We start from the raw sequence: 144,179 nt of genomic DNA, 5'->3' as shown, positions 1-144,179 counted from the left end.
CTTCCAGCCCTTGATCTAATCTGCAGTGTCAGGCACATAAGGAAAGCATCAGCTATGGTGGAGTAAACAAAGAGAATGAATTAAAAATCCCATTTCTGAACTTATTAGTTAGAATTATATTTTTTTTATTTACATATGTTGAAAAAATTGCCTTTATAAGGCAAACTCATACAATGCAAACAAAATCTGTGCAATAAATTCATAATTTTTAGTATTTTGAAATGGCTACTAAACCACTGAATCTTTCTGCTTTGACTTTTCTCTTTGGTTGTGAGGGTGGGAATTTTCAGGCTCTGCCACAGCATCAGTCAAGATAGAGAAACTCTGTTTTGGAGAAAGGCAGGGAAACAAGAGCAAGAGTAGCTGTACATAAAACTGTTTTCCTTATTCTTAATAGTTTCTAAACTAATGTCATACTGCAGTCATGAAATACTTAGTGGTAAATAGCTTGTGGGGAAAAAAAGTGCATTGTGATGTTTCCTTTAGGTATTTATGAATAAATGTGGCTCGTTTTACATTAAGACCTACCTAATTTTTTTCCATTGCTCTTGACTGTAATGTTAAGAGTGCCATTAGACTTGCTGAGATATGTAAAGAATATTTGCACTATATTTGAACTCTGACTTGGGAGTTTAGAGGCTAAATTAAGCTTTGTTCTTCTCACTTCTTACAGAGCTTAAACTACAGTATGTGATATTTTAAACATGGTCCCTGAGCCAAGTTGTTTCCTCCCCAGAACATGCGTTAGGCATCAGCTCTCGCCCATCATTTGCTGGGATTGATAATGTGCCAAGTCTTGAAGTCTTGACTCGGTTCTTATTCTGACAAGACTCCCATGGAAATCAATGGAAGTTTTGCCTGATTAAATGCTTCTGGATTCCTCTCCAAAACATTTGGCTTATTTATATAAGGCACATTTGGAAAAATCCAACGTTTCAGTCCTATAAAGTAGGATTATCAAAATCTTAACTGATGGAGGACATTCTGAGGGCAAAATACCCAGGGGCCTGCTGCTGGCAGTGGAACACTGCCTGTGTTTGGAAAGCAAACCAAAACAAACCCAAAGGCTGCAGGACAATGCATCATCTAAAAAGTGGCTTGTAAAACAGCAGTTAAACTTAGCTGGCAACATCCACGTATGGACAGCGTGACATGAAGTGCTTTGTTATGCTGTGAGGTGATCGACTGATGACTTGTGTTGTTCAGAGTCACTTCGCAATTAAACAAAAGGCTGTGAGAGATTATATTAAAAACTGTTTCTTTTACCCTATTTGTGGAAATTAGGAAAACTAAATGTGCAATTTGTTCACGCAGTAAGATGTAATGCAGCTTAGCAAGCATTTTATTGCAATCAATTTCAGCGAATGCCACAAAAACACTTCAGGATGAACATAATCACCAGAAATAAATAGAAATTAACTTTAATGATCAGCTTTTAATTACACATCATCCAGCTCTTAATTCGTAAGCACATTTAGGTTTTGGTGAAGCTTGGCATGCTATGTGTCATGTAATCCATGTTGTTTTGAAAACAATATATGCTTCGCACATTGAAAAATAAGCTATTTGGAAAAGGTAATGTTTATACATTCCCCATGGTTCTGCTATAGAGTAGATCAAGAGCAGCTCCTTAGGATGTTGCATGTCTAAGTTGCTTCTGCATTTGCACAGGGTATATACTGGTAGGTATGTGTGCTGGATGTATGTATGTAATATGTAGTATGTATTGGCATTCTCTGTGCACGCAGTGTATTTACTACAGCTCTAACTATGTGAACCAAGATCAGATCGTGATTTTTTTCATTGCATAGAAGGATGTGTCAAAGGAGTAGGGCCTTGGCTTTTGGAAAGAAAGCATATCGTATTTCTCTCCAAAGTCCTTCTCCAGCTGTCCAGGAACTGCACAGTGAAATTCTGGGATTATGTCTATACTGTGACATGAAGAGTTGTTAAAGTCTACTGAACCCAATGACTCATGCTTGCTTTCCCAAAGACTATTAGACCAGCTGCAATTCTGATTTAGAGCACTCACATATTCAGGAAGAGTTGGCTTGTGTTATCTCTTGACAGACTAATTCACATCATGTATGATTTGCTGGTGTCTGGTCCATCCAGGCTTGATAGCTTGAGCCTATGCTAAAATACCAGGCATGCTTTGGTAGCTATAAGCACTGCTTCCTGCTTCAGTGCCTGCTTTTTACTTTCTTTTGTGATCAAACAAAGCTTATGATCTTAGAACTGATTTATTATGTCTGTGTAACCTGCATGGACATTAATTTCTCCTGTCTCTCCCAAAAGTACAGAGTTTTGGCTGAGAGACTATTTATACGGTCATGAGGTTACAACATGAACTGGAGGGTGAAAATGCATTTTGCTGACTTTGTGGCCATATGCTGTGACAGAGTATACAAAGGCTAAGGGTAATAAAGCTACTGGGGGGTGAAGGGAGAATTCTTTAGGATAGGAACTGCTGAGTTCAAGACCCAACAGGGCTAGGCAGGAGCCCAGCCTGCCATCTGCCAAATGTTGTTCCCCTTCCCAATAAGAGCAGGCTGGAAGCTGGGAGAGGAACTGCCTCACAGCTGTTTGGAACCAGACTGCAGTGCAAGTTTTGAGTGCTTCTTGCTTTCATTCTTGTATCATGAATTAGCAAGGGAAAGATATGTGTCAGAAGGACATGTCAATAATGACAACTAAATCTAGGGAGTCATTATCTGCTCAACTCTTCCCCAGGCAGTATTTTTACTGTACAAAGAAAGTAGTCCTAAGGTCTCTAAAAACATGGCTATAATTGCATCATGAAATAGGAACAAAATTAAGTTATTTGACTCAGAATAACATTTTAATGTTTTAATTTTGTTTTTTATCTTATTTTTATTTTATGCCAGTTAATTCATCTTTGTGCTTTCCTATTTAATATCTCTGGAAATCCTCTTGCTTCCACAAGACCAGTGAATGCTCCTCACAGGCTAGCATTGCTCATTGCTAATACAAAAAACTTTAGAAGGGTTTTTGCTGCCTCCATTCGCTGCATCTCTTGGAGTGTCTGTTTCATCTTCTCTGCCTTTTAGTTTCTGTGCTCTTTTGGCAGAAACTGTTGGCCTGATTCTGATCTTATTTGAAGTGTGTAAATCAGAATGAAGCTCTGTGCCTTTGAGTGAGATCTGGGAGCAAACACCCTAGCATGGTGTATGGCATCTTGTACTGCCAGGAATTCCATTCGGATTTGCAGTAAAAGGGAATTCTTAACCAGGTTCAGTTTCTACAAAGGGCAGTTTGCTGCAACAAAGGGAGTCAAACAAATAGAATGACTCAACACTGAAACAAAAGTAGAGGTAGAGTTCACAGAAATGAGTTTTAAAGGCATTTATTAGGAAGTCTATAAAATATAAGAAATTAAAAAGCAGGGTAAGAGTTCAGCACAGACACGAACAGTCAGTGTAGACTGATTTTTCTGGAGCATAGAATTAGACTTTACTAATTTGGTAATACATGGTACCTTGATAGAAATCTGATGGTTATTTTTACATTGGCTATAATGACTATGCTTAAACTGTCAGAAAGGGATGGGGGAATGGGGGCATCAGACAGAATGGAGAGCAGCCATGGTAGTTAAAATCAGTGCTAGTATAAGCATAGTTTGAAAAAGGGGAGACTGCTTTTTAAGATTTGATGTTCTAATAGGCAAGAATATAGAAGAGAACATCCAGCATTTTAAAGTGACTAGTAGTAACAGCAGAGTATTTTATTTTTAGTTTTAGACAAACTGATGTCTCTATTGATAACAACTTTGCAATTTGCCTTTGATCTGTATAGTGGGCAAGGAGCTGTCCTTTGGGGAAAAAAAAAAAGCCCTGTATTTCCAAATTTCATTCTTTGCATTTTTGAAGTCATTGCTCATGTGCATATATAGATTTAGCATCTATGGTATATTTTGATAGCTAAGTTGCTGGGTGAGCAGGCCTGTCTTGCAATGCCATCACACAGGAGGTTATACCACTGGATGCCTAGTGGAGGAATTTCATAGGGATAGTTCTCGTGGTTTTACTAGAAATTCTCCAATGAGAATTTTTTGCTATCTCAAAAGTTTCCCTGCATTGGAAAGCGTAGAAACATCCTGAAGATCTGCTGCCACAGAAGTCTCATAAATCATGCATCTTAGTCTCACTTGCTTCTATTACTTTTTTTAAGCAGTTTTGCTGAACATGAGAAATCTTGGTGTGTTTTAGTTCAAGTGAATGAGGCACTTTTTCATAATTTATGATTCAACTACAACACTTACTACGATAGTGTTCTGTGGAAACCAAAGTAGATTCAAGAAGAGATTAAACATATGGCTAATTATATGCTCTACTGCTGGATTGCACTCTCTAAGTTCCTAAACGTCTGCTTTTTGAAAGCAGATGTGGTGAAGATAGATCCTTGTACTTCTCCTATCAACTTACATTACTTAGAAATTTGCTGCTGAATAACTGGCACTAACACTTGATAAAGTGTTGCAGATCCTACACTCTTAATCCTCATCAGGCTCTTGCCGTAGGTGCACAGTGAAAGGTTGAGAAGCAACAGTTGTAGGTTCCATCAAGGGAAATTCTAAACACATATTACAGTAAAGGTGGTTAAGCACTGGAACATGCTTCCAGACGTGCTGTGAAATCTCGGTCCTTGGTGATGTTCAGAACTTAACTGGACAAGGCCCCCAGCAACCTGATCTCACTTTGAAGTCAGCCTTTCTTTGAGAAGAGGTTTGAACTGAATGACCTTGAGTCCCTTCCAACCTAGAATATTAAATAATTCAGTGATCAGGTTGGAAGGAGGTTGGCAGAAAGTCCAAATTGCTGCTATTGCGGGAAATTCCTCCTTTTCTGTCTCTTCAGTCTCTTTCACAAGTTTACTGAATTTCCTCTCCAAAATTGTTGCTAAGCTCAGTAGAAAAAAACAATACCTAGAGAGCTTTCTAGCTTTAGCTTCTGTGTATTGTACCTTCCTTCTTCTGGTTTATATTCTACCTTTGTAATTTAAATAGCAGTTACATCACTGTGTTCCTCTTCATATACAGCGAGGGACCAGATGCCATCAGTCTGCGGTGTTGACCCAGACAGCTGGAGATTCCCTGACTGAGGAGATTTCTCTGTTCCCTCCTGTAACTTAAGAGCAATAACAGTTTATGACAGTGTGTCAACGGAGAGATTTCTGACTGGATATGTTTGCCAAAATTAGACTTTAGTAAGCCCATCCAAAAGAGATGAGGACCTTTCCCCTTGTTTTCTTGCCCTGTCTCTTCATAAATATTGAAATTAAATTTCCATTCATTACTCCTTCTGCTCCCAACTACCAAGATGAGGATTCTGTCCTGCCTGTTAAGCCCCTGTCACAGCACTCATTCTTACCTCATCAGGCAGCTGCTTGAACTCTGCTCTGCTTCAGTGGTAGACGCCCTACTCCAGTCAGAGCTCTACAAAAGCGTAAACACTAAAACATGTATTTCTCTATGGGGAAAAGGAAAAAAAATCAGGAAAACAGGAATTTGTTTCAGTCGTATTCTCAGTCTATACTACTTAGATTGTTATACAAGAGTCATTCATATTTCATGTACCTTCAATATTTTCCAATATGTTTTAGAAAATAATTTATACTCATTACATTCATAAGTGTTGCTCACCCCTGAAATACTGTAGTTTTAGAAAAAATTGTCATTATCCCAGGATGTGCAATGCAGGCCTATCTCATTTAAATACAACCTTAATGCTGAGCTACAGAAATTTATTTGTAGCACCATAAAGCTTTTAATTCTTAAAGCTTTTATTGTGAATTACTGTAGATCTTGTGATGTGCTTCCTAAAGTCATAAGAACCAGTCTTAACTACCTACATCTGCCTGATGTTCCTCTTGCTGATTTTCTTTCAGGAGAGCATATGGTGTTTTTTCCTAGTCTCTCGATTCCCAAATGAAGTTAAGTGACCCTATTAACTTCCACTCTCCTTGCATCCCAGCCTTGACAGAACTCCATTGCTGTTGCATGCAGCACCTCTCTGTTACAGCAATTTGCCTTCACAAGACTGTTTCATAACCAGGTTTGGCTGCAAGAGAATAGACCATAGGGCTCTCTGTGGGTATGGAGCCACTATTTTTGTTTTGATTTGTTGGTTGTTGTTTTTCCTTTTTTTTTTTTTTTTTTGGTCAATGTTGACATATTTGGCCATGTCAAATATGTTTACTCAAGTAGGGAATGAGAAGCTGGTCAGCAAATGACACAGAGTTGAACAGTTGCTGAAGAGCTATTTGTATTGTTCTTTAACTGGGTTATCAGTTCAGAGTTGAAACCTGATATTCTTGTATTAGAGGCACGAGAGCTTTTGATTTGAAATGTATGCTTTGCATATCTAATCATTTCTTTGTAACACTCATCTTGAGGTTTCAAGAGGGAGATTAAATTGTAGACTTATTTTATGCCTTGCTTTATACTTGCTCTCCTCACTTGCTGTGTGATGGGCCTTTCCTGTGCCTCTGCAGTTCTAAGCTCTTCCACAACCCAAGGCACAGACTCTTGTTTTTGCTGCTCTGAACTCACTGGCACAGCGCACCAGCATTTCTACCTTTGCCTCCTTCATGTGTAAAAATAGGAAACCCAGGGGTGGCTGCCAGAGAAACTTGGGAACATCAGAATGAGCAAATACTGCTCTAAAAATATCATCTTAAGGTTGTGTTCCCTGTGTTAAAGATCATGTAAGTAACTGTCTGTATATATAGATCAGGAAATAATGCTTTTTGTGCAGGGTGAAATAGCGGGGGAACCTTTCGGTTTGCTGAGTGGCTTTGTTTTGATCATAGCTGCTTCTTTGCATGTTTAATATTATCTTTCCAGTTCTAAGAACAGATAAGCTGCTCTGACCCTCAACAGAATCTTCAAATAGATCTTCTTAAGAGTCTATTATGCTGATTACTTTTTAGTAGAAAATGCACTCACAGTTCTGAAGTAATACTGTAATTATTTTCAACATACAAACAGCCTCCAAACAGTAGAGCCTTCAGGATGAATAGAGCTATTTTCCCATTTTGTTATCTTTATATCATCAGATAAAAGCTGGCAATGAGTTTATCCACTCTGACCATCCTCTCAACATGAATTATTACCCTCCCATGGTGACAGGCCATTGGCTGGATACACTGAAGAATCAGTCATTTAAAGTTCTTATGCTTTGTGGTATCAAAGTTTACTGGATTGCTTTCAAGCTTGAGTCCAGCAATAATAACTCTATGCTTTACGGTTTTATGAAATCTTCGATATGGTTAATACTTCACTAAGCATGACTAACGTACTACCAAGCACTTGTTTAGTGACCTACTTGATGAATCAAGCCACTTGTTAACTACAGATCTAGCTCTGTTTGAGAAGTATCTGCTATCTGATCACTAGCTAATATTTTCTATTTACATGTAATCCTAGTAAATACTTGGATTTCAATCAGTGTTACTGTTGTGATGCTGCTAGATGTTTATTATCATACATGTTATATCTAAACTTACTGGAGTATCCTTACCCTAATGCACTGTAGGCTCTGACCTGGCTTAGTTGACCTCAACAATCTCATCCACTGGCATTTGTATAGATCTTCTTTCTGAATATGACTGTAATGCAGTCAGTTATTACCTCCTAATGCTGTTCTTCAGTATAGTCACTTGTTTCTTACCATGTACCTCCACAGCTGGCTTTCCTTTTCTGTCCATCATGGTCTAAACCAGACCTTTGGGAAATCTTTTAAAAGTAAGAAGGAAATGGGGATGATTTGTCTGGAAGCAAGATGTTAGGGAGGAGTTTGCACATGGGTGCCTTGGTAAAGACCCTAGTTTTTGAGGTCTGGACTGTATAAATGCATGTCTCAAAGACAGACGAGTATTCAGGTGTCCTATGAGGTGTCCTAGAAGTGTTCATTCTAGAACTGGGGCTAGCACATCAAGGACGTTTCTACTCCACTGTTTTGAAAGCTAGAAATTCTGAATTGAAACCTGCTTTTCCCTCTCTTTTGTGGTGGAGAACATCATTTATATTTGCTGCAAATCTATCTTCATTTAGCAACCACATTATGGTTGCAGCAAACATCTTCCAGCTTTAATACATGTTTCTGCCTTTAGATATATCTGTGCCATTTGGTAGGTACAGGAAATTTTGATAGTGTGAATCTTTTTCATGATAGTATTTCTGGCTCATTTCTCTTGTTCTTTCCATGGAGTTTATACTGTCCTTAACACCAGGGGCTTGAGCAGTCTATTGTAAGCTTCCTATTCAGGTCCCAGTTTCAAAGGTACAAATTTGGAATCTTGAAGGGATAGGCAGGGTTCTACTTTCTCACTCCAGCTTTTTAAACAATTCTTAGAACAATTATAAAAACACTATCCACAAGACCATTCAGGACACCTAATATAATTAAGTCGTAATCTTTCAGAACATACTCAGGAAGATCAACTTTATTCTTACAACAAATACAACGTTGAGCACAGTTGTGTCAAACTATAGACTTCGATTCTTACTATCCCTTTTGTTTGTGGAAGTGCTGTTTGTTTCTTTTGACACTTTAGCTCCTTTTTTATTTTTCTTTCTCATTTTTAGTGTTTAAGCTTTGGGGATGTGTTGTGTGTGTTGGTTTCTATTTTTATGCTTTTACATTTTATTTTCTCTTCCCTGGTCTTTGGTTTTATTTCTTCATAGGCTTTGGTCTTTCTGTGGTTTTACCTCTTTCAGTGAGAGAGTCTGTGAAATGATTACAGCCGTAGTATATTCAAGGATGCTCCCTCTGAAAGAATCATGATTATCATTACTAGTTTATTTATGTCACATACAAACACAGAGTAAAAATAACTTCAGTAGTGTATAATCTGAATTTATTTACTATATATTTTAGTCTTCAAATTGTTGTTGTGACTTCAGGCTTAATGTTAGCCATCCTCATAGGGTGAACCCTGTGTAGAGAGAAGGGTTGCCTTCCATTCTTGTGTAATTTGGTGTGTACTGCCTCCTACAAACTTTTTTATTGCATTTTGAATATGCTTGTTAGGAATTTTCACTTTTGTCCTGCCTTGTATATCATATTTTCATCACTTTCTCTAACTTTAAATCAGGATCTCTTAAGAATCTTTTTGTTGGTTTAATGATTTTACCTTCATCAAAATCTGGTCTCAAATTACGAATTCTGAACACTCACCAGAATAACTCTGACACCTCACGGTACTAAAAAAAATTTGCAAATATTACTTTAATTTCTCCAACAAAACACTCTCTTTGTCAGAAGTTCTATAGGTCAGTTTTTTTCTCCTTGTTTTCTCACATGACCATGCACTGTTACTTCTAATGTCTCTGACCCGTAACACTCTCTTCCCTCATTCACCCTCAACTTCAAATATGAAATACTCATGGATCCTTTAGAAAAACTCCTGATCACTGTGGTAGCAATACATCACCTAACCTAATATGCAAAGCAGATGTTTGCCAAATTTCTAGCTTCAGCTTACTCAGCATGAAAGCACCAGCTTTAACCAGAATGTTTCAATCTCTTCAAAGGCCCAGCAGTAACTAGTAGTAATATAGTCCCATGTGAACACTCTAAGCACCTACTGTGGTACGCTTGCCCTCCATCACTGATATCTAAGTTCAGCCAGTAGAAATTCTGAACATGGATAGAACAGAAAAGGAGCACTGTGTGTGCACATGTTCATTTGCATGTATCCATGTATGGAAGTGATGGGTGAATTCTAAAACTGCCACATTGCTGGCCACTTCTCTTTTTCACCATGCCTGTGAAGAAAACTCCTGGCAAACTCACAAACTCACTTTTTTTATCCTGTCTGAATTGATTGCTTTTGCTAATTGCACAAAAAAACTCAAATACCTCAGGACTTCCCCTTTCCTAAAATACAGATCAAGCTATGCTGCCTCAGCTCATAGCAATCAACTGGCATCACTTTCCTCTCCAGCTGCCTTCTTATTTGGTGGGCTCTTGAAAGAGGAAGAGAAGGATTCAAGTTCTACAGCCAAATCCACAGCCTTTTGGAAGGACTTTTGCTTGTCTTTTTCTCCTGATCTTGATCTGCAAGTCCAGATGCATTGGAGTGTGTATAAACTGGTTCACTGCCTGTTTATCCTGGAAGACCTTACAAATATTTGAATATGCCAAAAACACAAATTTCCTCAAGCACTTTTCCAGTTCAAGTGGGGTCTCTTCCTTCCCTCTTGACTCCTACATCTTAGCTGTGCTGTGGCCAGCTATGCCCTGTGCGGATTCATCCAAGCATATCAAGGGCTGGTTCTGGATTAGAATGATTCAGATACTGGAGGGGAAAAAAATAAGTTGCCACAATCACTGATGCTAGAATGAACTAGTTGACTGCATAAAAAAAAGCTTCTGTCCTTTCTGACCATCTTCTGTACCATTCATTCAAGTCTGGCACTGAACTGAACAACTGCCAGAGCCTGTACTTCAGAATTGCAGGAATAGCAACTTGAAATTTCTGTGCTTACGCTTCAGATATCATTGCTAACACCACTAATCCCTTTTTGACCTAAGGGGCTCACCAATTTTAGCTTGTTTCTGTTGGGAGGAGAACTTGACTATGGACTGAATCTCTGGGACAAATCTATTTTGTTAAAAGAATATGCACAGGAGCCTGTTTGCCTGAGCACAGCTGGGATTAGCAACATGTCTGAGACCATGGCCCTCTTCCCAGCCAGCCCTCCACTCTAAAACTCTTCACTCTTCTCAGATCATGTCACAAACATTTCTCTGCTCACTTTGGATTTCTGCTTGCTGCCATAATTTGTTCTTTCACTGCTTCTTTCACAGATTCAAGCAAACAACACAAAAAATCAAGATAAAGCCCTCTGTCACTGCATTTTTTATATTAACTTGAGTTCAGTTTCTGCCTGCAAGGATCTTTCTGTTCCCAAGCTTTTACAGATATTCCTTGTTTTCACCTAAACCAAAGGAAAACTACTCAAATTAGCTCACAGCCGGTAAAATGAATTGTTTGATGGAAGCCAGTGTGTTTTAAAATTCTTCATTGACACTAACTAGAGAAAACAGCTAACAAAAGGAGTTACATTTCTCAGGATGTATCCTGAAAGTTGATGTGCGTCCGTAGAAATTTACCAATGTAGGAATTAACTGGAATTTTGGTCTTATTGTGATGGACATTATGAGTGGAAGTAGAATGAATGCATTACTCCAGTTTGTCTACCCAAGAAAAGGCTTCCTTTTGAAATGCACAATTATGAACTGGAGTTGGGAGTGACTTGTTCTTGACTATATCTGTTCTTTAAGTGTTTGGGAAAGAAGGTGGAAGTGGGTATTCTTAACAGAGGATGTTGTATCAAAGATTAAATCTTGCTGTACAAATACAAAGTGAAAGAGCGCATTTGGTTTTCAGCTGTAATGTGCACCCTTTAAAAAAGAATGGAGAAGAAAATGTTGCGTCTATATTCAGCCTACAAATTCCTAACAAACTTACCAGGTATTCATATCTGTCTTTAATAATAGCCTTGGTTTAATCTTGTACAAAATAGTGGAATACACAGAAATAGCATATATAAATATATACATACGCATCAACAGCATATGGGGTTATATTTGGAGGTATTTTTAACAGGTTATGCTGGGAAGGAAAGAATCTGTGGAGATACAATCAGGCCAGTTTCTGTGGCACAATACAACTGATATTTTAATTATTATGATCATATTTCATTTGAATTCTTGATGAACAGTGCCTGTCTCTCCCTCAGCATAGGGCACTTGCTTATTTCTATGGTCTAATTCTGGTGCTGGTAGCTGTCAGGTAATAACCTTGGGACTGACAGAACAGACACTCAAATATTATGTTCTTCAGCCATTATAACTATGTTCATTCTGAATACTTTTCTTGAGAGCTGATAGGAATGCCAGTGTCCCACTCATGACAATTGAGAAATATCAAGACCATTAGAATTAATTAATTTGGGGGGGTGGGGGGTGGGGGGGGGGGGAGGGAAGCATGTGTTTAGTGAGCAAAAGAATCAATTAAGAGCTTAATTGTAGAGACAATTGGGAAAGTATTTTGGTTCCTCAAGCAAATAGATGAAAACTGAAAGGAGAAGGAACTTTAAGACAGTATTCCATCTTTTCCAGTTTTGCGCAGAGAGTATTTTCTAAGTTATTTTTTTACCAAAAATTAATTATAAACAACAAAAGAAGTCATAGAATCACTTGGAAGTTTCTACCCATAGAAGAATTTTCCCTAAAAAAGGCTGAGTAGCAGATTTCAGCAAACTTTGCTGAATATTTTGCGTATGTAGCCCTGAGCTTGGGTGGTCACATGTTGAGGATAAATGGCTCTTCTGATGCAACCCTAGAGTTTTCAAGAATGTGAAGTTACTCATAGAAAGGGAAAAATTCATATTTTTGTTCCCAGGTATTTTGTTGCTACTGAAAAATCAAACAGAGAAGCATCACACATTACTGGGTAAGGAGGGAGTCAGTCAGTTTAGGATTTTGAACAGGTTTAACATGACATATGAAAGAGGTGCTATCTGAGAAGTGTTGTGAGCAAAGGAATAATTCTGATGGTACCTGTGATTATTTCTTTTTCCCCAGGACTCTTAGTACCTTTTGTCACTCAGCAGTATTTCCCCAGGACACTGTGTGTGTAAATGTAAAGCCAGTTCTATGTTGGACAGCAGCATGCTTCTTGCAGTCATTCTATACTAAAGAATGCCCTCAAGGTGGTTGGAGAAAGCCCTTATTTACGATTAAAACTTGTGAGGCTTCTTAAAGCTTCTTCTGTCCAGATAAGACCAAGACACAGAACTTAAACTGAATGCTGCTTTGGAAGGACTTTGAGTGACATTCCAAATCATACAGGGGCTCATTGTTTTCCACCTTGTCAGTAAAGTGATTTGAATCTACATGGGTAAATATAAAACCACAAGGCAAGTTTGCTCAAGAACACAATCCTGCCATCTGGAATTCATGTGCATCCAAACACCAGAAGTACCTGTCCCCCTGCTCCTCCTGAGAGATAATTCAGACTTTATGACTGTATACCTTTCTAAAAACAACCATAAACACATGCATTAGGGTGACGATCATAAATATGTGACATGTATTGCATACTTTGAAGTCTCTGTAGAGTTCAGTGCCTAGGGGAAAAAAACCACACCAAAACAACATATAAAGTTTATAGAAATGTAGGAGCAAGAGAAGGAATTTGTGCTGAAAGAGAAATTCCCAACTCTATCGGTGTCTGACCATATAAATCCAGGAGAATCACTGTAAGTGCTTCAGACTCCCTAACACATCCATTCTCATATCAGATGATCTCTGTAGCCCTTTGTACCCATTGTGGCGACTTGCCAGAAAAATGGGCACACTTTCGCTGCTCCTCATTAAGAAAAAAATCTGAGGAAAATTTCTGGGAACTGGACTTTCAGCTGTATTTCTTCTGTGTTTTCATGTTTTTAGAAAGAAATTTTTATTGCCACCAAAGAATCTTCAGCACAAATATCTCCAGGCTTAAAAGCAAGAACATAAAGCATTGTTTACAGATAATTTGTAAAGTTTTGTGTGAATTTTAGAGCATGTTTTTTTCTGTATAAAGAATGTGCACATCTGCCAACGGAATAAGGGCTCGTGTCTGAACTGCCAACTGCAATAGACTGCGCATGTATCAGGAAGGGTTTGTCAACTGCTCCCTTCTTTTAATTTGCACGGTTAGTGCTGTGAGGTTTATGCAAGGCAGCTCTCAGGGGAGGGGACTGAAAGTTCTTTGAAGTCCTTTGTGGTGGCTGTCTAATCTGGAGAAGAGGATTACTTTCTTTCTGCCAGAAGCACATGACAGTTTGGTAATTAATGAGCATCATAAAGTTCTCTTTTTCTATTAGATACCCATTAGTAAACCTGGGATGGTTGTCATTTTGGACAAAACCATGCATATCCTCATTTTATCCCAACATCAAAGGGGATCCCCTACTGTCTGATGCTGAATGCTCTAATTGTGTTTGCATTCGGTGGAGTTGGTGCAGAATGCATCTGAAACAAGTCTTGGCATAAACTGTAGGTCCTGTGATTGGACACACAGCCTGAGCCTTCCCAGAGCTAACAGCTTAAATGAGTGGTGGGTTTCTCTATTATTTTAAACATACTGCTCTCTTCCTCTCCTGTCTGTCTGTTTATGCTATTTGTTTTCCTTTGAGAATACAAGAATTAACATACTTTCCACATCCATATCGTGTTGAAAAAAGGAAAGCACTGTGTTGGGCTATTTCCCTTTCCCCTTTTGATATAGTATTACAAAAAGTCTTTCTTTAGGATTTAAGAGCATTTCAGGTATTAAAGCTCTCTTGGGTTGTCTTTTTCACATTATTCTGAAAGTACAGAATGGTTTCCTGCTCTTTATATTTGGCTCCTTTATACTGAAACAGTTGAAAAGTCCTAGTCTGTGGACTTTTTCTTTTTGAGAAAATGTCACCCTTTCTTCCAAAGGGTCCAGCTTCTGAATGCAGTGTAGTTTCTTCAACTGCATTTAATCTCCTTTAGAAATAAGAAGAATGGCTAAGCAGCCTGTTTTATATATTCTGAATTTAAGATTTTTTTTTTTTTGGAAGGTCATATGCTCATCCTAGACTTGAAATCTATGCCAAATACAGGGAAAGAACTCAAGGCTGTGCAGGCTGCTTTTCTATAACCGTAGTCAGACCAGAAAGCTCCGCTGTAATGAAATGTGATGGCTTCAGAGGGACTGTACAATTGTAAAGCCAAAAGAGGAATAGACATACTTAAGATTCCTTTTTTTTTTCTTTTTTTTTTTTCTCCTCTTATATTTTATATTTTTATAGGATTATGCCTGTATTATTTATAGTATTGGATGGGGACAGAATTCTTTTCTGAGGTTAGTCTGGATGCTGTATATTGTGACTGTCAGCTCAGTATTAGCAAACAAAGTGCTGTTCACTTTTGCTTCTCATGTGGGGAAGAAGTACTGATATTCTAACAAAGTAACTGTATACATATTTGGTATAAAAATACATAAAATAAAGCCAACTGCTTTTAGCTAGCCAAAATGTTTAGAAAAATCAGAGGCACCCTGGAGTATTCAACAACATGCAGAGAAAACTGGCAAAAATAAGACACTTTATAGTAAAACTGGAATAGATTGAACTGCATCTGAAATGGAGGCGTACTTTCCTCACTGAAAGCACCAAGATGATGAATTTAGTGAGGTAAATAGACAAATGAATCAGAGGGAATATTTTTATTCAGACGAAATCTTAAACCTTTAAAGTGTGATACAATACGAATATACTATTTGTTGTATCTAAGGCCTGGATTTTCAATCATCATTTTCTGAGTCATCTTTGCCCTTAGGAGATGAAAGGGATGAGTAATGTCACTGAAGACACAAAACCCACTTGTAAATATAATCCCTGTATTGTCTCACGTTTCAAACTGGAAGTGGCCAGAAAATTTATGGTGGAACAGCTTTTCATTGCCAAATGGCAATCCCTATAAATGTTTTGCTTTTGACAATTTTCTGTATATTAAAAATATTGGAGCAAAATATTTGACTAGACTTGAAACAGAACTTCTTTCTAGTTTTGAAATCAAACATTTCTACATGAAGTATCTTTTTTTTATTCCATTATATAAGAATTAAAAAGATAAATGTGCTTTGTAGTAGGAAAAGCCTAAAAATCAGAACAATTGGTTTCAAATGAAAAGCAGCATTGAAAAATATATATATATGGAAATTTCAAGGTGGTTTTTTTTTGTTTTTTTGTTTTTTTGTTTTTTTTCCCTCAGAATAATTAAAATTATTTGAGGAATTTCCTACAAAGCAGAAAATCTGCTTTCTGTACACTCTGATCCCCAACTATAAGCTTGACAGAGGCTTAGAGCACTGTAGTAGTTTGGAATTCTTACAGCTACCTGTAATAATGACTTAAAATGAAAGCAAGGAATCCTATCTGGATACTTTTAATTGTTGAAATGAAGGTTGGGATAAGTGGGCTATTTTGTGGTCCTTTTAAATCAGTTTCTCCCACCAGTTTGAACACAAAAGACCATTCCATAATTTATAAACAGCATTTACATAATCTATCTCATTGGTTTGTGGTACAGAAAAAAGTTTCACGGAGTACTGAATGATCACCTGGCGGTGAGGAAGAGCTGAAGCACATTCTTTTTCTACAGAGATTTAAGCTGATTTGTAAAATTTTAAATCCAGTTTTATTAATGCTTTCCCACTCTCAGAAGGAGATGCTCAAGATGTGAGGAAACTACAAAACAAGGTTTTCTTTAAGTATTATGTATGTTGTTGTACAACAATTCAGATGGAAAGAGAATGAGTTGTACTTCATGGGGGTTTCTTGAAACTGGTATGCAGTCTCCAGATCAGTTCAGCAACTTGGCTGAACTTGGTGCAGGAATTCTCCTCTTCCACTGTGACAACACAAAATGAACTTCTTCACTTGGTGTCACTGAAATTTTCCAAATTCTTGCTCCCTGAAGAAACGGAAAATACACCTTAAATCATTCTTCAACAGCCGTAAGTGCGCACCCGGGATTGGCTTAACACTACGTAACTTAAATTTTAACTGATTTCTGTATGATGACAAAGGCATCTTGATCGGTGTGGTATCAATTTTTTCACTCAGATCTCATATATGCTCTGCAGTGCACAGCACATAGGAGCAGTATTTTTGTGTAAATAAAGTTCTGTTGCCCCAAGATCAGAGAGGAAAGAAGCTTTGAGTCCTGTACCACATACAGGGAGTGGAAATCATCTCACCTCACCCAGATTTGGCTGCCTACAACATCTTCATTCCATCTCATCACCCATTATCCCTGTATAACCAAGGGAGGAGAATAGCCATTTCATCTGACCTATTTTAAGTGCCTGTATCAAGATAGCCAGTTCGTGTCCTAACAGGTACTTTTAGAAAATGATTAACAGCTACTTTAATTATAGACATATGAAACGGGCCATATGAAACATGTATTTCTCTCAGTTGACTGTAGAGGGAGATGAATTCTACCTCGTGTTTTTTACTACCTAGGAAGTTATTTGGATTGTTTTAAAATCTAAAATAAATCAGCCCTTCAGCTATTACATGAAGACAGCATTAGTCTCATTGACACAGTCCATAGTCCTTTGAATGCCTTGGAACACACGAGGAACCCTATAGAGAAAGATTCCCTTATGACATTGCAAGGAACTCCCACAAAGCAACGGCAGTAGGTAGCACCGTGAGGAACTGCTGGCTGTGAGCTGAATGTGCCAGAGGTGCTCTGTATACCTGACCTTCTGCTGACAGAACAGAGACCAAAGCGAAGCCCTCTATACTGCACTCTGCCTTTGCAGGATGCTGGCAAAAAAAAAAAAAAAAAAAAAAAGCTGCCTTGTTTAGACATGGTCTGGCAGTAGTTCAAAACCACCATGGCAAAGTTACTGAATGCCAGGAGAAGAATTGGGGGCTTGTTAGTTTGATGCAAATCCCAGAATTCCTGTAGCTTCTGTCATGTATTTCAAAATACACAATGCAAAAGGACACGGAGTGTGGAGCAGATCGGCAAAATGGATCTCCATGGGTTATCTTCACTTCATTCAGCCTAACACAGCCTTTCTGAATGCAATAATTATGTCATTAATTCCATAAGAAAATGTTACAGAGGTACAGAGAAGAGGCCGAGCATGTTGCACACAGATTAGATCAATGTGCAGCCTGCTGGATAGATGCAAGGTCTTGTAACATTGGCAGCCAATGATAAGTGACAAATCAGAGAGGTATGAAGTAAATAATTGAAGATCTTACTTGGTCTTCTCCTGTCTATCCATCTGCCAGGACTTCAGAAGTCTCTTTTAGGAGGGGGGGAGATTTTTGTTTTGAGATGGTTTAAGATAGTGTCTTATCTATATGAGCCTTGGGATGCATTTTTCTAAGAAAAGATTAAGTGAATTTTGAAAACAAAGCAGTTTATGCAGCAAAGTCCAGAGAGTATAGGCAGATAGCAAGGGCTCCTTAGATCAAGCTGCTTTGTGTGTGCTGTTTGCACCGGTGTGGTTGCCGTGCATCAGGGATTTGTTTTCTTTGTGAGGGATTCAACACACCCAGGGGGAGACACAGGGCTCACTCAGTCTGTGTGTCTTATCATCTGCAACATGCCTGCATGTGGTGCTGGGCAGCCCTCTGCCACCACACCTGAGCATCAGGCATGAGGCTACAGCCAATTGCACAGCTGTAGCAGGCTGCACCCATGCTGAGCACTGAGCTGAAGCTGCACTTTCTATGCCGCTTATATGAAGTTACAGAAAACCTGCAGTTAAAAATGCAGATCTTTTCTGTTTAAATCACATGTACTTCATCACCAAGAATGTCTGTAGGCTGCGGCAGCCAAAGTCTAGGCCACATCCAGTGTGGCAGAAGTGCTTGCACCTGAGCAGAGTAGGGCTGCTGTCCTCACCTCTGGCAGTTGCTGGATATGTGCTGCCTCACATGGAAAATCAGTAATAACCAAAGATGCAGTGCATAAGCAACTTAAAAATAGACCTGAAGGTTTGGTTTGCTATATTTTAATGTTCAGAAACAGGCTTTCTTTTGTATTTTAGGTTGACAAAATACTTGCAGCAAGTTACCACTACCAGGTTTGTGCAGAGACATGGTGCTCCAGGTGTGTTCTTCACAGTAAAGTTTTCTTTATCAGTTCAATATGAGCGAGTTTGCCAAACGCTTTGGAATTGTGATTCACACACAGCCTGGAAGACAGTAATATTGTTATCTTTTTCAGATATTTATTACCTTTAATACTTTATTACTCTGGTCTATTTATAAGTACTGCTTCATATAGCGAAAAACTTATGCTTATTTAAAAACAAAAAACAAAAACAAAAAAGCAAAATGAGGTGCTATACTGAACCAATGCCCACTGGATCCAAGCTCTTCATGTTACATGAAAGTTTTCCAAAAGCTCTGATGCTGAAAATCAAGCTTTGTTATCTGGCAAAATCTGTAGTTTCAAATCTGCTGGTTCCAAAGGTGGAACCTAAATACAAAATATAGCTACAGATACTGGTGATAAAGTTTATAAGACTTTACCAGGCCATGACTGGAAACAATAGGTCTCTGATCAAGCAACTCTCCTCTGCTGTGGCTCTGGTGCTTTCTCTGTCTGTCTGTAAGGTCTGACTGGTCCTATTTTGTTCTTCTGTGGGCTATTTTTTGAGACCCTTTTCTTAGAAAGTCAGCAGCAAATAACAAAAGAAAGCAAAAATCCATCTTCTTCTAGTTTAAAAAATCCCTGAGAACATCCAGCAAGCAGCACTGGGGTGGAGGAGCTCAGCTGGCTTGCCTGACAGTAGTCATTTGCTCTAATACAAGACACATTTCTTTTGTCCATGAGCAAAGTATCCTCTAGAATGGATATGGAAAGTAATAGGGAACTGTATGATTTAATGGTGACCCTCCGTGCCATGCTTTGAACAGATCTATGCTGTCTGTGTTGTCAGCTGTCAGGAGAGGGGCTCTCTTCAGTCATCAAAGCATTTAGCAGAGTTTACAGTCTGCTGTTTACATTACTGGCCAGTACTTTCCTGTCCTGAATACAGTTTAACTGTTCCACCACCCCTGCGATGAGTGTTCTTTTCATTTGGCAGCAGCCGCAGCCCTCACGAGAAAAGCCTTGGAACATTGTTTTTGGACACAAACATACACAAGTTATTAGAACACAAGATCAAAGGAGGTGTCCCACTGTCTTCCTTTCAATGCTCCCATTGTGCTTGTATGCTGAAGCCTGCTAGAGTTAGAACCAGGGAAGGGGGAGGAGGGGGAAAACCTTTGTACAAAGGTACTTGTCACTGAGAGAAGCCCATAAAAGATGATGTGAGAAAAGACACCAGGTGGAGTATAAACCACCCTTATTGTTAAGAAATGCAAATAAAAATCCTCTCCTATATTAAAACTTTCTCACTTGTCATTTCTTAGATGCTAAAGGAGAGGTTCTGATTATTGAAGTCATGGCACTACTTTTCACATTGATTCTTTCTTTTTATGTGTAACATACTGTACATGATGTCGGCTAAAGTTATTTTTCCACTTTCTCTGTGTACTGTTATAGTTGTTTGCAAATTTTATTTCATAGCAAAATACCCACTGGAAAAATCCTGCAGAAAAATCACACTTCCAAATAGCTCAAGGATTGCCATTTTTTTATTTTATTTTATTTTTTTTTATGAAGGACACCCACAGGGTTTCAGATTTGTAAATAAACTGCAAGTCTTCTTCATTTGGGATAGAACTGTGTTTTCCTTGGGGAAACTTGACAGAAAATATCCTGGTAATTCTATTCAATCCTTGAATTCTATCCGGTGACTCTTCTAGTCAGATTCCAGATAAAAGGCATTTTCTTGATCTAACAAGCATTAAAATCTACTGAAAGATCTTTCAAATTGCTAGGAAAGCATTAGAAAAAAATCTCAGCATTAGAGTCTCACTTGCTATTAGATCTTATTCAGTGTTGAGGTTTTACTTCCATCTTCCAATTTCCTGATGAGCTGAAGTCTGGTTTATAGGATTGGATGGGCAAAGTCACTTGAAAGAAAATTTGCAGGAGACAGTTAACAGTTCACAACAACACAGCACTTCTAGCAGAAAGGTCATCTAGCTCCATCAATGCTCAGGTCTTCAGTGAAAGCAGTGAGATGGTACAAAGGATATCTAACTGTCTCCTGGTCATCATCTTAGGAAGCATCTTATTTGTTAAACACAACAGCTCTTTCCACATGGTGGTTTTTCTCAGCTTTGAAGAGAGGTGAAAGGGAAAAAAACTTTGATGGTGGAAACTATATCCACAGTAGTATGGACATAGCTTTTTAACAATGATATTTGCCAGAGATTTCTCTATCCCATCATTGCAGGCTCTCAGAAGAAGTACAAGTATTATCTTAAAGAATGCCTGGAAAGACTTCTCATGGTACCTAGGCATGTAGAATGATATCTGGCACCCTTGCACAGAATCCCTCCCTCCTCAGCAAGTGATGTAGTGAACTTGCTCATTTGTGATAGACATCTTTCTCCTGCATAGACACTGTTTGAACTTGCTGATCAGTCTTTCTTTCTTCCTCCTTAGGGTCAGGGCAGTTTCTGACATCCTGAAAAAAAAAAAAACCAAAAAAAAACAACACAAAGAAAACCTGTGAAGCAAGTAGGTTTGGAGTTGAAAAGATGCCACAGTGCACACTCATGCCAAAGCTTTGAAGCAATAAGCCAAGGCTGCAAAGTTGCTAAAGCTAGTAGGTGCTGACATGCCAGACAGCAAAAATGCCTGAGGCAGAAGTGCTGAAAAAACTGCCAAGACCTTAGGTACCAAAGGCAAAGACCCAAAAACTGGAAGTGTCTTTTGACAGGCATACCATCTTGGGAATGAGCAATCAGAGCATTCATATGGTCACCCCCAAAATTTGAACGCTATTAAACAGATCCGTTGTACCTGCAGGCCCAGGATTGTGACCCTAAGTGCGTTAGTAGCAGGAGAACATCTGATGCAATCATTCAAGAAGTGCCATTGCTGTGAGCAATTATTTGTATATGAAGTAACAAAAGAAACTAACAAGAAGGTGGCTGGATGGTGGTTGAGTGGAGTTTGTGCCTCTCATGATTTTGAGAGCGGTGAAGATCAAAATTCTGTATCAAGTGGATCCCCAAAATCTTCCAAACTTCTGTTTCAACTCATCACAGGCAATGGTGCTGAAAGCACAACATTCACTTCATTTTCTCCTTCACAACTAAGCGACATTTCTGGAGATTTCTGGAGAATTACAAGCCCTTTTTTTGCACTGAGAAGCACAGGTAGTCTAGCAAGGCCTGCATGGCACATCCAAGTGGAAGAGGACAACACACATCTGAGACTTAGGAAATCCAATGTCAGATTTCTCACAGCTTCAACTGGATGGGAGCCTGGCTGGAGAAGGAAAAAAGCAGAAGGAGAAGAAGCTGAAGAACTGGAAAGCTCTATCCTACTCCACTACTGTTACTCAGACATCAGCTGCTTGTATTTGCCCAGCTGGCAGAGTGGTTCATAACTGCTACCCCATCTCAGCACCAAACAGAGCCAGCTGAACACTGCCAGCAGTGCCGATGGCACATGGTTCATGTGCTGGGCAGGACTCAGACTTCTTGCTGGGCACAAGGATTTTCCAAGCTTACCAGTTAGGTCTTCCTAATGAGGAGGTGAGTCCCATCAGCTATTTAGGGCTATTGTCCTGTGATAGGCTAGTGTGAGAGTCCTATGCGTTCTCTGACTAAATGTACCAGTCCAAGGACAGGTACATGATCTGCATGTTGTGTAATATTTCTGTCACTGCTTTAGGACACTTGTTTTCAGGACACTTGTTTTTAGGTAGCCTTATACCATGCTTAATTGTCTCTGGGTACATGTTTAATTTGGTTCTTTTACATGATAGCTTACTTTACTCAGCATATACTAATACACTAGGTCACCATTTGTTATTGCTTTCTCTTCTGTAACTAATACACAAAGAAAGAATCAAACTAGACATTTTTTTTTTTGGTCTAATATCACGGTGCAGATGGGAGCTCTAGATGAGTCCCCATTCTTTGTTGGGACATCAAAGCAACCTTCAATAGTAGAGAGTTCCTCTTAATCTAGCAAATGATAAAAGTCTTGCTATTGCAAGTTTTGTCATTAATTTCACTATGCCATTGAATATTGAAAATTAATTCCCAGAGCAGTCTTATGCACTTGTTTCTTGGTAGGATACATTTGTTTCCTATCAACCAGATTGTTTTATAACAAGATTCAAAAAGGTTTTCCATCCTCTGAAAAATTAGAGCGTAGTCAGCACTAATGAAAGGGCAATGAATAATACTCTACGTCATGGCTTTCAAACTTTAAAAATTCCACTGGGGTCACTGGGTTGAATTAGAGACCCTTTAATCATCCGTGCAGTTTTATGAATGGTGTACTTTACTCTGATATTTTACTAGACGTCACTACTTAACACACTTCTGGCTCCATGGAAGGAAAAACAAAAGGCTTTGTGTGCCTCCAAGTCCCTGTAGTTTTCAGAATCGTTATGATTCTACTGAGCCAAATCCTGAGTTCCCTTTCTAGTAGTCGCACCATTCTAACGCCTCCTGAAATCAACCAGAATTTGTCTGATCCAAAACATACCCAGAATCTCAAAATTTGGCCCTTTAAGTGTAGCTAAAACTTTCCCATGTAGAAGAAAACTTCCCACATCCACAGAATGTAAGCAGTCCGCATCTCATTGTTCCTAAGCCCAAGCATCATGACCACAAACACAATGAATGCCCAGACTGTGTGAAGTTTGGGATTTTGGGGTCAGGTTTGCTCTTGTTTTTCAAGGTATGTTATTGATCGTAACTGAGAAGGACTTACTTTAAAATCTAGTCAATGCTGCATGTATAAAAGCAATAAGGACAACAGTGACTGTGGTACAAACACACGTCCCTTGGTCTATGCAGTGGTGACACAAGTGGCCCTCTGTACTCTCTGTGAAGGTGGGGGCTCTCTCCCCAACATGCTAAGCTCGAACTTGTAACATTTCCGAGGCCCAGTTGCATTTCCATGAGCTGGATAATGGAAGCGCCATTTCATAAAAGGAATTAATAAGGCCATATTATCTGGGGGGCACATCCAAAGCAGTATCCTCTGTTTCTTGTAAATAGCGAAGATAAACGATAACCCAAATGAAATGTTCACTGATGAAGTAAACAAAAGGGTATTCAAGAGTACAGGCTGAGCTGAAGAGGAAATAAAATGAGTATTACAATTTCAAACGTCTTAATATCCATCAGAGAGTTTTGTACAAGTTTTCACTGTCTAGGTGAGGCTGATGCCCCAAGGAGTCTGCTTCATCTAAATCTCTTTCTTTCCCTCCTTCTCCTCCCCAAAATCTTCAAAGGAACAAATATGTCACTTTAAATACGCAACATAAAAAATGGGCCAAATAAATTATTAAAATACATAAAAAAGAGAGAGATTCAAAAGATGCATGCTATTAGTTATTTGACAGGCAATTGATGCTGTTGCAATGGCTGCATTTCACAACACTTGTGTTTGCTTTGCTAGACTGATAAATAGCTGAAATAATGTGAGAAATGACTTTGCAGTCATCCCAAGAGCAATTTGGCGTCGCATCGCTCATGTAATGGCTTTCCAATGGCCGCGTTGCACAGTTGCTTCATACCAGACCTTCACCACATCCATGTGCTTTGGAATTTCTTCTGAAAATGTGCTCTGAGCCTGACCCTCCTCTCCCCATCCCAATCCCATGCAGAAGCATTACTCCATATGCTTTGAATCTCTAGTTCAGATGAGCTCCCAAGTCTAACTCCTTCCTGCCTGTGTTTGAAACGTATGGATTTGAAAGCACAGATGTGGCCTTGAAGTTTTGGACCAGGTCCATCTGGGTCAATCCCTACATAGCTTCGCTGGTAGTTTCTTGAGTGAAATTCTCAGAAGCCTTCATTTTTTTTCTTGTTTTGAGTCTACTCCACACTCTCCTTGCTCCCTTTTATCTTTCCTAGTTCAACTAGAAGGATCTCAAGGGAGACGTGATTTTCATAAAGAGAAAAATAATGACCAGCCAGAGGAAGGAAACAAATTTTTAATGACTGTGAGAATTCTCTTTGTAAAACACCAAGTAGCCTTTTGGTTTACTCTGCGTGTAAAAAAATACGCCATTCATAAACTGGAACAGAAGGGGAAATGCTTTTTAAGTCTCGTTTACTCGATTAAAAATAAGAAGAAAGCAAAGCCATACAGTCTTTGTCTTCCTGCTGCTAACATTTTGAATCGCTCAGAAGCGGCTGCTGATCCGACCCCCATAACTACCTTCTGGCACGACCAGAGACTTCGGCCGGATCACTTCCGCGAGCAAAGATGCGTGTGGAAAACAGTTTGCAGGACCAAGTCAATAGAATAACTGCTTTTCCAGACACGCTGGCTTTCTCCGTAACCGAGCTCCCGCCAAGCAGGGACAGGAATCCCGCACCCGCGTCCCGGGGGTGCTGCCAGGCGCTGCGATCCCAGCACGAGCGGAGCGGACAACCCCCAACCCCGCTGCCGTGCCCGGGCGCTGCTGCCGGAGGGGTCGGGGCTGCCCGCACTCGGCGGGGGGCGGCGCTGCCGGCCGTGCCGGGCCAGCTGGCGGCGGGGCTCGGGGCGCAGCGCTGCGTGCCCGGGGGGCTGCAAGGGGAGCGGGGCGGGCCGGCCCTGCCGCCTGTGTGCCGGGCTGGAAGTGAAACGCGCCCGGCTGGTCCCTTTCTTTTTTTTTTTTTTCCCTTTTTTTTTTTTCTTTTTTTTTTCTTTTTTGGAGCCTCCAAAAGGCTCGCTCGTCCCTTTCATGTGCCGCCGCGGCCCAATGGGAAGGCGGAGGCTGCCTGCAAGTGGTCTAATCTCAATGAGGTGTCAATCATGTTCCCCGGTGGGTGAAGTAAGGTCTTTTGTAACCGCCTCTGTCTTTGGGAAAGAGAGGAGAGAGGAGGAAGGCTGGAGCTGAGAGGGGGACGCCGGACCGTGCTGCAGGAGGGAGCTGAGATTTGCTCTTGCTTGTGCTTTAGCAGGGAGAAGCGGAGCACATGGATTTCTAAACACGCTGGGATTTTATACAGCTACAAAAATAGGAACGACAACAGAACCTGACCCTACCGAAAGCAGTCAAATGAATCGTAATTGCAGATCAATGCAGAGAAATGGGGAAACTTCACTCGAAGCATGGTTAGTTCCTTTCACTTGCTACTTCCTCAGCCCTTTCCCCTTATTCGGATTTTACTTGGTTTGTTGCTGTGATTTTATACGGGTGTCTAACGATCTTCCTTTATTATTTCCCTCACACACTTTCCCGTGGATCTGCCTAGCCGCCGTTTGTAAACCCAGAGAAAGTCCGGAAGGTAGGGATGGCTGCTTGCTCTTAGTAACTTTGACCGCTTTTCGATGCCCGTCCCCGCTGCCCTCTCCCCAACTTTCCGCCCGCTCCGCTCCTGCTGCGGGCTGCCCGGGGCCGTTCGGGCTGTGCGGGCGGCTCAGCGGCGGCATTGTCTCCTCTTTTCTAGGTGATAGTTTTGCGGTGAACGCCTCTCTGGCTCGCAAAGGGCTGGAGGACTGGATGGTGAAGCAGAAATACTCCGGGGTCAGCGGCAGTAGCAGCGGAGGCAGCAGCTCGGGACTCCAAGGCTGCCAGCACCGGGCTGCTTGCGGGCTCTCCAGCGGCAGGGTATGTCAGCTTCCTAGCTGCGCCCCCTCCTTTCTTCTTTCTGAAACGGGGGAAACCAAAAGCTCTTTCTCCATCTCTTTCTCTCCTTCCCGAGGGCCGGTTGTGCAAACGCAGGGGTTGCTTTGCCAAAGTGCTGCTCCAGGGATTGCCTCGTGGGTGGTTTCCATCTGTCCTTTGATGAAGTTGGGAGCTGCGTAGCAAACTTGGTGCTGGTACAAAAGCCAGGGGAGTAGAGGGGAGACCTGTCTGCCAGTGTCTGGGCGATGGCTCGGAACAAAACCCATCACAAATGGGAATGAACAGAGAGTTGCTGGAGAGAACCCAGCACCCAGTGTGTGCAAGCTGGTGTGCCCCGATTGGTGCGCAAGTTTGTCACACTTTGGCAGAGCAGTTCAGGAAAGGAGAAGTTCCCTATGAGTTTATCGTTATTTACTTGCTCTGTGCTGTTAGTGTGGGGCACGCATCACTTGTCCTGGCTGTTACCACACAGTGGTCATTTTCCACCCTTTCTCTTTCTTCCAGTTCTCTCATGTAAAGCTGTGCTGGAGGAAATGTTTAAGCTATTTGTTGATATTTTTGTTCGTTGCTTCCCCCTCCCCATCCTCAAATGTTGTCCCTATAAACAAAAAGGCATGATGGAAGATGAACAGATGAACAAAGGCAGTTGTGTTCAGATATGGTCCTCATAGTGTTTCAAGATATGGTCCAGAGGTTTTTGATGTTAACTGAAAGACTCCCATTGAATTCCATGAGATCTGGATCAAACACTGAAAGACACATCAATGGAAGAGTAACCTGAGAGATGGGGAGATTGGAATCTGTGCTTCTCAGCAAGGAATGTGGCTTTGAGAGCACAAGCAGAGCAGGGCCACCAGACCTCCAGCAGACTCACCACATTGTTAGCCACGAGTTTTATTGGCAGAAGTCTGCATTTCTTCTTTCTTGGGGGAGGAATGGGTGGGGGAAATAACTTGTGAACTGGAGATGAGGCATACTTCATGTTAGGTGTGGTCTTGAATTGCGTGGATGATGTGTAGAGTGGAAAAAGCTAACGACTCTTTAGATTCCCTCAGTATTGTATGTAGGGGAGGTTAAATTGTGTGGGAATCACTGGAAGTGAGATGAGGAGGGTAGGATACTGATATAAGTGCTTGTGAATGATAAGCTTGATTGCTTTGCTTGGTGTTCACCTTGTAGGCATCTTTGGTTTTAGTGGCTTCCATTGTATGTTACTTGGAGACAGTATGTCTACAGTAGTAATGGTACATACATGTGTGATATCAGCTGCAAAGAGTTAAAATGTGCTTTTAACTTACCTTTCATTATCCTCGCTTTTTCAAAGTCAGGTTTTTCAGGTGTGTGTTCTTCCACTCACACATTTTCTAGGAAAGAAAGTTCAACTCACCAAACTAAACAGGGTTTTAAAATATAAATGTCAAAACTGCTGACTTCAGCTTTGTGAAAGAACACATTTCATGAGGGTAGTTTGCTTTCTGGAGAAAAAATATCCTTCATAATAGATAGACTTTGTTATTTAGAAGACTTTAGTTCTGTGAAGTCTGCTCAGCTGGAACTGACAGTAGAACAAAGTATTGTGAGGTGTCCTCAGGATAGCTCAGCAATTAGCAGGCCATTAACTAAAAATTAGCCTGTGCTTTTTACTACATTATAAAACTGTAAATAGGTTTAAAAATGTTTAAAAGCTCTGTTCCCATGAGGCTTTTTACTGCCATCCTGATAAAGCTGTTTCAGGATGTTTGAAAATATTGGCAATTTATTGCCTAATATATTTGATGGTATCTGTATGCGTGTATGGCCTGCTAATTGATTTGGTTCATCTGTCATCCTATCACAGCCACACCATGACAGCTTCACTGAAGTTTCTTTAAAATATGAACTTTGGGTAGTATGGAAGGATGCATTTTTAATCCTGCATTGGAAACAGATGTGCCATATGTACAGTCTTTGACAAGGATTATGGAGCTATTGACTCCTTAGAAGAGAAACAGTTGTGCAGTCTCATTTATGATCTCTTTGATCTCTTATATAATTATACCAAGATTCAAAGTGGATTGTTGCTTAACTTCTTGGTTCTTCATAGGAAGGCTATTAGTCACTACTACTAATGGGATTGTGTGTTCCCCCAGTAACGTGTAGTTGAGCTTGAATCGGCCAAGGGCTCTTCTGCTTACTGCTTCAAAACTCCTCTTAAGATGTTCAGTTGGCTTGTAAGACTCTATGGAATGGGACAGCTCTGTTGTCATGACTGGAAAACTTGGTTTCTCATTAAAACTTCTTTCCCCTGAAACAAGTCTTAATTGCTACTTCTGTGACTGATGGCCAAAAGAGTTAGATCAAACACCAGTGAAAATATCTGCATCCAGAGAAGCGTTAACTTCAGTTTTAACAACAAACAAACAAAAACCACCCCAACAAGGATACCAACAGTAGCCCTTGAAATAATTTTCCTTTTAGGAGTCCTTAACCAGACTTCTGTTGATAAAGGTTTTGTGTTTCACCTATTTGGTGAAATCCAGTGTATAACCAAAGAGCTGCTGATGGAAAACACAGTGCTGAGATGCTGCCATGTCTGAAACTGATGATTTGGATCATTCTGATTAGAGCTTGAATATGATAGTGAAATTTGATTTGTGTTACCCCATATGGGCCAGAAATTCTGTGTTGGTTGGAGGTGAAAGACTGGTTTCCTCGAGAATATAAACACTGAATTGTTTCACTTAGATTTGTCATCCAGAGGAGATGATGCTGAAGCACAGGAAGATTCATATAGACTTTTACAAGAGGAATGAGTGACTAACATAGGAAAGCAGTACAATTTAATTTCTGTTCCTGTCTTGACTGATTTAATTTGCATGGATGACTCTCAAGAAATATTTGTGGAGGGCAAGTCTGTATCAGTTTGGTCACAGAATGTTTTGACACAAGTAGGGGCTCCAGCATGCAGTACCTGTTACCTTCCTGATCTGAAGCTTTGAGTTTTCTTTGGAGAAGACTTCCCTCATCTGATATATTTCTCCCCAGCATACATTCACTGGGATATGAGTAATCAGTGTCCAGCTTTTGCAAACTGCTGCTGTCATCTGAGATTGATCTCATAGTGGTAAATTGTTGGGTGAAGGCACGAATCAAGGGAGGGGGAGTGTATTTAACACGCACACTTCTGGTGTGTAAACAACTTTCTGTTCTGGACTAAGAGCTCTGATCTCATTAAGCCATTGCCACCCGCCCAGCAGGGGCTGCTCTGCTCTAAGTGTTTTAATTACTGAGGAGGCTGAGTGCTGGGCCACACCCTTCTCCTTCTCCATCATGGAGAACTAAAGAGGAATTTTGTTGCATCCGTGAAGAGAGTCATATTCTATTTTCAAAGTTAATTGAAACCACCGGGGTTGTAAATCTGTTAGAGCAAGTGAATACACTTCTTCTGCTGCTTTATGAATGAGTTAACTTGTGCCTAGAGATTGAGAGGCTTCCTGGCACTGTGGATTATCCTGTATAATTCTTAAGTTTAAATTTATTCAGCGTGTTTATTTTTGCAAACCGTTTCTGGAGATCAACATTGTTTGCAAATATACATGTATTTATTTATTTAACTGAGAAGTAGTTCTGTGCTAGAGGGGAAAATGTTAAATATGACATTGCTTAGTTCAATTTATTTTTATCTTCAAAGCCATATGAAAATTTTCAGTTTCTTGGTTGTGCATCTCATTGAGATCAGTATTTGGGACTGGAAAAAAAAAATAAAAAATCTCATTTTTAATTAACTTTCAAACTAGCTCACGGTGAGCCAAGTAGGAAGTCACAATTTCAGGTGAAATAGGAAAGCTTTTGGCTTACCTCTTGTGCTATAAAGGACTGTTTGGTGCTAGTGATCTTCATGTTCTAGCTTAAATGATGTTAATTAGACTTGAGTAGCTAGTCTGGGGTTGATGCATTGGGAAATGGTGAGGTGCATCACTGTTTCTCTGCTGGTGCTTGCTCTCCATTTGTTCCATGCCTCTAACTGCCACTGGCATTAATGGGCATTCCTTGCATGTCTAACAGGACTAGGGGCCAGTCTCAGCTTCACTGTTCTTCTTGCATGGTCCTTCATGAAATAAAAAAGTGCTTCCTAATTCCCCACTGTTAAATAGTATGTGTTTGTGTATGTAAAAATGCATAGCCTTATGAGAGGCACAGCTGGATAGGGTATGTATCCAAAATGAAAATAATAAGTAGAAATGAGACTTTTTAGTGGCCTCTACAAACTATGCCTTAAAGGCCACTGAAGTGGAAGATTTAATTGTAGCACTGCTTTGGGAGTCATTTTATGGTAGAATGACATTTGAAGGACTCTCTTCTTGCTAACACGGTAATAAGATCAATTACAAACTTCCTAAGGTGCTGTCTTGTGTGACTGTTTGGGGTGATCCTTCAAACTGAAATGGTTTCAGTGGCAATGTTGTATAAATTGTATGGACTGAGAGGTTTAGAAGAAACTACAGATGCAGCCAAGCTATTTATTTGTATGAGTGAAAGATATTCTGATACGTAAAATGTGATGTGTATGGTGTTTAAAGTAAAACTGCCAAACTTGGTATTGGAAGTGAGAGAGGCAAAATCTTATTTAGTGTTATAATTTGGTGCCAACAAACCCAGATAATTTAATTAGTGGTGCACATAGTCTATCTTGACAGCTCTGAAAGTATTAGTGCCATGGTGATGAGATTAGTGAATTGGCCAATATTATAGCAGAAAGCTGGATTCCAAGGGAATTATCCTTGAATGATACCAGTTGGTGCAATTAAAAGCCACAATTCAGTTGCCATATGGAAAGTGTTAGACATCCTTACGTGGTTTCAAAGTTATGTGCCGGAGGTTAAATTGACTTATGAAGAAAAGCATAAATTAAATATTTTGTGTTATGAAATTAAAAGTTGACTTTGCTTGAGCCATATGGAGGGAGCGCATGGAAGACAGTGTATTTCATGAAGGCTCATTTTATAGATATTTTAGGTTTAACATGGTGCATTTTTAATTTGAGATGTTGATTGGAAAGCTGAGTAACTCCTGAAGCTTCTGAATGTGATCCCATTAAAGCAGCTTTATCTAGTAGCTGGGTAATGTCCTCACCTAAGTGATACAAGATGGCTGTCTCTTGGGCAGCTGATAGTCCCTCCTGGTTTGATGAAACTTGAATCCCTCTGAATGGGAAGGCCTTTGTAATGGAGTAAATTCTCTGTAAATGAGGATAAAAAATAACAATGATATATTATTGAGTGACTTAAATGTAAATAATTTAATCCAGACTTTATACTAAAATTTTACTTGTAACAAGAATGGGAATTTTGTAGCGCGATTGTTGACATATGGGAATGTTCTTCACAGCAGCATTCATTAACATAAGGTTTTTCAATAAGTTTTGTGAGATCTGTAATAAAACCCAGGAGGAGCTCTGTGAGTGGATATTTGTAGGCAACCTTCAGAAGAACATCTTGGTTGACTTTTACGGTTCCTCTTGTGCTGGGTTAGGAACAGACAAAAGAGAAGTCTCTTGAGTATTGGAACTTTGTAAAAGTTAGTTTTTTTTCCAGAGTTGGGAAGATAATTGTCCAGTGATTGTGCTCAAATCAAAATGGAACATTCTTTCCCCGGCTGCAGATGTTGGCCTTTATGGAAATCCTCCTGGATGAGTTTTGCTTTGTGAATGTCAGTATCATAACATAATTGCAAAGTAAATGCTGGATGTCTAAATGTATAAAATACTTGGAGCGCTTCTTGGTAACTAAGCCCTTTTCTAGTTTGTTAATATACTGGTCTGAGGAGTCAGATGGGAGTTTTCAGACTATGTGATATCTATAAATATCTTCTATGGAAAATGAGGTATAGGCTTAGCTCAAAAATTAATGGGAAGAAATGGTCAAGCAGACTTTTTCCCCATGAATTTATTTAGTCATATCTGCCAACATTGGCAGCAGAACTAAGCTTGTATTTATTCCTGCAGAGTAACTACTGCTATGGGAGATTGAGCCGGACTGTACTCCATTCAAGAATTATTAACCAGGTTCCAAATGCAAAATCTTCATTGTGTCTGATCTCTGAGCAAAGCATGTTTGTATTGGAATATCTCATGACAGTTATTGTGCAGTGGTGGAACGCCAGGGGCGTTAGCTGTGGTGAAAAGGCTGTGCTGGACTGAATATCATCACTACTGCGTAACCTGAGTTGGGAGAGGACTTGTATGCATTCAGCTGCTGCTGTCCTCCATTCTCTTCCAGGTGTAGGGCTATACACTGTATCTGCTGCTTGCTAACTTCTGATTTTATTTCAGTCACAGCAGTGTGGCCAATCTCTTATTCCATAATTTGCTGAACAGAACTAACGCTTCTGAATGTGTGAGACTGGAAAGTCCTGTGCAGCTCTTTAAGCAGGAAAATCCCATCTTACAAATAGACTACAGTCACATAAGCTGATATCTATTGTTTAAAAAGAATTGGTCCATTGGCTTTGCATGGGACTTGACATTCAAAGAGGCCTATATCTGCAGCTAAGTGTCCAGGCACATTCCCTAATAGCTGCCTGTGTGCTGCTTATGTGACCTGTTGGGACTGGTGTATGTGAGAAATAATTCTGTCTTAGTCATATAGAATCAAAATGTTTGGGGAAGGGAATGATTTAGAAGAATGAATTCAATTTTAGAATGAAGGTTTTAGGCTACTAAAACTTCTGGTGAAGTAAATCCTTTTGCTCCTGTGAAGACCACGCCAGGGAGGCTGACATGCTATATCTGTGCCCAAGAGCTCCTTAGTGGTCAGTAAGAGGCTAGTAGAAATGAATCTAAGGGATCCTATGAGACTATTGAGCAGGGATAAGGAAGCACCTCCTCTCCCTGATTCAAGGTTTTTGCTTTTTGTAAGAGTTTGGCAAGGTTTTTGTCAGAAGTACAAGAAAAAGAATTGCTGCTTAAATCTGAAGCTGTTGATTAATACAGCTCCTCAAGGAAGTAGCTTTTCTGCTTTTTCTTTGAGCTCTGAAAGCCTGATGTTCTTTGATACCCCTTCTTGGTCTGAAAATTCAGTGGGACTCTGAAATCCATCTGTCTGGTGGTGAAAGGATATCCTGCTTATACCTTCAAAGTATCACCTACCAGTCTTGTGTTTGGTTGTAATGGAATTTGGAGTTAAATGCAGGCTCGTGTCTGAGAATGTGAGACTTCCCCCTAAAATGTGGGAAGAGATAAGTAATGTTTTGAGCAAAAATTGTAGTAGAGAGATTTTAACGTGCCTTGATTTTTCAGCCATGTATCCTTGGGCTTCAGACTAACAAATGCTGGCAGTGTATGTAACTTTAGCTCAGAGATGGATTGGCATGTAGTCAGAACATTCTCTGCACTGTCCACCCAGAGAAATACTTTGTGTTTTGTGAGTAGGGTGGAATTTAATGCATTTGGGGGCATTACTGTGGCAGCTTTAAAAGGATTAAGTACATTGAGGCTCCTATTAAAGTATAACATTGCGATTCAAGATCTGTGAAAGAAAATCATGCATGGGTGTTTGATCTTGGGGTGCAGCCACACATGCTGTGAGGCATAAAATAAGGGGATAGACTCAGTAGGGAAGTGACAGAACAAAGTACTGTCTTGCAGGAGAAATGGGATTTGGGAGCAGCCTTGGATCTTTTGATACGTGCTCTGTTGCAAATGATGAATGGTGCAGAGGTGACAGGTTTGTCTTGGGGGAGGAAGGAGAATGGTGGGTAATGTGTCGCGCTGCCCTCAGAGAGTTTTCTGGCTGATTCCCCAAAGATTTGATGCTGATAAGGGCTAAGCTGCTTCCTGTTGTCCTGTCTTACAAATCTTTTACAATTCTGAGAAGGTTAGTTTCAGGAGTAGCTTTACAGCTATTACCTTCTTTACACTATATCGCATGTGTTAAGTAGATGTAAAGAACAAATGCCTGTTTTGGGGAGCAGGAATTTTCTCAGAGCACAGAGTGCCCCAGTCTCGAGCTGCGGAGTAACAAGCAGTCTCTGTGGCACATCAGATGCTGTGGTTAAGCCTGTATCAGAGTTCCAGTAATAAACCACTCCTTTTTGAAACAATAAATAATAATTTTGCTTGTGAACTTTCCAAGTCTCTCTGTGTTCACATAGTGTACGTGTGTATAAACTACAGATTCTCATTCGCCTATAAAGTGAGAACATCATAGTCTAGCAAACAGAATATCTGTCATTCCAGCTGAGCAAGGTCTAAGGCAATAACCCAAAATATCCTGGAAGAAATTCTAAAAAGCATTGAAGAAATCAATCGTCTGATCCTGGAGGAAGGTCTTTGATGTAATCCGGGTAAGTTTATACTGGGAGCCTGCCTATTTCGCTATGGTCAGCCCTAGACTTTCTATATGAAAAGTGGATCAAATAATTTTATATGCTTCTGCTTTAAAAAAAAAGAAGAAAAAGAAAAAAGGTTGATAGTTTTCTAAAGCATACACACTGTTTAAATGTAGATCGTGGCTTTTAGCCGAAGCCCAGGTGGGGAGGAAAGGCTTTTCAAAACAAGTACTTACAGAAAAATAAATAATACTTTGATATTTTCCCATGGAAAAAACTGTGCCTCATTTAGCCATCCTGAATATTTAATTTTATTTTGAGGATAAACTTCACAGGTTATCTCAGCTAAAGCTATTTTTACTTAAGCAAAGCTTATGTGCGAGGTCTTGTTCCTGATGTGCTGATGTGGATACATATGTAAAAGACGTTTTTCAGAATACTATAAATACATTTCTTCCAAAGGAATGTTTGTAACTCGGTGCACTTGGGTAGGTCTGTTTAGATCATCTTGAAAACTTCTGCAGTATTTCTCGGAGCGCTTTGGTTTTGATGTGAAAGCCCTGCTTTAATAGACGGGAAACTTCTCATTGCTTTCAGTGGGTTTGAAATGCATTCGTTGCCACATCTGTGGAAGAGCAGAGAAGACTCAAGTGGTGAGACTGATTGTCTCTCTGCTGAAGTTACATTGCTAGTGGAATGGTAATGTATTTTTCTCTGCAGATGCAGTTTAGGTGATCGTTTCATGATAGGCTTGCTTAAGTTTTTTTGCCATCATATTGCCACTTAAATTCCTACTTGTAATTAGCAATGAAATTTTGAAGATAGGTTTAAAAACTGTATTTTGGGATACTGTTTCCAGAACGCTGCTTAGTGCCCATTAAAACAGTACATCTTTATTGTGTGAGGGCATTCTTTATCTAATCAGGTTGGTTTGTTACAGTGCACAGGTGGTTTGTAACTACACCATGGTTTCGTTCTAAGTTTTTCAGCTCTAAGTCTGTTTTTAATAGTTTGTATGGCTTTATTAGTGTTTATAGTCCAGTTGAAAGCCTTTGTGTGAACTAATACACAGTGATGAGTTGGGTTGCTGCCTTAGCTTCTGTACAGGGCTTCTCTTTGAAAGGCAGCCATTATTGGATTAAGACACGGTGTCGTGGCTTTTTTCACCTTCTGCCTGTTACCCCAGTATATGGGGAGGGAATAGTACAACTGTTGATACTACATAGATTTCAGTTTGGTAACTGGCCTTAATGCAGCACTTCTTTCCAGATGTGCTGCTTTAACTGGTGGTTGTTGGTTGGTTGTCTTGTTGGTTTTTATTTGATGAAATTATTATTTTAAAAAAAATATGAATGAAATTTTTTTTCAAAAGCAGTGTGATGAAAGTTTGAAGTAAGGCAGGCCAGAGTTGCTCTGTGTCCTTTAACATTTGCAGTTACCCATAAGGGACTGGCTAGTTTGTGCCATGCAAGTGTTGTTGGCATGTGAGCATATTTTGGTGTTTAAACGCAAAACAAACTTATCCTGTAGCAAATTAATGTGTGGCCTCCACTGATTTTTCTGCATTCTGAAGACAGGATCTGAAGATGCAGCAGCAAGAAGTCCCCTAGGTTTGCCAATGAATGAGTAATGGCTAATAATGGTGATGTCCTGTGCAGACAGGCTGCAAGGTCCTCTACTGTCTCTACAGCAGTTATCTGAGCCCCTCAGTTGTGTTTCTGACAGCAGCACCAACCTTTGTAAGTCCCTTGCAAAGAAATACAACACAAAAATAGGAATGCTCATAAAACACAGAACAGTTAGACAAGAAAAATATGAATGTCACGCCTTTAGGGATATGTTTTAAGTGAGGAGAGAGTCTTGCCCTACTGTACAGTCAGAGTGTCTCCTATTATCAGCAGGAGCCCTACCCAAGGACAGGGTGAGGCTTCCTCCTTCCCCAGCCCAGCAGACATGCCTTTGGTCCCTCTGAATTGCTGTTAGCCTGTATCAGTTTCAGTATCAAGTGGTGTCAAGAATGGGTAAGCGCTTCTGCCTTCAGCTGGAACGTGGGCAGGGCTGTGCTGTGAGCCCTGCTGGGCTGGGGCTGTGGGGCAGGAGCCGGTGCTGGGTCTGACAGCACAGACTGTGGGGAGGCTGTTCAGGTCCCGCAGCTCTGCAGGCTTTGCCATGCGGTCACTGGGCCGCCTGCTTGCAGTTGGCAGGACTGAGCTGGAGGGAGGGCTCGCTGCGGGATGCAAAGGGTTACGCTGCTGAAGTTACACAGGCGCCAATCCCCTGGCACACCGCAGGTGATCTCAAGCGAATGTTGTTTAAAGCGCCTGTCCCACGGCTTCACAAATGTGCTCTGACCAGAGGATGTTTTTCTAACTTCAAAGGGCTCCTCGGGCTGGCTCAGTGCCTCGCAGGCTGAGTCCACAATCCCTCTCTGCTCGTGATGTGTTCTAACCATGTGTGATTTTTTTGGTATGCGATGTTTTCTTAAAGCGGCATTGACCTGCGTTCAAATGAAACTTGCTCTTAAGCTTGTAAACACAAACTTGTCGTGTGGGCAGTTTTCATCTGAACCTGACAAGTGGGTTGGTTGTTTTTGTGTGTCTGTGTGTTTTTGTTTCTTCTTGAAAGCAAGAATAGACATCAAACGGGGGAGTAATTTATAGGGAAAGAAGCAGCAAGGAATAAACTTGCAGCAGCCTTCTGAGGGCTGCCATCCTGGGGCCTTTCCCTGAAGGTTGGGGGTGTGGGCAGTGAGAGAAGAGCAGCTGCCCCTCAGTGCTGGATCTGGAGCTGGGTGCTGGGCTCAGTGTGCCCCTGCAGGGGGTGGTGGGGAAGGCAAGGCATCAAGGAGCAGTGGAGGAAAGGACCTGGGATGTGTCTCAGTGGCCTCTCTTGTGTGGCTTGGTTTTCTCTTGGGCACGTCTGAATGTTTTTAAATATTTAGGGTTTCTTTTTCTTTAGTACTTTGTAGTGTAGTTCTCTGAAGGAGATTGTTTTCAGGTTCGTACAAAAACATGCTTTCTACTTAATGTTGAGTTAGATGTTACTGAGTCTTTATGGGCCAAACCCTTCTGCTATTGAAGCCCATGAACTCTGGGAGCAAGATTAGACCCTGAAACATCCCCTGAGGTGCACTGTGGATGCATTTGGCTGTGGATCTCAGAAGACATTGTGTTCCTCCACTGATGAGTTCTGTTTTCTCCAATGTTTTTGCATTCATTAAGGCTGGAAAAGTGGTCTAGCGTGAGGTTTTCATGTCATCAGTTTTTAGTTACTGTTATTACCACTATGGGATGCTCCTGAGTTCACAAAACAAGTGAAAAACAAAACAAAAATTCAACCCCTTTCTCAAAAGAAAAGGGATACCTTACAAGTCAGACCATAATACGTTCTGTGTGATGAATGACAGAAAAGGATCATCTGTTATGGAAATAAAGACATATTACTGTGAGTGGCACACTGTGATCAATATATTTCAGCTATGCAATGAGGTTATACTCCAGATATAGCACGTAGCATGTACCATGATATAGCACATAATAACTAACCCACATTTCAGATGCAGCTTTGTCCCAAAGTTGTCATCTGGACAAGATCCTGGGGAAGCCATAGTTCTCTAGGACCTGAATCTCTAAGAGCAAACAATCTGTGCTACCCCTCCATCCCATGTCTATCGACAGGAACCATCCAACCACGTTTATTTTGGCTAGTTTTGAAGCAGTTGACGAGGATGAATTCTTAATTTCAAAGTCACAGCTGCTGCTTTGAAATTGTGTAAGAAGGGCTTTGGTTTCTTAACACAAAGTAACCAAGCTGCTGTTTGGTATTAGAGAGAGCATCATTATTCTGGGAAATGCTCTCTTCATTTTAATCTTCTGTATGAAAGTTTATACCTCATAATTATAAGGGTAAAGAGCTGAAAAGGTTCCTTGTTTGACTGATAATTGTAAATGCTTAGAGTTCCTCTATGATTTGAGTCAATGGAATCTGGTAGTATTAAAAATTAATAGCAGTATTAGAGACAGAATTAATCCAAGAATCTCTTGTTGGTATTAAGTAATTCCTGGGGAGGGTTTTTTAGGGATGACTGTAATATATGGTTTTCCCTTTTAATTTGGTTGCCTTTGCTGATGATGAGCCTCAAAACTTGTCTTTTTCATTAAATTAAGGAAAAAGACTGTGTAGACTTTGTGCCACTTTCCATTCTGAAGTGAGCCATCTTGGGTGTCCTTCTCAGTAGTGTCAGCAGAATGTTTTCTGGGCCTTCAATCTCATATGATCCCTTGTCAAAATAAATCTTATAGGAATGAGCAAAGAGCAATTCCTTCAGACGTAAAGAGAAGGTGAGGAAAGGCTAGTTTGAGGAGATGCAAAAACGATGTACCTGAACCAAGCCAGTAGCAGAGAATAGAGCACTTCTTCAGCTTGTGTACACAGGCATGTTAAGGAACAAAATTAGGGGTCATTTGGTAACAGGACCTGGTAAGCGAAGGAATCCAGGCTTTACATGAATCTTTGATGTAGTTAAGGGGAGAGGGTATAGGCATACGGGTTATTTGGGCAGCCTCACCGAGTTAGCTTTCAGCAGTCCAGTCATAGATGCACTACACTCTTTGCATCTCAGGTAGCTGCATGCTTTTGTTAACCAGCCTGATATGTGTAACCATTTGGATGTCTGCTTAGTGGTTGGGGGTTTTTGTGGATAGAATGGCAGTTCTGTTGTGCTTTAAGAGATTGGATAGCGAGTTAAACTCAGCTTTCGTAAGCACTGTGAATTGCAGTGGAGATAGGCTATGAAGTCATCTGAGATTATGAGGCTCCTCACATCCTTTGATTCAAAGTCCTGGACCTGGATTTGAAGCTGGCAGGTGTCAGTGGTGTGGTGGTCCAAGGCAAATAGCCATTGTTGGGACGCAGTGGTTTCTCTTAATGTTGAATTTGTGGGATACAGGAGCTGTGTATTCTGGTCTATACCCTGGCATTTGCTGTATATCTTTTCTCAAGTTGCTGAAGCATGAATCTTCTCAGTGACCCAAGATACTGCACACTTAGTCGTTTATCTTTTCTTTGAAACTACCAATTTTACCCACTCTTTCCTGTATCCTCAGCAGGGAATTGAGGGTAGCCTTTATCCTTTTACCTCGCTAAGTTGTTGAGGTAGGCAAATAAACATTTGAGTTCATAAAGAGCTTTGATATCAACTGCACATATACCATTTTATGCTATTTGTTGATACACTGCTATGAATAAGTCAGGTATTTGCTACATATATGTCAGGTATTTGCTATATATATATTTTACTCAGGAGAATAAGTATACAGGAGAAAAAAAAAAAAAGGATGACAAAGAATATGTGAATTTTCCTTGGGATTTATGCGTTTCCACATTGTTCAAGAAACCACAACAAACAGTGAAGTGAACTAATAGTTTCTTCTTTTGCTCTACAGTAACACAGTTCAGTAGCCCAAGATATCTTACTCTAAAAAAAGCTGTATAAACTAAAGCTGTTATAAAATATAGAGAGGAGAAAAAAAAAAAAACACAACCTTTTTCTTACCACCCATTTGAACAAGAGGTTGCATAAGGTTAGAAGGTGGCAGAAGGGATGTGCTGTTAATGCATGAGAGTAATCTTCACTGCTTCTGGAGGCCCCTGTCCAAGGATGTGTGTGTTTAAGTGATAATGACAGCAGGCAGTGGGTGTCCAGATTCTTAGGTTGCTTGTGCCACAGTGAGTGAAGAGGAATTGTCTTGGGCTGCATATATGCAGGTCACTCCAAAAGTGCTGCCTCCCATTTATTTCTGTGGAAACAACAAGAAGAAATACAATTAGCACAGTAATACGGTTTGATTGAGCAAATACTTGGCTACAAAATGTCATTTTTCAATGTTGTCACTGAAAATAGTGGAGTCATATAAATATGCTGAAAAGAGAAATTTTCTTTGCTATCTTGAAACTTGTTCTCAAATTCCTTTACCTCAATGGAAAGAATGGCTGTGTGTTTTTGCTGCTCATATGACTGTGTTTAGCCAGCATACCATAAGGCATAAAATTATTTGCCATCACTTGAGTAAGCATTGTACTGTTCCCTCTCCTTGTCCTGGTTTCAGCCCAGATGGGGTTAATCGATGCTTGGTGCTGAGCAATGAGTGTGTGATGGCACAGGGCAGGGGGTGGCTGCGTTGTGAGCTGTGATGGGCCGCAGGTTGGACATGGCTGTGTAGGCTGTCGGCTTGTAGCTCTGCATCACTGTGCATGTAAACCCAGTGCATGATTAGCTGGAAGATAGGGCTGGAGTGTATGGCTAGTATGCATATCAAACAAATAAATAACATAAAAACTGAGACTTTTACTAGTTTTACTAGGTGAAATGGACTACACAGACATAACTGAAGAGAGATTTGGCTGAAGATGAGTTCTGATCGGCTCTCATCTTCAGTCCAGCTAGACTTGAGGAAGATGGTGGTTTGGTTTTGGTTTTTAACCCTGGTGTTCACTTGAATAATGAAATTACCCTCTCATTAAGGTTATTTTTCAGAGCAGCGGAGTTTGTACATGAGTGAAATGCATGTCAAAATGTTTACAGTGAGCTGAAGTGGAGTGCTGAGTCAAAGCAGCAGCCTTTTGTATGCACTGGCTTTGTAATGGAGAGCCTTATAATGAGGGTGAATTATGCCTCCCATTCTGCCGGGCCTTTGTGCTTTGTGGAGCAGGTTTCTAGGTTAATTAACACCTCTCCCCTCCTTACGGTGCTGGAGGTAAGGTATCATCCATGCTCAAGTTTAGAAATTGTAGCCAGTGTTTTGTAGGGGATGCTGCCGAGCGTTTTGGTTGCTGCCACTGAAGTCTCTGCTGGTTATGCCATTTGTCTTTCTATGCATTGGGCAGCAGAGTGGCACAGCCAGGTAGTGGGGAGCCTCTGGGTGCCCCGGTGGCCCAGCTGGCTGCTGGCAGCCTGAAGCATCCCACTGCAGCTTCCCTGGTCATTATTTATGTGATGAGATTAAGATGAATTCTGCCTGTCTAAAGAGGACTTAATGGTATGCTGCAACACATTGTTTTGTATTTAAGGTTGACTTCTCTCCATATTGAATTCTAAGAATGTTTTTAATCTAGTGGTTCAGGTGTTGGGAGAGTGAGGTCGGTCTGGCTGGGATCGCAGTTCATTTGTTTGTGCATTAGATTGGGATGTATTTCTGTTAGTTTTCTTTGCCACCTCTTGCCAGCAGATCACACTTTATCAGCAGTTGTTCTGTGCTTCTTTCTTTTCCTTTTCAGTTCCTGAGATTTCAGCTCCTTATGTGTCACTTGCATTTTAACAGCTACTGCCTTTGCTTTAATTAGATTTAAGTGCTACATTGTTTATGAACTTAAGCCATTGGGGTTAGGGAGGGGGAAGAAGGCCATGTAGTGGCCTGACTAGTAGGGTGCACATCTGGGTGAGACACGAGCAATCCTTTCGCTGCCTTGCACACCGCGCCATAACATTGGAAGCAAGTATGCAGCATGTATGGAGCCTGAACATACTGTACATGTATGCCTTGACAATACACAAGATTGCACTTCGTCTGTGTATCTTTTGAAGCTTAAAGAATTTCTTCCCAGTTCTATGACTTCATTCCATGACTGTTTGTGACTAAAGATCATGTGGAGCATGGCCCAGCTCCTCATAAAGGAGCAAAAGCGTTCTGGGAAGAGGACAGTGCAGTAGCACTATTTACTGCCTTCATTCAGGTGAATGGGAAATGGGGAAGAAAGCTGTGATTCAAGGAGTTGTGATCATCTCCCAGCCAGCTCCAGGACAATGCACATCCTACTTCCTGCCTTGCTTGCAGTAGAAAATGGGGCCATAATACTGTCATGTTTGCCCGGGCAGAGAAGTAAATTCATCTTCAGGAATGTTCTCTAGAAATGAAGAATTCGTCTGTAAGAATGTATTTTTGTTTTTATTTTTTTTTAATCTAGCTTCCTCATTCCAGTGCTTCAGCAGCATATTTATCTCCATAACTTTCATGCTGTGAATAGAGGAAGGCCAAGAAACATGTATAAAGGACTTCCTTTACAGCCAATTATATGTGCAGTATTTATCCTGCAAAGTTAACAGGGATTTAGGGGAATGACCATCTGAACAAGGGGGCACCCCTCCAGGAAATGTGTCTGTTTCTGTATAACAACTAAAGCAATACTATCTACAGCCTTTGAATCAAAGGCTTGGATGGCTAAACAAAGTGCATCCCCAAAGATGTACTATTAAACTCGTTTCCTGTCTATGGAGCAAATATTATAGAAGTTTTGGAAAGCATTTTCCAACTATTGTTAAGAGTTGGGGTGTGAGCTATAAAATTCTGATCTGGATTCAGGCTTTCTCCATGTTTGTGGTTTTGTTTTGAGCTGTCTGTAGTTAGCAGGGACATCAATATGAAAATTCTCTCATGTGGCTTTAGAACTGTGCTGTGTTCACAGTAAGTCTTCCTTTTTCAGCGTGTGTGTAGTTTGGAAAATACTTCTTTCTGATGGGTTGAATCCTTTATTTTGGTGAACAAACCTGGCAGGGAAGGGCAGTGTGACAGTTTGACCAGCCCTAGTACAGCTGTTAAGTGTGAGCTGTCTATGAAAAACAATGTTTCTGTCATAATTCTCTCAAAACAAAAACAAGCCATTATTCTCCTAACAGATAAGAAAGGAAATACATAATGTTATCTTTTTAGGGATCTATTTTTTAGCTGCTGTTTCACCTTTGACTTGTTAAGATTTTGTCTCTCAGAGTGGAAGGTAATTGATAGGTGGGAAAGGTTGAAGCTGAGCAATGGGCAGCCTTGGTTTTTGAAAAACTGAACTTAAGGTGAGAATGATGAATGCCAAGAATTGGGTCCTGGAGTGGGCTGGGCTTTTGTTTATTTACATATTTACTTTGAGCATCAAAGCAATTGGAATAACAGGTCGCATTTTTGCTAAGAGCTGTCTGTCCAGATCTGTTTGGCCAGGGCTGACTGGGCAGTATATGTATGGAGCAGGAGGTGAGGGCACTAAATCTGAACACTTGTCTGGAGACATGATAACTTGCAAATGGCTGTGAGGAATGATTGCCTAAACGTGAGCAGAACAAATAAGCTAATCACTGAGCAGGCTTTCTCCTGCAGCCTGGTGTGTAGCACTGCATGTAGTTCAGGCTGGCTTCGTTCTTAGTAAAGTCTGTTCATACATGGATGTGTAATTGTCCTGAGATGATGGTGAGTGACCCATCATGCTGTGTGATATCTGTGTTCAGAGGGGATTTTAGTTCCACCTTCTTTAAACTTTGGCAGTCATAATTGTTAGGCAAAGAATATTACAGAAATAGGCATATGATCATTCTCTCATGCTTCTCACTTTGTCATAAATTGAATCTATTTACAAAATTCCTATACCGCTGTTCAAACAAATCAGTGAGCAGAGGCCTAAAACCATTTTCTCAGGCAAAGTTCCAGTTGTTACCAATGAGGTCTGAATTGAAAATAATCACTTGTTCAGAAGCATTTGAATGTGACCTTTAGACAAATGCTCCTTCCTTTTGCTGACTTGTTGAACCACTCATTAGGGTGTTGTTGAAAGTCAATAGAAAACTTCAGTGAGTTCAGACAACTCCAGCAGAGTTGTCAATTGCTGTTCCTTTTGCAGCATTGAAGGAGGCAAAAGCTATTACATACCTACAGTATTGTTCATCTTACTTGTTTCTCATTCCTTAATGACTTTGCAGTTACTTCTTTGTTAGACCTCTTAAATCTGTAGGTAAGAACTGCTGGTGAACATGAATGTGGTTCAGTGTAGGTGCTAAGGTCAGTCCAGGTTCGGCATTCATACAGAGATTTCATCACACAAGCAGAATGCAATGAGAGTTGTTCTCTATTACTGTTATGAATGTGCTTTTGTTTCCTGAGAAAGATGCTGAGAAGATACTGGGCAAGCTTGAAGAAGTAACTGAGGAACTAAGGGTTATTGAACTAAGAAGACTGAAAGAGCAAAATATTTGTTTCTTGCCTACACTGAGAAACTGATAAGAAGAGTTCTCGCTATTGAATCAAAGAGTAAAGTAATTTATCAGAATTTATGTGCTTATTTATACAAACTTCTTTCTATTGTGATACGGAGTGTTTGCACAGCAGCAATTCTGGAACACTTACTGCAGTCTGTTTCCATATGAAAACATGCCAGCAAATGCTAATGAAACAATGACCAAATGAGAATTTATATCATTTGAGGCTTAAAAAAGGTTATTTGGAAGTGTAAAGGAGAATGATTAAGAACAAAGTGTTTAATAATTTTGGGTGTAAAGGCACTGTAATGAAGATCTGTTCCAGTGTGAAATGTTTATGTGGACCTGTTAGAACACATCCAGGGGAAGGTAACACAAATAATCCAAGAGATGGAACACCTCTCCTGTGAGGACACACTGAGCTGGGGCTGTTCAGCCTGGAGAAGGCTCTGGGGAGACCTGATAGCTGCCTCTCAGTATCTAAAGGGGGATTGTAAGGAGGAAAGGAGCAGACTCTTTGGGGCCTGCTGTGATAGAACAAGAGGAAATGATTTCAGACTAAAAGCGGGGAGATTTAAATGGAATATAAGTACTTTTGTTTTTTACCTTAAGGGTGGTTTGATGCACTGGCACAGGTTGCCTGGAGAGTTGATGGAAGCCCTGCCCCTTGAGGCATTCAAGGTCAGGCAGGATGGAGCTCTGAGCAATCTTATCTTGCTGTAGATGTCCCTGTTCATTGCAGGAGAGTTGGACCAGATGACCTTTAAGAGTATCTTAATGTATCAGAATGTTTGATGATTCTGTGATTGTTCTTGGAAAATGGTACAGGTTTTATTTTCTCCGAGAGCTGTTGAAACTCTGATTTTTCTCAAGTGTGTGATAGGAAAATGTCTTCGAAGTTGAGTCAGTTGATGTATCATTCTTCTGATGAAAACATGGAACAGTCACATGCATCTATATCAGAAAAATTAATGTTTATAAGGATTTTTTAATCCTCTTTTGTGAATGTCTTTTACATGGTATAGCAGCCAGCAAAGAAACACTCTTACTTTAAGCATTACTTTAGCAGATTACGCTGACAGCAGTTAGTTGTAACTCAAAGCTCTGTTCTTTGTAAAGACTAATGATCCTTGAAATTACAGATATATTGGAAATGCAAAGCCTAGGAGTAATTTTCAAATCATAAATAGAATTGTTTCTCTAACAGCAGACATCTGCTGCTGCTATTCCACATAATAGAACCGAAGCAACATAAAATACTCGAGCACGTGCTATTGAAGAGAAAAGATCATTTCATGAGGAATATATGTGTTGGGAAGGGCAGGAAGAGGGTGATGACAAGCCATTTTGCAATATCACATTTGGGTATGGCTTATAGGGAGTGTTGCAGAGAGCTTGTAGCTGTTAACACATCTGAGCATTATTGGCTTTTACGCTGGTTGCCATCATTCAGTAGGCAGAAAGCAGCTGAGCAGACACAGGAGCCAAAAGCTGGTCTTTTGTGGGTGGGCATTGTTTTGGGGCAGAACCAGTAACTTTCTTTTAAGTTGGTTACAGTATAAGCCTAGCACTAAATTAATCATGACATTAAGAGGCAATGTATGTACAGACATTACTTCACAGAGTTGTCATAAATCCTGTTCTTGCCATATTTTAATTTCCAAGACTTTTGAATCTCAGACAAGGTGCTATAGATGTAGTTATTAAATTCTACAGAAATATTTTTATTGGGTAGGACGTTGCTTGATGATGTAGCTGTGAAAGCCAAATTCAGAGACTAGCAAAAGGTTCTTTATCCGTGCGTTTGGGAGGAAAAATATTATTTTGTAACACTGGCTTGCTATTGAAATACTTGTTTTAAATTTACCTTCTCTTTCCCGAATGAATGAATTTACATATGTTTATAGGAATGAGATTCATAGGCTTGCTAGTTTATTAAACTATCTGACAGCTTTCTTGTAGTGTATTGTTGAGTTCTCTATAACTCCACAGGACTGGTCTTATGAGAGAGAGAGGAATAGTAGCTTCCCTCAAAAGAGAGGGTGGTGACAATGCATGGTTTGTTACTGGGACTCCTGTAAGTTGTTGTCAATAACACACAGATGGAAATGTGGCTTTGGAAATAGCAGAGTCTGATTCTCACTCCTGCAGCTCAGCAGACAAGTGCTGTTGTAGGGTGACCTGATGAGAAATGCTGCCTTGTCTCAGCTTTGAGTACTCTTGAGAGAAGATACTGGATATGGTAAGAACAAAAAGCACTTAATGAGCCTGCAAAATGCTCTTCTTTCAGTGCAGAAGTAGGACCTAAGTTAGATTAAATATTGCTGAAATGTTTGGTTCCCTGCTATTCCAAGATATTTCCTTTACGTGCACTGGGGAGGCCCTGTTCCCTGTACCTTTCTATACTAAAACGTGTGTTGCTAATTATTCTGTTTCATCTGGGGTCTGTTTTATTTGTCAGGGAGCTGAGGAGGGTTTCCCTTTAAGTATATAGGACAGTCAGATACCAGAGGAGCCTTAAAATAGATTGTACTGAGGGTGTGTGGGCAACCAGGCAAAGCATGTGATGGCGAAGTACTGGGAGAGTTGAACCCAGCCTTGTCTCCACTCGGCTCCATCAGCTTGAAGTAGCTTATGCCTCTTTTTACCCCAAGAAAAGGTTGTGATGAGCTATTGCCGTGGAGTGCCTATGATGTAGCCATACTCTCAGATCTCATAATATTCAGAAAGTGGTTCAAACTCACTTTGGTCAGATTATTCAGTAAAATTTCCCAGGTCTTAAGTCATTTTCTCCTTAAGCCACTTGCATGATAACAGCTGAATCGGGTGGAGGAGTCCTACAGCTCTTCACATGTAGCTTGGAACAAAGCATAAGAGGTTTTTTTTAATAAAGTTTAATTTGATCTAGTAATAATTCATTTAGTGTAAATATGTCAGGTATATATTCTGTTACTGGAATTAAGAAAAAGTCATGTATCTAGACTTCTGCTCTCCGTCTTTATTTCAAAAGCACACTTATGGTTCATGTATAACAGCACCAACAAATGAAGATTGTTGCCACAGAGCAGGTGCTTGGCTCCAGCCTGCGGTGCCATTGCCTCAGTCACTGCTCTGAGAGCCAGAGCCTGACCTGTCTGGCGAGGCTGCCAGTTGTTGCAAACACCTACTTAAAAGAAACTGGAAGTGAAATCTATTTTGTTTAACATTGGCCACCTATTGGATAAGAACTTTCAGTCACTGTAAGACTGGGCTGGATTTAAACAGCAGCCAGTTGTACTGGAAAGCTCCATTTCCCTCCCTGATCTGCTGAGCCAGCTACTTCTCCAGAAGCATTTGAAAAAATGTGAGCGGAGGGTAAGACATTTTCCTGTCTTTTTAAATGTGTTTTTCTGTGTCTCGTTCTCACACACACTGTTTAAGCCAAGACATTTCGGCCTTTACCACTTTGATGCCATTTGGCTTCAATTTCCATGTAAAATTCTTGGAAACCAGAGATGACTCAGAAGGGGTTGAAACCCTTGTCCTGCAAGACTCTTCCCAAAGCAGGCAGTTTTCTTTGTGTGGAAGCAAGTGTGTGCCCTGAGCCCTGACATCCAGCCTGGTTTCTCTCCTCTCTTGACACACAAGTTCGGACATTTTTGCCAAGGGTTGTACTTGCAATTAAATTAGTAGAAATGTCCCTGATAAGTCGTCATTACTGAAGTTTTGTGGCTTTGACTGTGAAAGCTTGCAAGTTCTGGTTGTTTTTATTTTTGTGTGTGTGTGTGAAGACTGTTGATCCATTTATGGTGGTTGTTGTATAAAAATGTGAGTGAGCGTTTATCTTCTCCTTTGAGATGTATGGTGCTGGCTCTGGAATCGCTTCCAAGTTTACAAAACGAGTCTGTGGCTTAGACCTCTCCGATAAACATTTTTGTTGCTGTTGCGAAGTTGGATCAGATTTTTGTTGTCATAATGGTTGGTGCACTTGGCAGCTTGCATTTTAAGTAATTAGGAGATAAAATTGGACTGTGTTTGAAATCCAGTATGTCTGGTATTTTCTTGCTCTGCTTGGTTATGTTTTTAATCCCTTTAACTTTGAAGGCTAATGGAAGGCAGTTAAAAAGCTGAGGCTGAGAACTTCTCTTTTTTTTGGTCATTTTTGAAGCCTAAGTCCAAGCCAGCTTCTCTTCTGCAATTTTTCAGCCCTGCCTGTCCAGGACACTGAGATGAATCAACTTCTTTCTCATAGGAGGTAGTCCTTTTGTGATGGTAACCCCGTAGTGCTGAATATTCATTCTAATCTTCAGAGCTAAAACAATCACATTGTGCCTGATAAACTTTACTTGGGATTGTGGAGCTTTAAAAATATGCTGCTTTCTTAATTTCATTCTAGAATAGCCAAAAAGTGGGTTTACAGCTCAGGTGCTCTGAGGAAAAGCCTTTGGGGCCATTCATGTGAAACAGTGGGGTGAACTGAAAGGCCAGCATCGCTGTGTTTTTGGTTTGTTGTTTTTTTTAGTGTTTTCTTTTTCTTGCACTTGTATGTATTTGCTCTGCGTATCTTTTTTTTTTTCCTTTCCCTTCTTTTTTTGGTTGCAGTGCCATGGGAATGTTGAGACAGTGCAGTAAAAGAGCAGGATAAACTGAAGAACATTTATCCCATTTGGGGAGCTCTTGTTATGTGAAGTGTGTATGTTTAAAAATGTTATTCATATAGTTTTGAATGGAGCCACACTGAGGCAGTGAAGAAAACAATCCTGATTCGTGGCGTTATTGTGCACCTCTGATGAGCTGTTGGTTCCAGTCCTGCCCTAAGTGGATGGGTTTTAACACTAGTAGTAGTAATTTCTCTATCATTAGAATCAAATTCTAGGGAAAGAAAAAGCAAACTTGGCCTTGTTAATCATAATTTGGCAATATACTTTGAATTCACAAAGGAGTAACAAGACATACCTTGTGGCAGTGCAGATTGGGGTGCATCTTCTCTATCCATGTATGGCAGTGTAAAATGCAAGCAACAAAATCTTAACGGTAAGTTTGATTGATTGATTTTTATTTTAAATGCCCTGATTTTACTGAGCAACTTCTTGATGTCAGAATAAATCAAGTGAGGAAAGAGCATTACTGGAATTCTGTGGTTCGTATCCACAAGTGTCATTTCCAGGAAAATGTTCCTATACCAAATATTCCAAAGTGTAGTTGTGGCATTTGCTCTCACTTGTTCTCCTGGGTATCTTCAGACAGAAAGCAGAGGAACTGAGGCACTTTGTGGTCACCTGGTTTCTTTTGTACAGAAGGTTTGTCTCTCAAATATAGACTTGAGTGTGGCAGCATGGAAGAATGTACCCTTGCTCTCAGCTATCTCTCTGTTTGAATATAAACTGCCTACTCAATTTGCTTCTTTTCCAAAGAGTCTGGATTCACTTTATTATCTTTACAGGTGATACTCCTTAGACATTGAGCGGCTTGTGTGGGGCAATTGAAATGCACAGGCAGCTGGTAGGTCAGATTTGTTCTGCTGGTGGCTTTAGTTAGTTGTGTCTAGGTTAATTAACTGATGTGTTTGTTTACACAGTGTCGGGGAGAAGGGGAGGAAGTACCTGGAAGCACTGTGAGCCAACTCTTAGGCTCCTGCCCAAATGTGAATAAGAAAATGTACCCTTACTGATATTCTCTTTACAAAAACTTTTGGTATTCACTGAGCCCTGCATTCGCTTGCTGTGCACACACAGAGATGATTTTGAACAGTGAAAGTAGAAGTTCTAAAACACTGAGGTTTGAATAGCAATAGAGTATACATAAAATCAAGCTGTTTCCTTGTGGAATGTGACTTCAGGAGTGGAACACCCAAGTTTTAAACTTCCTCCCTTCAGAATTTATGGAAGCCTCAGAAACTTCCCTTTTTTTTTTTTTTTTTCCTTCTTTTTTCTTGTTTAGTTTTAAATGTTGGTCTGTTTCAGGATTTAACTTTAAAAAAAAGAAGTATAACTTCAGTACTTTGCACAACTTGATTTAATGCAGCTTCCATGCATCTTGAATACAATAGGAACTTCTGAAACCAATATTTCTTTAGAGAGCAGTTAAGTTGTTTCTTCATGACACCAGTAAGTAGTTCTCTTGCCAAGAAGTATATTGTGAGATTTATTGGGCTCTCCATTGCCCTCCCCCAAATAACCCAGATTTTAGCTTCAAGTAAAGCAAACATGTTCAGAAAGTGCTCTCTAACTTCAGGCAAGGCGGATACAAAATAAAATCCTCCAGGGGTACATTACAACTAAAAGATTCACAAGCCCTCCAGGGGGTTTAACTTTTTAAGTAGGCATTTCACAAGTATTTGTTGCATAAACCATTTTATGCTCCAGGCTGGGGTTCTTGGAGATTTTTTTTCTTAATATAAGACATGTAGCAGTAAATGTATTTTGGTGGAAAACAGTATCTCATCCTTGCTTGGAAGTGATGATCTGTGCTTCAGAACGTGTGGGCTTTTTTTTGTTTACTGTTTTGTATCAGATATCTTGTTCTGTCTTTTTAGCCCATTCAGTACCTTGGGGTGCTACTGTACTAGAAAGGAGAAAATACGCTCCATTTAGCTTTGTTCACTCATTTGTTAAAATGGAGTGCTTTTGGTATACTGCATCTCCATCACTGGCATTTGGGAAAACAGGTTTTGGAGTCTGTGAAGGCAAATGACAGCCTTCATTTATACATTATCCTTGTGCAACTGAGACCAGGTGAGCGCAATTCTGTGTGATTCTGTGATTGGTGACATAAAAGATGCCATCAGAAAGGGAATATAGGTAACCTTTCAGATCTAAGAGACCTGAACCTCTTTCTAGATCTTTCAAAGTCTGTCTTGTAAGCCTGGACTAATCTTATTTCCATATTTCACGTGTTGCTCTTCTTTCCTACAAAGATTATTATCTCTTCATTTTGTTTCCTTACTTTTAATTTTTAGCTCCTGGGGCAGTCCCTCTAATTTGGTGTGCTGACTGTTATCTGCTGTGTCGCTGGGACCTCCATGTGCTACTGAAATGCAAGCAATAAATAACAACATGAGAGATAGAAAGCTAATAATATCAGTAAAACAACCTAAAAGGTTCCTTTTAAGGCTGTAACAGGAGGCAATATAAGGAGTTCAATCCAACTCTGAGCCTTCTAGAAGTGAATGATGAGCAGTAATACAGAGAGATTTTGGAAGAGAAGTCCTTGAGTATTACAGGCTACCAAGTGACAAGGAAGTGTAGGAAAAGGAGTCGTGATTGTCTTTTTAGACAACTTGTTAGTTGAAACATTGCATTTAAATGAGGAAGATCAGTTCTAAGTAGAAGTTGTAATAGAAAGTTTTTAAAGTGGGAGAAATGATGCATCTGTCAGAAACCAAAAGACTTGAAGGAAGAAGACAAAATACTGAAAGTTTCAGTAAAGTGGGAAGGGATTATAAATCCTTTAAAATTCCTTTCTTTCTAAATTCAAATCTCTTAATAAAGAAGAGAGCTGGTACCTGTAAGAATGTCATCTGAAAGAAGGACTGAAGCCAAAAGATCTGTGTGTGTCAAAGGACAAAGGCTTATAATGGTGTCTTTGCTATTCAACAGGCTAATCATTACTAGTGGGCAGTTCTTCTGTGTCAACAGGTTCTATGTAGTCTGAAGGAAAAACCATGACCAGGCATTACTAATGCAAATTAGTATTTATCATCCAAATTTAGTGTTGGTACAGTGCTTGGAAACATGAGATCTAGAAGAGGCCCTTCCCTGTGCCTCTGTTTCCCAGAAGACACGACTAGTACTGGATTTTTTTGCAGGAATATCTCCTTATCTCCAACAGGAGCTCATCAAGCAGGACAACTTTTGTTTCTACCAACCACTGCTTTTGGAAGTGTAATCCAAGATCAAGCCTTGCTTTAAAGACCAAATATGAGGGAAAAAGACAAAGCTTTGCCCATAATACAGTGTAAATACTTCTACCCTGGCTGCATAGCATTCAGTAGGGTATTGTTCTGACTGCCTGAGGACTGTGCGTGCTTCTTGTCTCACAGAAAATTGAAAACTATTCATGAGAGAACAGGATTTGCTCAATTGTGATTCACTTCACACATTGCATTCTTTCTAAGTCTTATTTTGCATAAAAAGCATGTGGTGTTAGGCTGGTGCAATCAAGGGGCCATTGCTAGTTGATGTAGCTGGCTGGATTTGTGCACGGTGTAGATATGATTGGCTCAGTGTCTGCAGAAGGATGAAATTTTCTGGTGCAGGCAGATGCTGTTGGGAGAGGAAAGAGGTGGCAGACAGTGGTTGCCATTAGTTAGGATGTAGATTGATTCCTTAAGTAGAAGCATACTGTTTGTGAGAAATCTTTTTTCCCCTTCATCCTTGCTTCTGTGTTCTGTTTTACCTTCCATTTACTGGAGGAGTTCATTATGTTAGGAGGCTTATACTCGGTTCTTTATCTTCAAGGATTTGTCTCTGTAACTTCTGAAAAAGTTTCGATGTATATCGCAGATCTGCTTTGAGGTTGGAGCATTCTGGCCCTGTCATTTCCATTTACAGTCTTGCATCTGGACATGACAAATTGTATCCATTTGTGTTGTGGTTATAGCTGATGCTGGTTTTCCATTTTATGGGCCAAATGAAGTCCTTGAATGCATGTGTGGAGTTCCCGTTGATTTCAATTATCTGTGTGTTTTATTTATAGCCCTTTTTTCTTCTTCTGACACTCATCCTTTTAACATGACAACAGTGTCCAAATGATGCCATCTCTTAATCTTCTGTGGCCTAAATAAACTCAAAATGAGCCAAATTCTTTTCACATTTACACAAACATTGTGCCTCACTTTGGGAATGAGTGTGTGAAAATGAGACATCTGTTTCAGTATGCCTGAAGCTTTTCTGTAGCATCTCTGTTCATACAACTTGTTCAATTTTTGTCAAGTCTAGCTACAGTAATGGCAAAGCAAATTTGATTATTAGGGAACCGTGCTGTTAGTCACATCGTCTGCAGAAGTGAGGCAGCTGATCTACAGGATCTTGGCTGCTTTTTCAAGCTCTGTGAATGTTTGAGGAGATGGAAGAGGAAGGAATGACCTGGTTCTGGGAGGGCCTGGGGAGAGCCTGGCCTGTTCTATATTGATGCGTTCGGGTTCTTGATTGCAGTAGGAGGTCTGCACAGGAAGGCAGTGAGGAGTGGACTGCTTTCATTGACAGCTTGACATGTGTTACTCACCATTCTTGCTTAGTATTGTGTTTTTGTCATTTCCCTTGGCCGATTTACAGTGATTGAGAGTAAGTGGGAATGGAATTTGGGAGGAGAATTGCCCATCTAACTTACAGCGCAATTGTAAGCAGTTGAATGAACCTCTGTAGCAGCAAGCTCATCCTCAAAGGCTCAATACCAATGTTTTCAGTGTCACTGGACATTGCTAAATAAGCCTGTGGATAACCAGTACAGCTAATGGATTTTGGTGGCTTCTTAATGAGATGAGTTGTGGTTTCTGTTATGGTTTCTGCATTAAAGCTCACTGCTAACTTTAGCCTCATGTGCATGAGTTTCCATGTGTTTTAACGTGTGGATGAGTCATTTTTTCTGCTGGGAATTGAGACCAGATACAGTGAGTTGAAGCCCCTGATACGCAGGTGCAGATCCTCCAGTAGCAGTCCATGGTCCCCCAGCAGGCTGAAGACCATAGCTGGAAAACAGTAAGTGAATGGTCATGTTGGTTCCCAGGGATCCCCTGCACAGACCAAAGCTTGTGTTCCAGAGGTGCCTGCAGTCAGAGCTCCTACAGGGAAGACCAGGATCAACGCTGCACCTGTGAGATTTGCAGTCAGGAGGATTGAGAAATTCAGGGGCCTGAAGCCTTCACATTTATTACTTTGTTTTTAAAGAGTAGCATTCCAGTGAATTCTCAGGATTTCACAGTATCTGGTTTTTAAAGTGTTTTTGGAGTAAGTTCTTGCTAGTGTGATGACTGTTCAGCCTGCAGTCACTGCTCTTGTTCTGGGCTCACACTAACCATGATAAGTGCATGAAACTCCTCCTGATGTGTTACAGGTTTTTCTACTGAGGGCTGTTGTACTTGTTTAGGCATTCATTTCTAGTATTTTAATCTACTTTTAGTTTTCTACCAGGTGTTTACAATAAAAAAACCCTAATCAATTAACTTTGCATTTAACCAGGAATGGGTGGTGTTCATTAAAATCTGCAGGAGAAAACAATACTGCAAATGAACAGGAGAGTTGGAGCACAAAACCAGATTTCTATCTGTTTGAAATCTATTGGAAATTGAACATGGAAAGAACTAAAAAAAATCAAAGATAACTTTGTGGTAGAGTTCTTGGTTTATACAGATTAGTTTCTAAACCAGAACAAAAGTAGGATCAAGTTGTGATCATAGAAGTGCTAGGATGCTGCTAATGAGGACGTGATTTGCTCAGGGACATGATTTAGCAGAGGGTTGTTGGGGTAGTTTGGTTAGGATGTGGTTGGATTCAATGATCATTAGGGTCTTTTCCAACCTGAGCAATTCTATGATTTAATGGCTGATCTGCTTCTCTTTAGCAGAGTCTTCTTGGCTCAGCCAGCCCTCCCAGACAGTGGGTGGAAAATCTAAACCAACTTCAGACTGCATTCTCTCTTCTTTTGGGCTAAAGGAGATTTGGAGAGAGGCCGAGGTGATGAACCTCATGGGTTTTCTTTGATCTCTTCCTGTCTGTGTGATACGAAGCATTTCCTTAGGACTGCAGAGCAGCTGTCAGTCCTGTGGATGCAACTGAAACTCATTTTTGTGTTGCAGATACTGCTAGGCTCCTTTCTACACTTACTTACAGGAAAAAGGGGGAAGATTAACCTCATTTTTCTGCCTGCATATTACCTTGAACAGGATGGATTGAAATCTGAATAGTGTGCTGTTGAATTTTTGCTGGTTGATTTCTGTGGAGAGCCTGCATGTCTCATTTTAATTTTTCTTCATTTTTCATATTTCTTTTCCCTCAATTCTTCCTTTTTTCAGTCATTTGAAATAGGGGATATAACTTGAAACTGGAAGCAAAAAATTTGCTTTGAGAGATCAAGAGTCCTTTAAGCAGCTTACTGGATCAGCAGTCGCAAAGTTATCATGAGGCCTGAACTCTTTCTATGGGTTTAATGGCAGCCGCACAGTACTGGAGCAAACATCACAACTCTGTATCCTCAAGGGAGGACTTAGTGGTTTACACATACAAGCAGAACTAAATACTATACTTTGATGTAGGTTTTTTTTATTGTTACTTCTTTCAACCTGTTGGGAGTAAGTTCCTCAGTACTCTTGGTTAAGATTTCCCTTGATGTTGTATGGATCTTGTGTATTCTGCATAAAACTGGTAAGGACCTTTATTGTAGTTGGTAACCATCCTAGTTGCTACCAGCTGCGGATTTGTGTCAGTGTGAGTTTTGCACAATTCTACGTGTAAAATAGTGCTCTCTATGTTCTGCTTTTATCTCCAATGTCTTATTACATAGGAAAGTATGAGGCCAAGGGATGCAGTGATCAACTAGGCTGTCAGAGTTGGCCCCCATGGTTACAAATGGCCATTACACATCAGTATGTTTAAGAACTAACCAAGATCCACTAAAATAAAATAACCCAACAAATTTCCAGGGTTTTTGATTGCTTTTCTGTTTTGGAGGTTGAGAGAAATAAGAAATTGATCGGTTCTTCCAATTAAAGGTGTTCCATAGCCTCTCTACCATAGATAGGTAGGAATCTAAATCTAATTTCATCCTAAATTAGTTGTCTTGAAGTATAGAAACACACTTAGCAGTAGAAGCAAAAATTCAGTGTAGGAAATCACGATAGCATCAGGTCACTGAAATGCCCTGTTGCTACAGGTCTGACTCCTAGCAGGGTGTGTTTGTCCATAAAAGTAGATGAATTAAGCAACATAGATTATTCTGTTGTGAAAGAGTAAAATTTCCTTTTAGTTTTGTTTTTTGTTTTTTTTAAACAGTAGGATGTACTTCTTACTTAATATAATTTATATATATGTCCCTGTTATAGCAGCTGAAAGTGTGTGCATATATGTGTGTGCTGACATGACAAGAAGGTATTTTGAACTTTTCCCAGGGTTTGTTTGAAAGGGAAAAAAATATACAGTAAAAATCCATGTGTATAATTTGTGAGGCACTGCAGTCCTTGCAGTGTAGGTTCATTTCCTGAAGTACAGATTTAACTAAATTGCCGACTGAAACAGGTAATTACACTGAAATAATAGCAGTAAAGGAAGTGGGGCAGCACTAAAGCTGATTTGGAATCCTACTCAGAATTTTACTTCCCAGACAATATCATTTGTCAAAATGGAAACGCTCATGAAGTTTTATTTCAAAAAATGACACGTTTTCTGTATTTTTTTCTAATGCGTCCAAGTTACTAGAGTATCTCTTTTTACTTGTATAAAATTAATCATTGTTTTTCAGGTTTAAGCAACTTTTTGCTTGTGTATTTCATTATAGCAAGTAAGGAAGTAGAGGAGATTGAAACTGAAAACAAATGATTTGAAAACTATCTGAATAAATCTCTGTGTATTTTGAATGAGAAAGGAAGATTTAAAATGAAGAAATAAAAATGTCACTCGTGGCCTTTTTAATCCTGCCTTAAGATATATAAATTTTGAAGTTTTGGAAATCATTACTTGTCCACTTCTCCAAGGTTTTTTGGCTCAAGTTATTGTGTGGAAGCCTGTGTTTAAAGCCTGCTTTGATCTTGCTTTATATATAGAACTGTATGCCATGAACATTTTATAGCTTGTTACCCAAAATAATTGGGACCTGCAATGATTGCATATCCAACCACATTTTAGTGGAATAACTGAACTTCCCATGTGCAGCACAAATGTTGCCTCAGATCCAAGGATTCATGTGACAGCTCTTCAAGAAGGTTTAGCTATACTTGGCTTTAAAGGGTGTCTTAGCTAATTAGTGTATTAGAGCTCATGGGCCATGGCTTGTGAGTTCAGAGCGTCTGCTAATTAAGTTTTGAATGTAATTTTAGTTAAACTATTAAAGCTTTGTCCCAGGGCTGTTCTCATTAAACAGAACTCCAGCTCTCCTGAATTTTCTTTGTTCAGAGCTCTCTTGCAAGCGCGTGGAGGCACATCTGGTATTGGCTGTGGCATTCACAGGAGTCTAAAACTGCTGCAAAAGAAACAATGCAATGAAATTTATCTGGGAAAACAGTGAGATCACAGCATAACGTTTCCCTTGAGAAAACTGTGAACCTTATATATGATCTGGCTTAGTACTTAGAATGGTACTTTTAACCATCAAACTTCAGGGTATATGAAATCCCAAAGGATGGGAATGGAAATACTTTCTTGTTTAGTGAAGGCTAGTGTATACCAAGAGAATGGTTTCATCTCCACCCCCAGAATTCACGCAGGGGCCTGAGCCTGCTGAGCAACGTGTAGGTATTCTTTGGCTATGGGATCACACACTGACCACCTGTGACTTGAAACCTTGCAGTTGTATTTCAAATGTCATAATATCATGTTGTTTGGCAGCTTTGGGCTTTTAATTAAATTTTACAGGATATTTGCCCACAATATGGATTAGACCCATGATGTTACTTGAGGGGAAAAAAATAATTATTATCAAACACGAGGCTTTAAATTTGGCAGTTGTTCAAATTTATTTTTTCTTAAGACTTAACAGGCATGTCCAAATGAATGTAGCAGTTTGTGTAGAACAGGAATTGTCCCACGTCTCTTCTCAGTGAGGAGCTGTGGGGTGCAGCCCTGACTCGTGGCCTGGCGGAGCTGCTGGCTGGGAGCGCTGAGGGAAGCCAGGAATGTGTCTGGTTTGCCACACACAAGCGCCTCACGGCACCTCTGCGGTGGGGAGATCCTGTGGAGATGCTGGCAGATGGTTATCTTCCCTGGGTATGGTGTTGCTGGAGTGTTTAGAGGTATTTGTGTGTGTGTGGTGAGTGAATTTTGCTTGTGTTGAGTTTGGCTCGGAGTTCCTGGATTGGGCCGACATAGAACTCCAAACGAACTTCAGAAAGTGCTCGTTCGGCAAGATGTAGCCCTGGTCTGGGTTTATTTCAGCAAGAACTTGCAGTGCTCAGCCCTCAGCGAGCCCTTCATTCATGTTCAAGGACAACATTTGCTCTTAGACCTGACTCTCAGACCAGGCCTCTCAGCTTCTCAGTAGCAGCACCTCAGCCTGAGCACTCACATCATGTCAGATTCCAGCTCTTTCTTTATGTGTTTCGCTGGCAGCCCTTCTCAAGACTGCGGCATGTTTTACTCAAGTTCTGGTTTTCTTTTTACCAAGGAGAAACCACACTGTTCCCTCAGCTGGCTTGGCAGCCCACTGTGGTGAATTAGTGTGAGGCTGTGTGAGGCTCTATTGCCATCCCTAGTGAGATGGGTAAGGGACAGTCCCTGCCCCTGAGGCTATAAGAGGGCAGGCTGATAGGCTGACTTTGTTTCCTCTGAATTGACAGCACTGAGAAACAATTGCATGGATGAGGTTTACGTATCTCACCTGGTATTAATATTTCTTTTCACATAGCCTAAGTTAAGCATCTGAAAAGAAGATAATGGTTTATTGATTTTTGTTTGTTCTGTAGAGTCTTTTCTTTACTGTTGCATTGTCTGTTTCCCTTTATTTCCTTCTCTTTTTGTGGAGCAAGTTTTCATAACTGATAAACGTAATGGATTGCATTAAAAATTGTGCTACAAAGATGAAAACAACTTGCTGACAGTGAACTGCAGGCCTAGTACCAGGGAGTTCTTCTAAAGCAAAGGGATAATACTTCTGGCTGTATGAGGTCTTTGAACTGGTAATTCACTTTCCCATCTCTTCCCTCATTTTCTAACTTTTCTTTTTTCCAGCTTAGTCTCTAACTTCAGCCTCTGTGAAATTCCTTCTTCACTTATTCTTCCCTATGTGCTCTTTCCCCTCCATGTTAGATCTCTGCTCCAGCATTGCCAAAAGCTGGACCTGAGTCTCTTTTCCTCTGTCTGCCTTATTGGCATAAGGTGCCAACATAAGGAAGAATAAATATTTGACTTTTATTTGAATAATGACAGAGCTGCAGGGTGACAATATATTTTGTGCAGAAGATTTTATTATACTCCTGTAATTGTATACAGTTTAGAATCACTGTTCAGAAGGTGGAATGGAGGGACTTTCTTACCAGTTGGGGTCTTCTGCTGAACTGTTGTATTTAGGACCTGAAGGTTTCCTAGAATTTTCTTGAAACTGTTGAAATGCAACTGTTGTTTTCAAGGTTTGTTTAGTTGTGTATTCCGCTGCGTTTCTGCAACCATAAATTTGTTGTCGTAGTCATAAGAGGTACTCTCAAATCTCTCATATATTGTATTCCTTTTACGAGAAGTAGATTCCCTTTTGTATATATCAGATTTGTTTAATGGAATTAACCATCCTCCTTACCAGAATGATTTTGATGACTTAATCTCTATGGAATTTGATAGGAAATGTAATCTTGTTCTTGTATGCAGCACTTCAGCTATGATCTTCACAGCTGTGAACTGGGTTTCCCTTGTGCCTGCCTTACTTTCCATGTCTCGTTAATAAGAATTTGGCCAAGTGTGGTTTATAGTTAGATTTCACGCTCATTACAGTGTGACATGAACTGGTAGCTTGCTGAAATGGGCATTCAGGAACTTGATAGAGGGAAAGGATTGCTGCTGTGCTCAAAAAATAAACACTGTGAAGAAGTTTCATCATTAGAAATGGATGAGAACGGTAAACTTGGGAATCCGAGAATTACCTGTGTACAAATCTGAGTAATTAGAGATAAACCAGGGAAGGTGTGAGATTTCAGCTTTAAGTCATACCTGTCAAGGGTTAATGGGAGTTGAAGCGGGGCTGCTTCCTTTGCCAGCAGTATCCTTTTACATAAATGCTTTGAAAAACCTGCTAGCCAAATACAATCAGGCCCTCACTTAACAAACCTTTCCTAAGGTTTAACTAAGGCTGTTTGTCCAAATCTCCTCACATACCATTTGATATCATGTGGCAGAATCATAACTACCAATGGGAGAGGCCACAGACTTATCCAAAGTGAAATGTCTGCCAAGAATCCTTATCCTATGTGACACCCAAGCTGAGGTCTTTATGATTACACTCACTTGGAACAGTTCCTTTGTGGCTGTTGTTTCCCTTAAATATGATATTTGTCTGTGAATGTGCCCGAACTTCTATAAATACATTAAAAAAAAAAGACAACTCTTTTCCAGAATTTGCCTCTATCAGCTGTGTCACTCTGCTTTTTGATTTTTACTGAGGACAATTCATTGCTCGTGTCATTGATGGAGCAAAACCAAAACTCAAAACAGAAATGCAAAAGCACACATAGCTCTTTGAACAGCCTTTCTGGAGAAGATAGAAGTTTCTTTTGTTTTTGAGCAAATAGACGTGCTGGGTTAAGATGTAGTGATGGTGATGTGAATGGTAAACCTGCAAAGCTACTGGAAGAAGTAAGGAATGAAAACAGCTGGAGGAAACAACAGAGGACCCAAAGAAGGGGGTACTGGAGGTTAGGATGAAGGCCAGCGAATAACAGAGAAAGACAAATGTGCTGCATGTAACATAATACAGAAGATGATTTTGTAATCATGACTTACTTTGAGGGATGAACAGTTCTGTGAATTGTAATATTAAAGTGTTCAAATGCTCAGCTTGGTAAAGGTGGTGTCAAAATCTGCAGTGACTGCTCTGATTGACTGCCACTGCAGCCTTTTTCTAAGGCTTTCAGCTAATACAAATTGGAAGTACATTACTAATTTAATAATGTTTTTTGTCATCTTATATTAAATGGCCATTGGAGAACTTCAGGCTCTTGTACTTGATACTGCCATGCAGATCCTGCATTTAATTTGTGGCTGTCATTTGTCTTCTTAGTGCCCCTTGACACAGCTGCTGAGCATGCGAGGGTTGTGTGCTTGCCAGGCCTTGAGCTCAGTTCATCTCAGCTAACTTTAGATGTCTACAAGGTAGATGTTGACATCTGAGCTGGTCATGCAGTCTCCCATCAACACTGGAAAGAAACAGAAACTTAAGTGAGGTCAGTTTTAGCACTTGTGACTGTTTCTGGTAAGCCACATGAACAGGAGTGTCTGTTTTGCTACTTGTGTTGCACAGAGCAACGTGAGGCCTTGTCTCTAGGTGGTACTGATATATATAGACCCTGGGTGAGAATTTTCTTATAGCATTGAGAACGTTGTTATTTTTGAATGTATAGTAAGTAAAGTAAAGTAGGATTAGCTGCTCAGAGTCTAGCTGCTTTGAAATTTTACAGTTAGTTGTGCTATTTTAACCAGAGGAGACGTATTGGGTTTCTGCGGATAGACTCTTGTCCTTTGTATGTGCTGGAAGTTGCTGCTGTGTCCAAAGCTGTTACCCTCTCAGGGAAGAGGAGGGGGAGGGAGATGGGGGGAAAGGCATGTGAGAGGATAAGATTGAAAAAGGAAAAGGATAAGAGAAAGCTGCTGACTCCCCTTTATTAATTTGCTGCATTAAGGAAGGCCACTAAGATGGAGAGCATGTAGTCATGTCAGCAGTGACACCAAGCATCAGTCACGTGTATCTGAAAAAGGGTATAGATATAGGAAACTTTGATTGCTGAACTTGGCCTCTATTGCACTTGTTTGAGTGTGCGTGACTAAGGGAAATTGTGTCTGTGCCTGCATGCATCAGAGGGAGAGAAAACAGAGGCACAAAGACTTCTCTTTACAGAACCTGAATGTGACAACCAATGTCAACAGTGGGTACATCTCCTTTACACATCGAATATTTCTATCCATTGGTCATCTTGTTCTGTACATCTTCATTGTTTGCCTGTGTATCACAAAAGTGGCTAAGCATTGACAGTACTTCTCAGCCTTGAGCAATGGCTACGACTCAGTCTCCATCTCCCTGTGTCATTTTTAAAGATTGAGCAGATTGAGAAAATCCTTACTTATTCCCCAGTAGCACAGGTTGAAGTAATGGCTTCATTCTGTTAAAGTAAGAGAGGGGTGGAGGGGGGCATAATGTGAACAGCTTTAAACTCTGATCTTTTTGGAATGGCTCTTTTTTCACCATGTATATAACTAGCATAAGGAACAAAGAATAACCCCATCACTCTGCTTTGGAATGATTGTCAGCACCTGGCAACAAACAAGGTGAAATTAGAAGTTGTTCTTGGTCTTTTCATAGGGTCTTCTCATGCTCTGCAACTTCTGCATGCTATGTTTTATTGGCCTGGATTGACCTTTAAAATTTTGTGCCATCCCATGCCATCCCATCACCTGCTGTCACTGCTTCCTACAACTAGTTGTAATACCTTCCAAGGTTCTGTTAGTGTCCGTAGTGCAATTTGTATTTATTTTTTATAATAGATTTCAATATTTTCTTTGTATCTTCTCAGTGGCACAATATTTAAGGACAATAATTGTATGCTAAATAACCACACTCTTATGTGTCAGGTGTAGAAGTGCTTGAGACTTTCTTGAACAAAAGATGATGTCACCTTGCAGGAAGGAAGAAGACTTGTCTGTGTATTAGTGGCATAGATAAGGGGGGAAAAAAAATCCCTCCCTGAATATTTGTCCTTGAGGCAGAGGAGCTCGTATCACTCAGATCTTGAGTTGCTTTGTTGTAGCCCGGTCTTCCTCTTTGATGCCTTTTTTTTTTCTTTAGTTAGTTATCTCACTTGATTAAAAGGAGAATGTCCAAACTCAAGGGTCACCTCACTTGGGAAGTCTAGATGTCCCATGTAAAAATAGGCATCAGCACCTGATACGCCTTTTGAAGACAACGGGAACCAGTCCTGCATGAGCTAACTAAATATAGCAGCAGCCTTGGCACTTGCTGGAGAGTTTAATAAAGAGAAGAAATTCCATTTGAGCAGGTAGGGTGCAGCAGATCCAGCAGATCTGCCATCTGTACTGTCTAGTGGCCTGGGTTCATAATAAGAGGGAAATTGCTTTGATTTCTAGTTTTCAATATAGTGGTGTAGAGAAACTTGCTTTGTCAAATGCTGTGAAGTCTTGAACAAGGAGGAGGATTTTAAATGCTTTTTATTTAGTTAGTACAGAACAGAAATACTTGAAAATTGTCTTTTTACTTCGCAGCCACTTGCAGAGATCCACCCTGCATAAAGCCTTTGCTTAGTGAAATTACAAGAGACTGGCGTGGTCCTAACTGCACGGTGTACCATGACTCCATGTTTCAACTGTCCTTTATTTTACTTCAACATCTACTTCTGTTTCATGTAGACCCCTTATTTTTTGGTGGGTTCTTGTTTGAATTATTTTATACTGTTGACACCAACTAGGAATGACTGTGAAGTTAAAGCTGGACTGATAAATTACTCAGTCTAAAGTTTAATAATGCAGTTCTTTTTCTTGTGTTCCCCAGTTTAGGCATGTGTCTTAAATCTGTAAGGTTTGGCAGGTTGGAAGGTTTTGATATATGTTGACTTCTACATATGAACACAAACCACCAACTGTACAAAAAAGGAGAAAATTAATCCTGTAAAAGACCAAGATCTGAACTGAGAAATGGACACACTGAGTGGAAAGGGGAGAACACAGACAAAGTGAAGATGCAGACACAAAGCATGAAGGCTGCAAACTGGCTTTTAGAGTGCTTGTACTCCACACAGTGATGCTCTCTGTGTAATCCATCCATCCTCTGAAGGAAAGCCTGAAAGATTCCCCTTGCAGCAACTGAAAGTGTCAGTGTTGGGGTGTAGTGTTGTGAGTACTGCTGATTGTAACATCTTAACATCTGCCATAGTCTGCAGGAAACACCAGAGCTTCTCGTTGCTCTTTTACATTTTGGAAATGTGAACAGTAAGTGTCCAGTACCATTTGAAACAGCATCAAACAGTTTTCTGCCTCAGAGAACTGTGTAAATTCTTTATAAGTCACTAAAGGTACAAAGTAAACAGCATTGATCAGATTCTGATACATAATGCGAAGCCATAGTCCACTTCCATGCTTCAGATTAATCTAAAATCAATCAAAGACAACATAAGAGGCAAGAGGCCCTGAAAAAACTGCCACAGACAGTTCAACCCTGGCAGTCTGGTACCTCACATAACTGAGAAAGAGAGGGCTGGCTGTTTACTGTGGTGCATCTGAAAGATGGTGCTTTTGGTATCTACAATAAATTTTCAGTCCATGTTATTTCCAAAGATCACAGACAGGAACGTGAATGAATCTGGAAAGACTGGGAGAGGAGAGTACCAGGGCAGGAGACTGAAGAGCCATCACATGGAGGTACATCATGACCTGTAACAGCAAAAAGAAGGCAGGGTATGTTTGGGAAAGGAGTAGCAAAACAGCAAGATGATCTGAAGCAGTTGGGATAGGTTTTGCCTAATGTGGGACCCAACAGATTGCATGATTGTTTCCTTAATAAGTTATCTAAAATACTTGCATGTGGTTTTGGATCAACTCTGTAGTAGGTCTACATTTACTTTGCCAAGTATATTATTCAGCAGTTATTAGTGGATTTGTGAATAATAGGATTGTGTTATTTTTCTCCTGTTAATCTTGGTGAAAAGAACCACTAGAAATATATTCATCCAGCATCATTTGGTGCTATAATTACATTCAGTGTACAGTGAAGAGCATACAGTTGCCAAGTGCTACCTCAAATGCTAAAGCTAGTTCCTTGGGAAAGAGATAGATCTGAAAAGGAAAATTTTAACCTTGTTTGGTAGACTGGGCACTTAAAAGTGTGTGGTATGAATAAATCTTTCACCTTATATTTGTAGATTATTTAATCTCTTCTCCAAAAATCTGATATTTAGAAACGTCTTCTTACTGCCTGCAGATGTTCTGATCTGGGCACCCTCTTTAGGTAATGATTTGGCTTCTTTGAACATAAGAGCATTTTTTTGTTTGTTTTGTCTGTAGACTAATTGAAGCTGAAACAGGTGTCTGACCAAGAGGGCATGCTGATGAATGCCAGACTCTTTAAATACCAGCCAAAGAGGGAAAAGAACAGTCATTTGAAAGAGCAGGGAAATAGCACTCTGAAAAACTGTGTATACGTGGTCAAAATATACTGAGAATTATTCAGACAGGAATAAAAGAAGGTGGCTCCTCTTGGTGAGCTGTCCCGTGTTTCTATTCAGTGGATGTGATACAGGCAGGCAGGTCCAACCTTCTGGGTAAGGCTGAGAGACAGCTTTGCTTTTATTTCTGATCACAGATTAACAAATGGCAATGTTGGTTCCTGATGGGAGGTGTTTACCAATTTCATCTCCCACCACACAGTGCTGTTGTTGATCAGATACCTTCCTGGTGATTTTTTAAAAAGTAATAGTTAAAATAAATGATGGGGATTTATTGTTGTTTTATCAGTGTTGTCGCTAAAGATGGATGATTTCAGCTGTTTCCCTGAGAGGCTTGAGGTATGGATGAGTACAGCAACTGAGCGGAGGAGAGGCTGAAAGACCATGGGAACTCATCAAACAGCCAACCACCCCTCTATAAGAAGACCACAAAAGCACTACCCTGCTTCTCTGCCATCAGTCCATTCTCTGTTAATTCCTCTAGAGTGGAAAAAATACTCTTTCCAACAATCCTTCTGTGCTAAGTGAAAAGTAGACATATTTCTAGTATTTCCACTGCCCTGTCAGTGTCTGTTCTCCAGGGAGCCTTGTGTAGAGCTGCTTCTCTCTCAGATAATCTGATCCAGTTAAGGCAGGGTAGTGCTGATTCCCAGGGGAATGCTTTTTGGATGGCATGCCGTGAAAAGAGTCCTAGTCAGGGGGACAGCCAGGAAGCACGGTCAGCGTCACTGTCAGGATGCTTGTATAGAGGAAGAGGTCCTTTCTTTTCAGAGTGATGGCAGTAACATCTTGTCAGTTACTTAGTCTTTTTTTCTGTGGTAGTCACAAGATTTCTTCTTTTGTGGAAACGAGTTACCTATTTTTGTGTCATGTGTTGATTCTTGTTTGTAAGAAAAGAAAGAGAATGTAATTGGAAGTAATGACTATATAAATTTCACATGGGCCTAGGTGGTTGTTATTCTTCAAAGGCCTTTCCAATGCTGTCATACAGGAATTATTTAAAAACAAAAAAACCCCCTCTCTTTTGAGTACCCTCGAAACCATATTGTTCTTCTATGTTCTTCTCTTCTATGTTCTTCTATTGTACTTTCCTCAAAAATAGATACCCAACTCTGAAGTAACCGAAAGTTATTTTTCAGGTGGCATCTAATGTTAAGACCTTTTCAGTTTTCTGTGCTCCTAAAAACAGTATTTTCATTCCTGAATGCTTGAGCAGCTTTTGTTTCTGCTGAAAATAACCCGGCTAAGATCAGATTTTAGAGAATGATTAACAAAAATAGAGGGTAGAAGCTGAAGAGAAAAGGAAAATGTAATGGTGTCACTGGCTTTAAGAGTGTTTTGTGAAGAAGCCCCATCAGTCTTTGCATAGGCTGCACTCTTGTGCATTTCTAAATGTATTTCTCATGAATGTATGGTTTGGAATCTGTTAATTACTTTAACAGTTGTTTATTTCCTTGGAACTTTTCCCATCTTTTCCTTGGGTCCCCAAGAAGATACATAGAAGCTTTTGGAAATTTGCAGCATTCCCCTATACTTTGTGGAACAGATAGGTAAATCCTGATAGACCAAGACAAATTACATGCACTTGCCTGTCTGTGAGAGACAGTAATAAACTGGAAAAATACTTCTCTGCCAGCACCTTTCCCACATTGATTCATCTTGTTCCAGCAGCTTAATCATAGCCATTTGAACGTGCCATTGCAGATATTAATTCGGTTTGACACATCCATTTTCCATACACTTGGGAAGGAAATCTCTTTCTACTCGTTCCCTACATTAAAGCACAAAGCGAAATAAAATAAAATAACCGCAAAGAAACGTTCTGTGGTTGGTACCAGAACCAGTTGCTTTATTAGTTTGAAAGTTTTTGTGAGTCCTTGTTCTTTTTTGAACTAAGCTTCAATGGCAAGAGAGGCCTTTAGATAATCTGGAGGGGATATAAAGAATGTGCTTTGTTTAAACTGAGCAAAAATAATTGAGCTTTTCTGTTGCTGCCTGAAAGCCATGTCTTCTGTTTCGGGGACCTGTTTACTGTGTACTGTACAGAGCCTGCAGCCTTTCAGCAGTGGAGTGGGACTCCCCTCGCCTTTCTGCTGTTTCCTTTTTTATGGTTGGGCTTCTAAGCAGCACTGGTATGCCCCAAACACCTGCCAGATTTGCATATCATTCTTGCTTGGCTTGAGCATCCACTGCAGAGTTGGCACATGAACTGTGGAGAAGCAGGGCTAGTGTTTTGATTGTACGCCAGAGCCTGATACTGAAATAGGCAGTGGGAAGGAATCCAGTAATTGTTGGCCTCTGATCAATGAAAACTGTCGTTAGGCCAGTAAATCGTCGGTATGTGGGCTTAGTTCTATATATCTTCTTTGGGCTGGTGTCACCCTGACTCCAGGACGAGAACATTATCAACATGTCATCAAGTCTGCCGGGAGCTTTTTATTACTTTTTCTCCTTTTGATTTATATCCATTCTCAAATTTCACACAGGTCAGTTTCGACAGCGCACTGAAGGGACGTTGAGGGGATTGTTTGTTTGGTGCAGAAATAGATTTGCCAGCCCTGTCTAGCAGGGAGCCTCTCCCTCCATCTCCCTCTCCCTGCTGTCTCCTTCCCAATTGCCATGGCAGGAAGCAGAGCCATTATCTCCGCTCAGACTGCTTGCTGGGTTTGCATTGAGACAACTCCTGATTAGCTTTGGCCTTGTCCACACACAGGAGTGGCACACCTTCACTTTAAATAAATTGCTACTTGAATTTGAACTGAATGGTGAAGACTCCATTGCAAGTATTAAGGATTCTGGCTGTCTCCAGTTTTGTTTGGCTTAAAGTGATTCTGAATTGATCAGGCTATGTAAAAGCAAACCACACAAAAATAAATTTCTGAGTAAGTTTTTGCACTCTAACTCGATATAAAACCAAGCCTCCTATTTCAATGCAGCAGAGCTTGCTTCTGCATAGGCCTGTACCACCTGTAGCGCTATGGGAGTAATGCTAGTAAGCCCTACTGGGCCAGTCACTGCTGTGTGTTGGTACAGAAAGCTGTTAAGGCAGTAGCAGAAGAATTCCAATTTGGACAAAGACCTAAAGTTGTTTTAAAGGAAAGAATTATTGTTTTCATACTGTAAATAACTGACCTTCTCTTTGAGATTTCAGTGGAGGGCTTGATGGTCACTCTTTTTCTTTATGCCTAATAGTACCATGTAATTTTAAGGAAAAGAGTATTTCTCAGCTACTGCTCCTGAGAGTGGTAAGTGTATAAAAGTATCCAGTATATGCAGTTAAAGCCTATTGTAGCCAAAAGGTGTAGGTTCAACTCCTTTTGCATCCAAGTAATATGATTAGAATCTGGAGAAGATCATAACTGAAAAGAATCTGGCCAGAGAATATTGGAGTTGCCTGCTGGGTTACAAAAGCAAGGTAACATGTTCAGAGCTAAGGCTGAATGCACAAGTGGCTGTGATGGAAGGAGGGATGATATGCTGCTGCTTGTAGGTGCAGCAAGTCTGGATGTGGCTGAAAGTCCAGGCCCCATATTTAGCCAGTTAAAAATAATGTTTTGTAATTTCCTTCCTTGTATGTAGGATAGTTTTATTTGAAGGCCAAATTAGATGAGAAGTTGCTCATTAAGGTGCATGGTGAGCATTTTACAGACTGAGTGGTTTTCCTGCAGATTTTTTATTCTAATGTGTAAATCCTCATTAAAGGGACACTGCTTAAATCTGATCGTGGCCCCATTTCAGCAAAGCACTTACTGTGTGCTGAAGCATGTGGGAAGTCAGTGAGATTACTTGGATGCTTAAAGTTAAGCAAGTGCAGGACTGACTTGGGATGTTCATGAGCACCAGATTAGTTGCTACACAAGTACAGACCTTATTACTCAAAGTTAAATATTTTGGATTCTTTTTTTAATCTTCTTAATGGGAAAGTGAGTAGGCTGCCCTGAAACTCCTTTCTTGCCAAATTCCATTTCTTAAATCAAAGCTCACACTTGAATTACATGACCACAGAAAGCATTATAAACTAATAAACCTCTGGATTTGTTTACAGTTGTGTAAATTTAAAAACAGACAAACCAGTTCAAGACTTCTTTGTTCTTATTTTTTCCCTTTTTTTTTTTCTTTTCTTTTTCTTTTTTTTATTATTTACTGTCAGACTTGGGCCTTTGAACTGGGTTCTCAGCTGCATTATGCTTGTTGCTGGCTTGAACCAGCGTAGGGGCCAATGACAGCTGCCTGCACCTAACAGCACAGCCAGCCTTCCTACCTCTGCGTGCAGAAACCCTCTTCAAAGGAGCTACTGTTTTCTGTCAGTGTGGTATAGTATGCCCAGTGACGTACCTACCTGACCCGCTCTGTTATCAGAAGGTTTAAATGCAGCCCTGATCACAGAGGGCTGCACAACTGCTTCTAAAGCCGCAGTGTGGTGACTTGCCCTGTGTATAATTAGGAACCTTGTGTTCTCTCCCATTCCTGCGCTGCTTCAGTGAGAGGAGCAGAGTGCACACTGTAAATGGAGAGCTAAGCCTGTGTGGAGGGGCGTAACAAAAATAAATCCAACAATAATACGCAAGGAGAAGAAAAAAAATAGAGCAGAGGTCTCTACACAAGCTTTTGTGTGTTATCTCCAGCGAGCTTTATAAGAGAACTCGCAGTGTGAATTTGTGTATGTGTGTGATCATTGGCTTCAGCATGTAGTCTTTAAAGTCCGGTACAAATTGTATTTGTTAGTATTGCCTCTTGTCCTAAATTTTATCCAGAAAGTGAGATCTTGAAGCTATGATAGTTTCCTGTTCCATTTATTTATTTATTTAAAAGTCTTCTAAGTTTGTTACTCTTAAATGTAAAAGACACCAAAGCAGAGCAGAAGGAGCTCTGCCCATCAAAACAGGCTTGCGAAAAGTTCCCTAGCTAAAATAAACAGAGCACATTTAAGATTCAGTCAGGATGCAAAGAGGTGCCCAATCTGTGACAAGCAAAGCAAAGGCAAAGTTTGATTTGCAGGCATTGTGTGGAGATTCACAGAATTAAGCTGTTAACTGGGATTTTGCTACCATACTATGGTTGGTAAATATTGGGTATGCATACTGTTTGTCATAGAAGCCGAGAATGGTGAAATGAAGTACCTGGAAACAGTGCAGTGTGAGCAAGTAGAGACCACTTTACAGGTTGTGCGAAATCCATATACTGCAGTCTTAATGCAACCTTATTCCATTTTAAGGCAGGGACTACCAGGATTTGAACTGCTGTGTGTGCTAAAGCTATTACCACTGTTTTATTTTATGATCTAAACCAGGTTGCGTTCAGGTTTCCTGAAGACAAAATCCTGTCACATAATAACAGATGCTGTCCCACTAGGCCATCTTCTAGTATGTGAGTCTACAAGATGCACTGGTTGAAGGGAGCCAGAAACCTGTGTACAGCTCTGATCCTGTGCTCTGGGGACTCTGCTGGGCCTTGTTTGCAGAGCGCACAGGGCTGCAGCAGGTGCCCTTTCAAGGGATGACACCATCCTCTAGCTCAGTGTGCTGTGGTGACTGTTCAGGCTCTGCAGACCCAGGAATAACTATACAAATGAGGTTTACAGTCAACATTTGAGTGTTACATTTTTCTGTAAACATGGTGCAACTTTAAGGACTTTTACTTGCATTGCTGTATGTATTTTCCTAGCCTACTTATGTGTGTTTTCCTATCTCTCAAGTTTGTGGTTTTTAGTTTTATTTTTAGAATTATAAGACTCCCAAGTTGGAAGGGACTCACAAGTATCTTCAAGTCCAACCTCACAGGACCACCCAAAATTCATACCCTATATCTGAGAGCTTCTTGAGCTCCAGCAGTTTGGGGCTGTGCCCACTGCTCTCCTCAGCTCCTCTGCTCTTGGCTGCATAAACTGAGAGGCCTCAGCTTCTCCTCATGCATTGTGCCCTCCAGACATTGCACCACCTTTGTAGCCCTTATTTGGGTCTATGTAGTTTTATGTCCTTACATTGTGGCATTCGGAACTGCACACAGTGCTTGATTTGAGGCCATGGCAGTTCAGAAAAGGGTGGAAAGACATCTTTGTATGGACCACTGCCTTTGACATTTGTTGTTTGAGGCCACGATTCTGAGGGGAGTGTCAGTCTTGTAAGAAGATGTAAGATGATGTAAGAACAGATGTAAGAACTTTGAAGATTGTGTTATAGTGGTGGCTCAGGTTGTGCACACAGTGCTCTGGTAGCAGGTGCTGAGATTAATCTACATCACTTCACTGTAGCGTAGCATTGTATAAGAGCTTCACTTATTGACATCATCCACAAAATTATGTTCTTTATACCCTGTTTCTTTTGAATTCTGGATGTTGTTTTTTTTTTTTAGTACATGCTGGCGTTGATACCTAACTTCATCTTTACATACTATCTGAGTAAAGCTCATTTACATGGTAAAGAAAATTTTCTCACGGAGGCAGTGTTAGTATTCTCTGAAGTGTCAGCCAGCAGCCCTGCTCATTTCTGTCAGGTAAGCAGTAGAACTTGCCTATAATTTCCCAGAAATCCCAGTTTCCACTGGGTATCTGTCTCTGCATTGCTCCCCATCCAGTTATACTCTCAGCAATTAATTCTTGCTTGGAGAAAGCTGTGGCTGTTGGAGCCATGCTGTAAGAAAAATGCTGCCCTGCCAGGAACTGTGAGCTAATGAATGCCTGCTACGGATGTCTGTGTGTCCTGGGTGTGCTCATTCAGATGAGCAGCTCCTGCAACTCCATATTGCAAAGTGTCTTTAGGAGTTACTGGTAATGACTAAAACTTGCTCAGTTCCTCTCCGCAGTCCAGGAAAGGGAAAGCACGGCCAGGCCTGAAAACCGGAGCACGCAGTGTGTGTCCTTTGGTGCACCTCTGAGGACGCAATCCAGGCGATTCTGCTGTCCTTTGTGCCTTCCTGCTCAAGCCCTTATCGTTTTTTTTGCTTTCCTTCTTGGCTTTCTTGCTCAGCTGAGCAGCACTTGCCTTGGGTTGCTTCACCGTCTCCCAGGTCTTAGACTCAAAACCCTCCGAGTCCTGCAAGAATCAATTGGGAAACAGTCAGGGAGCTTTCTAACAACTGAAAGGGAAGAGAAGCAAGAGAGGATGGGTGGGTGTCAAATAAGGGAAAAGCTCAGCAGGCAAGAATAAACCTATCCCTGAGCTCCAGCACACACGCGTGACCACTGCCTTATTAATTCTAACAGCAATGTTATTCTAGCCATTAAAGTCACCCATGTTCACGTACCTGGTTGTGGACGTGTTCACGGCCTTGCTGCTGCTGCGCTCTACAACGCCAGCCACGGAAATAAAGAGTGCAGAAAGCTGATCTGTTGAAGACAGAGGAGTGAGCTGTGCTTAACCGACACTGCTTCAGTGCACGCTTACAGTAAGGCACACCTACCTTACAATGGCCACGCAGGAAGCTCCAGACACAGCTCCAGACTGTTTCCATGAAGCATTTCCCAATTGCATTTCACAGCCACTCACGCTCTGCTCCCTGAAAAGAAAAGTCACAAGATGCAAATCCCATCCCTCGGAGATGTCACAGACCTCCTCACTCATGGAGCAGCACTCATGGCATTGGGTGAGAAAGCAGACGTGTGCTTACCGAGTGAGCGCTGTTTGCTGCCAGCTGCTGGTAGGAACCCACCTAACTCTAAGTACGAACACTAACCTATGCCTAACTCTAAAACAGGAACAAAAACCTACACCTAACACTAAAACGTGAACAATAACCTACTCCTAACTAAAAAACATGAACAATAACCTACTCCTAACACCTAATCCTAACTAACTAAATTTAACAATAAAAACAACAATAAAAACAACAATAAAAACAACAATAAAAACAACAATAAAAACAACAATAAAAACAACAATAAAAACAGGGTTTAGATGGAACCGGGGGCCCGCAAGGTCTCAAAGGAGGAGATGATGTTAAATGAAGCCACCCGGCTAATGCCGGGGGCGGGGGCCGCGCAGACGGTACGGAGCCCAGCGCCTGGACCAGCGATGCTGCAGCTGAGGTGGTACTGCTGCAGGGCCTGGCACGGTGGTGTGGTGCCAGGCCAGCTGTGCATTGGGCGGATCCACCACCATGGGCTCATCCTCAGGTGGATCCACCTCCATGGGCTCATCTGGAGGTGGATCCACCTCCATGGGCTCCACGGAGGTGGTCACGCACCTGGTCCAGGCGCGATGGCAATGGGCTCCCTTGCCTGTCTGCTGCCTGATGGTGCTGGCAATGGGCCCCCTCCTCCTCCTCTTCGACCCCGCGGTCCCCGGAACCATCTCCCCAGCTAAATGGTGGGTTTCCTCCAGCCTCGCTCTCTTAGGCCCCCACATGGCTGTTATCGGCCGGAGATCTAAGAGGCGAGTGCGTTGCGTTGGGCAACGGTGACCAAGGTAACGGCTGTGGCCAGGGTTCTAACATGGCGGCCGCACTGTTGGCACTGCTGGCACTGGCGTTCCACATGGCATGAGGAGGGGGCTGGAGGACAGGGCACGGCACGGGAGCCAGAAGGCACTGCCTGTGCCCAGTGGGCAGCCCTTCTCTCCGGTCAGCAAGAGGGCACAGACGAGCTGGCCCTGAGCAAAGGGCCCTCGGCCTCCTTCATCCTCCCCCTTCTTCCACAAGGGAATCTCTTGGCGCTGCCATACGCAGCACGCAGCACCACGCTGATCTGATGGGGCTCCTGAGCTCAGCACCAACAACAGCAGGCTCCAAAGGGCACCTGACTACGCCTGCCTGCTGGGACACACCAGTTCTGCTCTCCCTGTTCCAATCCAGAGCCTCTCCTTGTAACACCTCCGACTCCATTTGCATCCACTCACTCTCATTACATCCCACCTCCACACACGGGGCCACGCTGCCTCACCGACCCTCAGTGGGGACCCACAGCCGTACAGCACCATCAGCACAGCAGAACCGGGCCGTGCTCCTGATGCTGCCGCTTGTCCAACCTCCCTCTCGCTGCCCCCATTCTGCTCAGGCAGCCGGTCCTAGCAACAAACACCAGCACAGAACTGCAGCCCCGACTCGTCCCACTCACCGACAGCCAGAGCAAGGACATGTTACACACCTTCCTTCAGCTCCACGCACTCGCTGGCACCGCACGCATCACCTCTGCGTGCCGCAGCACCGCCAGCTCCTCCCCCGACATCCCTCCATGCCCCGCACCGCGGCCCGACCCCGTTGGCAGCGCACAGCCCGCTCCTCCCCCTCCTCCTCCTGGAGTGCACCCTCAACAAGTTTGCTGATGACACCAAGCTGAGTGGTGCAGTCGATACGGTGGAGGGAACGGATGCCATTCAGAGGGACCTTGACAGGCTGGAAAGCTGGGCTCGGGTGAACCTAATGAGGTTTAACACGGCAAAGTGCAAGGTTTTGCACTTGAGCCGGAAGAACCCCAGGCACCTGTACAGGCTGGGAGGAGTTGTCCTTGAGAGCAGGTCGGCAGAGAAGGAGCTGGAGGTCTTGATAGATGAGAAACTTAACATGAGCCAGCAGTGCGCTCTGGCAGCCTGGAAAGCAAATGGGATCCTGGGCTCCATCAGGAGTGGGGTGGTCAGCAGGGATAGGGAGGTGATTGTCCTCCGCTCTTGTGAGGCCCCATCTGGAGTACTGTGTCCAGGTGTGGAGCCCTCAGTACAAAAAAGATATGGAGATTTTGGAAAGGGTCCAGAGGAGGGCCACGAAGATGATCAGGGGGCTGGAGCACCTCCCCTATGAGGACAGGCTGAGGGAGTTGGGTTTGTTCAGCCTGGAGAAGAGAAGGTTGCGAGGTGACCTCATTGCAGCCTTTCAGTACCTGAAGGGAACTTACTCCCAGGAGGGGAGTAAACTCTTTGAAAGGGCTGATAATAGCAGGACTAGGGGAAATGGTTTTAAGTTGAAGGAGGGAAGATTTAGGTTGGATGTTAGGGGTAAGTTCTTTACTAGAAGGGAGGTTAGGTCCTGGAACAGGCTGCCCAGTGAGGTTGTGGATGCCCCGTCCTTGGAGGTGTTCAAGACCAGGTTGGACAGGGCCCTGGGCAACCTGATCTAGTAAATGTGTATGTTTGGTGGCCCTGCTAGGCAGGGGGGTTGGAACTACATGATCCTTGAGGTCCCTTCCAACCCCCGGGTAATTCTATGATTCTGTGTGATCTGTGAGTTAGACCCAAGGCACTGAAATTCATGACAGTGGGTGTGGCGCATTAGTATTTTGATCAAGTGTTAAGTATTTGCTGGATGTGGTCCTAAATAGATAAGAGGTAAAGACATGTGGATGTGTTCTCTCTCTGCACTCATCCCATTTTCTTTCCTGATATAGTTCTTGGTTTTTTGCCTTGTTTTTACTTCAGCTTTTGGCTCCTCCATTCTCACTGCATTTCCTAATACATCCCGTAGCTGACTTTTTATCATCGCTTTTTACTAGCCTACATTAGCATTCAGATTTTTTGTCCCAATTTGAGGTTTATTTTTAATGAGGTATAATCAACATTAGTTTTAGTCAGATGTTGTGTTTCATATGCTGTTATTCAGTTACTTATTCCTTGTATCTTTATAAATTGTTCTTAAAGATTTGTTTTAAATGTTTGTTCCTGCAAACTCTGGAATCCTGTGCTCATTTAAGTGCTCACGTTGGTTCCTAAAGAACTGTTCATTTGACTCAGGTTGTGATTTTGCAAATATTTCTATGACTGAGTGCCTTTAATTTCTTCCATATCTCTATTCTAGTTTTCTTATATAATTAAGCTTTGCCTATAACTTCTCCCAAACTCAACATCTTTCTGCATTAAAAAAGAAACAAGCAAGAAAGCAAACAGCCCTAAAAGCCCTCAAAAGCAACAAAACCTCTGCAACATTTCTTACTTTTGTAATTGTCCATTGTTACCACCACTCTGGTTCTGTGTGAAACCAAATTATTTCTTCAGATGGAGGCTGCTGTTTCCCATGAGAGCTGTAAGGTAACTGATAAAGCAAATGAGACAGATAAACAGAAGTTTCCTTGTGATAAAGGCAATTGAGATCTAAAATGAGACATGCAAAGCATGACATATGGTTAAAGATGTTAATTTGCAGGTGGCCTATGCTAGGCAATGGAAATAAGGATTCCTTGAATTAATATCAATTACAACACTTCAGTTTACCTTGTGATAAATCCACAATGTGTATGCTTTATAATTACCCACATCAGAATAGATTGACTCAGATGTTCACACTTCTGTTTTGACTTTTTGAGGGAGGGAGGTCTTTTGCACAGTAAAATGATTGAAATAGATAATGAGATAAGGAGTGTTTCAGGCAATTTAAACTCTTTCAGCCCTGAAGATTGTTCAGTCTTTGTGAGTCTTTTCCCATAAAACACTGAAGGTTATGCATTTGCAATATTGAATTAATATTTTGTGTCCATTTAAAATAAGTCTACATTTAGTTGAAAATGGTGGATATCTTTAATTGGTGTGCAGTAACCTTTCAGTAACCTTTGTTGAGATTTATGAATGAATTTGTATCTTAAGGCAATATTTTATTTAGCTATTGCATATGGTAACAGCCTTGGTAACAATTAACCTAGCAATAATAGCTGGGACATCTATAGTAAATCTAAGTACCATCAGTGGGAAAAGATCAATCAAAGCTTCAGGCCTTTTTCAACCTTGAGTTTTCTTCTTGTGTATGAACAATTTCTTACTCTCCTCCTTCTTTTCTCTTTGACTGCCATGTTTCTCTTTATGGTTAAAGAGGAACTGTACCCCCAAGAGGTGCAAGGAAAAAGTAGAAAAACTCTTCAGTTTTTACTGAGTAGCGTGAGCAGACAACTATTTAGATAATGAGGTTCATTAAAGATGGTGCAAATAGCAGTGCAAATGCCTTTGTCAGTCAGGTAGACCTTTTAGAAGGCTTTGGAGCCAGGATATTTCCTTTCATCATTGGGGCATTGCTGAGGTGCACTGTTGATTAGGAACACGAATGTCAGACTGTCAGTGTGCTGAGTTGGGAGAGCGTGTCTGAGCAGACTCTCAGCAGGAAAATCACTGAGATACTCTTAACAGGTGAAATAAGGTGGGAACTGAGAGAGAAAACCACTGTGAATAGAAGGCAGTTGACTGAGGAAGAATACTGGCAAAAATCCTCATTATTATTATTTGTTTCATGATAGATGTCATCTTTTCTCACTGCATAGTAAGCCTCTCCCGAGGAAAGGCAGTGCACTGCAAACTAAAAGTTCACTTCTTACACCTTCACTGCTACTTTGCTCTGCACTAATCACTCCTGCAGACAGTGGGATGCACAACAAAAGCATTTTTGCAAGGTTATTTTTCTTCACTACACATTTAGCTGGTAGAATGAACATCTTTGCAGACAATTAGTACAGCGGTATCCATAATATTCTCACTATCTGGCTCCTCAATATAATTACCCATGAAGATAAGTCTGAGTAATGCAAGCTAGTAGGACTTAACCAGTTTTGACCTTAAAAGACCTGCATTTAAAAACAAAAACTCTGTTATGTGGCATTTACATGTTTCACTGTGTGTCAAAAATGAATGATCCACTAGCTATAATGATTTCTTAAAGCAGTTGTCACAGTTTTTCCTAAACAGGGTCATCAAAACGCAAACCTCAGTATTGAGTCCAAGTGGGATTCCTGCTGTCACTGCAATTGTTCTGGCTGTATGATGCTGTACTTAAAGACTGTAAGGCTCATCTACCCATGGCCAGCAGAGCACAGGCTCCCAATCTAGTATTCACCTGTGCTGCCACATTTGTGGATTGCTGAGTCATTTGGATGTATTGGCTTATTCCTCAAAGTGCATCTGTTTCATGTAATGCAGTTGGAACTAAAATTTGTGCTTGCACTTGGGTTAGAAATGTGTGCTATTCCACAACCAGATCATGGCCAAGTGTAGCTTTTGCTAAAATCTTTCATGGGATCTTTAAAACAGGTGTATTAGTCTCCACTTGCTTTCATCTGATTGTTTGGGTTGTGTTGGCCCTTATATACACTTCAGATGTCATTGTTTCTTATATTACTAAATAACAAAACCTCAGGTGCAGAGACTTGAGCCTCTGGGTCACATGAGTAGCATCTCTGACTGAGTATGAGCAGGCAGAGGCATAGCAGGTAGCGTAAAGGTCTGGCTGGTCTGGTGCTGGGTGCAGCCGATGTGTTGTGCTGTGACCACAGCCACAAAGCAGTGCCAGGATCATGGTACCAGCAGTTCCAGCAGGACCAGTAAGATGGGCTGCTCCAAAGGATGAAGGTTTATACATCAGTTTCATTTAGGAGCACATCATGGTTTTGGCTTTGTGTATGTTTAAATCGAACAGCTTTATCGTTTAGTTCCTAACCCTTGCTTTAATGGTCTTTAGAGTAGGGTTTTTCTGTGTTGCATGGTATTGGATTGTGGTGGTGTTTTTTTGGTTTTTTTTTTTTGAGTGTTCCTATTTACAGAAATGGTTTTCATTTTCATCTGTTCTTCCCTGCCCTTTTTTGTTGTTTTTTGTCTTGTTTTGTTTCATTTGTGACTGAGACATTTTTTTCCTTTTATGATTTGATTGATCCTTCTTCTTTCAATTCCACATTGGCTGGCTGCATATGGAACCCCCCTTGGCTTTAGCTGAGACAAAATCGACTGCATACAATTTCCCTCTGACAGCTTGTACAAGAGCAAACATTTCCGAAGAGCTGAAAGTCTAGAAATTCAATCAGCGGAAAACCTACTGTGTGGAACAGCTTTGCTAGTGCTACAGCTCCCTGCTGGGTAGAAAGGCAATCCAGTTACAATAAATCCTTAAGAGTGGAGTCATTTGGGTAAAAGGAAAAACAAAAGCTGGTTTATACAAACTGATTGAAGTCAGACGTTTTGACTTCCCATTGAAAAGGGAGTCAAGGCCCAGGCTTGCTTGGTAATTTAAAGGGGAGATTGGTTCCTTTCATCTTTCTCTAGGGCAGGTTCTTAATATTTTGCTTGTGGAAGAAATCTTAAGAGTTTTCAACATAAGTTAAAATATCTACTTTGATATCGATACTGATGCTTTAGCTGACTATGAACTGAGCTGGTCCTGAGTGCTCTAGTGAGAGGCGAATGCACAGTTCTCATTCCAACCTCTCTGATTTTGTTCCACTGCAGTTACAGAAATGTGAAACTAGGCTAAAACTGGGATCCAAATCAAGGCTTACATGTCCTGCCAGGATGGCTTGAGCAGCAGTGTTTGTACTGTGCTGCTGCTGTGTTGTGAGCTTGTGAACTTGTTGATGCAATCTGGGCTGCCCAACAGGCTCTACTGACTGAAGAGGGAGAAGATATCTGCTTTGTTTGTGTTAATTTTCTTTCATTCTTTAAATGCAAGCAATTAAAAATTAATGGCATTAAAGACATTTGACATTAAATAACAATGTTAACTGAGATGTTGGTAATGGCAGTAAGTATGTATTTAAAAATTAAAATGAAGTAGCTTAGGGTAATAAGGCTTCCTAGTCGTTTGCCTTTATTTTAATAATTATTTGAACCACTCCTCTGTACACCTTCCATACTGGAGCAAACTAAACAGACCAACGGGCTTGAAGGAGAAAATGAAGGAAACGATCTGCTGTGAAGTGAGCAAAGTAAGGTGACTGGAAACGCTGAGGTTTTCTTTCTTCTTTGCCCTTCAGGTGTTTGTGTAAGAGTAGGTAAAACTTTTCCAGTCAAATGTGAATTTTAAATGCTGCTGTCCCTTTTAATAGCTGCACGGGGCCAGCCCAGCCTGCTGCTGTGCATTTAATCTGCATTTGGCTGTCATTCATCTTCCTCCCTTCTGAATGTGTTTGATCCTTGTGGAAAATATTAATGATTGTATAAACATCGTTTAAAGGATTTCAACTGGCCGTTCTGTTTGAAAAAGTTGTCAAGAATCGTAGCAAATGAGTACAAAGCCTTGCCACCAAGATGGAGCTAAGTTGGTTTAAAAGAAGAAAGTCAGGTGGGATGGTAACCTGGTAAGATTTGGGTTGTGTCACTTATTTAGTCACTTCCCAAGGAGGAATACTTTGTGTGGACCTGCAGTGTCCAACTGCAGCTGTGACCCATTCTTTATGGGAAGAGAAGGACTGGTGATGTTTTGTCAGATCAGCTATTGCTGGTTGGGGAGCTGCGTTTTCTATGGCACCAGCAGTGGCCTCTGCTTAAGGAGTGATAGATAACAGTAAGATCCATTCGTGGAAATAGTGTAATACAGAGAAAGTATTTTCACCCATAATGATTCAGAAACCCAGTGCTGACTGTCTTTGTAAGATGCATTTCTGTGTTTCAAGTTAAGGAGCTGTTAGATTTGTGTATTTTTGTGTTTTTATCAGTGTTTCTTGAAAGGAAACTTGATCTTTAGCAAAATTTATCTTTTTTTTTTCCTTAAAGTTTCTGTTCTTGCAATGTAAAAACAAACAAGCACATTCCAAACCCAGAAAACCAAACACTTCCCCTGAAATTGTGAAAAATAGACATAAAAGCTCTTCTAAGGTCTCTGGATGTCCCTTGGGTATCATTCTACCCAGTTCAGGAGACAAGCCATATCAATGGCCTGATATTTGTATTTATATCCAGCATTTGGATGTCTGGAATGTCAGAGTTGCTTCAAGATGAGGATCTGCTCCATCCTGGCAGACTAAAGGTGGTTTTTCTCCTGTCTGTAGCATGGTTTCTGTGTGTCAGCAGAAGTCCCGTCTGAGGAAGAAACACACATCTGAAAGAATTCTGTCTAGACTTCTGGAGTTCATGGGGACACCATTGGAAATGCATGGGTGGTGATATCTTCAACATGCTCATATTTTGAGACTTCAGTTGCCATGCTTTTAGTGCTTGGTGATGTTCTCTGTTCTGTACTTTCGTAGTCCTGTTCCTTCTGACTACACCCACCTGACCCCACTCCTGCACTGTGGAAATCTCCATGTCTACAGAGTAGATTTAAGCTATCTGAACAGCTCTGCTGTCTGCTCTCCTGCTGAAGCTTCCTGCTACTCCAGAATGCGGTGAATGAACTCAGCAGTGAGGTATTCTACTCGCAAAGCCCACAAAGCTTGAGGATGCCTTCCTTGTTACTGCCTTGAGGAAATTAGCCACCCCTAAACACTGAGGCCGGAGAGGTAACAACAAGGCATCTTACCAAGAACCACGTTTTATCCCGAGCAAATCTGATACAAGATTTTATTTCTGGTTTTCCTGAGCTGTTTACTAATGTGTTCTGGGGAACTCTGGCAAGAATGTGGGCAGGGAGTAGCAGCAGCTGAAGTGGGGAAACTGCTGAGGTGCTACACAGAACATTTTTATGCAGATGAAAGTGGATGCAAAGTGTGGCGTGTGGAAATGAGCAGCAGTGAAAAACCAGCAGTTCTGAATGTTGTGCTATGGCACCGTGGCTTCTATGTGAAACACTGAGATACAAGGCCTCGCATTGTTGTGCTGCACAAGTTGAGCTGACCGGCTCTGAGGTTTTCATGTGTGGTTTCTCTCATCCATCGAACACTGAAAAAATACAAGTAGAACGCACCTGCTTGTTTAAAACAGTTTGATTATTTGATTAGAGATCCCTACACTTCCTCCCCACACACTTTTTCCCCTCTATGGAAATCTTTTCTTGTTGTTTGTTCTGTGGGGAGTCTCCAGCTCATTGGTAGGAACTTTCTTCAGACTTCTATACGTGAACTGTGGTGGTGGATTTGTAGGAGTTTGTGTACAAGGGGGAGAAGGAGTTTGACATTGCTATTGTACTTGTGTTTGTTTTGATTTTATATCCATCCCATTAGAGGGGAGAGCACCACTGAGAGGTGCTGCCAGGTGTGGCTTCCTACTGCTTTCTAATTCTGTGATCACAGAATGCTCGATTCTGCAGTCCTTGCACAGACAAATCTCCCACTGGTTTCAATGGGGAATTTGCCTGCATCAGGGATAAAAGAGCGGGCCCCAAGTTGTGTACAATGATGCAATCTGATCCTCCTGCTGTGGAAATCGATGTAATTGCATTCTCGCCCTCCCCCCTTTTCGCAAGTCCTCTCTCCATCAGCCCGTGGTGACTCCTGGGGGGGGCTTCTCACCCAACAGGAAGGATGCAGCTGTGTGCTGGAGCAGCAGGGGAGGGGAGGAGACCTGCTCAAAAAATTTATGGAAGGTTGCCTCCTAGATGTAACCCTAGAAAATGGCTGAGGACACGGACCTGCCTGCGCCAAAAAATCCCGTCACCTGCTTTTGTTGAATGAGCAAACACTACCTCTCTGTAATTTTGCCATATGTGACATGTCCAGTGCATATTTTGTGAGGCTGAATTCAAAGTGTTCTGTGAATTGAACAGTCTCTTCACTGCCTGCATTCATCCAGTGCAGAGGGACAGGGGTGGCTTTTTTTAGGGCTCTGTATTGTTGTTGTTGTTGTTGACAGTCTGTTTTCAGCAGTGCCTTTGTGCCCTGGCACAGCGCAGGTTGCTTGGGAATATGGAACCTGGAGAATGCTGTCCTTTGTTGCTGGCGAGCGGAGCGACCTCTCTGCTGCTTCCTTTGCTTTGCCATTTATGTGGGGTTTGGCTTTATTTTTTTTTCCTTTGGGAATTCTAGGCTCGGCTGAATTTGTTCTGTGTTTTGCGGAAGAAAGAGCTTGTTAAAGAATTCCCCGATGACTTTGAAGTGAACTATTTATTTTCTCTCAAGGGTTATTCAGTGTAGCCATTTGCCCCCTCTTCTCTGTTTTTTCACCCCAGTGTTTCCTGAGCTACAAACATTCTTGGAATATATTAGTTGTAATGAGTTATGTGGGCATCAAAAGTTTTCTTTGAAACTATATGGCATCAACATCTGTTAGCTCTTAGAGAACAGAGATGCAGACAAAGGGGCTGGTGGGGGGGAGGGAGGAAAAAGATATTAAATTCTGGAGTATGAAGTCTCCGTCTCAAAGACTCAGGGGGAGGGGAAGGGGAAATCTGCTCAGCTCTGCTGCTTTGATGTGGTGCTCTGGCCCTGGGATTCCTTTTAGGGGAATGTGCGTGGCAGACGGTCCTGCACGGCCGTTGGTCTGTCCGGGGGCCCTGCCTGGTGCTCCCAGCCACACCGGCAGCCCTGCTGCAGCCTTTGGTGCTGCTGAGATGTTTGCAATGGAAATGCAGACTGCCTGATTTTCAGCTGGTGGGATGGGGAGTCAAAATTCTGAATAATAAAGGTAACTCGTAAGAAATATTTACAAGCAAACTTTTTTATTTGCTTGTAATTCTCATGACCCTGTAAGTCAACGTGGAACTGTTCATCTGAATCAGGTTTTCACGTGGTGTGTGTCTGTTTTTTATTGCCTGTAATTAAAAAACACGTGTCTGTTTCCATGTATGCAGCATCAATCAGCATTCAGGCGTGATTACCGATGCTGTGCTACTTACAGGAATGTGTGGGAATGGGTTCTGCTTTCTCTTTTATCTTTTTTTTCTGCAGAGCCTCTCAGTGCTTGTCTTACATGCCAGGGAGGAGAGGAGAAACCTCTGTTGTCTGTCTTTTGCTCTGTTTGGCTCCATTTTTAGACATAGTGCTTGTGGCATTGTGCTTCACTGTGGCTTCCTGGCCCGTTCAAACCCTGACCTGTTATAAAATGATTAGTTGACATACCTGGGTTCTGGGGACAAAGAGGTGGTTTGAGAAGGAATGTGAACCATCTGTTTTGCCAGCACCTCTTGTTGACAGATTTATGGATCAACATTAGCATATGCGTCCAGGGTCACACACCTGTGCTTCCTAACAAGGTAATATAATATATAATAATATAATAATAGCAGGGTATGTTTTCGTCCGGCCGGAGGATTCAGAGCTCTCTGCAAAGGTGGGCATCAAGAATTCCATTTTACAGTTGAAAAATGAAGGCACAGGGAGATTTAAGTGACTTACCCTACACCACACAGTGAGTCTGTGGTGGAGCAGTTATTGAAACCAGGTTTCCTCCAGCTGCATAAATATACGTCATCCATTAGCAGGAAAAGACTTGGAGTCATAAACATAATAGAGGAGCATTGATTGTCATTCTAGGGGAGTTTTAAGCCCTTGTGCTAGGAAAACCTGCCGTGTAGGAAGACACGTGGTATTGTCACAAGAAAGGTTCAAAATGCCGTGTGTTAATTTTGTAGTGATCATTGAAGGCAGTGGAAAGAGTAACCTAGTTTTCAGTGACCACATCTTAAATTAGTTATTCTGTAGTCAAGCTCTGAAGCTCTGTTCTGCCTGCTTGTTTCTTAGCACATGCCTGGGTAAAATCACCTTGGTGCGCTGAAGTCTAGTTGTTAAAGAGTTTCTTGGTAACTGAATCTATCGCAAAAGGAAGTTGAACAGAAAACCAGATTTAATATGTAGCTACATCCATCTGTCCACCATAAAGGAGAAAGTAGCCCAGAATAAGCAATTAGGAGGAGTTACTGTGATTCTCCAGGCTGGAAGTTAGATGAAGATTTGTCTCTTTCATTCATGTCCTTAGACTTGTTCATCAGTGTAATCAATATTGAAGAAGTGATCTTAGGGGAAATGGGACAATTGATTTTGCAATCAGGAAAGAGGCCAAAGGATAGCTAGAAGAATAAAGCAAAGTAAATAGCTGAATCTGGAGAGTTGAGTTCATTTGTCCTTCTGAAGTAGCTTCAAAGTGAATTTAAATATAGCAGAATGGAGTCATTTCTTGTTTCAGTCCATTTCATCTCAAAGACTCATGATCTTTTTTGGCTGGAAATGGCTGGACCTTTCAGTTGGAAAGTAACTGCTGAATCCTTATTTCTGCTCATTCATATAATTGCTTTCTATTATATAATCTGCAATCTGACAGAAGTTACTGAAAAACTGGGCCTTGCCTTATCACCTTGAAAAGAAGATATCTCTGGTAGTTCCTGGTTGTTTGTGACTGGAGATTTGGTGTTCTTTTGGTCTTTGTCTTCACAGCATTGGGCCATAAACAGGAATTGTTCTGTAGTCACCATCTGGGAGATGAGCCTGGGAGGCTCCAATTCTGGCAAATGAGTGGATTTAGATGTATCGATTTCGAACATTATCTCTGTATTATTGCAACTGGGAGGTACTGTTCTGGAGCACAGGCAGCCAAATTGAATGCATCTGTGTGTTTCACCATTGTAGTTTTGGGTCTGGCTTCTTAGAGTGAGCCTTTGTGCTTGGGTTCTGATGGGGGAATTTCCATAGCTTTGTGGTACACCCATTGTGTTCTACTGTCTCTGCTACAAAGACACTGACTTCAGGCACAGAGGCCATATTAACAGACAAGGCAGTAAAATCCTAAACCATGGCATCTTAACACACTCAAGATCACTTATCAGAGATGTTAGAGGAGAAATCTGTTTTCTTAACATCTGTACCTGCTGTGATCATATAGTGAAGAAATTTTATCTGAGAGAAGCTTCCATGCATGGTAGAGGAAGAAAAACCCATCTGTAATGGATCACAGAGCACCAGGTTCATATTTCAGAGGAAGAAAACATTGCAGAAATTGAGCATGCTGCTTCTGCTTAAAAAAACAAAACAAAAAACAACAAAGCATTATTACAGTTGTTGTGTGTATTTTAATGTTGGGCTGTTTTGTCTCAATTTCTGCAGGGATGAGCTGCTTTACATTTTCTTTACAGAAAGCTGAACCTCAGTGAATTGCCTTTATGTTGTTTGTGTGAAAGACCAAAGGCCATCCTTGTTCTCTTGAACCTCTGTTGCTCAGGATCGTTTTTCCATCAGGAATTGAAGTTTATATTAGGTGACATAGCGTTCTCATTGGCAGCTGCCTTAAAACTGCTCTAAGATCTACTCCAGCAAGAGTTACCACATATCTTATCCCTTGCAGCTCTGTTGTGAAACATCTTTCTTCAACTTTGCTCTCCCAAAAAGTCTTGGGATTTTATTGCATCAGTAAGAGATTAAAGAGAAGACACAATACATGTTTCCTTCAGACAGGCAAAAGTAGGGAGAAAAGTTTTCTGGCTGTACAATTAGTCATTATATGTGTGTTTTACTTGGGGAAAGTGGTGAGTATGGCACTTCGATAAGAATTTCACTAAAACCAGAAATGTGTGCATATTTCTTGCAAAAATTGTTGAAAATTGCTTATTTTGGGCTAAATCAAAGGATTTTAGTGGGATGTTTGAAGAAGGAAAGGTAGAGAAACATTTTTATACTGGAGAAAAGCAACAGCTTTTTGAAAACTATGAATTAACACAATATTAACTGTGGTGTAATACAGGGAGGGGGGAGTTGTGAACTTCAGGAATGTGCTGGCTGTCACAATAACCTACCCAAATCAAGGGTTAGCCTTTAATATGTCTGATAAATCTATGGATGAAGCTGTCCCTACTTACACTAAAAGCAAAACTGTGTTAATCACTGTCTTAGTCCAAATGTGTTTGCTAAGGTACATGCTCTATTTTCACTCTTCAGCTTTGGCTCTTGTGTTCTGGGTGTTGGGTATTGCAGAAAGCAGCGAGAAAAGGCAGAGCCAGGACAAACAGGCAGAGCTGGGTGGTGATGAGGATTAAAGGAACCAGTGGGTATGGGGGCTGGTAGATGTGAATGCAAGTACAGCCATGCAGAGCTTGGAAGGTGAAGACAGGGAACCTGACCTCAGTGTGAAACAGAAGGGGAGCAGAGGCATGGAAAGAATACAGTATTATGGGCAGAACGATGGGTGAGGCTTTGGCTGTCAGCCTTTTATGGAGCATAGGAAAAGGACGTCAAAGGTTGAAGCACCAGAGTGAGTGCCTGGCCTTCAGTCTCCAGAGATACGTGTTGGTGAAAGTACTGTGTAGGGTGGTCAGGACTGAGGATAGGATTAAAAAGATAAAATTCCCAATGAGTTGGAATTTGTTGGAGTCTGATTGCTCAGCAAAGGTGGGATGTGAGTGACAACTGCCTGACTTGTAACCAGTTGTGCAGGAGCCCTGGGATGTGGGAGTTTCCCATGAGTGTTTGTATTCCTTGGGTACAAATATACTGCTCAGCATTTCTGAGGGAGTTGCACTAGTTAACCTTTCCCCCACCCTCCTCAATCTGAGCCCCATACAGCAGCACTGATCAGAACTGGACATGTGGGACATGAGGTCCTTTTCATCTGGGCCAGGCAGCCGGCTGCTCATAGCTTTGAAACAGATGTTTGAGCTGAATTTCAGTCGTTTTGTGTGATTTGTGTTCGTAGCTGGCGGAGGCCAATTTCTTTAGCAGGGAAACTCCTGGTGAGGTAGAGACGCTTACTCTCAATGGGTTCCTGTTTAGCAGCCTCTAGAAGTGGCATGCTGGAATAATCCTACGTAAACGTTTCTTCTTTTTCTTCTTTCAAGTTCTCGCTGACCTCACTTATATAGTATTTCACAGGGTACATCTGGTTTTGGTTGTTTCATGACTCAGTGCTCCAGTTTGAAAATGCAGTGTTGTGATTTAAAACACGGTGTCAGGACAGTGATGTACAGCTACCTATGACCCAAATGCTGTTGTCTTTTCTCTACCCAGCACCGCTCCTGCAGCTGTGCAGCTTGTGGGGAGCCTTTGGGCATGGCTGCAGGAAGCAGGGCCAGTGCAGGTGGTTTTGTCCCACCATGCCTGCCCTTCCCCTATGCTTGAATATGATTCTTCCTGGCTGTATGATGCTCTCTTCCCACTAGAATTTGTTGAGCTGTGAGTTGCTTTACACACATTTATCTTGTCCTATTGTTTCCCTTCGCTCCCTGAATTAGACTAGCTGGTGGTAGATGCACTGTTTTGTTCACTCTAAGGGAATTGTGGTTTACTGGGAGAATAGTTCTTCTGCACTTCCAGCTGCAGTCAGGATTGTTTTCTCCAATACTGGCTTAGTTTTTGTACTTTATTTTTGGATGTGAGCTTTCATAAACCACCCAGAAACCTTTCCTTGATCAGGTTCAGTTTGGTGTTTTTCCAGCTTGTCTCAGTAGTGCTAAAGACATCCTGGTTTTTCTCTTGGGTTTTTCAAAAGAAGAGTTAATGGTAATAAGATGAGTGATAAGGTTTCTTTCTCTCTTTTAATTTTCCCCTCCTGTAGAATCTTAAAGAGTTGCCCACACCTTTCTCACCTGCTTATTAAAGGCAGTGCAGATCACAATCATACTCTCACAGAACACATATGAGTGGGAGTTGAGGAATTCTGCTTAAATACAGCCCTGCCTGTGGCAGTGGGGTTGGAATGTGATGATCCTTGAGGTCCCTTCCAACCCAAGCCATTCAGTGATTCTATGAAATAAGCCACCAAAATGTTCAAACGATACACTCATTGATTTTGGGATGGGTTGTCTGTTTCTGTGCTGCTTAAGAGTAATGCTGTGGTTCAACACCATCAAAACACTTCTATGGAATTCAGTGATTTATAATAATTTGATTGAAGGGAAACTATTGGAAATTTGCTTGCATTGAGTTACTACTTAAATAACTAGGAGCTAGAGAACAAGTGAAACTAGACCAGAATATGAAACATATTGTAATTATTAACCATGTAATGATTAACAGTGAGAAACTGCGGAAGCTTCCATGTAGAATATTAATGCTTTACTGCTTCTCTCCTTCATCTCCATTCATCTGCATTGAGTTACTTGCTGGTACCTTTTCCATCAACAAATACATGCTACTTTGTAAGTGGCATCTTTTGAAAAAAAAACATAAAAATTAATGACTTGTGACTTTTGTAGAGGTTGAGATTAATGACAGCATTTTGGCAGGCAGCGTTTGAAACCCAGGTGCACCGTTTGCTTCCTTAAAATGTAAAGAGATGAAGGCTATCAATTAGCTTTCTGCTCAGAGCAGTGTCATTATTAAGATCATACCTACTTGTTGCAGAGTTGCTGATCAGAAAATCAGAAGTATTTTACCAAGAGAACCAAAAGGAGGGGCAGGAATTCTGGCTTCAATAAAAAAAGCGTTTATTAAATACTTGCCATTGTAGGACAGAGCAGGAGGGCCATGTGTGCTCCTGCAGTCACTTGTGTCTATCTCATTGTCTGGGAGAGCAGTCAGGCTGTGCTCTGAGAGCTTCTTGAAAGCTGATGATATGGAGGAATTTTACTAAACAAAAGTATGTTAACTTTTTCAAGTTGCTGGAAAGACCATCTTCCTTGCAGTAATGTGATTTGCTACGCCAACATTTCCTGGCTTTTCTTGTTCATGATGTCCATTTCTTCCATTATTTTAAAGTTGGTGATAGATATTAATTAGAGCTTCTTCATAAGGGGCCTTTCCTTATAGAAGTAGAACTCAAATAAACAAAATAGCTTTTGTGATTTGCTTCTGACAGCTTTCATAGCAGTGTCATGCTATACTAAATCCCAACATGCTCTACCAGGTGACAGCATTTCCTAATGCAGTCAGATTTATCTTTGGGCCAAATGTCAGGGTATGTGCTTGTGAGGAGAGCAATATTTTCAGGGTCTCTTTCCTAGTAACCCCTAATCAAGTCCCACTGTTCATGGAATTTGATTTTTAAAATGCTTCTGCAGAAACTAATGCTGAAGAGTTCCTAAGATGTGCTTTTGTGGCTTAGTTACTTCTGGATAACTAATCTTGAAGAGTTTATGCATGTGCAAGTTAGAAAAGAATCTCTGTCAGCTTCTTCAGGAAAAAGATGAACTGCATTTGTCATGATAGAACTGCTTGAACACATAAAGCTGTGAATACAACCAGGCATTCATTTTCACGTTTTTTTTCCTCTTATTCTCGCCTTGTGCCAGAAGCTCCCCAGTGTCTGCTCACAGTCCCCAGGATAATGCAGGGAATGCTGAATCTGTATTCCTGATAGGGTTTTGTAGGTGAAATTGAAATAGCTGTGAGTGCAGTGCTTGAGCTTTTCAAGGCTGTATCTTTCTTCATCACCATAAATATTTATCGGTGGCAGAGAGTGTTTGTAGAAAATCCAGGAAGACTGACTGTAATGGAAGAGCAGAGACATTATGGTAATGCCTGGAGTATTTGGAATGAATGCAAGAAGGCAAAATAGAAGGCTAGTTGTGATAGCTTATGGCTTAGCTGTGGTGGAGAGGTGGAGTTGGAATGATCTGCTAATTGGAGCGTAAGAATACTCTTCAGGATCTTTATAAGTGGGATTAGCTGCAAATCCAACTGATGCCCGTTTATTGCAAGTTCAGCACTATTAGAGAACTGTTTCTTGGGCTTGAGATAAAATCATCTGAGTATCAGTGACCGCTGCTTCTGTGTTCCACTAAACATACTGGGGCTGACAAAATTTAATTAGTTTCAGGATAGAAGTATCAGGCAGCTCTTCAGACTCTGGTATCTGCTTTTCTTGGGTGACCTCTGGTGCATAAAGGTTTTCTGTTTGTTGGTGGAAGCAAGTGATAACATTTGTCTGTGGGTAGTAAAGGACATTTCTCTTTTAGCCTTTCCATTCATATATATATATCTATATATATATATAATCTTGCTTGATTGACTGAATGTTGAAATGCTAAATATTAAAGTATTCTGTAGAAGGATTTGTATATGAACACAATCTGTTTATCTCCATTCAATTTTTGTCTTAGAATATGTCCAGAACATTCTAAAATTGCACCAGATGCTTTGACTTCATTCCTGGAAATTGACATTAATGCTCCATTGAATGTTTTTAATTAATCCTAGTGATGACATATGTATCTTCTTAATACCTTTGTAGATCATCATTAATTTTTTTTCTCTTTTTTAACAGGATTTGTCTGGAGAAGGCTACAGAGACTCTATTGGTGATGAGCACTTTCATCTAGAAGGTATTTAAAGAACAAAACTTTGTGATTATTATTAAGGGATATTGGAATAAGTCAATGAACAAGTCCAATATAGGAATGCATATATATCATTTCAGCATAACAAGTAGTTGCACACGCTGTTTGCTAGATTTATACTACAGGTTAGTGGAAACAGTTCTCCTAATGCATTTGAAGCAGAAAACTATGCCAAGCTTTACTTGGAAAGTGCTCTCCTTTTATAATCAAGTTGTTTGCTCCTGGTGGTAGATAGTTATGTTGAGAAGATGACTGGGGCTGTAACAAAATTATTGTAATCAATTTTATATTGATTTTAATTTTAAGTTGTTAAGACTGTAGTCTAAATAAAGGGGGACAGAGGTAGTACTTAAAGAGGTCAGGAAGACTTTGTGTGTAATTATGTGCTGTGTATTCTTTAGCAGATTGCACCATACCTGAGGAAGAGTTTGCTGTACTGAATGTGCTTACAAAGTTTGGGTGTTAGGTAGGGTCCTCTCCCTTTTGTGTATTGGCAGAATCCAGTTGCCAAAATCAAGCTGTAAATTTTGATCACAAGTTGTGACAGAGATGTTTTTTGCCTTGATTGCCTAGTAGTCGTGTCTGGCTTGTACAACATGAGTGGGATTGTGTCTGTTGGTGAAACTGCAGATACCAGAAATACTTCTTTCATGTCAAAATAAATGGTACCTGTAACTCTGACCTCATATTCATTGTTACTACTATTTTTATTATGTACTAAGTTACTAACAGCTTCCCTATATTTCCTTTGAGCTTGTGACATTAGTTACCTTTTGCTTCCTTCTCTGACTATAAGAGTGGATTTTGGAACATTCTTCATAATATTCCGCTATCGTGTTCCTTTCACGGACTACTGATTGATTCATAGCAGAGAAATCTTAAGCAATTGTTCTATGTTGCTTACCTGTGATCAAAAAACATTGCTCTTACCCGTGATCAAAAAAGGATGCAGAATAGCAGTGCTTTTAAGGTAATAGTGGTGTAATGTCATTCTTTGGGTGTTGCTGAGACTGAGCTGAAAAAGTCCAAAGAGCTGCTGGTAGGAGACTCATTTTAAGCACCAGCCATTGCAAAGGTCATTTTTCTCACTGAACAGGTTTCAGTGAAATAAGGAATTGTGCCTGCATCATCTGCATTGTAGCTAAGACCATTCAGTGTTTGTATGTATTTAGGGTATGTTGTGCATATGTGATAAACCACATCTGTGACTTCAGAATGTGGGGAAACAAGAAAATTGAGGTACAGGCAGGACGCAGAATTAAATCTTGAAAGATTTTCCACATGAAGAATGTCTGTCATCTTCTGCTTGGCGTAGGCCAGTACTGTACTAAGGGGTGGCTTACTAATTTTCAGAATGTTAGCAGAATCTATTTAATACAGGATATTAATTTCCAACAAGGTAAATAGCTTCATTTTTTTCCTGTCTTTCTTTTACTTACCTCTTATTATTTCTTCCTTGTTGTGAGGAATTGTCTTGCTTAGCACTCAGAACGTACAATAAACAATATTTTTAAACCAGTCAGCAGCAGGACTGTATTCATTAGATTTATTTTTAGGCTTTCCAGCTTAATACCATCAAGAGTAGTTTTACATTATTACTTCTGATGCATCTAATTGTGAAGCAGCTGACATCACAGTCTTTACGTATGTGCAAGTGTAATGTGTGTTTTGTATATATACATTCATGTCATCCAGAGACAGGGAGATGTGACATACCAAGAAAAGGTTAACTGGGCAACTCTCACAAAGGACTTGATCCCAGTTCTACCAAGTATCAGGCAAGCATCACTGGACTATGTTCTGCCTTTATATACACAGTAGGGGTGGGGACAGTTAGTTTAAGGGAAAGCAAATAAATAAATAAAGATCTTGCATTAGAAGTATTATATAGTATTAATTACTTGAAATGATTTATGTCCCAACTTTCCTCTAGGCTGTCCCATCTGATTCCCAAGTACAAAATCATTTTCCTCTTCTCATGATATTTTGACCTACAATGCTTACTTTATGTATTTATTTTTTAAATCAGAAGAACTCCTGATGAAAAGGACACGTTTCTCAGATTTGCAAAAAAAGCACAGCAGGTGCAACAGTTCTTCTGGGTGAAGGGAAAGCTATAGCCTTCACACTTGGAGACCTTATTGGAGAATAAATCCGAGTTCTTTAGAAGACTCACTGAAAAGACAAAGTGGCAATAAGAGAAATAATTGAATTCCTTATTTTGTTTTACATAGCCAAGTTCATTACCTTTTTTTTCTTCCCTCTCTTTTTTTCATCTCTTAGCCGTCTGAGCAGTACAGATAAAAAGAGCTCTCTTTGCTGGATTTAACTTCTGTGTTGTTATGTAAAGCTTGATCAAATCCTTTCGTCTTAACAGACTTAACTGGCCAACAGCAAAAGGCTCGGGATTCTGGGATTAAGATTGTATTTGGTAAGAGGACTGGTGCATTAGTGCTTTCTTTTGAACTATAGAAAGAACAAAGTAAACATCAAAAGCATTAAGCCATGAGAGCGGATTGTTGACTCAATGTTGCTGCATGACAAGAGGTTAGAACTCAATAGTGGCTACTCTGTTTACTGAGTGCTGTGCAGAAAGAAACAGTTTGACCAATATACTGTCCCTTATATGCAGCACCTGCCTCTGATTTCACTGTGGGGAAAACTACTGTAAATTGAATTTTTTAATTTTCTCTTACATGGTCGGTGATTCTTCTTGATAGGAAAGAGACTGATGGAAACGTCTGTCTCTTATTATATTAGTCAGTTGTATTCTGATCCCCTTCTTCCTCTTTCACTAATAATTCAAAAATAATTCAATTAGGAATTGTTTCTGTTGTGGATTTATTTGCAACATTCATCCCAACGTTACCAGTGCTCTCTCTCTTTATTTCAGAGACTTTCGTTTGTCAGACTTAGAGTACTTGTGATGTGCAGTCCGCCATGGCTATATATACACATCCCATGCTTGTTCTTACAAATCTGCTATCCAGCAGTATCTGCATGGAAAGCATGTGCTTTAGTTTGCCCAGCTAGGAGATAACTAAGAGCATGGATTTTCCTCACCACTGGTTAGAATAGTATCTCAGTAGAACTGAATTGACCAGGGAAAGAAGTTGAAAAGAAGACTGAAAGAAGTTGTACAAAGAGCTAGTATGGATGTTAGGAGATGTTTTTTCAGTTTGTCTCAGTGGGGAAGCCAAAATGGCAGGCAGGTACAGAAAATGGTGTCAATAGCAAGTCCCTCTCCAGTCATGAAGATTACACAGGTGGCTCAAAGTTATCCTCTTTTTCAGTTCGTAAGGTGTAAGCATGCTTCTTAATGAATCATTTGAGAGACCTGCTCTTTCTCTAAGACTTTTCTCCCCTGAGCTTTTGGGGAATGGTTACAGCTAAACCTGTGGACCAAGAGAGTTTTCTTATCTGACCACTCTGTGTCTTTATGAAGTGGACTGTCATCTGAACATCAGAAGCTTTCCAGGGCACCCTGTTTTCTCCATGCCTGTGATTTCTGAACTAGTAGCAGGAAAATCCCACTCTGAGACTGATCACAGAAATGAGGCAATTTCCTACTTTTGGCAATACAACCTCTGTAGAACCCAGTGGGATATAGCTATCAGTCCGCATCAACTGCTTTCTGGAGTTGAAGGTGAAATCTCTAAGCTCAGGAGACACAAAACTTATCGCTCAAATTAGGTATGTGGTAATGTGATTGCTCATGTCACCATTCTCCTGAAAATGATGACTTAAGTGTTTCTGCTAACTAGAAATCTTACACGTCTGTCAGATCAGTCTAGTCCTGTACCTGTCAGAGGAGCTGCCTCATCTGATAGCAATCTGTGCCCTGTTTCATATGTTAGTCAAGGATGACATCTTGATTATTTTTCTCTTGACAGAAGGCTGGAGATGCACCAAGCATGCTATGGAAATGCTATTTGCACACAATATACTTTTTACTATGCTTTGTTCTTCTTAGTTGCAACACCTTTGCGTAATCTGCTAGGCTGAGCTATGAGACTGTAAGAACTAGCAGTTTTTTGAGCTGCATGCACTTTCCTAGTTAATGCCTTTGGTTATGATATTTTTCATTTATTTTTTAAGGCATAAATAATTTCCTATGTATTTTCATGAAACATCAGTTTATCTACAAAAACACACAGACTGCATTTGTACACAAATGAAGTTGCTTTATCTTTGTACTGTTGTTGTTAGTACTATTGATCTCCTTTTTTGGTCATGATCCTAAACCAGATACCTGTTCACCACTAATATTGCTAACAGGGCAAATAATTCTACCATCAAAGTGCTCGTGTGGTCAGCCTGGGGTGGTTGCTGTGTGTAAATTCAGCATTTTAATGACTTGTTGCTAATTCTCTACTCTTATAATGGATTTGCTGTACACAGGTATATGCTACGTGATTGCCTCTGAAGATCATTTGCTCACTGATGGTAGTTTTTTTTGTGTGTCAGAATATTCCTATGTACTCATTGCTACTAAACAAAACAAAATGAAACAAATTGGAGAGATACCTTCAGCTTTAGGCTGTCCCATTGGTACCAGCCACCCCTGTCCGACTCACAGCCAGTTCCTGCTGGACTGGCAGCTGATAAGCTGGTGACCGTGAGCTGGAAGAAGTACCAAAGAGCACAGAGGGAGGAGGGGAAAGGAGCAGTGGAAAGTGCCAAGAAAAAACTGCTTAGTTTGGCAGTTAGAATAAAAGTCACCAAAGAACATGAGACTGGTAGGATTAGCAGAAGTTTTCCTGTGGTCATACACAGATCCAGGAAATTATAAAAGCAGGTAGGCTGTTTGCCATGAGTGGGAGGAAAATCTTACGGCATGAGGCACTTAGTTTTTATTTTTTTTTAATTGTACAACTGCTTCTTAACATTAGCTGTTCCATTTGAGGGGGGTTGGTATTTGGATCAGAAGCTTTTGCTTCTGGAGCTGCTGTTTCAAGTGCAGCCAGGTCAGTAGTGATGAAAGGCTGTTGCCATCCAATGGCTGTCTGTAGCTGCGTGCAAAGAGTTAGTGGTCTCCAGGTATTTCCAGAATGGCCCTCTGTGGTGTCTAACAGCTCCTGCCCATGCTGGCAAGTGGGGTGCAGAATGGGCTGTTCTGTCACCTCAGCAGTGATCCTGCCCCTCGCACCAAGCGACTGCTGTGCACAGGGAACATGCTCTTCTGCTCTGTTCCCTGTGCATAGGTATCGCTCTCTGTAGCTGCCAGCCCCCCACCTCCTTCTGGTGCTGCCTGGTTGCTTTTGATAAACGGTGTGTTTTGTTTGTGGTTTGAGGATTTTGGTCTGGTTGTTAATTCTTTGCAGTTGACTGGGAAGATCACACCTGCAGTAAGTAATAGTTCTATAGTTATCTCTATGTTCAGATCATTCAGCAGTCCTGGGAAGTTGTTATTCTTGAATGCAAGGACACAGTGGCAGAGCTGAGAACAGAGCCCGGGATTTCTTGCATCTGTGCCTGTTCTCCTATCCCTTAGAATGTTATGGAGAGAGGATTTGAAAATATACTACACTGTAAAACTTTCCTCAGTTACAAGTGGTCTCTGTTCTTTATGGTGACTGAAGAAAGCCAGATTTTAATATTAATTTAGTGTGAAGTATAGAAAGTATTTCTGTAGAAAACCAAGGTAATGAAAAGGGAAGTGAACGAGTACTTCAAGAAGCAAAAAGTTGACACTTAGTGAACACCTTACAGATGGAAAGCTTTTAAAATAACATTATATTTGTGTTTGAGCATTTATAACAATATTAGTGTTCTATAGTTTTTCCTTCTACATACAACGGCAACTTTTCCTACTTGCATAGAGAAGCTAGTGCTCTTTCTGAGTTGTCATTAAAAGTGATCAATTAACAATAAGTATATTCATTCACTCACAGCTCTGTGGCAGTCATGAACAAGTTTTCTAGGAGACAAAAAGTCTCCTGGGACTGTAGCTGGTGAAAACCTATGTCTAGATGTCAGTTGGGTTGCTTCTCCTCAAGGATGCATATGAGAAGCAGGAGAATCAAAGAGCAAAAGGTAATAGCTTTTAGGAGATCTTATCAAAGAGAGGGACACTTACAGCAGTTACCTTCCACATCCCAAAAGTGAGCGTAGACAGCAGACTGTGGTATCTAACAGCTTGTTCACACCACTGTGTGAAGCCTGAGGGAAGCTTTGTGTAGGAGGACTGAGACAGGGACAATAAATATGTACCAGTGACATGAGACTCATATTCTGTGCATGAGAGATTTAAGTTCTGGGCCTGAGTAACCAGGACTCACCAAATCAGTCTGGGACATTGACATTTTTCTCGAGCTGTCAGTATTGTGATTCAGAGAAGGAGCATGTAGAGGCTTATCCAAGTGAGCTCATATAAGCTGGGTAGCAATCATGGCGCTCACAGGAGTGCATGCTGGTGCACAGCTGGCTGCCCATGGGTAGGGCTGTCAAATAGTCATCACCAGCCCAGGTGGCTGGGTTACAGCTACCCAGCTCTGCTGGTCCTGCTCCCCTGCTTCAGCTGTGGTGACAGCTCTGTGAGGCTGGGGCTTAGGTGCTGGGTATGGCATCGGGTGCACATGGCAAACTGATGAGCTCAGGAGCTTCTGGGAGAGATCTTATGTATGGTGCAGAGGTAAAGGTACATTACTGTACGTGTACAGCAGTATAAAAATGTACTTGAACTTTGCCCCAGGACGTACACCACTGAGAACAAAGAATGAAATATGGGAACAAGTCAGTTTGGAGTTTGAAAACAATTTCTTTGGAAACATGATGAATACCAGTGGTTTCATTTATTCTACTTGAAGAACAAAGATCCTTTTCTACTTTTAATTTCCCAGCAACGATTATTACCAGTTATTTTTCTTGTAGCTTTGACCACAGTTCGTGGAGGTTTTATTAAACATGTTTTTGAAAAGTGAGTCAAAATGCCATTCTTCTCTGACTCTCTTGTGACTCTCTCTTTTTTGCTCATGTGAAACTAGAGCATATTTCCAGGCAAAGATTTGGGGCCAGATAGTACTCTCATGCTGGTGTTCATGGAATTATTCCAGATTTTGCTCATGTAATTGAAGTAAGTTTTGGCCCTTGCTATTTCAGAAGATAATATATTCATTTCAGTCCTCTGGCCTTTACATGAAACCTTGAATGCTGTATTCAGTAGGCAAGTCCCGCTTTAACTCTGAGATATTCCTAATATTGCCCATTCTCTCTTGCTTCACTTGACCTTGACACAGAGTTTCAGAGCTTTTGCTGAGATTTTGATAGCTTTCTTCAACAGGCTTTTGTTTAGGTCCCCTGTGCGTGCTCCTTTAAGGCCCTCCTACCTGGAGGGGTTTCCTATCTCTGTGTGCCCAATGGGAGGGTACGGTTTATGGCAAGATTAAATAGTTCTTGTATTTCTGTCATGCATTTAGAAGTAGGAGCTATCTATCTGGCGTTTAATTCAGGAGCTGTCATTGTATACGGATGGCTAGGTAGCTGCCAAGCTAGGAAACTGCCTGAACCTTAGCGCTGGAGAGCTGAGACACAACAACCTGTCATCTTCTGAACCTTACAAACACACAGGCATGTACACGCAGACGTATAGAGGCAATTTCAGTGAAAGGAGTATTGCTTTTGCCCGTTGCTGCTCCAAATTCAAAGTGTGTATCAGTCAGGGTGCTTTTGTGTGCTTCAACTCCACTTCTGCTGCAGTAGCTACAGAAACCCAAAGTTTTACCTCACCAGGCAGAACAAGTGCCCTTTGTTACCTAGACAGATTACAGCTTTTTCTAAAGTCTGCTCTTCATAAAAGCCCAGCTTGAACAGTGGAAATTCTGACTTGCCTCAGATACTGAGGAGACTTTTATAGTTTCAAGTAGCTCCAGGGTTGTATTTTAAAAGTTGAATTTCATCACATGTTTCAAGTTTGGTGGAAAGAAAAAAAAAAAAAAAGACATGATATTTTTAGCAGAAAAAAGTCCGCCCCACACCTTTTTTCTCAACAGATGTTTCATCTCAATCATATCCAAACCTCAAAGCACAAGTAGCAGTCAACCTTATTCTCCTGTGGAGAGAAAGATAAAATGTAATTTGTTTGGAAGAGCGTTGGTTTTTCTTTTTGGTGGAGTTTTTTTTGTTTTTTTTTTGTTTCTTTTTTTTTTTTTGTAACCACAACTGGTTTGTGAGTAAAAGCAAATAATAAATGCAGCACTGTGGGGTTGTGGAAATGAACCCGAAGCAACATTTCTGCTCTTGAAAGAGCTCCGAGTCCAGCTGCTCTTGTTAGATGGAAAGTCCCAACCCCCAGCCTACCAAAAAAATAAAAATCAGATTTTTCTTTCTTTATAAATCTGATCCAACAATCCAGGTCCTTTCACTGGTAAAAGATGTTAGAGAAAGTGCCCAGCTTTGTACTGAAAAGGATTTAAAACTGTCAGGGTAACGAAAAGAGAGAGAAGGAATCGTAGCTCTAAAAGAAGATACCCAGAAGTAAAAGAGCTGCTACCCAAGGAATTTCATGGGGCTCTGGAGCAGCATGGCGGCTGGGCATGGGGCTCAGTGCTGAGGGGAGCCCAGGAACCCTGAACTGCGCACACAAGAAGTTTATTTAGGGGAAAGTTGCAGTCCCTCTTATGGATCTCTAGGTGAGAATGTTGTGTGCTACTGCAGACCCTTTTATCATCTGAGTCAACAGTGGGCCCTGGAAGCTGGCAAGGCCAAGTGTACCTGGGGTGCATCCAGCACTTGCCAGCCTGGTGAGGGAGAGGCCCAAGCGAATGGCATGGAGCTGTGTCAGGAGTGGGTCGGGGGTTAAGGAAAGGGTCTGCACCAGGGGTGGCAGGCATGGAACAGGCTGCCCCAGGGCAGTGGGCATGGCCCCAAGCTGCTGGAGCTCAAGCATTTGAATAAGGCTCTCAAAAAATGTTTTTATTTTTTGGGTGGTCTGTGTAGAGCCAGGAGTTGGACTCAGTGATCCTTGCGGGTCCCTTCCAACTTGGTAAGTTTTCTGTAAAGTTCTTACAGAGAGAGGAGCCATCCAGGTGCAAAAGGATGTTCTTGGCAAAGCACTGTTGGGATGAAGATTGCTTCCCGTGCCTGCAGCAGGACATTCCAGGACCTGCTCCGAGCACCCATTGTGCCTGGTACAGGCTGCCAGTGCCGTACAGTGGCTGCTGCTTAGGCTCTGCTGCAAGTTGTAACTGCAGGCCAGATTTCAAGACATTATGTCTGAACAAAAATTCACTATGATGCTGTTTAGGAGGATATTGCAGAGTTTTCTACCAAAAGGGTAGCTGCAGGGGGAAGCTGACTCTTGGGCTGCAAAACACATGGGCTATCTAGAACAATAGGATGTGCTGGTTCACCAGTAAGCATGCTCCAGACTGTATCCAAACTGTGCCTACTTATACATTTTAAGCAGTGTGCAGCACAGCAGATTTCCATCTCTAATTCTGATCTTTGGGCTGTTCAGTGGTTATTAATAATAGTGTATTTGCTGTGTGGAAATAATTTCTTGTTATGAGATCCTGTGTGCCCTCTAGACTTTAAGTAAGTTGTTGGTGTGTAGCTTAGATAAAAGTTTATTTCTCTGAATGTTTTACAGAATGTGAGGTATCACCTCAGTACCATTCCTCATCCACATCTGAATGTGACAAGAACATGCTTGTCCATGTATGCGTATTTGTGGGACTATTAGTTAATATATTGCTTTCTATTCGTATGGTGTGTTGTGGATGAATCTCCATTTTCCCCTCCTCTTGCAGTGAAATGTAGGACTCTGCAGATGGGAACACCAAACCTGCTACTGAATATTAATTATCAGAGAGCTTTTCAGAGGTGCATCTGATTCAGCACAGCCAAAATAATGTTGCAGTACAGGTCCACAGCACTGCTCTCTATACAAGACTAATTTTGTGAGTCAGAGTGATGTTCTTCATGGGAAACATTTTTGATGAAATGAATCTTACAGCTCAAATACCTTCAGAGGCCCCGTTATCATAGCAAGGTGGAAACAGGATTTTCCCATTGAACATCTGAGTTAGATGGGAACGAGTTGATATCAAAGCCTGCATTATTAATAACATTACCTACTCAGTCTCCATTTGAATAAAGGGTTATGTAGTGTCTGTTTTTTTCCTTCTTGTTCTTCCTTTGTGAATCTCAGGGGAAGAAAAAATCTGAAGAGACAAGAATTTAAAGACGGAACAACTTATGTGAACATGCATATTTGCAGCTTATACTGTGAAAAGATTTTAAAAAGCAAAATTATTACCAGTTACTAAACAAGATCACTGCATAACCGTATTTAGAGAAGAGAGGTCTGGCTTCTTTTGCTTTAAGCTACAAATGATCACTTGGTGTCCCCATCTGTCACTGTTCAGCAACAGAATTTAGCACTTTGTAGGTCCATTCAGGGCTCCAGGGACACATAGCACTGTTAGATAGTGCTAAGCGGTCCATATGACAGTGACAGTTTTCACTTAGGAAGTACTTACCGACATTAAATGGCACGTCTAGTTATAGCAGATTGAGTTCTGTTAATGTGGCTTTTGATATGCCCACTGATCAAACACAAATCTGGCAGCTACAGTTGTCATCCTGAACTGTTCTGACCAGAGTTTATAGAGATCGCCCCCCCTCACCAGCCTCCTTTTAGGTAGAGGAGGGGTGGGAGAAATTATCTCCTTTGATCTCCAATGAGGAAGGGGAAAAAAAAAGACTGTTCTGTTCAGGCTTTTGGCTAACACAACAAACAGTGTTTAAAATTTAACTTTGCTTAATTAATTAGTAATTCTGTTTAGTGCTGTCTGATCTTCATCCAAAAGGTATTTTGAAGCTTGAGAACTGAACATCAAAGTGTATTAGGTGAAGATGGTCAAGTAAGGCATTTAATCTGGCAGTTGTTGATGAAATACAGCCAGTTGGGAAACTAATTGGAAATGGGAATCATAATCTGGCAAAATTCAGCAAACTCCCTCCCTTCAGCAAACTTGCTCTACAGAGAGTGCGAGAGGTCTGGGTTTAGTGTTTAAGGCTGTATGAGTTATGTGCTAGTTAGCAGAGGAGAGAGACTGTATTGCCCTTTGTGCCTGCATCCTTGGTACAAAACTTTTTTTTTGTGGTAGGAAAATAAAAAATTGCCCCTCAACCTGATGTCCAAAACAAGATGCCAGAACTAAACATGTTTTTGTTTGATGATTCTATATTGAGCTTTGTGGATTTATACATGTGAAGTTATCAGGGCTGATGTGAATTGATGCTTTGTGGGAGGTGGTGTTGCGCAGACCTGTGAGTCTGAGTACTACTTATTCATGAGACAAAATGCCTTGTGATAACATCTGAGTGATCTTCAGCATAGCAATTCTGAGATGTCCTAGTGGTGACTTGTCAACTAGAGTCTGATGCGTGAATGATTGAAACATTTTGGGTTGTTGTTTTTATGCAAGCCATCACATGTTCTGAATCACCATTCCTCTGTTCTGTGCTTAATGTCTCTGTCCAGTTGGGCGCTGGCAGCAACATTGTGATTTTTTTTTTTTCTCTGCTCTGTGATGTGTAATCAAACCCTTAATTTGTGTTGTGACCAACAAGTAATGCTGGAACAGAAGAAAATGGCTTCTCTCCATATTTTCAGGTTAAAATTCCTGTCCTTGACTAGTACGAAGCACTGCTGGTACAACTCCTGGTAAATTGGTTTTGATTTGTCCCACTGGACTTAAAATGGACAATTAATTTCCCTACAGTAAGTTTCAGAGAAGGCAGCTTGATCTTTGTTGTTTTGAAGGGTGTGCCTAATTCATCAGCTTCAGCTTTCAGCCAGAGAAAGTTGAATACATGTTTTTGGCAGCGACCCAGCACGAGCCTGTTTTTCTATGTATTCGCTCTTCTGGTGGCTGTGGAACAGGAATGTTACTCACTACTTAGTCCAGTTCTGCTTATGGACATTAGCCACTGGAGAAGAGGACCTTCACTCAAGTAAAGCTATCTCCACCAGGGGTGTATTTCAGTCAACTCCTATGGAATAGAACCAACACGTGTGCTTACTGGGGATGATATTTCTTAATTCCTGGCCTCCAAGAGAATCTAAAAATGGGATCTGAAAGTGAGTTTAAGTGTTAACTATGGGACTTCTCAAGAACTATCAAACATAGTTGTTACTCCTCTGGTTGTTGTGCATTCAGCAAAGAATGTCAGTTACGTTTGTCAAACCTGATTGGCAATGACAAAAATGTTGACGGACCCAGATAATTTAGACATCAGGGACTTCAAGAACAGCAACACAGTTGATTCTCTTTCTATCCCTTTGGTCCTCTTTGTCTGACTCTTTAGTTCTGCTGTGTCTGCTACATCTATAAATTGGAAGTGAAACCCTTGCCTTGTTGGCATCAATAGGAATTTTAGTACTGAGCTCACTTGGACAATCAGTTCCACCTGTCCAATACTGCTACTGAGGTTCCATTTGAACTCTTACCAAACTGCTTGTGACTTCATCTCTGTGCCTTGATATTGTCTATTTACTTCAACATTTTCCTTTTTTTATCCTTCTCCCTCACAAGACTCAGATTCTAGAGAGTGGTTCGTTGTTTCCCCATGTGCACAGTCCCATTGTTTCTGCAGGATTAAAGAATTGCTTAGAATCCAATCTATCCAACTTGAAGGGAAGTCTAATAATATTTTACTCTAGAAGATTTTGTCTCACTTATACCAGATGCTGACTTTCATAGGTGGCATTTTTGTCAGTTCTCTGATTTTACCTTTGCTCTGCTTTCTCTCAAAAATTACTCAGTAATGACCCTGACGTTAAGATAATAGTTACCTAACATCCAGTCATAATTTATCACTGTGGAATTGCATAGCATCTCCCATAGTTCTGCTTTCAGAGTTAAGGCCTGTGATCCATCAAATACCTTTCTAAATGGCTGTCATCCCAAATAGGCTCTGAAGTAGTTTGAATTCAGCCTGGGCTCTCATAACTGCTGTGTAAATTTTGCCTTGGTAGCTGTCACTTAGCCATGAGCATTCATCACAGTTGCATCCTTTTTTGTTTCTGGGCACAAGATCTTCCTAATCCTGATGATTAAAATGCTCAGTAAAGTTGAAAAACAGAGTGAAGTTGCCCTTACTTTGAGAAAGAAGATAATCTGCTACAAAAGCACGGTGCCTTGCTCAGATGAGATTTGGAGAACTCTGAAATGGGAATCCACCTGAGTGAAAATTTTAACAGTCACTTTTTGACCTGAGTGCAGCCCAGTTTTGGCTGTCTGTTTTTCCCCTCCTATTCTGAGATATAAGATGGAAGTGAAGGAGGAAAGCTTTCACTGCCTGTATTTGATATGATATACTCGGTGCACTCAGCACAGCAATCCAGGATTTTTTTATTGTTTTGTGCAGATTCCTAAGGAGCAGTTGGAATTATCACCCACTGCTTTTCATAGAAATGAATACATCTTTGGGAAAAAAAAAAAAAAAAAAAAAAAAGGACTTAATTCTTCAAGGATAATCCTTTATACCTTTAAACTGGTGCTCATTCTCTCCCTCTCTTCCTCACCCCCTCAATTATGAGCAATTGTGTGGTAGTAATTAACAATCTTAGAGAGAAACATCTGCTAGTACACTTAAGCCAGTCAGTTTGTTTTTCATGAAAGAATGGTATTTCACAATTTTTCCAAGTTAATATTTTTCCTTTATTGTCTTTCCAATTTCAAATATTGTCCAGACGCATTTTTATAGTGTCTTAAGGTTATAGAAGTGAATACAAGACCATTAATAATGAACAAGAAAAGAGAACATCATAAAGAAAACATATGCAGTATTTCAATTCATGAAACATTCTGTTAGGGAACATTGTTTTTGAGAGCATATGGTTATTCCCACAAGAAGCAATAAATATATATATATTTTCTCTTGTTGTGGATTCCCACAACAACAAGGGTAGGCTTCTCAGTGTATTAATCTGTACAGAGCATTCTTTCTGTCAGGACTTGTTATCTGAGTGGGGAGGTAGGTAAGTATTTTTGCACAGATATTTCATATGCGGACCTATTTTTGATGGCCTAGACTTTGGAAACACCAGTCTATTAATTCTCCACGCTCCTTTGAGATAGCAATCTTGTCTGGTCTCATTTGATATCATTGGCAGAGCTGAAAGGAAGTTCACATTGTGAATACAGCTGAACCTTGGCATGCAGCTCACTGGTGGATCTCTGTTTACGGGCTGCCAGTTTCAACTGTCCCAGGAAGACATTCTCATTTCATTTATAAGTAGGTTCAGCACGTGTTTGTATCCTTCATGAAACTGAGAGCATGTCTGTAGTTGAAACTAAGTATAGAGGCAGAATACCAAATATTTTTTCTCCTTGGACAAAACAGTCATATTCTAGTCTATATATTTTTAGATGTTCATTGGATTTGGATACAGCACACAAGGATATGCGGGCAAACACATTTGATCACTCATAAATATCACTTTAATACCTCCATATTCTCCTTTAAAATTTCCTCATTTAGACTTCATTTTTCCGTGCTGAATGAAACTTGACATCAGGATGAGATCACCAGATTTCCCTATTTCATCTGAGCTCCAAAATGAATAACTGATTTCAAAGGATAATTCCCTGGAGCAGCAAGGCCAATGAGTTCTTCAGATCAAAGGTCAGCAAAGCTCAAAGAGGATAATTTCTGGCATACAGTATTTAAACTCTCTCAAGGAGCGTAGTGCAAGAAGTATCTTCTCCTTTCCCAATAGTTGAACTCTTGTTTTTTGAGAAGACTAATTTGTCAGAGCACATTTTTCCTCTGTTACATAAATTATACATTAAAGTGAAAGCTTCCTATCTGAACACGCGTACTGTACATCCAGAAAGTTTATTAAACTTGCCAGTGGAAGGGCTGTTCCTGAACCCAGAAGGTAACTCTGTGCCCTTGGCATCATTCCTCTCTGACAAACCCCGTGGCCTCAGAGCTCTGGTGCTTCATGCACATGCAGGTGGCTGTCAGAGCAGCACAAAAACGTAGTGGTGAATGCTCTTCAAGATGCTTCAACAGAAAGAAAATACATATATAAGCAGAGCACTGGGGCAAGGAACAGTCACCTTGTGCAGGATCTGCTCCTCAAAGCCCAAAGTGTGAGATGCTGATGTCATTTGAGATGCTTGTCCCTTGTGAGTTAAAAGACCCCTGTAGAAGTCTTTTGGACATTACATATATCCTTGTACAATTTGTGATGTGGTGGATTTTTTTCTTCAAGTTGTCCAGTGTTCCAACAAAGCTAAGGGACATACCAGACTTACGTTCATTTATTTCACATTCACTAGAGACAGATTGTGAGGGATTGTAAAAGTTCCCCATGCAAGTGTTTCTGTTAGGTTAGTTAAATCTGTCCATGTGGGGAGCTGGTCACTCACACAAAGGAGCCACTCAAAATCCAGGCACACATTTAATTGTTAGGAAGAGCCACTGTTATGTAACTGCTCGTTACGAATGCCCATGTTACATCTTCATTTCCTGTTTTTGGAATGAAGCAACATTGCTGACTTAGGATAGATAACCAAATGTTCTTTTGTATTTGTTTGTGGTATTGTTGGTCTATGTGTATGGAGGGGGGGGGGAAGAAGTGGGGGAGGAGGGGCGGCATCGTGTGGAATTTCCAGGAATCTGGAGATGCATTTATGGACAGAGATTGTAAAACATATGGCCCTTCTTCAGATATACTCCAGAGTTCTGTATTGCACATAATGTTTATCGTGTGTGCCTTCATTTTGGTAAGCACTTTACAAAAACCTCTTAATAAACAATCTTTGCTCATCTGATAATACCAGATTAAGTGGACAAGGAAACAAACTTGTTGTGATGTGAACTTTCTTTTTATTCCTTCCCAGTTAGCTGTGTTTGGTGTAGGGAAGTAGAAATGTGGTGTCTGAGTAGAAATCAAAGTCTATCACTGTGTGAGTATGTGTATATTGCAGTCCATGCCTGCAGTGTGGCAGTGTGACTGCTGAGGCAGAAATGCTTTTGGGATTTCTGAGAGTATGAATTTAAGGCAGGTTAATTTGAGGGTTTTGGTTTTTTTTTGCATGCATGCAAATGCTGCAGCACAAGGGAAAAGTACTGACTTGCAGGACCACAGTCTAGCAACATTTATTTGGATGGGAGAAAAGAGAATTACTGCTGTGCTTAATGAGGTATGGCCATAGCGTTGTTGGCAGAAGTGTATGGTTCTAAAAAAGTATATCTAAAAGGTTCCAGAGTAGGCTTGAAAATCTCTGTATATTCCTATAACACTATTTTAGACAGAATTCAATTTTTGAGATTGAATTTCATCATGTGCAGGGCTGAGTTCCCCTGCAGGAGCCAAAGGTACAGTTAGTAAGTTCCTGGATATTTGTCTTTTAAGCTGCTTGAGAAGCGTATGTGTCCTGCTGATGTGATGTGTTGTGATACGTGTTTGATAGCTGATAATATTTTGATGCTTCTTCTGAATACTACTGACTCATGTAAGTGTGAGAATGTTTTAACTTCAAATTTAGGTGAAATACGCTTTTCCATGTATAATTTTAAAGAAATCACAGCTTTAACCATTTTGGCAGGTTATTGTTACCTTTTTGGAAAGTCATACAGTTTATGTGTATTTGAAGAGGGAAACTGGAGAGGAAAGAGGACTTCATTTCAGCTTCACTACTCCAGTCGCTGCTGGTGAATGCAATGTGTTTTGCAACATGTCACATACTTGCAATATTTTGCAAAATTATTCAACTTATTTACAATAACAGTTCTGCTGACTTGTATTTTCATAATACTCTGTTTGAACCTCCCGTGACTCTGGTGATATTTGTAGGAGTGTCTGTGTACCAAAAGCTGTTGCTAGATTGTCTGCTGAAATTATCCTAGATGTGCAGTGAACACAAAAGCAAATCAAGTATAATGATCCTCTCACACGGGTTTGCTGAAATCAATTTCACCCTATATATGATGACAAATTTGCAAATATAAGACTGCTTTGACATTTTCTTATAAATGTTTTTTTCTTAAATATATTTTTTGCAGTGGCTTTGCCTCCAGAGAAGACAGATGGAGTTTGCAGTGGAGATGAAAAGAAAGTAGAAAAAGAAAGTGACACACGCGCAGGTTCCAAGAAGCAACTAAAATTTGAAGTAAGTTTTCTGTATTCTGAAGTTTCTCTGTAGTGACATAATTAAGGTAGAAAAATAGCTTGTAGATCAAACAGTGCATGTATATAGATCTTTCCAGCATAATAGGTAAGGGGTGGAGTAGAACTGGTACAATTCTCAGTGTCTTAGTGTTGGTGATATTGGTCTTTTAGATTAGTGTGTTTTATGTCTGGGTTTAAACGGAATGATGATAATTCCTTGGTAGGCTCTGAAATGTACAGGAAGAAGAGGTGTTCATTTTAATCCTCTGTCTATGATCCTTTTAGAAGTAATTTATTATGCCACCTCCTGTGTTATGAGGTTGACTTGTGTGGATTGTTGCACTTGGTTGAATCTTGACTTAGATATTTGTGAAAGTTTCCTTATCCATCAGCCTCCTGTGGCTGGGCCTCCAAAGTGAAAAGACCCTCACATGCTACAGTGTATATCCACCTGATCAGATGGCAGGAGGATGAGGATCCTGGGGGCAATAAGTTGGATGCTCTATTTTCTTGCAGACACACAAAACCTGGCAGACATTGTGCTCAGTTGGCAGGTTTTGTTTGTATAGGGAGCAATTTAATAAATATGAGTATTGAAACGTGCTGTCATCCAGCTAGAGGGTTGTCTGTCATGGTGAACAGAAAGATGCTCTGGTACTGGCAAGAAACAGCATGAGTTTTCATCTCTCTACGCTCCAGAAGACATGGCAGATTTCTACCTTTAGTGCTGTCAGCCTGTCACAGTAATGAGCTTTGCGTTCCTCAATTGTTATTTAAAAGACCACGCAGCCACCTTGCAGCATGGCTGGGCGCTCATTTCCTTCTCCGGAGCAGGTTTAGTAGTCTGGTACAATTTATTTTTTACTGTTTTAGGCTGATTAAAAGGAGGCAGCTCAGCTGTTGCTAGGTGCTGCTGTGCCTTCAGGGGGAGGTGACTTTCCTACCTTTTTTTTTTTTTTTTTTTTGCAAAGCGATAACTCTTCTTTGTAGGCACATTTTATATTCTCCTTTGAGTAGCAGATATTTGCAGACAGGAAAGGCATGATAAATTGCAATTAACAGTGCCTTCTTATTGGAACATTAGAGGACACCTGTCAACATGGTTGGTGCCAGTATAGCTGGAACTCCACCGTACCGGCAAAGTCTGTGTTTGTTCCCAAGTAGTTCTTGGCATGCCATAAAGGTTAGCACTTGGTACCAGGCTCCATGACTAATGCAGGGAAGATTGCCATGGCTCTTAACTAAGCAGAGCACATCCTCACATAAAGATGTTATGTTAGGCAGTGAGGGACAGAGAAGGATTAATGTGTGGCAAGGAACCAAGTATTGATATTTTTTTCCCTTGTTCTGGAAATGAAAGTTTTCTAACTATGTAAGCTAGGGGCTACGCGATTGGTAAATGTTTAAAAGGTGTAAAAGAATCAGAAACGTGAGTGCTGAGACAAGGGGTCTAAATGTGAGGTGAACGCGATTTGGCTTTTAAAGGTGCTGGAAATGTTTGTGTAATATGAAACGGTGTTTCCACAGTAGAGTGTGGGGCACTTGGCAGCTTTCAGCCAGGCTTGTTACAACGGAGAGGAGCCTGCCTTTGAACTCAGCAGGGGACAGGGAGACGGGTAACTGCTGTAGGGAATTGGTTTCAAGTCAGAAGATCAACCAGGTATTTTGAGCTCTGTCATGCTGAAGCTATTTGGAGCTGTTTATTTTACTTGTATGCAGCGGCTTTTGTCTTAATTGCACTGTAACTTTTCTGTATTGCCTTGTTGTGGCTCTGGATAATTCTAATTGCACAGGTCTTGAGAGAAAGCAAACCATTTGCACCCAGGTGACCAAAGTCAGTCGAAGAGCATCCTTTGTTCTTGACTGAAGGCTTGGTTTTGGTTTGGGGATTATTTTCCTTGAACAAATTGATTTGTTCAGGCTTTCCCCAAGTCATGCTCACTAGCAGAAGCGCAGCTCAGTAAGGGCCAGGCTCCCGGCTTGCTGCTACCTGCCTGCCTCTGGGCAGGTTCTGCATCAGCAGCTTCGTGGCACCTTGCTGGGCTGCACCAACTGGCGACCTTTGGGTATCAGGCTTCTGACTGGTCTCACTGATGGGGATTTGTGCCATTTTGTATTAATGACTGCTCCTGGGGCTATGATGTCCTACATCATACTGTGACTCTGTTTCTGTTTTCTTTCTCTTCCTGACTTAAGCAGAGTTTTCTTCCTCACTTTTCAGTGAGCAATCTTATTATATTCTAATAGCTTCAGGGACCAGTTTTCTTGTACTTCTTTGTGTTTTCTACAATGATGTAGAAAGTAGTATCTTGCAGATTGCTGCAAGCCTAGCTCAAAGGAGTTAAGATTATCATATTATTGTGATGAGACTTCTTCTATGCGGTGGACAGAGGACTCTCTGGGACATATCCTGAAAGCTTCTTCCCATGAGAGAGGGAGGGAGGGAGGAAGAAAGCAAGTAGCCTCCTTCTACAGAGTCTCCTCTGCAAACAGGCCTTTTGCTTTAGGTAATCAGCTGCTCTTTGCATGTTTCTTAGGAATTGCAATGTGATGTGTCTGTAGAGGAAGATAACAGGCAAGAATGGACCTTCACACTGTATGACTTTGATAACAACGGAAGAGTCACACGTGAGGTAAGCACAGTATTGCTGCCCCTTTGTGTGCAGCGTTTGCAAGCAAGAGTGTTTTATAACAGGAACATTCTTTCTTCTATGAAACAGAAGCGTCCTGCCAATGTAAACAGCAGTTTCCTTGGACCCTTCCCTCCTAGAAACAATCCCACCAGCAGCTTACTGTTTTATGATGAACTGTACCACTTTTGAAGCTGGTTGTTGTTTAATATCTGGGATTAGCCTTTTAAAAAACAGTGCTGGCATTTGGAGGGGAAAAATATCTGAAGCAACCGAACAACTAAACACATTGTCAAAATAAACCCCTGCAAATGTATATTGTTCTGGCTTCTATCCTGCTTTTCAGAGTTAAGCTAACCAAATAGCAAGGTTGCTTTCTGAAATTCTTTCCAGTAGGACTGACTATACTGTTCTGTTGTTTTCATGAATATTAGGCTGATCTTTGCTTTCTCTTTCCAAGTATAAATAGTGTTGATGATACTTGCTGCAGTTCCATAGTGGATGAATGCCTATCAAAGCATACCTGTGTGTATTTTCTTATTATCGGGATGTCTTCAAGTTGTATGTCATGAGAAAATAAGAGGCCAAATAAATGTTTGAATAGATTAGAGTATGGTCCTTTTTCCATCCAGGTTGAATGAAACTTCTAGAAGAGTGTGTTTTATTGAGATTTTCCACATTGTGCTGACGCTGGTTTTTGTTGCAACCTGTTTACTGGCTCCCAGGCCTTTAGGTAATCAGCTGAGAAGTGACAGTCTGTGGGCACATATGCTGGTATCTGTGAAAATTACTAAGAAATGATTGAAAGGAATAGGGTAGTTCTGAAAGTGTACTGACATTAAAAAAGGGCAGAAATTTTTCCTAGAAGACTAAAGCAAAGCTCTTCTGGCATTTATGAACAAATTGCTAAATGTGGTGGTTCACAGTTTTTAATGTGTGTGAGCATCATTTCTAGCTTTCTGTTGTCTCTATTCTGATAGTGGTTTGAATAGTCAAATAGAATCTGAGCCCCTCATATGAGACAATGAGCAGAAAGAAACGTTACAGGCTGACTCCAGTTTCCAGTGAGAACATAAGCTATGGTGAGAGGGTGGCAAGGAGAAGAAAGGAGGAAAAAGAAGAAAAGAAAAAAAAAGTATTGTCTTAGTTAATGTATGGAACTGAATGCAGAAAAGTTAAGTAGCTTGCCTGGAGTCTCACAAGAACCTAGTGGCAGATTGAAGCCAGATCTTTTGAGACCCAAGGCTAAGTCTTCATTACAAGATTATCTTAACTGTCAAGAAAGGGGAAGAAACACAAAACACAGCAGAACCAAAACCCACACACATGGGTGTCCTTTACATTCAGGCATGGAATTTCCATTAACATTAGTGGGAGTTCCATGTGCTGAACATAACGAGAATATGCTTTTAAGTATGCATACAGTAATTATTTGTGATCATGTGGTACACCAAAGGGCTTAATTTGACTGTACTTAGAGAATATGTTACAGCTAAATTCTGCTTCTCCCTGGTACAGGAGCAGGCTGCAGCTTAACTGAAACAAAATCCATGCAGGGATTGAAAATTATACTATGCTGAGGTCTAAAGGTTGCTAGAACCTGTGCCAAAAAAAAAATTCTTTTAACCAAGGGTCCAAATAGGTTGATAATTTTCAGTTCTTTGCATGTGACTGAAGATAGTAACTAATAGTATGCACCATTGCAGTTTTCCAGTTGTTATATTTTTCTTTTGCAAGCTGTTCCACTGTCATTTGTAGAAAACATCTTGTTTGGTTTTCCTTTGTTGAATCCAGATGCAATTTAAAGAGTTGTTTATGCAAGAGTGACTAATGATAGCATCTCATCCACAAAAGAGGAGTTTCTGTCTCTTCATATGATATAGAATTGCTTGTTCTATTAGGTTCTGAGACACTGACACTCAACATTGTGGACTTGATCCTGCAGCCTGTTAAACAGTTCTGCTCCTGATCCAGCAAAGGGCTTAACAATGGCAAATGTAAAAAATGTGAACAGTTTCAATTAAAATGAATGGGACACATGCTTTGAGTTAAGTGTGCAAGGCTCATTGCTGGATCAGCAACAGAACAGACAGTCTGAGGAAGAGAACTGAGTTGTAGCAGTGCCATTCAGTGAGCTGATGAAAATGTTTTCTGAACCAGTCCGCTTTTCTAAACAAAGGTCCAGTGTTCTTTTGAGAAAAGATGAGTGCAGACCTTTTCCCATCTTTGAAAATTTCACTTGACTGTCTCCTGGATTTATGACGGGATTCAATAGTGAGATGAAATTTCTTGTTAGTTTTCTATCTGCAGATCTTGAAGTGCTGTAAAAAGTGAAATCAGTGTTATCATCCTTGTTTTTCTTCTTGGAAAAGTGAGGCACTGGAAAAGGAAATGACTTGCCTGCCCACATCCATTTCATTTGATTCAAATGTGTTCTTTAAAACCTTGGACTTCATGTCCAGAGAGTTTCTAAAGGATACGGTGTAAAATGGAGTTTCTAAGAGACAAGTAGGTGGGGTGCGATAGTGCAAGTGGACTGAGTGCTTTATTCATGAAAATGTCTGAAAATTGTAAATTAGAGATGGATTCAGTGACTGGATAAAGTTTCCCTTGGGTTTTACACCATGACAAGAGCATTCAAATTCCATCTTGGTGAAATTTATTCTGGATCGTAACAACATTTTCAGAACTTAATACTGCTTTAATTTCCTTCTAGAGTTTTCTGATTTATTCCCCACTCTTTATAATTAGAAGCGCACATCTAGTCATGCTTCTTGAAGGGATACACCCTTGGAAGCGTAATTATTGGGATGGCAAATTAGAAAATCAGCAGTAGTTTCTGTTCTCAAAATACTGTTTTTTCTGCCTCAAAAGACGATCATTTTTCAGTCCTTTTGGCGTAGTGAGAGATAATTTTTCCTGTTCTAATATGTATATGACAAAAGTTGGCTAATAATGTTTCCCTTCGTTCCATAGACCATTAGAGAACAATTCGTTATGTACCTCAGGTCCTTTTAGAACTGACAGCTGCACTATAATTATCTTCATATGGATATTTGTAATCGGACTTGAAACTTGGGTAATTGAACTAATGTGTTTTGATCCGTGAGGTTTTATACTGAGCTCTGTGAATATAATTATACTTCATAAACACAGAGCGTTTTTGGTTTTGTTTTTTTTTTTTGCAGTCGGTTCTTTGTTGGGAAATATCATTGCTTTGGTGAATAGCTGCAGAAATAGGCACTCCAAAAAAGTTGCTCATCTGGAATGAAAAAGAAAAATAAAAACAACATAGGAATGTCTTCTAGACTAGTTGTGGAATAGATAGCAAGTGAAGCTCCTTTCAGGCTCCAAATAAGGATGATTCAAAAATTTACATGATCAAACAAAGCTGATGCTGCAACAAAAACATCCTGCTGTATGTAAAAATCAGACTACAAAGGAGGTACAGATAAGACATTTGTACTTTTCCTTTTTCTGCAGGAAAGGTAATGAACTGATATTGATGTTTCTCTTCATACATTTTTAATGCTGAAAATGTTCTTTGCATTTTACATTAAATACCCTTTTTTTTCTCTTCTGTTTCTTTCCATTTTTTTCCTTTTTTGTTTTGTTTTGTTCTGAGTTATTTTTGCTTGTATCTTCCTATGAGTGAAAAAGCATGAAGTTATTTCTGCGTTCAGAATTCAGCACCAATCTTTCACCTGGTGAAGGATTCTGGTTTTTAGGGTCTAGCATTTATCACCCTGACCCTTCACTTGAAATTAGCTCTCTGTGACCATTGCATTGACTCATGATAAAGCAGTGATTGAACCAACAGACAGAGAAGTCACATCTATCTGTATTTGAGGGGTCATCATTTCAGCCCCTTAAATTGGTGGGTTAGCACGAGAGAAATGTTACAAAAAGATGCTTTCCGTTTTCATTTTGAATTGAGTCAAAGGCTCAATAGCTCTAGCTATACATATTAGAAGCAAAAAGTGAAAACTGAGAATCAGGACTTGCTAAACAACATGACTTCCATTAGGAATGATGAATACTTCAACATAATTTGCTCTTGTTCTTTCTTTTGGGCCCACTAGTTTATCTGAAGTTTCTAAATTCCTGCTAATCCCCTACTTTAGATCAGTAAAGAATTCTGCAGAAAAATGTGTGAGTGCACCATACATGTGTGGCCTATACTGTGTGTTTCTTAGTATTTCTAATGCAAGAATTTCTAGCTATCTATTAAAGTTTCTCTTTTTAATATGCGTTGTTGTTACTAGCTGCTGGAAAAAATAGGATGTGAAAAACAAAGATTAACACCGTTAAACCCTTCAGCCCTGGAAAAACCAGCTGTGGTGTTCAATAGTCAAGACACAATTAAATCTGACTGTGTCATTTGCTGGTTGTTTGGATACTGCCCAAAAAGCCTTTGTTTTTCTCTTTATGGAAAATTATCACAGTTTCAGCTTTCTTACTTGATTAAAATAGCTATCCCAGCAGAAATACTGCACACTCGCAACCTTTCAAAAGTCATTTGGATTAGCACAGCCCCTCTAAGTACAATTGGTTTGCTATAAAGGAGAGAGGGCTTTTTTTCTTTTTCTCATTTATCTTTACTGTTTAAAATACTAGATTATAAATCCACAATGAATTTTACGTAGAAATTGTTGAGAAGTACATGTCAGCACAAAACCCATATTTTTGGGAAGGTGGGAAACAGTAAAAGTACTTATTTTTCATGAAAAAAATGCAGATGTTTGAGACATGGGCTGGAACTTAGTGCTGGAGGTCCTTTGAACGGTGTTAATGAAATCATATGACTAGTAAGCGCTGCAATATGCTGTGTGGAAAAGTTGGATTCTGTGGTAGGTGGTCCTGAGACATGTTGATCAGCCTACCAGAGGAGAGGGAAATTTCACTGGGTTTTATTCCTGATTCTCGGCACTGAATTTCTTGATGGTGAAATGTACAAGCTAGCAGGTACAATTCAAAGCTTTATCCATGGGTTTAAGCAGTTCTTTAGGAAATGTAAATGCAGATGATATTTAGCGGGACAGGTTTCAAGAAGGAGTATAAGTCACCCCCATCTGCCATAAGGCTTCTGGAAGATTGCAGTTATCTTGGAGGTAAATATTTGTTAGTTGCCCAAAAAAGATTAGGAGATCAAAACTCATTCCTACCGGATCAGCACCATAAGGAATTTGGAAGCAAAGCACTAACTGGAAAGCAGCACAAGGCTCAAGCTGCCTTGTAGCTTGTACCTCCTCAGCCAGGACTGTGATAGATGGTGGAGCAGTGAGTGACCCAAGCAGACTTGACCAAATCAGAACTGTCAGTTTGCTAAGACTTTCAGCCCCAAACTAGGACCACAAGTAAATGAATCCTATAATACAAATGTTATTGTTGGTATTCAGAAGATCAACATAAGCATTAAGTGGTTACTTATGGATATCCCTAACCTCGATCTTGGTATATATCCAGTCTAACGACCACATTCATTCAGTGCCAAAATGCAGAGCAGTTCAGATTGTTGTGGAAGAAGCTAAGTATTAAACATGTAATGAAATGCTAAGGCAGCAGTCTCTATGGCCACAAGATGTCCTGATCCCTTTTGCACCCTCTTAAACTTCTGAGCGCCTGCATGTTAATTTGGATTGACCCATGTCTGTTTGGCTGTGAGGTGCAAATTGTCCTGATGAGATGTGTGAGCATGTATTTCTGATTTGCCAAGTATGTGTCACACAAGTACTGCATCTGGCCTTCCTTGCCAGTGTTTGGGAGCGCTTTTAAAACTGCTGAGTCAAGTGGCTTGACAGACCCTCACAGAACAAGGGGGACAGACTATATACCAGTTAGCAAGTTAAACCTCATCACCAAGGGTGAAGAGTAAAGACTCTTTGCTATTGAAGTTAAAAACAAAGTAAATGATAAGCTTGTACAAACACCTGGTGTAGCTGAAAAAAGGGAAAGAAATAGATTGTTGTGAATGAAAGAGTTGATAATAATCTCTTGATAATAGTTTTGCATAGAAAGATGCTCTGTTGGCTAACCAATAGTTGATAAGGAATGTATGGGAAAAGCTCCATTTACCCAAGGTCCTGAGTGTGTGAGGCTCCATTAACAATAAATGTGCTGCTGTAATATTCTGCCAAAGAAGAGGTTTGGTTTGTAGAGGTGTAGGATTCTAGCAAAAAGCTTCTAGGATGATATTTATGGGGAGTATACAGAAGACATGTATTTTGTTTGTCTGTGTTCTTAACTGGTTGCATTTTTCTTTTAGCTGAAATAAAACCTGTGTTTCTTCTGTTTGAAGCAACAAAAATGGCTAGTATTCATTCTGATATAGATGGACATGTAAGCATTTGTTCATGCCTCATTGCCTTCAGAGATGTGCACAAGAATGTTCTGTAATAGACTTGAATGGATAATCTTTGCTATTCAAAATTCAGACCGGATACAAATTTTGCAAAGTAAGCTAGGTCACAGCTACGGTTGAGTAAGAGATAGGCTGCTTCCAAACCTGATATTTACAGTTCTGTCACATTTCTTACTAGTTTTCCTCTGTATAGCCAACCAGTTAGGCATGCAAGAAGAAAAAAACAAGTAGTAAGATTTACTGGGGATGTAAAAATGTCAAATTTTTCTTCAATTGCTGTGTTTGTTTTGGTCAAGTGAACTCAATTTTCAGTGCAGAATGAATAATTATCCCTGAGTTCTACTGAAACCAAAAGAAAATAAAGGCAGAACACAATTTCATTCATTCATATCATGTTTTGGAAGGCTGAATACCTTTTATTTTAGTTATTGTTTTGATCTGGTTTGCCCTCTTTCATAAATTTTACACTATTTGATGAAGAAAGAGTATGGATCAATTTGACTCATTCCTTCTGTGTCTGTCAGATCTTTTACAGTCTCTGTTGGGGAAAAAATGGGTGTTAACAGAAAAGAAAAAATTATCCTTTCATGCAAGGTTCTGTGCAAGATGAGTTCTGAATTCTGAGGATATTTAAGCATTTTAATGGTCTCTGGCCTAAACTAGTCCTGAGTATTGAGGTTGTAGGTTTCATATGGTTTTCACAATATTGTATCTTTTTGTGTTTCACTCCATCATAGGATATTACCAGCTTGCTTCATACCATCTATGAGGTAGTTGATGCATCAGTAAACCATTCTCCTAGTTCCAGTAAAACTCTGCGAGTGAAACTTACTGTGGCACCAGATGGCAGCCAGAAGAAGAAAAGTATATTGTTAAATCATACTGGTAAGGATGTGCATTCAACAGCAGGGAAAAAAAGGGATCTTAAATGTCCATCTTCATATTTTGTCAATACAAATAAGCGAATGTTTAAGGCAAATAATTCTGTGGGTATTTTAAATGCCATTAATCTGATTTAAGATCTCAGGTGCAAAATTGCCTACATTTCTTTCCACATGTGCCTAGCAAATTAGGGTTTCATTTCCGATTGACTTTTTTCTCTTGGCAGCAACGAGAGGAAAAATTACATGTTGTGTAATTGTGTTTGCATACTGAAAGGCAGATTTAAGGCCTTTTCTATTTGTGCCACTCTAACTGTGCTATTATTACAGCATTCAGTTTGTGTGAAAACAAGGTGTGGTATAAAAATTCTTTTTGCCACAACCTATCACTGTTGCTGGATAAAAATAAACAATTAAGCATAACCAAACTTCATGAGTCTATGTGTAAAAATTGCACACATTTTTTTTAATACTGAAAGGGCATGCCATTATAAAATGGCTTATGCTGCGATGGATTGTTCACCTTATATTCACTCTTAATAATAGGTCTATGAATGTAATTGCTTCAGTAGTTTAAGAACTACTAAATTAGAAGTCTTACAGTATTTTGTGTAATACTTCAGTAGAAAATGTGGACACCTTATCCAGGAGAGGAGCCTTGATATCTGGGTTTTAATATAGACATCTACTCAGCCAAGTGCAGACATTAGAAAATTTGCACTGCTGGAAAGCTTTGTCATGCATTAGTGCAAGATTGAAATCCAAACTTCCAAGCCCTCCTGAGGGACAAGCTTATCAGTGTGAATGTGGCCCCATTTAACCAACCAAGTGGCTCTCAGCCCAATCCCGATGAATGTTTTACAGCCAAAGTTATGTCTGCTTAAAATCTGTCCCGTGGGCAAAAGCACTTTCAAGAAGGCTTTATGAAATGATGCATCACATCTTGATCTACAGACTAGAAAAAATGTATTTGCCATGTATCATATTAGTTATACTGATTAGGAAGGACAGCAATGTGAGAATAACGTCCTTTTTCTTGCTGGCAGATTTGCAGAGTGCAAGGCATAGGGCTGAAAGTAAAGCCAATGAAGAGTTAAGAAGCTCTGAAAAGAAGCAACGGGCTTCTCTCAGGTAAGGGAAAAGAAATGAGTCTTCTGAGAGGTGGTGGGTAGCTTTGAGGAATCCTCAACCATTGATGAATTTGTATTTATTTATTTATTTAGAAATACTAAAGCAGCAGCATTAGAGTGTTTTTTCTCCCCAGAGCAGGCAGCTGATAGTATCAACATGTGAATACTTCATATAAAAAAAGCAGCAATGAAGTTTTGATTGCATTTTAAGTCTCTCTCTTTCAAGTGTGAAAGTTCTTTTGTTGCATTTTCATCTTGTCTGCTCCTGAGAGGACATATAGTATCTGCAGATACTGTACCTATTAGTGAACTTTAAGCAATGCATCACAGCCTTCTGGCTAAGGGTGTCCTGAAGTCTTTTCATCTTCATAGAAGCCATCTCCTACCTGTCCCCATTCTTTCAGCCCATCCTTTTCACTGGTCAGTTCAATTAGATCCAAGCTTTTTTAATGCATTCTTGCTTAGTGGACCACAACCACTTCTCCTACTGCCTTTCCTCCTGGAGGAAGCAGCTTTGGGCTGGCACCGGAATGTTGAGCAGAATGAGAGGGAAATGAAGCTTGTAGCTGAGGAGCAGACAGAATCAGCTATGCAGAAAGCAGTCTTCATAGAGCGTGTCCTACAGAGTATTCAACAGCCAAAGCTTCCAGCATGCTGACAGCTTCATGCTCCCTTCTGCTGCAGTAGTTCTGGTTACAGCAGCTGTGGGTGTCCCAGCCCCACTGGCAGTGTATGTTTGTGCGGTTAGTAGAGGAAAATTCACCTCACTTAGCAGAGTGGCTTTCTCTGCTGACTCCCACCTGCCATAAATCCCTCTCCCCCACTTCCATATCAGGTTCTCCTTTACAGAATTAGTTATTAAGTATCACCTATGTAAGAATTAGCCTGCTGACTTACAACCAATACATTTATTGTAATCTTGAAGGGAAACTAGGACTGTTTCATTTTCAGAATGTACAGTATTATTTTGGATGCCAGTCCTGAGCAGGCCTTTTTCTTCTGGAAATGTGTAATCGTGCCTTTTGCAAGGCTGGCAAGAATATGTATCTACCCTGATATTGTGGCTTCTTTCTGGCACTGAACTTCAGAGTTTGTGTTAGTCATTTACAATGTATTTTTCAAGTGTTAAATTTTTTACAGCTAGGAAAAAATGTTCGCCTCTCAAGACAAGTGTAGGTGTGCTGATCCTTTTCTGAACTGGGTATTTGAATGGGTAGAAAAATAAAACAAGCGCAGGTGATTCTGATACATTTTGGTGTAGATCTGTTGCTCCAAGTAGGTCGTTTCAGTGTACAGTATCAGTTTCATTTAGGATTTTCTACTTCATGCTAAGGAAGAGAAAAATGTTTACAGAAATGCCATAGTAATCATATTGCATTTGTATTTGTTTCTTCCTCTGCAAAATAAAAATCAATTCTGGCTTTCCTTGGATTTAGGGATATTTATCCAAAAGAAATGTATTGAGTTTAATGCATTTATCAGAAGGAGGAACATTCAATTTTATTAAAAATGACAACAAAAATGTGCCTTCCTTTTCCGGACAGAGTAAAAATGTTAATGAGTTACACCACTGTATGAAAGGCAGCTGGATTAAATTTCAGAATTAAAGATGAATTATGTTAGAAACTCTGTACAAAATAAACAGCACTGAGTGTAAACTGGAAGTTTTTGCTTACTGGTCTAAAAGTGGTCCTCAGGTTTCCACTGACAAAGGTTTACCCTTTCAATTTAATGCACTCTTTGATAACCTGCCTCAAAAGTCCTCTTTCAGTTTGAAGTCCCTCTCTTATCCACCTTTAAAGTCCTGTTTTTGGAAATGTTTTAGGAATGGCACCCTTTTCATTCATACACATAGGCACAGAGGCATCAAATAGTGGGGTAGATGCTTGGTCCTGCTGCATTTGTCTTTCTCATCCTTTTGGTAGGAGGCTTCCTAGAGTGGACAAGACAGTATCCTTTGCTGATCAGCATCAGGCAACTGTCAGCATCTGACATCTCATTAAGTGTGGACAGGACAAAGAGTCTGGCTGCTGTGTGTGCTACATTGGTATTGGTGCACACTGGCTAAATTGCTGTCAGGAAAGCTGAGCCTCATCACCATCTCATGATATTAGCACTGAAGCTTCCCCTCAAGAACAGCAATGAGAACTTGTGAGAAGTGCACACATCTCACAGATTCAGTCACTTAGGAATTCTAAGCAAGATGTGATTAATATTCAAGATAGAATGGATAGGAATGTTTTTATCCCGAAGGTGGGAGATAAATGGGTTAGATTTTTCAACTGCTGGAAGCTACAGGCAGGAGTTTTCACCTGTAGGGCTGATACAAGTATCAAGATCAAGCAGCTACATTCATAGCTAGCTTGCCTGGCGTGTGAGGTAGAAAATGGTGGTGGAAGAAAGCTGGCAGGAAGCTCTGTGAGCTGGATATTCTAATGCCACCCTGGTTTGTTTGGTTGAGTGTAACATGGAAAACATGATGCACACCAGTCTCTAAACTACAGATGTACATTCTCTCTCACTCTTTCTTCCCAGCTTAAGTGATTTATCCCTGGCTGCCCTAAGCTGTATGTTATCTGTGAGGAGGCTTTCAGGAAATGTCTCTGCATTTTTCTGCCCAGAACTCTGCCACCACTCTATTCCATTTACCCACAGTGTCGCTGTATTCTTACCATTAGAATGGCAGTCCAGTGCGGGAATTTTAGACAGAGCTTTCAGACATTCCACAACTCTTAAGCAGATGCCTTTTTTATTAAAAACAAATATATGTCGTAGAATCACAGAATCCTTGGAGCTGGAAGGGACACTTAAAGGTCATCTAGTCCAGCTCCCTTGCAATGGACAGGGACATCCGTGGTGAGATCAGGTTGCTGAGAGCCTGGTCCAGCCTGGCCTTGAAATAAGGATGAGGGTTCCACCACATTTCCAGGCAACCTGTTCCAGTGCCTCACCATCCTCACTGCAAAAGACTTCTTCCTCATATCCAACTGAAATCTACCCTCTTTAAGTTTGAAATCAGTAGCAAAAATGTGTATTTTTACACTCCTCATGTTATGCATGCTTGATGCATGTGGATATTCCCGTATACAAACAGAAGAGCACTGTGCGGCTGGGTGCCAGACGGCTCCATTCTCAGAAGTACTTTTACTTCTCTTTGACAGTAGAGCACATCTCTCATCAGTGTGTAATTGCTTTGCTGTGTATATTTGTATTGCTGAACGTCATCTTGCATGCAAGCAAGCTATTAGAATGGAGGGCTGTGGCAGTACTGGCATAGCTTTTCTTCTGTATCTTGATGAGAGATGGATTTTATTACAAGAAAAAAAAAAAACAAACAGGTTCCCTGTTAATTTTGTTTTCAACAGACAGTGCTGCGTGCAGTGTTACTTAATGTGCTGGATCAAACCCAATGGTGTTTTTTTGAGGGTTGACTGTGCATTGTCTTCAGCACTTGTGTGCAAGTCCTGATAGTTTCTATAGACAACCTGGCAACGTCAGCTAGCCAAGTTCTACTCCAGAGATCTTTTAAGTTGATTTGCAAAAGAGTAACAACCTTTAAAGGTGTGTCTTTGCAGGTAGGGTACCTAGCTGGCAATCTATCTAGAAAATTAAAGAACACCTGGACATTCCCTCTTTTTTGACAGTACCACATGTCACTTCTGAAATTTAAAGCTGGCTCAGTTTTACAGCTTAGCTGCTTTCCAGGAAGTCTCTCCTTCGTTCAGGACACTCTACATCTACCATAGCAGACTAAAAACAGAGTGCCTGCCACCATATAGAATGGAACCTGTACCTAGCAACTCATATAAGATACGAGGACAAATTCCAGTCGTAAGCTGACATCACTGCAATCCCATGGAGTGTATGATAAAGCAAAGCGTCTCATGGTCTTGGAAGCTAAAGTATCTGAATGACAGGCAGTTCTTGTCCTGTTTGTTATATTGAAGATATATTGCTTGTATCTGCAAACATCCATTTAAAATGCTGAATTAAATTGTTGGGCAACTATAAAATCTGTAGCTGACTTTTTTTTCTGTCTCATAAATGGATGGTATTTCAGATATTTATTCACAGGAAATAGTTCTGCTATAAATAAAATTGCAAAGCTGAGCAGGAAAAGGAGTTGGGATTCTGAAGCCCGTGGCTGATCTGACCTTATTATTTGTGTATTGGAAAGCAGCAGTTATCTCCAGGTGTCCTGCCAACACCTCTTCTTCTCAGGTTCTCTCTAGTTATGACACCTGCTGCTTGACTTTCTGAAGCAGATACACGAGTGTGTATCTGACACAAGGCTTACCCTAGTGCTCACACTCCCTAGCACTGGAAGGGACAGACGTGAACTGAACAGCAGGCATGTCCAGATGAGAGAATAAGTTGAATGGGTTGGCCCTAAGACAAAATGTAATAAATCCTTGAAGCATTTTTATTTGGTTTTGCATGTGTGATGCAATTGGAAAGCCTCCTTTGCTTTGCAACATCAGGGTCAATTTATATTAGAAGAAAGAACAGTCAGTTCAGGCCTATCAACTTAGCAAATCTGGTCACCCAGAATTTCAAGCATTTGTTGTTTCTTTGTGAGCCACTCCTGTCACTTCAAAGGGGCCATTCGTTGTTGATTTGCAGATGGTGATAACAACAATAAAGAACTTCTGCTGAACTGTAATTTTGCTTTCTGCTGACAGATATCACCAGAGTGAGAACAATCCAGAGCAAAGTGAGTGCTACCGTCATTGTGTTGATGAGAACATTGAAAGGAGAAACCACTATTTGGATCTTGCAGGAATCGAAAACTACACGTCAAAGTTTGGGCCAGGTAATTTGGTAGTTTATGTCACAACTTTTGGTCTTTAAGTTCTTTAGTTGAATGTTTCACATCAGGGCAAAGGAATTTTGAAGAAAAAGAACTGTATGAATGCTACAAGGTGGAATCACAATGGAGTGGCTAAGGTGCTGCAAGTCTGCTTTGAAGTACTTGTTTGTGTAGGTCAACTTGGATGTGAGCCTAGGCAAACAATCTTTCTATCTGAATTATTAAGTTTAGTCTATGGGTGAGGTGAAGACTGATTTTTGGATAGCAGAGGTCATTCTGAAGATGATACCAGCGTGTATTTGGAGGGTTTTTTTTTGTACTTGTTGCAGGCCAAAAAATCAGAGAATGTGGGTTTATACCTGGAATTTTGCTTCTGTTCCCCAGTTAAAGCGACTTGGATTTCCTCCCTTTCCCTGTCCTCCGTCAAGTTCTTACTATTCTGCTCGCAGTTATTTTGCTGCATTTCAAATAGATGAATGAAAGAGAATGAAATGTAAAAACTTTTAAATATATGTAATGGAACATATGTTTACATATGTAGATATATGTGTGTGTATTATTTACGAATCAAAATTATTAAATGCAATTAAACTAGACAGCTATAATTGCATTTACTTCCTTAGGAAAAATTTACTCTGCTGATAATACTGTCCCTGCCAACTGTGTGCTACTAATTAAAACTTGGAAATACTAGATGACTAATTCAGCTTGTTATTCTGTAGGATCTCCTCCAGCAGCTCAAAAACATGACCCACCAAGCAGAGTTGTGAGTCAAACTAGATCCCGTTCTCATGAACCTGAAACCTTCCATGCCCACCATAGGAAATCTCAAGTGGTGGATCCAAGCCACATCAATCTGGCTGAGAGTTCTTATGCCAAGATTGCAGAAATCCAACAGAGGCTCCGGAACCAGGACTCAAACAAGCACTTTGTGAGATCTCCCAAGGCCCAGGGTAAAAATGTTGCTCCTGTGCATTCTGGAAGGGCAGTAAGAAATAAATCTTTTCAAGGAGGGGCCATCCCGATGGCTTCCCCAAGTGCACGGGTGGGCCAGAATCTTCCTTATCTCCCCTTGCAGTCTCAACAGGTTCACAAGAAGCATAAGCAGAGGGCAAAGGAGAATCACCAAATGTGCAAAACCTTCCAGTCTCCAGGGACAGTTGTGGAAAAGGAACATGTGAGAGACCTGCCCACAGTCATTCTATATGAAGGTCAAGTTGGACAAATGATACAGAGACATGAACACCACCACCACCACGAGCACCACCACCACTACCATCACTTCTACCAGACATAAAACAGATCCCACCAACATCCTCCAAGAATCATCCCATATGAAGGAAGCACGTTCTTGTGACATCAGAACTAAGGCATTACTGATTAATATTATTGTTACTCCATTAATATTCAGCTAGCATTTATTTTAGAGGTTATATGGAACTCTTGAAACTTACCCTATTTATATGTCGTGGAACTGCATAGCTTACTTAAACAACTTGTGGATTTTTTTTTTGTTTTTAAGTGGCTTGTAAAACAGCAAACAGCCATAGCTTTTTGAGCTGTGATTTAATGCAGGTCGTCAACGCACTTCTTTACAAGTACTACTTCCATTATAGAAGGAAAGATACTTCAAACACTATTGCAGACATCTAGCTTACCAGTCTGCTTGCTGTATGTCGGCTGATCGCACACAAGCCTTTTATCAGGGGAGCAATGATCGAAGTTTTGGACTCCAGAGATGCTCAGAATAACAGAAAATACAAACAGCTGCTACCTCTAGTATTATTCAGATTTTATTTTCTTTTTATTGATTGTAATGTGCTACAGGGGGAATTTTAATATACTGCATTGGTGTAGCCTGTTTGTGTTCACATCCTTTCAAATTATCTTAACTACGTGGAAACATTAGCTATACTTGTCAACAGAGCTACATTTGTACAACTTACACTTTATTTTCTTTGAGATTCTTCACTGACACAAGTACAGTTTGTTATATACTGGGTAATATTTAAATATACCTTTTTTTTTTTTTTTTTTTTTCTATTGCTTACTCTCCATTCTGTTTGGGGTAACCATTTGAAAAGAGGAGGATGTGAAATGGTGTTATCAAAACCATCACTAAACTTTAGTGCTTGGGCCATAAGTATAATTGATGGGGGTTTGAGAAGGATAGAGGTTATTTGGGGGGGTGGGGGGGTGTTGTTTTGTTTAAGTCCACAGTTCTTTGTTTTGAGAAAGAATTGAGGAAAATATACTTTCTCACTTTAAATGTTGGCAAATATATATAAGATATAAATATAAATATATATATATAAATATGCACACTCAGGTACATTTTGTTGTGTTTTAGAGATCTGTGGTTTGAGTATTGACATTATGATTTTTTCAATAACAGTGACATTATGAAACACGTAACGTGGCATTTTCATAGGTGCCTCCAAGTAAAATTTCTGCAGCACCTACCAATTTGTGCTTCTCCCATTTTAGAGACAATTGACCGTGTAAAAAAAAGAAAGGTCTTTCACAGTCATTTTGGCCTCTTCTGCTTTTTTCATATCAAAGAGCTTCCTTTCCATGGAGGAGAATGAGACCATGCTCACAAGACCTCACTGGCTGCTGAGAAATTTAAAATTCAAAAGCAAATTGTAAAAGTGAAAAAAGAAAAGGGGGTCAGTACAATCAAGATGTACTTTGTGTGGGGCCCAGCTTTATGGTGCATTTGGTTGAGTTTTGTAAAGCTCACTACTTTGCAGGTAGAAAGTGACTGAAAAACGCCTATGTTGCTTTCGGTACTTTGAGGTAGGGAAATCCTTACGTAAAAACATAAATGTTCTATCAAACGTATTTGCTTTTGGTTTTAATTATTTTCAATGTTGTGGTATTTTGTCTATAGTATATATTGTAAAATGTAACTATCCCACATTGTTATAAGCCCTTCATCATTACCTTTCTTCTGACTAGAGTTGATCAGTCCAAAAAGGAGCACTGACCAGCACTGCTGATCACTTTCAGAGGGATGTCGCCCATCCTAAGAATGCGGAGACATCAACTTTTAAACATAAAGTTGAAGGCTTTGCCTTCTTTTGGAATGGGAGTAGAATGGCTGCTTCTTGGTAAATAAGGTCCATCTTTTGTCTCCCTGAATCAGCAGCTGTTCTGGCTTCTTGTCCTCTTTAAAAACAAAAAATCTGTTGTTTTTTTTTTTAAAGCTGTCAACGGTGTATTCTGTTTGATCTACAAAAATGTTCTGGAAGTGTGTTTGATCTGTGTGACAACTATACTGTTCTGTTTGTTTTTTAAATTCCTAAAGTCCAAAAATATTTATATTCAGAACTCTCTGTATTGAAAACGTGAAAAGGCCACAAATTTGGTTAGTTACCACTGAGTTGTTCTAGTCTAAGCCTTTTTTGCTGCTTGTGTATCATTCTTTTCAATGTATATATAATTATGGACTGCAAGAAAAAAGGCATTTATATGTCTAGTAGAAGGAATAAGCTTATTTATATTATAGTGTTAACAAAGTCTGATGTATTCAAGTGACTTACGTTATACCGCATGCAAACACACGAGTGTACATTCCATCTAAGGAGGGATGCCATGCTATTTGTTTTGAAAATATACTTAAAGCTGTTCTCTTTTCGGTGGGGCGTATGCCAGAAAGACTGGGAGGTGGGAATTATTTCCTCCTCAATTTTTCCAATGCAGACCATTGCTGAAACCAGAAAATGTGCAGGAAAACTAGAATGCTCTCAGAGCTGTGGGTTTTTCTAACAAAGCGCTGAAAAGGGGCATAAAAACCCTCTCACTGAAAGATAATTTTGCTTGAAAAGATAACAGCACCAATAACAAAAATCCATCTGAATGAAAAGTGTGCAGTAGTAGCTGTGCAAATGAGCTTTGGAATGTAACACAACTGGCCATGGGATGGATACAGCCTTGCATTAATTTGTTTGGTGTTTTCTATTTGGAGATTCAAACGACAAATTCTGCCTTGTTTAGATCCTGTGAAATACAAAACTGTTAATAACGTGGCATCCCCATGCTAAAACTTTACACCAGCCATGTATGAACATACAGTATCTAAGTACTGTTTTGCAGTTGTGTTACGTGCATTAAGTGTGAATAACATGTAGCACAGTTTCTTTTCACAGAACCCAAACTTTCCGTATCTTTTAAAACGTTTGCTTTTCAGTATTTTGTATAGTAAATATAGATGGTTTTGACTAAATGCTTTATTTATTTAACAGCAAAAACTGTGCCAAGAGAACCCCCTGTTAATTAAAGTTTTACTAGTTCAGAAAGTATATTTCCTTCTTCTTCTTGTGGATTTCAGGGGCTTATTGCAATTGCTGTCAGTGCTTGCAGATCTCACTGATGAAAGAGCTTGCGTTAACGTTTTTGGGAATAGGATCAGACCATGAGGTATGGACTTGGTATGCTTTGGCTTTATAATTAAAGTGCTAACTTTACAAATTGCATTTCTTGTTCCCTACTACTGTCTTTCAAACATCCGCCCATCAGTTTTTCACTAATAGAAACTAAGACCCAGTTGATGTAATGGCTGGAGTACAGGCTGTCCTGGTGTAGCAGCAGACCACCCACCTCAGGCAAACCCAGCAAGCCACGTTATCTTTGACCCCTTTGGCTGCCTTCCTACCCTAGTCACCATGAGCACAGAACAGCAAATACAGCTGGAGAAGTAACTTAGAGGAAGTGATATATGTATGTTTGTACTGAGAGGTATCCTCTGTTAGAAGTTAGTGAATGCCACAGCACATACTTGGGCAGAGGTGATCTCTTCCTAATGGGTAACTACCGTGTTTGCTCAACAGTCTAAAATGTTGCTACATAATTACATAGATATGATGAATGCTTACTGTTCTCCACATGTCATTGTGTACCTCAATTATTGAGTGACAGATTTCATTTGTATTCCAATTAACAAGAAAGTTAGGCCCCTTGGGGCACGCTTACACTTGGGAAAATTCATCGTGCTAGAAAATCTGCAAAAACATTTAACATAATTTTTGCCTGGAGTGTAGGCAAGAATCTTCATGTTTGGAAATGTGTCAGCTAATCAGCTCTCACCTTTAATTACCTTGATGCAATTCATCAAAATCTGAAAATGCTTTTTCAAACACGATTATGATTTCAGTGGGAACGAAGTCGTACTCAGCACCATCTTCATTATCAGATTTCTTTTTTTTTCTTAAATCTACCAAGCAGAAATGTGTTAGGAAACCCATGAAATAAAAATGGAACGTAATGTTTTCTGCATGGTTTCTGGAAGAAGATTTCTTCTCTAATGCACTTAGCTGCAAAACCACCCACAATTTATCACATAATTAATTATTTTCCTTGCATACTTAACAACTGTTTAGTTGATTTTACTTGGAAGGGGGATGTTTAGGATACTTTTTTACTTGTATGCATTTAAAATATGCTAAAAATGGGCTAAAAGAAACCTTTAGAAAAGCAAGTAACATCCTATTGAAATTATTCAGTCGGCATCATGCTGCATCTTGTTTGCAGTTTGGATGCTAGTTGTTAAATAGAGAGGTTTTCAGTGATGTGTTAATTTACTTCTGTATTTCTATAACAGTTTTAGATAATTCAGTCCTACTGAGCAAAATGATAGAAATGATAACGATGAGTTCTTCTAATTCCTTTGTTTTAAAATAGCAGGGCTATACGTATGGATTACTGTGAGGGGTAGAGCTGTGAAGAAAGACTGACAAGGGAAGGATGGAAAGATTTGTGAAGTGTGAGAATAGCAAGGAACCGTCTACCAGTGGAGGACAAAACAGCAAGGAGGCAGGAAAATACTGTATGTAGAAGAAGCTACATTCATGCTACTTTTTTGAATCTCTTATGGTACATTTGTTGCTCACAAAACATCAATAATAGTTCATAGAATGCCTTTCACAGGGAAACTTGAAAGGCTTTCTAGAAGAGGTCAATCTCCAGTGCGCAGTGGGAAGTGCAAGGCAGGAAAGTTGTGGGTAATCACTGGGGCTCATTCGCATGGCAGAGTGAGAAATTGCCCCGGGTTCCTGAGTACCAGACCAAGTCGAGGGAGGCTTTTGCATTAGCTGGGGTATTACTTCTATAGATGTTATTGATATTTTTTAGTATTCACCTTGAATCAGAGCATCAGATCCTTCTCTTGATTACAAACAAGTTGGTTAAGTGTTGCCCAAAGCTTCCATGTCTACCCTGTTTTCTAACTGCTAAGCACTAACTATGCCTTGGAAGTCTACCAACAGAAAGTCTAATCCTGTTGTCACAAGAAACTGCAGACTGGATCACACTGATTGTCTTGTTGGCCTGGTATTTCAGGGTCTGGAGAATAGACAGTTCCAGAAGTGTCATAAGAATGTTGAAGATAGTGTAAAGGGCTTTATAAATATGGCAATGGGCAAAATTAATCTAACAATATCAGGAGTACTGATAATTGTGTGCACTGTGCTTTCTGGGTTTTTGTACGTTCTGTTTTGCAAAGTGCTTAGGAAGTGGGGTTCGTGTCTTCCTTTGAGTGCCTAGTCCATATAGACAAAGCAAGCCTGTAATTGCTCCTAGCTAAAAGATGTGCTGTTTTGGTTAGCTTGTACTTTATGAATGAAAACCGGGTTCAGATCCTTCTGGTGCTGAGTGCTTATTTGTGCACTTAATCGTTCCCATTCTGTTCTATTTGTTGGTGAAGCACATTAAGGCTTTGTGAATTTTCTAATGAAACACCTAATTAACTGGGCCAAATTTGTCTAGCTTCACAAATGGAAACCAGGAGAACCCCATGCATGTCTTTGAATTTGGACCTTCAAATGCAGTTTGCTATATAAGTCATCATTTTTTCTTGTACTAATTTCAGATATTTGATAAGCTCTTTTTATGGTTTACAAGTTTAAAAAGACAAATAAAACTTTGTAGATTAAAATGTTGTTTTGGAACTTCTATTTTGTCTGTTCTCACTGGAGTTCTGTGAAAGGCCTTTTTCCGTGGGCTTTAGTTTAAACCTGCAAAGTGACTTTGGAGTGGGTGTTTATAGTTCTTTGCTTGCTTGTTCACAGGATAAGACTGTTGATAGATGAATAAAGTGCCACTTGAGGTTGTTAACAACCAGGACTGGTAATGCTAGTTCAACTAAGATAAACAGTGAAATGCCATGGCAATTAGCATTAAGGTCTCACTTGGCCAGTGCTGATATTTTAAGTCACAGATAAAGTGCTTTATGGATACCCGTGGCCATAGGGGCTGGAGGTATTTATTCCACCCTTGCTCTGACTGCTGCATGCACATCTGTGTACTGCATGCCCAAGGCATTCCTGCACACTCATCGTGCCAGTAGGAAGCAGGAGAACGAAAACTGTGATGTTTCAGTCTGCAGCAATTAACCCTCTCACCCTGCAAGGAGTGGAAGGGAGGAAAAGCTCAATTAAAGAGACTTGGAGTTTCCAGTAAGTGCAAAAGTATGAAGGGAAGCAAAAAACAGCACTGTGGGGCTCACATTCCTCCTCTCTCTTTACAGCCTTCTCAGGGAATATTTTTTACTTTTGATGTCTTTAATCACACTCCTTGCCGTTTGGCCATGCCATCTGTTAAGGCCATATCCCTCAATGGCTCTGCACATGTGACTTCTTGTGCGTTTCAATGGAAACTTTGTGCGGCTTAACTGGATCGGCAGATGTAAACAGAGGTACTTCAATTTATACTTTCTTGGAATCGGGGCCCTGGGGCACTCACAGCTTGCACTGATCAAGGATAGGTTTTTATAAGGATTTTCCTGGTGCAACAAACGGATGCTAAAATCAATTAAAGATTACAAACTTGACAGTTTAGGAGTATGAAACTTGGAGTCATCTTAGCTAGAGACAATGAATTAAAGGAGTAAACCACAAGACTTTCATTTCTTGTCCTACTAAAAGCATCATACTTGCAACCTAATCCTTGGTAATTAAATCGCAAATTAGGTAGGCAGCATTCACAGAATACTACTTATGTGGTTGCTGATCTTTCCAATACGAGCTAAAGAAGCTAATTTTACTTAGGGCTTTTTTTTTTTATGTAGGTGCTGTTTTTAATGTCCAGAAAGTCACTGTGAGCTAAGTCTGCATGTCCTGTTAGCCACCTCCCTGAGGATGCGTAGGATGGAATAAATGGCCAGAAATTTCTGCTTCCAGGCACATACAAGGTACTTTCGCTATGTCTGTGACTTCAGCAGAGAAAACTGAAGAACCAAAGTGATTCTGAGGCAAGTAACAGTTCCTTCTCCTTAAGAGAGGCCGCAGCATCTTGTTACTGCCTCGCTATTCCCCTAAATGCCATTATAGTGGGTTTCTGCTCTGGGACATGTGAGAAGAGAACACTCATACTCAGTATAGCCTCAGGTTCCAAAATGCTCTTCCATCCTTTAGGAAATGCTTGGAAAGATGTCACTATGAAAGGAACTTGAACAAGACAATCTTTTTTTGCTGTTGACTCTCTGCTGTGCCCTTTCATGGGTTTAAAATCCACTTATCTGAAAGTGTGCAGTTACATTCTGTCCTTTTTCATCATTTAAATGAATCTTCTTGATCTGGAAAAATAAAAGCAATTTAAAAAATTAGAGATTTTGTTTTCATATGTGCTGCCAAGTCTGATGCTGCAAAGTAACTGCTGAATTGGCACAAGCAGTTTGAGAGAGCCAGCAGATTTAGGAAGGGAGAAGATAAACCTTATTATGTTTCTTTGCCAAAGGAGAAAAGAAACGATATTGACTTAAATGTGGGAAATTTAAAAGGGGCCATATGTTCTCACTTTGTGCTTTGTTTCTAATAGATAGACAGAAATCTTTGAAGTGTGGATTGGCACAGTAGGGTGCATGCTTCTGTAGAGAAAAGATGCTAAATGGGGAGGATGTGAGGGGGCACATGAAACTCTATTAGCCATGCAACAGCAAAGAGAGAAAGGCAAATCCAATGATAATGTACATCTGTTTCAGGGAATTTATAAGCTTTGAACATTTTTTATGTGCAGATAAGTGGATCCTTTTCTTACCATAACTTAGAACTTCAAAGCAGATTGTGTGGATAATGCAAATTGCTGAAATATGAGATTTTTCTACAAAGAGGTTTCCAAAAAAGAAAAAAAAAAAGAAAAAAAAAAAAGAAAAAAAAAAAAAGAATTAAGGCTAATTGATGCCACAGTCTTTTATGTACAGTGTAAAAACTCTACAAAAATTGATTTTTATGAACTAAGAAATTGATGAAAAAAATATTGAAGTCTGCTGTTTGCATTCAGGGACTGCAATTTGAAACTGAGGTTCTGTGAATTAAACATTTGTCTCCAATATCACTACAGCAATATAGTAAAATAAATTAAGATATGTAACTGAGCTGTAATTATATCAAAGTCCACCATGTCATAGGAATGTAAAACTCATGAGTGAGGCATGATATGCAGCACCTGACGTTGTGTAAAACAGGAATTTCTAGGGCACGAGAGAAGTGATTACGAGAGACAGAAAATCATGGGGAGGAGGCAGGAGTTGGAGGATACTTACATGGTAAGTCTTGGGAGTACAACTTTTAACTGCTGAGAAAAAAATCATTTTTTCTCTGAACTATGGGATGCTGCCTACATTCCAGCTGGGAGATGTACATGTTGCCCTTCAAAGTGCAAGGCTGTTTAACACTCTATGTAAGAAAGGACACGTAAGCACAGGCATTGCGAAGAATCTCATTTACTGCACGTGGTGTAGAGGTGCACTGCCTTCCTCTCTTGTCAGCCTCCACCTATATAAAGCCCACTTTATATTTCTCTCTGAGCTGTAACTTCAGCAGATCTGAGTGTCGGGTGCTTTTGCTCATCCCAACACTGAGCACGTAGGCAACCAGAAGTGGGAGCTCATGCCCCATAGCTGAGACACCACTCAAGTTGGTCTTCAGCTGGCAGCCCCAGGAGATCCTGCTTTCCTGTCTGAGCAGGCCACTGAACCCTCCTCATCTCAGCCCTGGATTTCTTCTCCCATCTTCCAAACCCTTGCACAATCTCGCTCACCGGCCTCTCCAGACACTCAGCAATAAATCATGGCAAGAGATTTTCTGGGGAAAGTGCCAGGCCTTGATACCTTGCAATAAGGACTAGCATTGCTGCTCAAGATGAATGTCACAAATGCCTTTCAGAGGGAACGAACTTAAATCAAAAGCAAGGATAGTCTTTGCAGAACAAAGATTCAAGATGGGTCTTAAACCAACTCCTGTTCGTTCTCCTTTCATTCCTTTGCAACGTGGCTCATATCCAGGTCTTGCTCCTCCTTCAGATGCACCTTCTTTGCATTTCCAGAGCACTGCTCCACACATCTCACAGGGCAGCCCCCAGCACAACCCTGAGGGTCTGTTCAGTTCATCAGCTTTCATAGCCCACATTCAGTGGAAATCCTCAGCACACCAACAGTTCAGTGGGTTTTCCCACTGATGGGCCTTGGTGCTTTTGCAGAGGGAAGGTGCTCCAGAGGCGCACTACCAGCCACTGTGCTGGCAGCAAAGACACCGAGGAGCCTGTGAACACCAGCAGGTTCCAGAAGGTTCATTGCGACCCTCATCACTGCTCCCAGGAAGCCATATTTGTTCCAGCCTGTAGGATCCCACAGGGGGCAGCAGCTCTGCCCGGTCCCTGCTTTGCAATGCATCTGCAGAGGAGCTGCTGCAGTGCTCTGCTTCCCTCAGCACACAGGTATGGTTGCAATCAGGATGATGGGGGTTTTTTAAGCGTTTGGACTGAGTTTTGCAGCAGGGGAGGTCTGCTGGTAGCACCACACAGCTCTGGGGTGCACAGCCTTTGGTTCCTGCTGGGGATGCAGACATACCGAGCCTCCTTGCAGCAATCAGCAACAAAATAACCCATGCAAAAATCAATTCACTTAATCGCTTTAAAACCACCTGGGCAGAACCTATTTCAGGCAACAAACAAGGGCTCCTCCTTTAGATCACCTTTCCTCTATGCGGCTCATGCTAATCCATCAGGTAACTAAAGCGCCCAGCAATGGGCTGAGGGAGGCCGGGCTCAGCGCCGTCCTGCGACCCACAGAGCTGCCCCGACGGCAGGGAGAGCGCAGGAGGTAGCGATGCCGAAAGGAACAGCTGTATGCCATCAGACTAAAGATAGAAACAGAAAGCATGCAGGCTAATTAAGTTCCCAAGTGGCAGCGCACAAAGTGTACAGACCAAACAGAGCAGCGCCTTCTGCTTGTTTTGATCAACTCCGTTTCTATCACTTTGATGAAAATAACCAGATGATTTGTCGTTCCCCGTGGCTGCCAGGGAATCCCTTGTACCTTGCTCTCATCCACATCCTTTCTCTTAATACCACCTCCATGGCAAATGCTGCACAGTGTTTGGTACCAGCCCAAACTTAGTTTTCTGGCTAGTTACAATATTAGATGTTTTCACCCGAAGGGGGTGGAGCTGGCATGCTCTGAGCAGCTCAGCCTGGCAATATGAACCTTGTTTTTTAGTTTGTTCCTTCTCTCGTGTCTTTCAGCCATTTCCATTTTCCTTCAGGAGGCCCAGCTGTCTCTCATAGGGTCAGTGAGCACGCTTCCCACCTGGTTTATAGCTCTGATAGCTTTTGGCATAGACTAGATATAAATTCCCATTTTTTTCAGAAGTCTGAGTAGAAGATTACTCTAAGAATGACGTAAATTAAAAAAGCTGCAGCTGAAAATCATCTTCCTCAAGGAGAATGAATGGGTGGTGTTTCAAAGTCTGATGCTCTGAGAGGATGCAGAAGGGCATTTTGTGCAGTAATCCCACAAACTGCTCAAGGATGTTCAAGAGAAAGTCTTGGCTCGACCGCAGTTCTGCAGCAGGTTGTAAAGCTGAAGGGCTGTGACAGGTGTGAGTTCTCTGCTTGTAATTATGCTCAGAGATTGAAAGATGAAAATGCTCAGTGTGAAGAGCTGCTTTCTTTCCTCTAAGCGTAACAGTCGGCTCTAAGAGTGCATTTCTAAACTACTTCAATTAGAAGCATTGGGCTGACTTGAGGTTTTCTTTTCTTTCAGTGCAGCTTCCCGTGAACTCTGGGATTTAAATTTAACCCTGTTTTAATTCCAGATTTAATCTTCCAGCTGAAACCTTGAGTTTCCTGAAAGTAGTGTCATTTGTAGCTATTTCATGCCTGATCAGCAGTAATTAACTTGATTATCTGATGATGAGATACACACACACACTTTTTTATTGTGACCTTCCTTTCTAAAGTGTTCTTGCTTTAATCTTTTAACAGTCCCATTTTTCATTCTTTGGGATCTAAGTGCTTAGTCTGCACTTGTTTAACACTGCAATCCACAATTATGAGCTCCTTGAGGGAATTATGAATCAACAAAGCTTCATCTTCACGCACAGGAGACCCAGTGCCCCGCAAGCTGTCAGGCCTCTCTGTAACATACAGGATGGGTTGTCAAGACGACTGCTGTGTTGTTGATAAATAAAATGACAGCTATTCTTTACAGTAAGAACCTAAATTGCTCATGTATTTCAGCGTGATTGCCATGAGTTTCACATCTCTAGTGGTAGAGGGTTAGACCCAGTTAAGTCTTTAATCATTTTGTATGATATAATGGTAGTTTAATTAGCAGTTACACTGTCAGCTTTAATTTGAGGAATGGGCCACTTGCAATAGATTGATGTATTTTATTTTATTTTATTTTATTTATTTTATTTTATTTTATTTTATTTTATTTTATTTTATTTTATTTTATTTTATTTTATTTTATTTTATTTTTCCTTTCTTTTTTTGCCTGTTGCTGAAGGTGCTTACACTTCTGGTTTCTGCTTCTGAGCTCCTCACGTGAAGACACTTGTCTGTAGGAAGGAGATATTTTCAGATGGAGAGGTGTAGTAGTTAAAAGTGCAATAGCACTTCTTAAGTCTCTAACAGTACAAGAATTGCTTTTCTCTCTTAATTGCAACAACATGTGTAGCTGGGGGCAGAGAAATCAGTTTGATATTACAGTGGTGCAATGTACAACAGATGTAGTGCCAAGCAAGGAGAGCAGTGCGCCCAATGCTTTCTGGAAGGTTTCAGGGAGGCTGGAAAGATTGGACAGAAGTGGTTGGGTTACCGCTGTGTAATCCTTGCTATCTGCTGCTGTGGAGGGAACGGACCGTTGTCCTTAACCAGGATCTCCAGCTGTATGATACTGGCTAAGTAGGCTAGTAATGAGCTGGTTTGTTTATGAAATGTACAGAGATGTTGATGCCTCATAGAGGTTCCAAATGTGCACTAAGTATTACGAAAATAGGCAGTGCTGGCAGGTACTTTGCTGTAGCATTACAGTTTCAACAGCAGCCAGTGCTGTGTGTATTTAAGGGATGAGATAGAACCTTCAGCACTGAGAAGTTGCTTTTGCAGGCTCCTCAGAGCTCTCTCAGGGCCTGCAGCAAACAGGTGATTCTGGCCTTCCAGAACTCCCAGATCCTCAGTCTGTGTGACAGCTTAATGATGGCTTCTGTAATTCTGATTATGCTGTTTACTCTTATTGACTGCACAGTATTTAGTCTTCTGCTTTTGTTCTTGGCTGTAGTTGTGGGATTTTAGGGGCTGCTCCTCCTGTGGGAGGGCTGCAGTAGACTGTGCTGCAGTGAGGTGCTCCTGCCATGGCTTTTGGCTGCCAAAGGCTGCAGTGGTGCAGAGGGCATATAAGCTGCAGCCAGAAGTTCTGGTACTGGCTGAAGCCATGCCTAAAAATAAGACTAGTTCAGAGTGGGCAAGTTGCTGGACAAGTGGGTACTGGTGCAGAGATGTGCTGCCGCTGCAGCCAAAGGAGTAGTTTGGGCTGGGTATAGCATCTTAAATGGGCATAACTGCTGCTTGGGAAACTGATCTGCTTCCATTTGCTTTCTATCTCTGCTCTCCTGCTACATGGCTTTGACGAAACTAAAAAGGGTTTCCTGCAGCTGAGTTGGAACTGACAACTATTTCTTTAAGAATAGGCTAATGCTAGTGGGAATATTTATAGAGATCTGTGACTTGACCAGGGCTTGTTTTGGGTTCAAGAAGAAAGGAGGACAAATATGGCTTATAGATAATATGCTTTTCAATGTTTGGCCTGGACATCAAAGCAACCATGCAGCATTTTACCTAGTTAGTCCCTGTGCCTCTATACAGTACTCTTAGCATCCCATAGGCAGCCTGGAAAAGGTGCTGGGGTGCATACCTGCAATTGAGGTAAGAGTGTGGGTACAAACAGTTATCATTAACACACAGAAGAGCACTAAATTGTGGTATTTATATTATTGTCATATAAGTGATATAAATAACCTTGTGAACATTTTTCTTTTAAGCATTTGAGTCTTGGCATTCTTAGCCAACTAATAACCTTAGTGAAACCAGAAGGATTCATACATGTCTTACAGATCAACAGACAGTCCTCCGAGGTAGACTGAGTCAGTGCTTTGACAGGGAGGGAATCTCACTGGGATAATGTTGAAAGCAGAGAGCAGAATAACAATGAGTGTCAGGAGCATTGAGTCTACAGAGGAGTTGAATGCAGAGGGCAACAGTGACAGAGAATGAACTCCAAAAGGCAGAAATAAAAAGGTTAAGTCATACACACAACTTCGTACTGTCGGAAGGTGCTGCATAAATCTGTCAAATCTGTCAAAAATATAAAAAGTAAAAAATCCTGTGCTAACAATGGTATTTTTAGACAATATCATTCTCCTCAAAATCCACATTAATTCATGGGTTATTTTTTTCCCCTGACACTCAGAATATCTGCTGGAAAACCTCTTCCATTCTTCAGCAAGTGCTTGTCAGCCAAGGGGAAAGGACTGACGCTCTCAGGCTACTGTTTGCAAACCTGGAGTATTTCAAGAGCTGCCTCCGAGATCTCAGTGCTCTTTGCTCGGGGGTGTCAGTTTTATTTGGTTGGCTCTCATGGCCCAGTAGGTAATTACCAGTGGGTAACTTTTCCTATTTGGTTGTGAAAAGTTCTCAACTGCTGCAAAAAGACACTTTTATAAACATTGTATGTCTCTTTCTTTTTTTCTTTTCTCTTTTTTTTTTTAAATATATATATATCTTTGTGAGGGCAAAAAGAACACAACACAGCCTTTGCTGAACCATCTTTTAGCCTTGGTACCAATAAATGTGTTTGTTCTACTGCTTGCTAGTGGTAGCAAAGCTAGAAAATGTGGCATGAAATGGGCACAGATGTTTGTTTTCTTTTAACCACTGGAGGGACAGAAACAACCTTTAGATGTCTCCAGTGTTACGAGGGCTTTAGACAGTCTACAGGTTTAGATGTTTACAAGAAACTGGAAGGGGTCATTTGGATTGACCTGTGGGAGTAATTTGCTCTTTAATCTTGGCCCGCTTGTAGCTTGGTTTCTGCATCTGTCAAAGTCGGCTGCAAACCGTACATTAGCGAAGCTTTCTCAGAAGCCAGGCCTAATGAAAGGTTTGTTTGGTTCAAGATTAACCTGTTTGCTGTTTAATGGATATTGGCTAATGAGAATTTCTCTTGCCTCTCTGCAAACTTTGAGTCAGATTGGATGGTATGTGGTGCGCTAAGCCTCTTTGGTTTCATCCACACACAACCATGTCTGTATTTGCAGAGTCATCCTCAAAAACCCACTCATTCACTTCTTTCAGAAGTGGACAACAACACGGCTCCTGCCAGACTTAGTTTTCTAGGTCAGCCACATCTTCATAGGTTTAAATAAAAGAAAAGCAAGGCAGACAAGGTTTAGCTATTAAACCTCTGTGTACCTATGCCTGGCTGTCTGACAGGATTACAGTCACCTGTCCTCTGTGGAGCAACCAGAGCACACTGACAGCCGTGTGGGTTCCTCCTTGGTGACCGGAGGCCCTGGGGGAGCTCTGAGCTAGCAAGGGCATCTGCAGAGTGCGACACAAAACCCCTGCCCCAACTGCCTAGAAATCTTTACTTTGCCTTCAACAGAAGCTGGATCAGGCCTCCCATGAATTGTAATGAGCAGTTACATTAATCCACTGCTATGTAGCTGTGGAAATCCTGCATCCCCCTCACTGGGATGACGACGCAAGGCTAAATCACCATGGATATTCGATTGCATTCTGGCTCATGTAGCTGTAAGAGCATTACCAGGCAGCGTTTTATCTAAGGCGAGTGCTCTCTACAGTGCTCACAACAAATCTCAACTTATTGGAACTCCAGTGATTAAATGTTTTACAGGCCCCTGCAACATCAGAAGGCTCTGTGAAATAGGCATGGCTGCTTTCAGTATGATCTCATAGCGATCTGATTACCGCTTTGGCTCTCTTCTCACAGTCATTGAAGTGGACCTTCAAGGAAGTGTAACCCTTTCCCCTTCACACTTCCTTGGCATGTAAAGCACTTGCTCAAGGACAAAACCCTTGAGTTCAGAATCTATAATGTTAGAGTCAAATGGTCAAACGAATCTGTGCTGTTCTTTAAGCACAACGTGGCAGGAAATGAAGTATTTAGGCATCTTGGTTTGGAAAATTTCAAGCCCTACGCTGAAAATAAAAGGTATGTTTGCAGCAGGAGGTTTGGGCTAAGCACAGTTCTACTGAATCTATTATGTTAAATGTTTATGTATGTTCTTGCGTTGGCACCAGTTATTGACGAAGTTCTGTCTGTAAGGATTGGCCGACACTATGGCATGTGCAGAGTGCTCACAGCCACTCACTTGAAACGCAGTTCCTGCAGATTAACAGTGTGACCAAAGTTTTCATCCCCCTCCTTTTGGAGCAGGCACATTACAAATGCACATCAAAGCAAACGAGCTCCATTCTGACTTACAGTCTGAGCATGTTCCTGACAAACCGCATCTGATGAGGAGTCTTAAAGAAGTAGCACAGCAACGCTGCCGGCAGCGAAACAACAGAAGGGCTGGCCCCTTCCGCCAGAGCAGGGAGCACAGTTAATCAAAGGGTTTGTGCTGGGGAGAGGAGCGGGAGCTTTGCATTGAAGCAAGGCAGTCGAATAATGCATATGCAATGACCTAGCTAGGCAGCATTCTAACAAATCACATTTAATTACATATCTTTCCGTCTCATGATATTCTTCTCAGTTCCACTGCAGTCTGGGAAATCAATAACAAATGTTCATTTTGAATGTCTCTATTCTCTAGCCTTGGACTAATTATGCACATTTCTACTATTCTTATAAGGACAGGGAAGCTCTTCACTTCAAGCAGTGAAATAAAACATGCAAAGAAAACCTCTTTGGATAGTATTCAAAACAATAGGAATGAGTATAGCAAACCAAATCAGTTCTTCCCTGTTGCGGCATGCAGTGCCTTCTGACATGGTCTGAGTAGCTGATGGCTCTTCAGTATCTGTTGGCCACCATTTTCTTTCATTCTGGGACTGGAGGGAGCTGCTGGGTCAGCATCCACATGGGAATGGGGCTGCCTTATTTGCGTGTTGGCTGTTTGATGTCCTGGCTCACCCCAGTAGCACCTCTCACTGTATGATTTCTTCAGCTACAGAGTGGGAATGACCAGGCTTTTCTGAGTCCCCCTCTGTGGCCTTGCAGTGAAAAACTCAAAGCATACAGTGTTATCAGTGGTAGTGATGTGATGCTGGGGGTCACAGCGCCTGGAGCACATACAGCTCACAGGTGGGAAACAAATAAGATCTTAAATAAAGTATGTGCTCCTTACACCACCATCACTTAGGCACTGGAACCCACATCTGATGGACAGGAACAAGACGACAAGCTTGTTTTCTCACTGGGAACAAATTGTTTATACAAGTTGGGTGAAAAAGGCAAAGATTCCATGTATTCGTGGGGAAAGCAGTAGTATTTCTTTAAGGGAAAAAGAGCAAACTACAAGTTCCCCTGGTCTTGGCAAATCATGAGGCGTTTTTCATTTTGTAACATCAAAGTCGGCTCCTCTTCTTTGATGTCTTCACATGCTGTTTAAGGTAAAGCATGAATGAAGAAATGTCAATCTGCAAGGTGTCCATGTAGTTTATGCTGAACACTGAAGAGGACTTGTAGATAAAAGGCAAACACAAGGTTTGATAATGAATGTCCAACAAGGAGGTGTGCATATCTAAAAGGAAACACTCAGCTGGAGAACAGCTCTGCAAACCTTAAAACTCTGCTTAACCCAAGTTTAAGAGATTAAGGAAAAAGTGGGATTTTTTCTAAAGTGGGGAACCAGGACAACCAAGACAGGAATTCTGTAAAAATCCTTGTTGTTTTGTAAGAAAGGCTTTTGCTCAACAGTCATAAATGTGCCACCCACTGTGCTTAATGTGATAATGTGTAATTTTCAGAAGGCTTGGAGTCAGTGCCAGGGAAAGCAGCACAGAGGGGACTACAAAGCAGCACGGCGTATCTGAGAAGTTTGTGGTGATTGCTTTGTGGTGCCTCATGTCTCAAAACTTGCAGAAGTCGTGCATTGAATTAAATGAAGCAAAGCGTCAACTAGAGACAAATAGTGTCAGATAGAGGTGACTGGATCATCAGTGTGTGATAGCTGAGGAAAGGATATCCACAGGAATCCAGGGAATCAGGAGGTAAAATGTCACAGCTTTGGTCAAGACACTTAAATTCTTAGCGGTCTGTTCGTCAGTTAATAGGGAATAATTATAATGAAATAATATTTATTAGCACTTTGAAGGTGGGGAAGAGATGAACACAAACACAGAAAGACATTTCTGTTTATGAAAGCTTATTTTTCAAAGCTGCCCTAAACTCCCTGTAACCTTGGAAAGCTAATTCATAAAAGAAAACTGTGGTTTATGATGGATGGGAGCATTGCTATCTTATCTGTTCCCATTCTTACACATGAGATGTCTTGTGAGAAGACAGTAGTGAGAGAGGTAGGCTGTATCTTCTAAGGAAAGCCATCTATGGCTCCTAAGAAATGCTGTTATGACCTGGCTCAGTAGGCAGAGCAAGCTGCCCATGGCAATGGGAGCAGCTGGAGTAACACGGCTTGAGCTAAGCTGGTGTGCCACATCTGAGATCTTCCTCCTTAGGATTTGAAGGAAACAGCAAAGGTGCCTTGTTGCCATTTAAATCTAGGCTTAAAGTGCAATGGGATGGGATGATTCTAAAAAAAGGATAATGTGTAATAAAAAGAGATGGCAAAAACATTCCCAAAGCATTCTGCTGATGCACTTAATCCGCTAGTCAGAAATTACAGTTGTAGCAGACAACTGCATCCACCTTATTAAGAAAGTTATTTTTAAATTCAGATTTTTCTGATTTAAAAAACCCAGTAAGTACAAGTCTGGGCTGAAACTGACAGCAGTTTTCCTCGAGTATTTTTCAGTCAAATTAAATCCCAGGCTTCTGCAGTCTTTGTGGTTGAACTGTTACAAAGAGACATCCACATTTGCTTTATTTGTCTGGGAGATATCTAAATATTTGCTGGGAAATATAACTTTTGAGAAGAGAGATTAGCTTTCAAGCTCCAAGTCTTTTAAATGTCAGCTCTGTGAAAACTACTGACAGTCAGTAGGTGGAGAGTTAGTATTGTCTGACAAGGAAATTCGTGGGGAGCAACTTCAAAATGCAACACAGAAGAAAAGAATTTCAGGACTCTCAAAACACTTTGGAAGCAAGAAAGTTTTACCCTTCAGCACTTGTGCAGAAGGAACGGTGTTTGTTCTAGGAGGCTTAATCACCTCGTTTTGTTATCATCCTCAGTTGGGTTTCTCCAGACAGAGGGTTGAAGTAGGACTGGCAGAAAAGGGGCAATCTTGGCATTTGAATCTTGAGAAGGCACAATAAGGAGTAGATTACTTTGTTCAGAGTGTGCTCTCTCTCACGCTGGACCGCAGTGTTTATCAATGGGGAACTGCTCGGCTCCAATTTGCACCAGTGATGAT

At 40.7% G+C, this 144,179-nt stretch overlaps 2 protein-coding genes across 2 annotated transcripts; one reads left to right on the top strand and one right to left on the bottom strand.

Moving 5' to 3' along the window:
• The first annotated feature begins 25,518 nt into the window (after nt 1-25,518).
• Nucleotides 25,519-128,824, top strand: NKD1 (NKD inhibitor of Wnt signaling pathway 1). Its single transcript, XM_015873513.3, has 10 exons — nt 25,519-25,778; nt 25,919-25,951; nt 26,114-26,274; nt 91,328-91,385; nt 108,429-108,535; nt 111,072-111,167; nt 118,263-118,410; nt 119,453-119,537; nt 124,219-124,349; nt 125,069-128,824. Exons 1-10 carry the CDS (start codon nt 25,754-25,756, stop codon nt 125,641-125,643), a joined length of 1,419 nt encoding a protein of 472 aa, XP_015728999.2. The 5' UTR covers nt 25,519-25,753; the 3' UTR covers nt 125,644-128,824.
• Nucleotides 72,399-74,823, bottom strand: LOC146760541 (uncharacterized). The gene is made up of 5 exons (XM_085551373.1): nt 74,763-74,823; nt 73,845-74,025; nt 73,062-73,157; nt 72,906-72,987; nt 72,399-72,694 (listed from the first exon to the last, which is right to left on the bottom strand). The coding sequence occupies exons 1-5, from the start codon at nt 74,821-74,823 to the stop codon at nt 72,437-72,439; spliced, it is 678 nt and encodes a 225-aa protein (XP_085407499.1). The 3' UTR covers nt 72,399-72,436.
• Nucleotides 128,825-144,179: the final 15,355 nt, after the last annotated feature.

Source organism: Coturnix japonica, chromosome 6 (assembly GCF_054131305.1).
Source record: "Coturnix japonica strain WE chromosome 6, WE-NBRP24, whole genome shotgun sequence".
Classification (NCBI taxonomy): domain Eukaryota; kingdom Metazoa; phylum Chordata; class Aves; order Galliformes; family Phasianidae; genus Coturnix; species Coturnix japonica.
This window is presented reverse-complemented; position numbering and strand designations above follow the sequence as displayed.

Bases quoted from the DNA above. Each gene is read 5' to 3' on its own strand.
- NKD1 (XM_015873513.3), top strand. From the start codon at position 25,754: ATGGGGAAACTTCACTCGAAGCATG. The intron at 25,779-25,918 runs GTTAGTTCCTTT...GGATCTGCCTAG, and splicing joins GAAACTTCACTCGAAGCATG to CCGCCGTTTGTAAACCCAGA. The intron at 111,168-118,262 runs GTAAGCACAGTA...ACTCCATCATAG, and splicing joins ACGGAAGAGTCACACGTGAG to GATATTACCAGCTTGCTTCA.
- LOC146760541 (XM_085551373.1), bottom strand. From the start codon at position 74,823: ATGTCGGGGGAGGAGCTGGCGGTGCTGCGGCACGCAGAGGTGATGCGT. The intron at 73,158-73,844 runs GTGCGTGACCAC...TTTTCTTTTCAG, and splicing joins TGCCATCGCGCCTGGACCAG to GGAGCAGAGCGTGAGTGGCT. The intron at 72,695-72,905 runs GTACGTGAACAT...TGATTCTTGCAG, and splicing joins GTGAACACGTCCACAACCAG to GACTCGGAGGGTTTTGAGTC.